The sequence below is a fragment of the Notamacropus eugenii genome, chromosome 4, assembly GCF_028372415.1.
Source record: "Notamacropus eugenii isolate mMacEug1 chromosome 4, mMacEug1.pri_v2, whole genome shotgun sequence".
In the NCBI taxonomy this organism is placed as follows: domain Eukaryota; kingdom Metazoa; phylum Chordata; class Mammalia; order Diprotodontia; family Macropodidae; genus Notamacropus; species Notamacropus eugenii.
Window position 1 is genome coordinate 128,126,082 of NC_092875.1, and position 144,179 is coordinate 128,270,260.

Consider the following 144,179-nt stretch of genomic DNA (forward strand, 5'->3'; position numbering starts at 1 on the left):
TCTTTCCTCTTTCTTTCTTTCCTTCCTTTCTTCCTTTTCTGTCACTTTTTCCTTCCTCTTTTCTTTCCTTCCTTTTTTCATTGAAGAATAAAACACAATTCATTAAAATAGGATATAAATAAAACTTAAAGATTATCATTGTGAAGTATGTATTATATATATATTTCCCCTAAATAACCAATCCTTGCAAATATATTTTCTTTTTATCCTAAAATTCAATGGTCATAGGCAAAATGATGTCATCATTGGCCCACTCTCCTCTCCCTTTTAGGGATTTCTTCCTTTAAAACTCCTTTCCCAGTTTTTCTCTGTTATATCACAGATCCTTTAAAAAATTTATTGATGCTTTTATTTCTTCATATCACTATCTAGTATCCTTTTCTTGAAATTCAGAACTATATATTTCCCAAGTTTCAGGAAGTTCCATTATTCTAAGGTAGGCAAAAAGGATTTATCCTTCAGATGTACTTTTAACATTATTTAAAGGTAGGCAAAAAGGCTGCTTGCTTCCTCAGAAGAGTAAAGCCCAGTGAGGAGGAAATGGTAAGAACAGTGAATTTTAAGTCAGAAAAGACCTAAATTCAAATTTCCTCATCTGCAAAATAAGAATATCACCTATTGTACTTTCCTTGCAGAGTTACTGTGAGGAACAAATGAGATACTGTATATAAAGAGTTCTGAAAATCTGAGTGCTGTTCAAATGTCACATATTTATTACTGCTACATAATTTTGATATTTGCTTAGCTGGGTAGAGCATTGCACTAAAAAAGTCAAAGCTGAGCTCCCGCATTAACCAGTTAGCTTCCCAAGAAGGAAAAATGTTTTTGAAACAAAACTTCACCTCCAACTACTAATTTTTAAAATGTGTGCCACCAGTCCAGGAATGCTATGAATATGACATTTTCTCTTGAACATATAGCATACCTTCCCTAAGCAGTCCCCTAGTATCTCCACATACATGTAGTAATCTCTCTCTGTCTCTGTCTGTCTTTCTCTCTGATTTAAAGGAAACAAAGCATTAGTCATTTGGAATTTTTGAGCTATAGATGTACCCCTCAGATTCTTAGAGATTACCTGACAAAATTCATTTATTTTCTATTTTAAAGGTATTTTCAAATGGGCCTCCTCAATTTTGCCCCTGTCTTAACACACCTAAGTTTATGGTGTTGGATAGATGATTGTCTCTTCAAATGCATAGCTCTGAGCCCCCACCAATACATCTTTTTTACATCAGACATCAATGATGTATAAATTGAAATTAAAGATATTTAATTAAAACAGAACTTCAGTGTAATAACAAGGACATCTATTAAATGTTCTCAGGACATATTACCATATAGCTCCCACTCCCAGAATGTCTTTTAGGAATTCTGACTGGCTCCCAGGTCACCTCTTTGTCTCCTCAACATGGAAGGAAGAAATATCAATCCATTCATAGTGAGGGGCTAGAGATATGGTGCTAGAGACAATTGCTACAGGGTCAGTCTTGGGAGTGCTTGTGTACCAGCATGACAACTACAGAGCATTCTAGAGATCACTCTTGTCTTCTTTCGGTAGAGCAGATGCTGAGCTCTGGTGCTTCAGTCACTTCTGATTTTTCCTCATCTCTTTTGTTTTCCTTGTCCTAGCTTTCCTGAAGAAAGTAAGCAACTTTTTAAACAAAAAATATTGCCAATACTCTTACCCACTTATGCTGTGTGACATTGGTGAGAAAGCAATGAACAAGTTTCTGGGTGATATAATTAAAAGATAATTTCCTGTAATGAGTGAGGCTTAATTGGGAGCTATAGAAGCAGCAGGTTGTGGCAGTGGATAAAACATTGGATGTGGGGTTAGAATGATCTGAGTTCAAATCTATCCTTAGCTTATCTATCCTAGCTGTGTGACTCTGCAAAAGACACAATCTATGTCTATGTTTTACTCAACTGTAAAATTGGGACAATAATACCACCAATCTCTCAGCGTTGTTATAAAGATCAAATAAACTCTATTTGTAGCACATAGTAGACAATAAATACTTGTTTCCTTCCTTCGTTGTAGGAACCCTAAGCTCAGGCATATACATACATCTCCCTGTAAATATTATTTAATTTTATCCTAATAACTTTCCCATGGTGCAGGTAGTGCAATTGTTTTATTCCTATTTTACCAATCAGGTAATTGATGCTTAGAGAGGCTAAAGCATTTGTCCAAGGTCAAATAGCCAGTAAGTGGAAAAACTGGCACCCAATTCAAATTATTTATTAAGCACCTATCACATGCATTGCTTCAAACTAGGTAATTGGAAAAATACAACGATAAATAAAATGTTTCTGCTTCTCAAAGAGTTTGCAATATAGCAGCAGGAGAGAAAAGCCACAAATCTTCTCAAATCCACTGTATTATCAATGTGAGTGCTCCTTCCACCAGTGAAGAATGCAATTCATCCATACATTCTTCTGGGCACTTTTTCCCTATGTCTTAACATAAATCCTCCACAGAGCAACTTTCCAAGGCAGCAGAAACCTCCCTCTGGTTCTTTTAATATTTCATAGATGTCAAGACTATATTCAGGTTTTTTTGTCTACATCCTTTGCTCATGCCCAACCTACTTCTCAAACTATTTTCAAAGTGTGATCAAGCCTAATTTCTGCATGCTGTTCTGTTTGGGGACCTTTTCCATTGTCCACTGAGCCTATTCAGGATATATGATAGACTTAAGTCAGGGGTTGCCCATCCTACCATACCTCAAAATACTGGCAACAGGCACTTTTTATTTGCCTTTCTGTTATTTTTATTCCCATGCAGACAGCAAGACAAATCTCTTGTAAATGACTATCTCATTGAAGAGACTATATAGTGTTGTGAGGTTCAGTGCAATCAGCAAAGTGTCATCTGCAAAAATGAATACTTGAAGAGTCTCACCATCTAATAATGCCCTCTTCTCTATTGTACTTTGTACAGGAGAGATGACTGAGTGGTATAGTGGGTAGAACAATGAGCCTGGAGTCAGGAAGATCAAAGTTTAAATTCAACCTCAGATATTTACCAGCTATGTGACACTGGAGTAGTCACTTAACCTCTGTATACCCTATTTTACTCAACTGAAAAATGGGAATCATAACAGCACCTTCCTGCCAGGGTTGTTTTAAGAAATAAATGATATAGAATTTGTAAAGCATTAGGCACAGTGCCTGGAACGTCGTGGGCACTTAATAAATACTTATTCCCCTTCTCACTCTTCTCCTTTGTAAGGATATATTTTATGATATTGATACCCTCCTTGGGTATCAAGTCCATCAGTGGAGATTGTTGTATCAAAGTATACAAACAGTTTAGTAAATTTTCTCAAAAATATCCAAGCTGTTTACCAGGATGTCTTGATCAATTCATAGTTCCACCAATAGTGCATCATTGCACCAGCAGTCCCTGCATCAGTGACATTTTTTTATTATCACTGTCAATTTGATGAGTGTGAGATAATAGTTTAGCTGTTTTAATTTGCTTTCCCCCCCTTACTTAAGAATTAGATAATTTTTTCATAAGGTTATCAATTTGCATTTCTTCTTTTGAAAACAGTATATGTATCCCTTGACCAATTTTCAATCAAGAAATGGCTCTTATATGTGTGTATGTATGTTTGCGTATATGTATGTACACACACATTATATATATATATACACACACACAAACACATATATATTAATATATGTGTATGTGTATATATACCTACAGACATATACATGCATATATACATACACATACACATACACATACATATAATGTTTCAGTTGTCTTGGATTTGTGTCAGTTCTCACAGTGGCACATTATGGATAGACTTGGGAGGTGACTTGGCCTGCACCTCAACAAGATTAGTCAAAAGCTCACTTAACAAAGTTGAGAGACGCAGAAAGAGAGTCCAGAGTGTGAGAAGGGATAAAGTAGAGATGATGAGAAGGTGTTGGCACAGAACAGCATGTCACCACTTTTTTCTGTATCTTTTCTGTCTCATGGTTGGTTATCAATTTGTTATCTAACCATAGTTGTGAAAGATATGGCTTTCTATTTTCCACCAAGTTTTAATGGCATGACTTTTATATTTAGACTTACTATCCATTTGGAATTTATTGTGGAATATAGTGTAATACATTGGTCTAAACATCCTTTTTAACTAATTGCGTTGTGTTTTTGATAGCAGTTGTTTTCAAATAAAAAACCTTTCCCTCTGTAGTCTTTGTTCTTGGCAAGTGTCAGGCAGCTGTATCTCTTTGGGTCTAAGTTTTGCTTACCAAGTCTATCCCACCTATAGGACCACAAATCATTTCAGTGGCATCTGACTGTTCATTACCCTACTTGGGTTTGTTTTTTTGCAAAGATTTTTGACAATTCCTTCTCCAGCTCCAGCTCCAAAGAGAGGAGAGGCCCTTAGGAGCAGTATTAACTACAATCCCAAAGGATCAGGGGCCTTTCCTGGGTAAGGACCAGGGTATAGACAATGAAAGCAGTGGTCACAACTCTCCCTACATCATACGACCTTGAAAGCACTGAAAACTTCTAGCCCGCTAGATATAGTTCTGAAAACAGTAGTATGAAAAAGCCTGACACTTTTGGCATCCAGCCATCATGCCAGAAACAGAGTCTAACTTTAACATAAAGTTCCAAATCAAGAAATAGGGTTGAAAATGAGCACACAATAACAACAGAAAGAACCTGGGCACCAAGAGCTATATGGTGGCAGGGAAGATCAAGACACAAACTCAGAAGGAGACAATGGACTCAAAACAATTATGAGCAAAGCCTCAAAGGAAAAAAAATGTAGATTGGACACAAGCTCAAAAAGAATTCTTCTGAAGAACTAAAAATGATTTTCCAAATCAAATAAGAGTGATAGAAAAAAAATTAGATAAAGAAAAAAAAGCAAAGGAAGAAAATCATGACAAGATAATTAACAGCTTGGTTTAAAAAAAGGGCACAAAATACTGAAGAAAATAACTCTTTAAAAAAGAAGAATTAATCAAATGGAACAAAAGAGGTACAAAAAGGTCACTGAAGAAAATAATTCCTGAGAAATTAGAATTGGGCAACTGGAAGCTAATGATTCTGTGAAACACTAAGAAACAATAAAACAAAGTTAAAGGAATGAACAGATAGGAGAAAAATGTGAAATATTTCATTGGATAAACAGCTGACATGAAAAATAAACCAAGGAGTGATAATTTAAGAATTACTGGATTAACTGAAAGTCATGATCAAAGAAAGAGCCTAGTCTAAGACATCTTGTTTTAAAAAATTATCAAGAAAAACTCCCCTGATATCTTAGTACAAGAAAGAAAATAGAAATGGAAAGAATCCATCAATCACCATCTGAAAGAGATCTCAAAACAAACACTCCTAGAAATATTACAACGAAATTCTAGAGTTCCAAGATCGAAGAGAAAATATTTCATGAAGGCAGAAAGAAATCATTCAAATACTGTGGAGCCACAGATTTACTGTGGACCACACAAGATTTAGTAGCTACCAGATTTAAAACATGTAGGACTTGGAATATGATAGCTACTAAAAGGAGAAAGAGCTGGAATTACAACCAAGAATAATCTGCCCAGTAAAATGAGTATAATCTTTCCAGGGAAAGATGGATATCTAATGAAAAAGAGAACTTTTAAACATTCCTGGTAAAAAGAGCAAAGTTGAATAGAAAATTTGACTTTCAAATACAAGATTCAAGAGAAACATAAAAAAGGTACACAAGAAAGAGAAACCATAAGGGACTCAGTAAGACTGAACTGTTTACCTTTTTATATGGGAAGATAGATGGTCCACGTATTTTCCAAGAGCTTCATCATTATTAAGGCAAGTAAGGACTCTACACAGAAAGGGGGTACAAGAATGGGTTGATAACATTCAGATGATTTAAAAAATGGATAGAGGAATGCACTGGGACAATGAGGAAGGGAGAGGAAGAGTGAAGAAAATTATTTCATAAAAGATGCACACAAGTATTAGTGTTTAAAGTGGAGAGGAAAATGGGGGGTGTGGGTGGGAACAAACACTCCTTGAAACACATCTAAATTGGTTCAAAAATGAAAAATATATACATTCATACATATGTACATACATACATACATGCATATTCACTTGTAGTAGGAAATCTATCTTGCCCAACAGGGAAAAAGAGTGGAAGAAAATAAGAAAAAGGAGGGGAGTGTTAAAAGGGTAGACAAAGAAAATAAAGCAGAGGATGGACAGTAAAAAGAGAGACAGAAGGATAAACAGAAGAAAATAGGATGGAAGGAAATGCACAATTAGTAACCATATCTTTGATGGGATGAACTCACCTTAAAAAGGAAGCAGATAGCAGAATGGATCAGAAGTTAGAATCTAGCAATTTGTTGTTTACAAGAAACACACTTGAAACAGAGAGACAGTTAAAATAACGGGCTGGAGCAGAATCTTCATTTAAAATAAAAAAGGCAGGGAAAGCAAATCACAATCTCAGACAAAGTAAAAGCAAAAAAAGAGAGATAATTAAAAGGGGTAAGAAGGTAAACTACAACTTGATAAAAGGAACCACAAACAATGTAATAATGTCAACACTAAACATATATGTACCAAATGGTATAGCATTCAAATTCTTAAAGAAAAAGTTGAATAAATTATAGGATGAAATAGACAGTAAAACTATACTAGTGGAAGACCTTGACTATCCCCTCTGAGTTAGATAAATCTAAGCATACAATAAATAAGAAAGAAATTAATGAGATTAATTGACTCTTAGAAAAGGTAGATCTGATAGACCTCTGCAGAAAATTGAATGAGAACAGAAAGGAGTATATCTTTTTCTCACCTGTACATGGCACCTTCACAAAAATTGACTATGTGCTATGGCATAAAAACCTCACAACCCAAGGAAGAAAACTATTAAAATCACCTATTTCAGACCATAATGCAATAAAAATTACATTTACTAAAGGGCTATGGAAGCACAGAATAACAGTCAATTGGAAACTAAATAATCTAATCCTAAAGAATGAATGAGTCAAAAGAAAAAAATTGGAATAATCAATAGTTTCATTAAAGAGAATAAGAACAATAAGACAACTTCTAAAATTTGTGGGTTGTAGCCAAAGCAGTACTTAGGGGTAACTTTATATCTGTAAATGTTTATCACAACAAAGAAGGAGCAAATTAATATGCTGAACATGCAACTAAAAAAATAAAAACTAGAAAAAGAACACATTAAAATCCTCCAATTAAAGTTGCACATGGAAATTCTGGAAATCAAAGGAGAAATTAATAAACTTGAAAGTAAGAAAATCATTAAACTAATAAATAAAACTAGGGGCTGATTTTATGAGAAAAAAACTCAATAAAACAAACTCATTGATTAATTTTATTTAGGAAAAAAAAGAAAACCAAATAACCAGTATCAAAAATGAAAAGTGTGAATACACCATCATTGAAGATAAAATTAAAGCAATTATTAGGAGTTGTTTTGCTGAGTTATATGCCAGCAAAACTGATAATTTAAATGAAATGAATATACATTTACAAAAATAAAAACTGGTCAGATTAACAGAAGAGGAAATAGAGTACTTAAACAAATCTATCTTGGAAAAAAGAAAGTGAACAAGCCATGAGTGAGCTCTGAAAGAAAAATATCCCCAGAACAAGATGGATTCACAAGTAAATTCTGCCAATTATTTAACAAACAATCAATTCCAATGCTACATAAACTAGTTGGGAAAAAAATAGGTATAGAAGGAGTCCTATCAAATTCTTTTTGTGATGCAAATATGGCTTGATATTGAAAGCAGGAAGAGGAAAACCAGAAAAAAAAATAGCTATAGAGCAATTTCCTTGATGAATATTGATGGGAAATTTTTAAATAAAATACTAGCAAGGATATTACAGCACTATATCACAAAGATCGTGCACTATGACCAGATAAGATTTATACCAGGAATGTGAGTGGTTAGGAAAACTATCAGGATAATTGACCATATGAATAACAAAAAATATGATTATCTCAATAGATGCAGAAGAAACTTTTTGACAAAATACAAACCCATTTCTATTAAATAAAAACCTAGATAGCATAAAAATTAATGGACTCTGTCTTAAAATAATAAGTGGTACCTATCTAAAACCAAGAGCAAGCATTATCTATGGTGGGTATAAACTTGAATCCTTCCCAATAAGATCAAAGTGAAGCAAGAATGTTCATTATTTTTTTTAAAAAATAATTTTTCCCAATTACATGTAAAAAGAATTTTTAACATTCATTAAAAATTTCTTTTTGAGTTCCAAATTCTCCCTCTCTCTTAGATGGTAAGGAATTTGATATAGGCTACACCTGTGCAATCATGCAAAATATATTTCCATACAAATCATATTTTGAAAGAAAACACAGACCAAAAAATAGATGAAAAAGTAAAGTAAAAAATAATATGCTTTGACCTGCATTCAGACTTCATCAGTTCTTTCTCCGGTGATGGACAGCATTTTTCGTTATGAGTCATCTGGAATTGTCTCAGATCATTGCATTCCTGAGAATAACTAAGTCACTCACAGTTGATCATTGTACAATATTGTCATTTCTGTTTATAATATTCTCTTGGTTCTGTTCACTTCACTTTGCATCAGTTCTTGTAAAATTTTCCAAATTTTTCTGAAATCATACTGCTCATTATTTCTTAGAGCACAATAGCATTCCATTACAATCTTGTTCAGTCACTCCCCACTTGATGGACAAAGGATGCTCATTATTACCACTATTATTTAATATTGTATTAGAAATACTAACTATAGTAATAAGACAAGAAAAAGACATTGAAGAAATAAAAATAATCAACGTGGAAACAAAAGTTATTGCTCTTTGAAGCTGGTATACTTAGGGAACATTAGAGAATCAACTAAAAAACAAGTTGAAACAATTAACAACTTCCCCAAAGTTAAAGTATATAAAATAAATTTAAAAAATCATAAGCATTTTTTTATACTACCAATAAAACCCAGTAGGAAAAGACAAAGACAAATTCCATTCAGAAGGACAGATAATATAAAATATTTGGGAATCTACCTGCCAAAATAAGTCCAAGGATTATATGAATACAATCACAAAACACTTTTTATAGAGACAAATCTAAGCATTGGACAAATATTAATTACTTATGTGTAGGCTAAGCCAATGTAATAAAAATGACAATTCTACCTAAATTAATTTAGTTATTCAATGCTACACCAATCAATCTAGCAAATAATTATTTTATAGAGCTAGAAAAAATAGTAACAAAATTCATTTGAAAGAACAAACAAACGGTCAAGAATATCAAGGGAATCAATGAAAAAAATGTGAGGGAAGATGGCCAACTAGTTCCAGATTTCAAACTATGTTACAAAGCAGTAATCATGAAAACAATGTGGTACTGGCTAAGAAATAAAGTGGTGGATCAGTGGAATAGATAATGAACACAGTAATAAATGACCATAGTAATCTATTGTTTGTTAAATCCAAAGAACCAAGTTTTTGGCAAAAGAACTCACCATTTGATAAAAACTGCTGGGAAACTGGAAAGCACTTTGGCAGAAACTAGGCACCGACTCACATTTCACACAGTATGCCAAGATAAAATCAAAATGGATAAATTATTTAGATGTAAATATTGTGATATCATAAACAAATAAGTAAATTAGAATAGAATGGAATAAATGTACCTGTCTGATCCATGGATAAGAGAAAAATTTATGACCAAAAAAGAAATAAAGGGGATTATGGGAAGTAAAAGAGATAATTTTGTTTATGTGAAATTAAGATACTTTCACACAAACAAAACGAATGCAGCCAAAATTAGAAGGAAAACAGGAAATTGGGAGAAATTTTGCAGCAAGTTTCTCTGAAAAAGTCCTCATTTGTCAAATATATGGAGAACTGAGCCAAATTCATAATAACAAGAGCTTCTCAGTTAATAAATTGTCAAAGGATATAAACAGTTTTCAGAAGAAGAAATGAGAGCTATCAATAGTCATATGAAAAATATTCTAAATCATTACTTATTAGAGAAATTCAAATTCAAACCACTCTGAGATACCAGAACTAATGTGAACCTATCAGATTGGCCAATATGACAGAAAAAGAGAATGGTAATTATTGGAGGCTGACAAATACATAAAGAGGATAATTTAAATCATTCAAGCAGATGAGATCACCATGTAAAATAGTAGGAGGAAAAGAGAAGAGGGCCAAAGACAGAGCTTTGGGGGCTCCCGATGGAAGCAGGCTTAACCTTGATGAAGATCCAGCGAAGGAGAGGGGTGCAGTCAGACCAAGAATCAGAAGAGAGGAATGTCACAAAAACCTAAAGAGAAGAAAATATCAAGGAGAAGACAGTGAACAGCAGTATCAAAGGCTTGTGGAGATATCAAGAAGGAAAAGGACTGAGAAAAGGCCATTAGATTTGTCAATTGAGATAGTAAGTGACTTAGCAGAAAGGAGTTTCAGTTGAATGATGAAACTGGAAGTCAGACTGTAAAGAGTTAAGTAGAGTTTGAGAGGAAAGGAATTGGTAGTACCTAATATAGATAGTCTTCTCAAGGATTTTAGGCACAAAAGGGAGGAAATACATATGGTAAGAATTAGCGGTGCTGGACAAATCAAGTGATGGCTTATTGAGTCTGGGATTGAAGAACATGTTTATAAGGAGCAGAGAAGCAGCCAGGAGACAAGGAGACATCGTGGACATGTGATAGACTATGGATGATAAAGGGGGCAATCTGGTGAAGAAGCGACATGGTGTCGAATGGGAAGACTTGTGCTTGTGAAAGGTTTGCTTTGGAAAGGAAAAGAGCCACCTCTTCATGTGAGACAAGGATAAAAGAGGAGATAGTGGTAGAAGGCAACTCAGTGATGCAAGATGAGGAACAGGGAAATGGTCTCAATTTTTTCAGTGAAATAGGAGGCAAAATTTTCAGCTGAGAGAATGAGGGGAGGGCATCTAGGGAAGATTTTAGGAGGGATGAAAAGGTTTGAAAAAACTTCTGTGGTCAGTGAAATAATGAATTGATTAGGGAAACATAAAATTAATTGTCTTGCCACATTGAATGACTAGTTGAGATTCCATAACACAAATTGGTAGTTTTTCTAGTCAGCATGGTTTCATTATTCTCTTCTGCTTTGTTCAGAAGCGTGTGAATCAGAGGGAAGCTAGTAGATAGTGAGAAGTAACCAAAGAATGAGTTTTGTTAGTAGTATACTGATAATATGATTTTTCGGTATCCTGCTATTTGATGAAGTTATTAATCATAATAAATTATTACATCTATTCTGTAGATGGCAGGTTTTAACTTTTTTGTGTCATGCACTCTTTTGGCAGTCTGATGAAATCTACGGAAACCTTTTCACAGTAATGTTTTTGAGTACATAAAATGAAATACACAGGATTACAAAGGAAGTCAATTATATTTAAATATAAGTATCAATACATTAAAAAACAAACAAACAAATTCATCAACCCAAGGTTCAGAATCTTTGCTCTAGAGTTTTTGTATGGAACATCATAGCATCTCAAAAATGGATAATTTTATTTTCTTGTTGCTGATTTTTATTCCATTAATTCCTTTGTTATATTTTATTGCAATAAGTAGAATTTCTGGCTTAGTCCAAATAATAGTGGTGAGGGGGAACACCATTGTTTAACCTTTGAATTTATTGAGAAGGCTTTTAATGTTTCTCCATTACAAATATTTATTTCTAAAAGTACTTTTGCTAATGTTAAAGGAGAACCTTACCAATTATGATTTTTAATGTTTTAACAAAGATGAATTATATTTTGTCAAAATCCTTTTTTGCATCAAATGATATATTTTTATTAGTTTTATGATGTTATCTTAATTTGTTGAATGTTGAAGCATTATTGGACATCTGATATAAATTAATTTGATAATTATTGGTTTTTAGATATATTGAAGTAGTCCTTTTAACAATCCATATTTTTTATATAAATACTTGTTGGTCAATAGCAATATGGAACTAAATTTTTCTTCTTTATTCCTTCTTAGTTTAGGTATCAAGACTATATTTGTTTAAAAAAGAGTTTTCATAGAGTACCATATTTATCAGTCATTTAGGATAACATCTAGCACAAACATTAATTATTGTCCTAATTTTTTATAGGATTTACTTGTGAAATGAGCTAGGTAAGCTTTTATTTTTTAAAGAAAAACTCTTTCAAAATTTATTCATGGCTTTTAAAATTATTCTTCTGATATATGGTTTTTGAGGAGATTCCATTTCCTGCTTTGTTGGTTTAGATATGCAATTTTTTGCAAACTTTCATCCTTTTCTTTTAGATATTCAGTTTATTCTCTTGTACTATGGTATAGGAGTTTTCAACAATTTTCTTCAAGTCTTTTCTGTTGTGAATTTATAATTTTTTTTTATTTTGGTGGTTTGAGTTCCTCTCTGTGTGGGGTATTACAATTTAGCTAATGATTTATGCATTTGATTAGTATTTGTTAAAAAACTACTTTAAAAATTCACTTGATAATTTGATTTAAATTTCATTTTTCTCTTTTAATTTTAAAATATCTTTTCATTTTTTGCTTAATTTGTTGGTTTTTTTCTCGTTTAATTTGTCAGTGTCTTTTTGTATTTTGTTAATATATGTTTTTTATAAATACACGTTTTCATTAGATCATTCCTTTAGTGGCATCTCACATTCTTTACTATAGTGGCTAATTGTTTCAAGCCTCTTTAGGGCAATTATTGTTTCTATGATCTTTTTTCTGTCTGACAGAATGTTCTTAGTCTCCATATAAATCCACTTTTTGCTCCTATTTCTACTATTTATTGTTGTGTTATGATGAGTAAAGGATGTACTTGATATTTTGACCTTTCTATATTTTTGCATGACTTATTTATACATGATCAGTTTAAACATTACAATATGATGCTGAAATAGATATGTTCTTCAGCGTTCTCATTCAGAAATCACCGCAGTGCTATCAAATCTTATTTTTCCTCACAGAGCTATCAAATCTTATTTTTCCAAAGACTATTCAGATCTGTGATTTCTATCTTGCTTATCTTTTTGTGAGATTTATTTATACAAACAAAGGAACGTTAATGTCATCTATAATTTTTATTGTCTATACTATCAAAGTACATTTATATTTCCCTTAGCTTTTCCTTTAGTGACTTAAATACTATGGTACTTTGTCCATTTATATTTAATAATTATATTGTTTCACTACCTATTTTTTTTCTTTTTTGTTTTTCTTATACTAGTTATTTTACTGTTGTCTATTACCATTGCAATTCTGGATTTTTATAATTACATGAAGTATAATGATTTTTTCAGATGTCTTGTTTAAATTTGCTTCTTTATGTTTTATTACCTTTCTCATACACAGAAAAATTAGGGGTTCTATATCTAAGGTTTTTCTCTTCCATTTTCACGTTAAGTTTAATCCATTCATATTCAAGGTAAAATTAAACTTGTGTTTTCCTTCATCAAGCCTTTTAAAAAATCTGTTTTCTCTTTATAAATAACTACTAAATCTCTGCAGTTTGTTTAAATCACATAAATTGCTCCCATTTCCTTTGTTGTCTCTTTCCACATCACCCAGCTCAATCCTGTATTCTTTTATTTCAATTCATTCCTAAAACATGGGTCTGATAATGTTGGTCTTCTACTCAAGAACTTCCAGTGGTCTCTTATTGTTTCTAGAGTAAAACACGAGCTCCTATGCTTGGCATCAAGAACCATTTGCAATCTTCTCCACTGTTTCTTCCAGGCTGATCGCACAGTTGTCTCCCATTTACACTCTACTTTCTAACCAACTCACTGGGACTATTTATTTTTCCCCATGACATTTCATCTCACCCCCACATGCCTTTTTCACTGGCTATCCTTCAGTCTTCTAATACTCTCCCTTCTCATTGCACTGATTAGGATCTTGAGCTTTTTTCAAGGCTAACTTCAAGTATCATCTCATTCAAAACACCTTTCCTCTTTCCTCCAATTATTAGTCCTCCTCCAAATAATTATATATATATATATATATATATATATATATATATATATATATATATATATATATATATATATATATATGTGAATATTTTGTTTCTACCAATACAATACAAACTCTCTAAAGAACAGGGACTTTCTAAATTTTGTATTTGTAGTTCTAATGACTGGCACTGTGCCTAGAACGTAACAAACTTTTAATAAAGTTCTCTTGTCTTTATGACCTTCATACAAGGTGATTCTTCTGTAAGACAAAAGATTTGGAAATATCTTCATGCTGATCTGTTTGCTTATGTTCACCATGAATACTTTAAGGGGTGATCACCATGAGTCCCATAGTCCTAGAAAATGGTGTGTATTGTTGACTTTGGATGCAGGATTAAGCCAACTCCATTAATATATTTATTTGTATCTCTAAGGAGAATGTTTAGCCAGCCCTTCCTCTTATCTTCATTCTCTTTATGTCTTTTGGTTTCAATTATACAAATATTGCTATGACTGTCACTAGATTTCTTCAGTTGGCTGTTGTCCTTAGTTCTTAAAGAGGACCTAAATGACATCCTTATGTTGGTGTCAAGGTGCAGTGTGTCTAACTGTGGTCAACATGAACTCAAAAAGTTCTACCACAGTTTGGGCATAAATAGTCCATATGAATATTTGGAGTGAAGATGTTTCTAAATTTGTGCATTTCATGCTTCTTTTGAGCTACTGTAGTTCTACTTTGCTCATAGAGCACAGCACCTTGTTTGATGTGGGTATGTCATGTTGGGCATTTCCATGCCAGTGTCTTCCTTGTCTCACAATTGATTCCAAAGTTCTTCAGAGAGACCTTGAGAGTGTCCTTGTATCACTTCTTCTGAACAAGCACTTGCCTTGTGTGAGTTCTCCATAAAATAGTCTTTTAGGCACATGTATGTTTAGTATCCCAACAATATAGCCAGTCCATTGGAGTTATGCTCTCTGCAGCAGAGTTTGAATGCTTGGTAGTTTACCTTGAGAAGAAACCTCAGTGTCTGATACCTTATCTTGCCAGATGATCTGCAGAATCTTTCCAGCACAATATAAATGGAAGAGATGCAGTTTCCTGGCATACCACTGGTATACTGTCCTTTTCCTTTAAGAAGATGGACAACAGAGACATCGTTGGACTCCAGCAGGTTTAACCTTCTCTTTTCATATAACCCAGGAAATTTGTGTAAACTTTTGTGTGAACAGTGGACCCTCTGCCTTGTAAATCTCAGCTAGACTAGAATCAGTATCAGGCACTTTACCACACAAAGATACATATAGGAGTAAAATATAATACAAATAAGATATAAGTGCATGAGATTTTGTAGCATTCTGTCTAAAACTTCTTTGCTGATTCTCACTTGCTCTGGTGGTTCAGGTTCCCCCAAGAGAGGCTGACTTATTACTGTCAGGGTTCTAGAGGTAACTATAAGGGGATAGGTTTCTCATACTATCTCTCATGAGCCCCCATCAGTGTGCTTCCCATTAAAAAATGAGCACTTCTCATTAACAATTAGCAGGACTTAATTACTTTTTTTTTTTTTACAGCAAACATATCTACCAAAATAGAAAAAACAGTAATTTAAAAAAATTATACTGCTGGGATGCATTCTTCCACAAATGCAGATTCTATGGGAAGAGAAGATACAAACTTGAAATAAGGCAATGAGGCACACATCTAGGAAACACACGTGGCAAAGGTGTATGACTCCTTGTTACTCAGAGTTAAGTTCTTTTCTCCCTTAACAATGCAAGAAATTCCTTTTAAATGTAGCTATCTGGTGGGTTCCCAGGGTTGAGGTCTTTGCAGTCTGTAGTTGCCATTTCCACCACATGGGGTCACCCATCCTGAACCTGTCTTTCCTCAGGTCACTATCAATCCTACCCACCTTGTCTCTTTCCAGCTAGATGTACTCTTTGCTGCTGGCTCACTCGGTAAAATGACAGCATTAACAGGGGTTGGGAGTGAGGGGGGGGGGCAGGGAAGGCAGGGGGAAGGAGGAGAAAGAAACTTTTCTATTGCCTCACTTCTATACCTCAACCAATGGTTTCTTCTTAATGTTTTAGTTTCAACTCTCAAGTTGAATATTTTTCTGAACTTAAATCTTATACTACTAGACTAGATCATTTTTTGACCAACAGATTCTAACCTGACTTGATTTCAGTCATAAGATGTTTCCTATGTGACATCATCTTATTTTCTCCAGTGGACAAAAACCTGTATTATTTTGATCTGATTAAGAGCTTGTTAATGTCTAGTTTATTCTTTTGATTGTTTAATGGATGCAATTCATGTTTCTGGCCTTGATTTTGGATTAAGATGGTAGCAGAACCCCATCCTTATAACAATAATTTTCTGTACAGGCAGATGAGAAAGAAATAATTTCCCTCAAGAGGAACCAGTGAAGTCCAAATGATTATAGAGGTATTTGAGCTGGAGCTTTAGGAATGGTTAGGATGCTTTCAGGTCACATTATCCGTTAAAGAGAGGACTATTCATTTTCTCTGATCCACATGAACTCTTAAATCTCTCAAAAACAGAAATTATGTACTAAAGATAAAGAAACTTCAGCTGTCTCCAGGATCTAGGAAACCTGTAACCTAAAAGAAGGGTTTAAAAAAAGATGGGAACTGATGTCTGCCTGAGGTTCACACAACATCTCATTTCCCACCACCCACCATACTACTGACAGTGAGACTGGTGGCACTAGCTGAACTAAGGACATGAGCCTGCAATAAACCCCAACCCCAAACTTCAGTCATCCCTTTCTCTTTCCAAAGTTGTGGAGATCCTGATGTCAGTCTGCAGAAATTTTCTGGGACTGCAACAGATAGTCATTGCCAAAATAGCTGAGTTTTCTGCTACAAAAGATCTGCACAAGACAGTAAAGGAACAGATGGACATGGACAGAATGTGTATTTGGGCTTGAAATTGAGTTCAGCTCCATACCCTAATATTCCCTCCCCAGAGCTTGGGAGACCCAAACTACAAAAATCCCATAGCATGGCAACTCTCTGAATTGTTGGTGCCAGGTCAGAGAATTGAGAAACAAAGGGAGTGGTACAGGTCACTAGGACATGTGTATACATGTAAATGTGTGTTGCAGGTATTGTATACTACTCTATTAAGCCTGAGGTAAAAAGCCCAGTTCTGTTCCCCTCACAAATCACTTGAGGCAAAGACTTAATTGTGAACCATGAATTTCCAGGGTGGGAGGAGGCTGAATTCTTTGAGATCCAGGTCCTAGGGAAACCACAACTAAAAAGAAGGGAGTCAGAGAGTGAGCAATAGAGGGAAATAGGTGGGGATAGGGAAGAAAGACTAATTATCAGAAATCTCAGAAAGAAGAAAATTCAAAGACATTGAACATAAACAGAGAAATTGACAAGCAAAACATTAGCAGAAAAAGGAAATGAGTCCTCAAGATCTAGTAAACAAATTTAGGAATCTATGAATAAATATTAACAAAGGAAACCAATCCAAACTTTGATTAGCCAGAAAACCCTGTGGAATATGAGAAGAACATGGAACTATAACTTGCAATTCCTGAGTATTTCAAAAAAGAAGTGAAGATTATAACAGAAAAATTTATGGTCTATACAGCAAAAACAATTTGCAGAATAGAAAAAACTTCAGTCTTCCATGAGAAGTCTCATCAAAGAAATAAGAGAGAACAATAGATTGGGAATTCAAATTCAAAGAAATGAAGGACAATCTAGAGGAAGAGGGGGAAAATAATAAAATTAAAAGAAAATAGTCTCACTATCCAAGCAAAATATACTGACCTTGAAGATAGTATACACAGAGGCAACCTGAGGATCACAGGTTTCCCAGAAAAAAGCAATTAAGTCCAAAACCTTGAACACTAGAATGTTAGAAATAATACAAGAAAACTACCAAGAACCTCCAAAACCAAATTTCAATGGAAAGAAGTCATAAATTTCCTCCAGGAAAAAATCCCCAAGGATGCAAATTCCAAGACATACAGTGGCTAAATTTAACAATCCAATTCAGAAAAAAAGGTTCTGCAAGTGACCAAGAGGAAGATCTTTAAATATAAAGAAAAGGAAATTCAAATAACACAAGACTGTTCTTCAATCCAAAAGAAAACATAGGAGGGAATGGAATAATGAGTTCTGAAGAAAAGTAGAGCTCATAATTCAACCCAGGGTGACACATTCTGCAAATCAGAGCTTAACCATAAATGAAAAAATATAGATGCTTAATAATTAAGAGGTATTTTAAATATTCTTATAAAGTAAACCAAACCTGAAGAGACTGTTTGCTTCTTGAACGTCCCACACAACAGATATATAGGAGGAATGAACAAATACAGCATCCAAGGACAGAAGTAGGAAGAGAGTGACTCCAAGATATGAGTAAGAGACTTTTTAAATGTACACAAGGAGACAAGGGTAAAGGAGGGAACAGAGAAGTGGGAATTATGTAAAGAACCTGATGGTTTGCCTACAGCCAAATCAATGTGTGTATGTGTGTGTGTGTGTGTGTGTGTGTGTATGTGTTGTTGGTTTGTTTGTTTTTTTGATGGGACTACATTACAAAAAGAAAGGGTGCATCAAAAGACTTAGCTGAAGAGGATAGAAATAAGTCTGTAATATACCCGTGTAAAATCAAAGGCTAGTAATGGGGGGAAGGTGACCTCTACAATCTCATAGAAAGAGAATAATTTGCAAGGGAATGAGTGACGATGAGTGGAGTATGATTGAAAAGAGAAGGAAAGAACAGGAGGGGGGGTAGGTGGTGGGGTAGTTTCCACTGATGAATCCTCCTGTGAATGAAGAGACATGCCCTGTGAAGGGATATAAGAACATTTTGCTGGCTGTGACCTAGGGGATTTGGTGCTTAAAAAGAATATTTGTCTTACCTCAAAATGAGGAGAATTGGAAATTCTGTGAGCAAAAGATACCTAAGGAAGTCAGAGGGCATGGACACTAAGAGATTTTTTGGGACAAATATTTGTCAAAAAAGGTAACCAAATGCATGGTATAGATCAGTGGTGGGTTGAATAATGCGTATCTGGTGTGAAAAGGGTCCTCCAATGGGTCCGTGTCTTCTTTATTACCAGAAGGAAATGGCATTTTTTTTTAGAATGAGGTACAAGAGAAAAAATGAATCTATGGGACAAACCCTACAAAGGAAGTAGCAGAAACTGCCTAGAAGAGGAGAACCCAAAAGAGATACCTTGGAAGTTCTGATTCCACGAGCAATACAGAGATTAGATTGTGACTGGATATTTAAAAGGGTCATGGACTAGAGAATAAGAATCCAGAGTAGACAGAAAGAAAGGATAATGAAGAGTGAGAGAAATCCTCTCTGTAAAGGGGTGCAGAAATGAAATAAAAATCTACTCAATACAAGGAAAGACTAGGAAGGAAGGATCTACCTGACTGAGAGGGGAAAAATGGAGAAGAATTAAATAGCCAGATAAAATCAGGATAGAAAAAAGGACTAATTAGCAAAACCCCAAAGGGAATCAGGTGACAAGTGAGAGGGAGATAACAGGAGTGAGAAGGGAAAGAGAGTCAATACGAAAAGAGCCACCTTAAAAAAAAAACAAAACATTTAGTTAAAGTAAGTGAAGAAACAGTACTGTGTTTACAATGGAAGGAGAAAATCATAACTTGGAAGAAATCATTATTAGAGACAAATAGAGAAAATATAAACCTAATTCTCATAATTTTAAATGTGAATGGGAAACTAGTGCAATAAAATGAAAAAGAATGACAGATTCAATAAGAAAACAAAACCTTAAATTCTATTGGAAGAAAGACTTAAAAATGAAATACTTAATAATCAATGGGTCAAAGAACAAATCATAGAGATAATCAATAATTATGTGAAAGAAAATTATGATAATGAAACAACATACTGAAATTTCTGGGATACAGTTATAGCAGTACTCAGGGGAAAAATCATATCCCTACAAACATATATCAACAAAATAACATAACTCATTTGTGGCTCCAACAAGCTGTATTGTGTGCAGCAACCACTCCCCTATAAATCAACTTGGCAGATGGGCTCAATCAGGTTGAAGGTAGCTAACAGATTTTTAAACCTGTTGGTGAGTTGGGGGGGGATGCCTATCCCAAGCATGTGAAGATTTCTCTCAGTGGAACAGACAGATAAAAACAATTTATTCCAACAGCCATGAAGATAGCTGAAGCAAACACTGTGGAACACTTAGAGCTTGGTAAGATATCAAAGATGCCAATGTTGCCTCCAAGACTGTCACTAGTCATCCTGAGTTTTGTCTTGCCCCTGGATGATGACCCTGGAAGAGAGAATGAGGCTGACAATTTGCACAACTCTGTCTCACTTAAATCCAATTCATATGCAAATTAATATGTCACCCACTTGTGATGTCATAGTCTTGAAAAATGAAGGGTGAACAACAACAAAATAGAGAGAGGATTAATAAACTGAATGTGTATTTGAAAAAAAAAATAGAAAGCCTGCACAAACAAACTGAAAATAAGCATAAGAGAAGAAGTATTAAACATTAGAGAAGAAATAGATAAATTAGAAGTGAAAAAATACAAATGATAAAAGGAAAAGCTGGTTCTTTGAAAACACTAATAAAATTTATAAATCATTAGTTTATCTGGTTATAAAGAGAGCAGAAAATCAATAAAATAGCAAATGTGCAAAATGAAGTCACAACAAAATGAGATGAAATAGAAAGAATAAATAGAATATATTAGGCAATTATTCTCTAACAAAACCGAGAACACAAAATAAATAGTGGAATACCTTCCAAAATTTAAAGTACCCAAACTATCAGAAGGCTAAAAGAACTCTTAAGTAACCGCTTTTAAGAAAGAAATAGATTTAGGTATAAAGGGAATAACAAAGAAAAAAACTCCTAGTTTTTGTGGATTCACAGAATTCTATCAAATTTTAAAAAACCAATGAGTACCTATACTTCATAAATTATTCTCAAACACTGAAAAAAGAAAGCACCCTACAAGAATCATTTTATGAGACAAATATAGTCCTAAAACCTAAATCAGGGCAAAATAAAACACAGAAGAAAAACTATAGACCAGTATTTTTAATGAATATTGACTTAAAATTTTAAACAAAATACTATGAAAAGTACTCGAGCAATTTATCCAAGAAATCATTCATTATGACCAATTGGGACTTATACCAAGAATGCAAGGATGGTTCAACATTTGGAAAACAATCAGTTTAATTAAATCTTACTAAAAATCAAAACATGCAGAACTACAAAGATCATCACAACAGACTTAGAAAGAACCTTTAACAAAGGACAACAATTTTTTTTATGCTAAAAGTGGTACAATGTACAAACATAGACTTTTTTTAATCAAAAAGTATCTGTCTAAAACCAAAAGTAAACATCATATGCGATAGGAATAACTGACTGGAACTTTTTCCAATAAATATGAGATTGAAGCAAGGACATCCTTCCTCGCTAGCATTGTTTTTACAGTTCTAGAAGTGCTATCAATAGCAAAAACAAGAAAAATAATTAAAGGCGTAGAGATAAAGAAAAGAAAAAAACTATCTGTATTAGGGGATGATAAGATAGTATAAAATCTTAAGGCATCAACAATGATACTAATGAAGACAATAGATTCAGCAAATTTTCAGGCTACAAAAGACCCCTTAAAATCTATACCATTTTCATATAATAATAACAAAAAAAGCAAAAATAAAACATGAAGTCTCATTTGAAATAACTATAAAATACATAAAACATCTGGAGACTGACCTACCAAAGCACACAAAAACAATTTGTAAAGATTCAGTTACAAAACGCTCCTTAAATAAAAAAGGAACATCTTAATTTTCTGGAGGAATTTTCAGTGTGAATGTCTAGATTGTGCCAATTTGATAAAAATGACAATACTACCAAAATAAATTTATACTTTCAACACTGTACCAATCAAATTATGAAGTGGATGCTTTATAGAACTTGATAAAATAATGATAAAATTGATATAAAAAAGTACAAAAATATCAAAGGAAATGATAAAAAGGAGCAATAAAGGGGGAATAGCATTTCTAGACCTCAAACTATATTATAAAGTAGCAGCCATCAAAATCATCTGGTAGTGTTTTGGAAAAAAAATAGAGATAGATCAATGAAGCTGACTAGGCAAGGGAAAATCAAAAGCAATGGAACTCAGTGGAATGGAATGCAATGGAAGCTAGTGTTTAATAGAGTGAAAAACATAAATTACTTAGGAAATAACTCCTTATTTGAGAAAAACTGCTGGGAAGATGAGAAAACAGTCTGGTAGATATTTGGCTTAGATCAACACTTTATTCCGTATTCTGCAATACATGCTAAATGGATATGTGACCTTAATATTAAAGACAATACTATGAAAAACTGGAAGAGAAGCAGATCATATACCTTTCATTGCAATGGGCAACAGATGTCTTCTTCACCAAACAAGAGGTAGAGGCCATCACAAAAGATAAAATAGATAATTTTGATCCCATGAAACTGAAAAGCTTCTGCATGGACAAAATTAATGCACCTGGGATAACAAGGGAAATGGATGAATGGGGGGAAAACCTTTTATCATTTGCCTGATAAGGATTTGATATTGTATAGATCTATCCATCCATCCATCCATCTGTCTATCTATCTGTCTATCTATCTATCTATCTATCTATCTATCTATCTATCTATCTATCTATCTATTCCCATTAGCACTGAACATTTCTCCAGAAAATTTTATACAATATATATACATATATGTAGGCTATGTAATTCTATATACACACATATGAATGACTGTTTACCATGTATATGTGTATATATGTGTATATACATATATAATTGTATGTGTGTATATAGTATATATATATATATATATATATATGTATATGTATATGTGTGTATACGGCTAGCAGTCATCCCTAATAGATAACTGTTCAAAGGACGTGAACAAATAGTTCTCAAAAGAAAAACTGAGATGTACTCATAGTCACAGGAAAGAATGCTCCAAATCACTAATAATAAAAGAAATGGCAACCGTGAGGTTTCATCTCACATCTTGCAAATTGGCAAGAATTAAAGATGGAAATAGTATTGGACAAACTGTGAAATGCTAGGCACACCGACATGTTGTGGGTGGAGCTGTGAAATGGTATAAACATTTTGGAAAACAATTTGGAATTATGCAAATAAAGTGATTAAAAGTCCCTACTCAGGCCAAGGAGTTGGCATAGTGGATAGTGTACTGCCCCTGGAGTCAGGAAGACCTGAGTTCAAATGTGATCTCAGACACTTGACACTTATTAGCTGTGTGACCCTGGGCAAGTCACTTAACCCTGATTGCCTTGTGGGGGAAAAAAACGTTTCTACTATTTGAAGCAGAAACTCCATTACTGGGCTTGCATCCCAAAGGAGTCATTGATAAGAAAGTCCCCATATACACTAAAATATTTATAGCAGCACTTTTTATCATATCAAAGGACTGGAAACAAAGAAGATGTGCATTGATTGGGAAATAGCTAAACAAATTGTGTTTTATGAATGTAGCAGAATATTACTGTGCTGAAAGAAAGTGTGTGTGATGCATACAGAGAAGCATGGGAAAATCTATGTGAGCTAATGCTGACTGAAGTTAGCACAGCCAAGAAAACAGTATATATACATATGTACACATATATGTATATATCCACACATATATGAAATATCTACAACAATGTAAATGGAAAGAATGACTACACATCAAAAAATCAAAATTGTATGGAACAAAATTATAAAGATGAAACATGACTTGAATGAAGAAATATGAGAAGACACCTTAAACCCACTCCTTCATGGAGGTGGGAGGTCTACAAGTGTTATACATTATACATGTCTTTGGACTTTTTAATGTATCAATCAGTTGTGCTGATTGTTTTTCTTTTTAAAACAATACTATTTGTTATATGGGATGGGTCTTAGGGTAGGAGACATAAAGGAATACTATGATGGTGTAAAAAAAACTTAGACAACAATAAAAATTTATTTTAAAAGATGGTTAGGAGTATTTCTGGAAGTCAGAGATAGTGTCATAAACTGGTGAAAGCTGTGAACAAAAAGTCAGGGAGTTTGTGTTTAACTACCAGTTCAATGTGAAATTGAAAACTGATACCCCACTTTATTCTGTATTATTTTACTAATTATTGATTGAGGATTATATCTAATCATTTGAATCAGTATCTAGGAATTAGTTTGATTTAAAAAGACAGTTTGACTTCTTAACTTCAGAATCTATAAGCCAGTTTGGCTTCTTTATGAGAGCTTAACTTCCCCATTTCTCTGGGCTATAGCCTGAATTCAATCTACCTTACCCCAGAAGGGAGGAAGGAGAAAAATCAACATGGTTGTAGGATGTTCTACCCAGTCATAAGCCTAGCACTGGATCACTCTGGTGTAGGGGGTTGCCTAACATGAGTTTTTCCAAAGAATGTTGACCAGTTCTATGTTTTCCCCATTACCGTGGAACCTCTCATGTCAGTCAAATGAAAAGTAAGCCCACTTTTACCTCTGATATAAGCCAAACTAAGAGAGTGTTATTTTTTTTCTTCTAGCCATACTGTTTATAGGTGGCAACAACAACAGGAGACATTTTGAAGATTTTATCAGAGGAGTGAATGAAAGATGAATTAGCCCTGTTTGTAGAAATAAAAAAAGGAAGGGTGCTTCAGGAAGTATTGTCAATTAATTTTCTTCCATTCTATCACTTTCTGAGGAGAAGAAAACACTTTAGTGGATACTTCTATGTATGTACCAGCCAGGAAACCTGGATTTGATTTTCTTCATAGACAACTTCCCATTGTGAAGTATCTGACCCAAATACTCACACTTCCACACAATCACAAGGATAAAGGAAGTCTCCCTAGAGATTTTATTCTCCCAGAAAACAGGACACAACCCACATGGGGGGACAAGTCCATGGGGGACAAGAAAACCACATTAAATTCATGCCTAAAAGGAAAGGAGGAAATTGGCTACTGTGGTAGAGATGAAACTCATGTCATTCTACTATCCCTCATATCAAGCATGATTAGCCATCAATCCCTGAAATATCTCCCAATATGCTGCAGTTGCTCAAAAGAGATAATGTTATAAAGCACTTAGCATAGTGTTTGGCACATAGTAGGCACTTTACAAATGATAGCTATTGTTTTTATGACTCTGTCTGATCCCAGATTCAATATGTTCAGTTTGATAATCACCAGCAACAATAGATTTCTCATATGGCCATTTTTATGTATCCCTACAATTATTTCCCAGAGTGCAATTATCAATATCTGTCCCCAGATGTCTAGCTGGCATTTATCTCTTTGCTACTCTTAAAGAGTAGATTCGATTGTTGGTATACAGCAACACTTCTAACCCCAGGCAGCCCTATTTACTTGTGCTCCCTGACAGATGTTAACAATGGTTAACTCTTCTGAGTCTTTAAAAACTCTTTGTAGGAGGGAATTTATGAAAGAGCTGTGGTAGATGGACAGGATCTATGTGGTTAGGTGCATAGCTCTGACTGTAGGCTTTACTTTTTAAGGAGTGACAAAAAAAAAAATTACTCTCTCACATACACCTTACAAGGGGGTGGGGATAATGATGTAAGTACACAAGGAAATTATTCATATTATCTTATTGTCTAATAATAGCAGCAGAGATCTAATCTAGGTGTCATGTAAGATGTTAGGAAAATCCAACTTTTAAGCTCCAAATGTTTTATTTTACATTGATTTTCCTGGTCTCAGTTTAGCTAAGCATGGAAATGACTCATTTCCAAATCCTGGTGTACAAAAAAAGAGCTGGTTAATCTTTGAGCACTGCTCTGAAGCAATAATGACTAAACGTTGGTTTTTTTAAAAATATAGAATCATTTTCCCATCTCTTATATAGACTATACAACCAACTATAAATGTAAAATGATCATGACAGCTAGCTAGAGTGTTGAATTTGGAGTCAGGAGGACCTGATTTAAATCCTGCTTCAGAGTTTAACTGTGTGACCTTGGGCAAGTCATTAACTTCTCCCAGTCTCAGTTTCCTCAACTCTAAAATGGGGACAATTGTAGCGCCTGCCTCAAAGGGTCGTTAAAAGGATAAAATGAGATGATGCATATAAAGTGCTTTGCAAATTTTCTCTGTTATTGGTGCTGTGGCAACTTATAATGTAGCAGAACAATAAAGCAGATGTGATTCTGTACCCTTGCAGGTACAGACTGACTTAAACTCATCACAGCACCTCTACACAGAGAGGATGGGGAGGGAATGGATAAAGGTGAAGAGAAAAGACCATTGAAGTCTTGAGCACACGTTGCAAACTCTGATCAGAACAGTCTTTTCCACTTTGGGGCAGCCTCCAGACACTGTCTCACCTTCTAAAGTACAGGGGAAGAGGGCTGAGAATCTAATTGGTATTTCATGTTCCAGAAAATGAGGCAGTTAGCCCCTGCTGCACTCGGAGAGTTTTGGGCAAATGTTACAATTCCTCTGAAAATGATACAGTTTACCCTCATGTTCCTGCAGGCATCGCTCTGATCTGAGTAGGCATCTGGATGGCAGCAGTGGCTGGAGAAGAGAAAGAGTGAGAGCTGATAGGGAAAAGCTTCCCCACTCTCCTCTAGCCCCTTTTCTGGAGGTCAGTGTAATGAATTTTGAAATGTTTTCCCCCTGACATCTGCTTTGCAGTTGGAATTAGTCAGTGAAATCAAGCTTCCCCTGAGGAAAAGTGGAAAAGGCGACCTGGCTTCAGCTATCTACATCACGTGAGAGTATTCTGAGAAGAGCCAGGAGCTCTGTCTTCTTTCAAAAAGAAAGGGTTGGTGTTCTACACTTCGGTGGGAGTTCAGCAGTTTTATTTTGCCCTCTTCGGATGCTTCTATAAAGGGCTTTGTTTGAGTTGTGTTTTTTCTTTGTCAGAAGATGCCTTGAAGCTGGTGATTAGACAGTAGGAAAGAATACCGTGGCTTCCAGAGTTTTGTTTATGAGCACAACCTACCATGATAGCCTTGAGACAAGGATCAGACAATATTACCCGCATGTCTGCTTCCCTTTCACATGTCTGCTGCCCGCACTGGAATCACTAGGCAGATGTGAAGCTGGGTTTTTCTAACTCAGTAATTGTAACCTCACGCTCTTTGCTGCCAAAATGTGCTCTGCAGGATTTCCTTGGCCAAATCTAGGATTGGGGGTGGATGTGTGGGCAGCGGACTTCTCACTCAAGTTGAACAAAGGGGAAAAAATCTTGCAGACGTTAGGTCTTACTTTAAGGCATTATCCATAGTGGGATTGATGGATGCTGAAGAAATCTTCCTCAAGCAAGTTTGAATATACACCAGGAAATTCTGAGGCACTATTTCCAGTTGGAATTATTCAATCTTAACTTTGCACACAGATCCATTCTTGTGCTGAACTCTTCTCCCTTTTCCTCCTCCTCCTTCTCCTCTCTCTCTGTCTCTCTGTTTGTCTCTCTCTCTCTGTCTCTCTCTTTCTCTCTGTTTTTCTCCCTCTCTCCTTTTTTTCCTTCTGTCTCTCCCCTCCTCGTTCTCTTTCCCTCTTCCCCTCTCCTTCAGTGTCTCTCTGAATCATGAGATCATAGATTTAAGGCTAAAAGAGACAATTAAGTCCAATCCTTTTATTCCACAATGGAGGCAGCTAGGTGTTGCAGTGGATAGAGCACCAGTGCAGGAATCAGGAGGACCTGAGTTCAAATCTCACCTCAGACACTTGATACTCACTAGCTGTGTGACCTTGGGCAATTACTTCATCCTGGGTCATCTCCAGTCATCCTGATGAATATCTGGTCACTGGATCCAGATGGCTCTGGAGGAGAAGTGAGGCTGGTGACCTGCACAGCCCTCCCTCACTCAAAACAAAGTCAAGTGCAAGTCATGTCATCAATATTTCACAGATGAGGAAACTGAAGCAGAGAGAAGTTAAGTGACTTATTCAGGGTCACACAGCTAAGTAACAGAGGCAGGATTTGAACTCAGGTCTTCTTAGTTCCAAAATTGCACTCTATTTACTGTGCCCATTACTAGTATATTTTTGCACAAAAACAAGATTTTCTTGTTAAGAAGATTTATTTCTTGTCACTTTATTCCAGAAAAGTTTCTTTGAGACATCAGAGTCTTCAGGGTCACATGCAAATTTAGAGCTGAAATGGATGTTAGAGGTCATCTAGTCTAACTCCCTCATTTTATCGACCAAGAAACTGACTCAGAGAGATAAAGCAATTTGTCAAAAGCTGCACAGGGAACAAATGACAGAGGAATAGCTTTAAGCCCAATCATTGGATCACAGACATAGAGCTGGAATGGACAGTGGACGACATTGAATTTATTCCTCTCATTTTATGACAGAGAAAACTGAGGTACAGAAAAGATAAGTAACTTGCCCAGGGTTACATGGCTAGGAGTCATATTTATGTCTTCTTGGTCTCAGGACCCTATTCATTACCCCAGAAATGTCAAACAAATGGTCCACAGGCCAATGTAGCATGCAATACTCCTGAGTATGGTTTGGCTCCAGATTAAAATACAACTGGGAAATATTTATCAAAACAAACAAAAATGTAATGGAGCCTAGATAATGTCAATATGTGGTTTTTTAGGGCAATAGGGATGTTTGTGTGACCCTGTTTCTATTTGAGTTAAACACCACTGCACAACTCCTTGCTTTCACCTCCAAAAGGGAAAAGTACTGTACGCTGAAACACAGTCAGCTAGGGAAATGATGACAGAAAAGGCAGAGTCATTCTTTCATTAAGGATTAAATATCTGTGTCATATGAATTAAGAGATTAACATTTCATTTCCCTACAAATATTCTTTATTAAACTACTGAGGGTGGGTAGAGAGAGAGATGGAAATAGGAGAGAACTTCTAGGTTCAAAGTATTGCCATAATTAGTCTCCTTGCAGTGTCTCTCCTTTCTTAGTTCACCCTCCACACAGCTGCCATAGTGATATTCCCAAATCAGAGGTTGGAGTATGTCATTACCCTGCTCAAAAAACTCTAGGGGCTCCCTCTTGCCTCTAGGATACAACATAGATTCCTTTGATTGACAGTTAAAACCTTTTCCAATTTGACTCCAGTCTATTTTTCCAAACACAATACATTATTCTCCTACAGGCACGCTATGGTCTAGCCAAACTGGCCTATTTGTCCTTCCTTACACATGGCATCCCATTTCCTGTTTTCATGAATTTGCACAGGCTGGAATGTGCATGTCTGGAATATGATTTTCCCCTTACCTCTACCTCTTAGAATTCCTAGTTCTCTTCAAGATTAAATTGAAAAAGAGGGCTTTCCTGATTCTGCTGTCTTTCAGCACCTCCCCCATATATTTTGTATATTTATATGTTTAACTTAGAACGTAAGTTCCTTAAGGGAAATTGTTATTTCACTTTTGTCATTGTAGTCCTGGCACACTTTTGTTTTTGTACAGTTATCTGTGGCTCTTTGTGACCCCGTGAACCATACTGTCCATGGGGTTTTCTTGGCAAAGATTCCGAAGTAGTTTGCCATTTCTTTCTCTAGTGGATCATGGCAAAGAGAGATTAAGTGACTTGTGCAAAGTCACACAGCTAGTAGTGTCTGAAGATGGATTTGAACTCAGGTCCTCATGACTCTAGGCTAGAGCCATCTAGCTGCACTGGCAAATAACAGGTACTTATTAATTGCTTGCTGATATGTTAATTGCTTGTTTTGGGCAGAATTGCAGTTGCTTAGTATGATTTTCAGAAACTCTTGATGAGTGGATGTAAATTTTAATTTTTATTTCACAATCAGATTTCTAGAAGAATTCAACCAGCCTTCAGCAACCCCATAAGGTTCCAGAGAGAGAAAGATGTGCTTAAAAGGGAGGGCACTGGGAAGAGGAAGGCACCTTTATTTTATACCCCTTGAGGGATGATTCAGATGGGCAACCTGAATTATGGGACCTGTTGGCAGCAGGTAAGTATTGCCTGAGAGGATTACTTCAAAACGTTTTGCTTGGGGCTAGCTCTGAAAAGCCACTCATAGATTACAGATGGGCATGGAGTGCCTCAGCATGAGTATACTTCAGAGCTCCTCTTCAGGAAGGAAGACTCTTGTCTCCTATCTGGCCTAGCTTAGCCTTTCATAGATCTACCTCCTCTTGCCTGGAGATCATGAAGAGCCTGTACCAAACACACCATTATCACCATTTGATAAAAGGAGACCTGAGTGTTTCACCAAATGACAAAGAAGGGAAGCAATGGTGCTTGGTACAGCTGAGTCTCTCCGTAATTTTAAGTATGAAGCAGATGGAACAGTGAATCCTCTATAGTTTTAGGTGCCTGGGCCACATCAGGAATTAACCCCAAGTCCAGGCTTCTTAACAACACCTGTATTTCTTATCTTTTTCTTGTTCTCTGACAAAGGACTTAGGCATTTTGCAACTTGGCAATAATATAAGGTGAGACTAATCCCTAATAACAGCTAACATTTATATAACCCATTAAGATTGATGAAACACCTTACATATTTCAGTTGATAAATCATAACCCTATAAGGTAAATGTAATTATTATCATCCCTATTTTGCAGATCAGGAAACTGAATCTGAGAAAGGATCATACAGCTAGTAAATATCTGAAGTAGAATTTGAACTCAGGTCTTCCTGACTTAGAGTCAGGCATTCTATCCACTATGTCACTTACAGACAGATGGCAAATCAACCAACCAAATTAAAATGGTAGCCCCTGGCCCAAGGGACTGGGGGAAGTGCTGGTGGTGGTAGATGGTTAGGAGCTAGGAATATGCAGGGACAACCAAGGGTATTGGAAAAAATAAGGTTATTCCCTTAAATATAATATATATTACAGATATATACATATATTTATAATATATATCACTGTGTGTTTATACACACACACCATACAAGGTACCTACAAAGAATGGGCTCAGGTATTTTCTCTCCATTTTACAGATAAGAAAACTGAAGATTAGAGGAATTATGTGACTTTCCCATGGTCACACAGGAAATAATATCCAGCTTTCAAGATACCTCCAAATATCTCAATTCCTAAAGCACACGGAGACCTGGAGGACTCCCTGTAAGCTCTTCACAGGCTGAGGAAAGGTCACATCATTCCTAGACTTTATAAAAGCATCTTGTCTTCAGTTACTAAATGATGACCCTATACACACACACAGGCTTGCAGACACACAGACACACACCACATCCACACACATGTACACACACACTCAGAAAGCACTGGATCCTTCTATTCTAAGTGTTTAAAATCTTTGAGACCTATGTCTCAGTCCTTCCTTAAAACTCTGAGGTGACAGAACCCCAGGATTTCCAAGTCAGAAGGGACCTTGGTAACCTCTAGTATAACCTAAAACAGAATCCCCACTACAAGATGTTCAATAATTGGTTATCTCATTTCTGCCTGAAAACCATCTCCAGAGGCAGTGTGTCCCATTTTAGGATAGCTCTAGTCTCTACAAAGTTTTTCCTGACATAAAGTCTAAATTTTCCTCTTTGTAACTTCCACCCACTGGTTCTCATTCGTCCTTCTGGGGCCAAATAGTACAAGCCTAATCCCTCTTCCACATGACAGTACTTCAAATGCCTGATGACAGCTGTCATGTCCCCATCGGATTTTACCTGCTAAACATCCTCAATTCCATTAAGCAATTTTTATACAACAGAAACTTGAGGCCTTTCCCCATTTTTTTCATGTTTATCTAGACACTCTAGCTTACTGAAGTCCGTCTGAAACTGTGGGGCTCAGAACCGAATACAAACCTCCAGATGTGGTCAGTACAGGGCAAGGGGTAGAGGACAGAGGGTCCACCATCGTCTTATCCCTGGAAATTGATATAGATGAAAACTACTTTAGCTTTAACTGTTGTTGTTTTTTTTTTTTTTGCCGCCATATTACACTGGAACTCATCTTGAGTTTACAGTTCATTAAAGCCCCTCAGACCTTCTTCAGAAATACTGGTACCTCATCATGTTTCTTCCACCTATATTGTACAGTTAATTTTTTAAAAAAAATCAGTATTTATTTATCATCTTAAACTCAAGGGATACATTTATCCCATTAAATTCCACTTTAATTAACTTTAGCTCAATTCATTAGCTTGTCAAGATTTTGGATACTGACTCTATCATCCTTTGTATTAACTGGCCCTATCAACTTTGGATCATTCTGCAAGTTAGGACGGCAAGCTATGTAAGCCTTTAATCAAGTCACAGGAAGGAATAGCACAGGATCAAGCACAGATCCATGGGACAATCCAACGGACCACCTTTCAAAATGATGTTGAATTGTTAACAGCTACTTTTTAAATCTAGTTATTCAAGCATTTCTGATCTTTATGATTTTATTATTGTTCAACAACAGTCTCTCCATTTTTTCCCCACAAGAATAACCCAAGATATTTTATTAAATGCTTTGTATTTTCTCTATCCATATAAATCACATCTAAGGCATTTCTCCGGTTGAATGTTAGTAAAGCTATTAAGATGGGAAATGAGGTTATTCTGGTGCCATTTGTTTGTGACAAAACCATCCTGGTTCTTTGTGATCATTTCTTCCTTTTCTAGTTATCACTTACCATCTTTTTATGAGTGAATTCTAAAATTTTCTCAGAATCAAAGTGAAGGTCACTGTGCCCTAGCCTCAAGACCTGCTATAAATGACAATAATATTTATGTATTATGTCATATTTCATCTAATCTGATACTCACAGCAACCTGGAAGGTTGATATTTTAGAAATTATTTCCTCACCATTTTACAGATGAGGAAACTGATCTTCAGAAAAGCTTAAGTGGATTGCCCTTGGTCAGACAGTAATTAAGAATTGGAGATGGCATACAAATATAGATGTTTCAACTCCAGGTCTCATACTCTTTCCACTGAACCACATGGCCTTCCAAAGACTTTATTCAGGTTCAGGTCACTATGAAAAATACATCCTCCCTTAAGATTTTACTAAATTTTGACCCAGAATCTTGGCTTGGTTCTCCTAAACCATGGATCCTTTAACTATTATTTTCTTTGGATCTCAGGTATCCTAGATTTCAGTTCCCCCTTGAAGGCAAACTTTCTGACTGCCCTTGTGGGATGGCCCTGAGACCTCTTCCTTGGCCATTTTGACTCCTAATAAGCACTCTACTTCAGAACAAAACTCTAATATCATGTGTATGGGTACAGTTGGAAATAAATGAACAGATGGATGATATGGTGGTAAGTGAACAACACAGCCTTGGGGGGCTGGAGAATGTTCTCTGTGCCACAGTGGAAAGCTGAGCACTAGCACTAAAGCTTGAAGAGTTTAAAAGATTGTGGTGTGGATACAGAATAGGGAACAATTCTAGGGCAAGGAGAGGGAAAACGAGGCTAAATGTTGCTGGAGTAGGCCATTTGAGTCATTTCAAAGTGATTCATTTTTTTTCTTCTGAAGATATATCTCTTGGTTTCTCCATGGGACATTCTGACCTTAATATTTTTAATTTATATTCAAGGTCATATTGGGCCTTTCACAGATAATAACACCTACAAGGCAGGAATTCTTAACCTCTTTTGTGTGCCATAAACCCCTTTGTCAGTCAGGTGAAGCCTATTGACCCTTTCACAGAAGAATGTCCTTAACATCATAAAATAAAATATGTAAGATCACAAAAGAGAACAAATATCCTGAAATACAGTTATCAAACTGTTTTGAAAAATGCATAGACCTCAGATAAAGAACACCCACTACAAGATATTTGGTAATATTGTCATAATCTGGTCCCTAAATAAAGTGAGTCTTATGAGAAGGAGAATGATTGAATTAAGGAATCTTAGACATTAAAGGAATCTTAGATACTATACTTAAACAAGTATCCCTGGAACAACCTATTGGACAAGATACCATTAGACCTCCTTTTGGAAATCTCCTATGAGATTATTCACCACATCTGGAGGCAGTCCATTATACTTTTTGATACCTCTAATTGGGAGCAGTATCAATCCTAAATTTGTCTTCTTGAAGTTTCAACCAAATGCCCCTCGTTCTGCTCTTTAGGGCCAATCTTATGTCTACAAGAGAGCCCTTCAAATACTTGAAGAAAGTGAGGAGACCTTTCATATCCCTTTTGAGACTTTTCTTTTCCTGCCTAAATATTCTCAGTTCTTTCTATATAGTTTCATATGGCATGGCCTCAAGGTCTTTTACCGTCTAATTGTCTGTTGTCCAAGTTGCCCTGCTCTGATCTCGCTTCAGTTTAACAGTGTCATGTACAATACTCAGAATAGGACAAAATATTCCAAATATTCCAGTGCAGAATGTAGAGGGAATATCACTTTCTTACTCTTGAAAGCCATGCCTCTCAATGCAGTCAAAGATAGCATTAGGTTTTTTTTTGTTTTGTTTTAGAATTTTTCTAAAATGACATATCATACTATTGACTCATAATGAACTTGCAATCCACTAACACTTCCAGATCTTTTTTTTCCCTAGAAAAACTGCCATCTAATTATATTTCTCCCATCTTGTACTTGTGAAGTTACATGTGTTTGAACCCAAGTTATCCTTGTCTGGGCCTGAGTCAGTCCAGCCTTGTGGTTTGATATTGAAACATGAGAGATAATCTTAAGTCACTGAGCAGCTAACTAAAAGAGATTCACTTAGCTGTAACAGGAGAAGAATATTCCATAAGGATAGAACACCTCAAGATGATGGAACAAAGTTTGCCTGAATTATCCATTATGTCTTAGCGTCCCTGACTACTTTGTACTCAAGAAATGAGGACCTGAGGGGTATCCCGAATTTGAACCTTAGTTTCCTGAGCCAGTTAATGTATTTTAAGGAAAAAAAAATAGTCTGACTTGCATGGGGGGAAGATTTAAGACGTTCCCATTACACAAGTGTAAGATTTTATTTTTATCTCTATTGAATTTCAAACCCTCTTCTTTCACTTACTATCTAAATAATCTTAAGTAAATAACAACCTCTATGGGTCTCAGTTTTCTCACATGTGAAATAAGGTGACTGGACTACAAGACATCTAAATACTTTTTAGCTCAAAATCTATGTTTCTGTGACCTCACCTACAACCTTTCAGTAGGGCCAGACAGCTGTTACTAAAATGCAAAAAGTCTTAGTATAGTTTTAGGCTTTAATAAGCTTCAGTGTTTTCTAGGAATTAGCATCAAACACTAATGCATTAACTTAACTGGGATCATCAGTTCAGGAAGCATGGGACTGGTCATTTTTGACTAGGAAAGAAGAAAGTGACAAGTCTGGAGGAAAGAGTTGCATGGTGATATAGAAAAAGTCCTGGACTTTGAATCAAGAGAGACCTGTGTTCAAATCTAGATCAGTCAATAGCTCTATGACCTTGGGAAAGTCTTTTAACACAGTGGTGTTGAACTCAAACAGAAATGGGGGCCACTAAACCCCACAGAAGAAAAACCCTACAGGCCACATATTAACTTAGAAAACCACATAGAAACATTATGTTTAATTTTCATGTTAGATATTTCCCAGTTACATTTTAGTCTGACTCCCCATAGCACTCTGGAGTGTTGTGGGCTTCATGCCACCCATGGGTCCAACACTTTTGCTTTAACCCCTCTGAGTCTCCATGTACTCCTGTGGGAAATGTAGAAAAGAATTACGCTGTCTACCTTGCAGAGCTGTTATGAAGAATGCATTTTGCAATTCTTAAAGAATTATGTAAATGCAAGTTATCATGATGGGGTCCTAGAGTGGGGCAGGAGGAGTAGGTAATTAAGAGGAGCATAAAAAACATGGCTTTTTAACCCAAAAAGTTGCTTTTAGTTCTCGTTAGTTCATACCACAAAGGTCAGGTGAGGCTTTTGAAGGAGTAGGGTTCTAAATACCGTCATATCTTTATAATTTTGCCTGAGGTCCACTCCTCCTCCTAAACTTGCCCCTCTTTTTCTGTTCAGGGGGAAAGCATTAGCCTCTACTCTACTTTTCCATCTTTTCAGACCCTAACCACACGTGTGATAGGAAATACACAGTCCTCATTTCCTGTCTATTACTCATGGAAAGCTCTTTTCTGTCCATGGAATATAATGAGCATGAAACGATTGTCCTTATGTTGTGCCCTACACCTGGGGCTTTGACTGGACTGATTGACTACTGATCTTGGTAGCATCAAAGATGTTGATTGTGCCATGATTTTTTGCTTTGTTTAGTTTTATCTTTTTCGTTTTTCTTGGTGGAGATGGACAGGAATTGAGAGGCAATGTATCACAAAGAAGTTCCTCTATGGGTAGAGATCAGAACCATAGTCTTGAAAGGTCAAGATTAAGAACTGAGGATCTTTGAAAGGCTAAATAACTCTGATCAATGCTATAATCAGTCATGATTCCAGAAGACTGATGCTTAAAGATGCTACCCACCTCCTGACAGCAAGGTAATGTACTAAACATGTAGAAGAAGACACCTATTTTTGGACATGACCAATGTGGGAATTTGTTTTGCTTGACTGTGCATATTTCTTACAAGTATTTTCTTCTTCTTTTTCCCCCCAGGGCTGGGAAATAGATGGGAAAGAGACGAAATAAATTCTTGTAACTTTTAAAAAAATCTAATTTAAAAAACTGAGCTTAGAAAAACTGGGAGGATAGAGAAAGGAGTGAGAGTCTGAAGTAAAAATAGACTCAACCTAGGAATCACAAGGTTCTGGATGGGGGTAACAAAAATTGAGGCCTCAGGCTCAGGATACAACAGTTTAACATTAGGCAAGTAACAATGTCAAACTAGACAGTTATTTTAATTTATTGAACACCGTCAGCCTGTGGTCATGGGTATGTTTTAATGAATGCCTATCCACGTGCAGCTGGCCCTGCTTCCTAGCTTCTGAAATCCTTTCAGATGAAGAGCTCCTGCTGCCACTAAGACCTTAGTTGCTCTCCATGACAATGCTAGAGGCCACAGGGTTTTGGAGAAACCTTGTCCTCTAGCAGCTGATAGGTTAGTTGGGGAAATTAAATCGACACACTTGAAAGCTTTCAATGGTAATATAAAACAACAATAAAAAGTTGCTACAAGGCAGTTTAGGAATAAATGCCAAATGACTAACATGGACAAGTGATCTGAATTTAGAAGAAGAATTGACACCACTATTGGTGAAATTGACATAGTATTCAGGACCACCCATTACACTGAGCAGAATAGCCTGCCATTTCAATTCATTGAATCATTGAATGTCAGATCTGAAAGGGATCTTAGAGATCATATATTTTTGTGAATAATGGTACCAAGGTCCAAAAATTTTAATTACTTGTTGAAGTTTTAGGGAAAGAAGCATGCAGGGAAAGAAGTCCTGCATTTGTAGTAAGAGGACCTGAGACAATCTATGATATTATGGAAAGATCACTGAACCTGGAGTCAGAAGACATAGATCTTTTGCTATTTCCTACCTTTGTGACTTTGGGTAAGTTATCTCTGGATCTAACTTTCCTCATCTGTAAAATAAAGGAATCCCCTTCTAGTTGTACACCCATGATAGTGCAAGCTTATGATTTTATTACATAGGTTCAAATCTTGGCCCTGTTACTTTTACTTCCTATATGACCCTGGGCAAATGTCTACATCTTTATGGGTTTCAATTTCCTCATTTGTAAAATGAGGACTAGATTACCCCCTTTCCAGTTCCAAAATCCTAAGGCAGGGGTAGGGAACCTGCAACCCTGTAGGTTCTCAAGCTCTTTGACTGAAACCAAACTTCACAGAACAAATCTCTTTAATAAAAGGACTCAGTCAAAAAGCTGCACCTAGAAAGGTTACATGTGACCAAAGACCTAGAAGGCTACATATGACCTCAAGACCACAGGTTCCCCATACCTGTCCTAGGGTGGTAAAGTCAAGACTAGAACCCAAGTCACCATTTGGGGTTGCATAGTATTCTCCCATTCATTTCTGTTTACGAAGCTTTTGGCAGTAGGTGCATTGTTGACTGAATTAATAATGAACAGGGTAGTAAATAGAATACTATACTTAGAGTCAAGAAGACCTCTCCAGACATGTAGTAGCTTATATCCCTACATAAAAGCTAGTGATGCCACTACTTCAGCCACTGTACCCAGGGCCACACACTTTGCTGAGAAATGGGTAAAAAAATGTGAGAGAGTAGGTCAGTTCTAGAATTGACTCATCATCTAGCAAAGATCCCATAATTACATTTGCAAAAGATTGCTGGGGGCGGAGTAGAGAGAGGAAGAGAGAAAACAGAGATAAAGATACAGACAATGCGGATATCCTTGGGTTGGTGAAACTCTTGAGAGCTTCCTTCCCCAGCCTCCAGGCAAAATCTTGTTTGTAAAATAAAAACAGCCTAGATCACTGGGCTTTTAAAATCCACAGAGATTCCTCATCTTGGGGTGAGATGGTGGGGCGGGGGGGGGGGGGGGGGGGGGGGGGGAGGGAGGATTGCTTTCAATTTTAATGCTTCACCTCCATCTAATCACCCATCAGGAGGAGACAGTAGTGCAGCAAGTTCACTTTAGGCTCCTACTTCTGTAAATAAAGGGAGAAGGGGGAGAAAGTGGTTGAGCTTCTGAGGGACAGCCTAAGGGACAAGGAAGGAAATGACATGATGTATAGTGGCAGGCATGTGTGTGTGTGTGTGTTTTTAAAGGACAGTTAGTCAGTAAACAAATATGTATCCAGTCATTCTTAATCTTTTTCCTATAGTTATGGACACCTCTGGTAGTCTGGTGAAGCCCAGAGTCCTTCTCAGAATAATTTCTTCAAATGAATAAATTAAGTACAGAGGATTACAAAAGAAATGACTATACTGAAATAAAGAATTTTTTTTTAAGTTCACAGGCTTCAGGTCAAGAAATCCTATTAAAATGTTTCCTATATACCAAGCACTGTGCTGAGTGCTGGGGATACAAATTGAACCAAAACCAATATCCTCACCCTGAAGGAGCTCACATTCTGGAGGGAGACAAAGCATGTGGATAACAATGCACACAAAAAACAGACAGACAGACAAACAGATAAATGATAGATTTGCATGTGTTACAAATGGAAGGACAAAGAAAGATGAAATATATGGTGAAAATACGATGGCTATGGCTCCTGGAGATGTTTCTCTCCATGTCTGTCTTGCCCTGAACAATATTCTCTAGCTCCACTGGAAATTAACAAGTTCCAAGGAGTGATCCATGCAAGCTAAGAAGTTACTGCCTATGATAGAATTCTGAACAGAAGCAATGAGTTCCCAAACTGACTTGAAAGTGATCCTCTGGCCGGTGTTCAGTGGGAAAGCTTTGGGGATATTTTCGAAAAATCAGCATGGGAGATGTTGGCAGCCCTCAATGGGAGTGGATGAATCTAGCCATCTTAATAATTTGGGATGTGCCCATACATTATTTATAAGCCATATGAATTTGAGAGAAATCCCTTTTACTTCTTTGGTTATGAATAAGGACCGTTTGCAAATATGGATACATGTGTTGGCCTCATGGTACTGTTGATGATTCATGGGATTTAGAGTTCATACAGTGCACAGGAAAGAGTACAGACTTTTGCCAATGTGAAAACCATGGGAGACTTGACCCAACATCCTAAGTAGATAAAACCACAGTAATGACCTCCTTTATTCCCCTTGCCCTTTATTAGTTACACTAAACCAATAAAGTAAGCAGCTCTTACAAAAGCTGGGAGTATTAGAAGTCTAAGATTTCTGAGAATGATAGAAAGACTAGTATTTCCCCAAGAATCCTCTGATGTTGGGTACATCATAGACCACGAGACTGAGTGTAAGATTGGTAGGACCTGGGCACCCACAACAGAAATGGGTCAGACATCTGAGCAGAGTGCCTCATAATGTTTAGGGGTCAAAATTCATGTAAAAAAGTTATTGAGAATGAATGACCAAGTGCAAACCAAGAGGGAATAAGAACAACTCCTTGAAAAAGCCACCAAATCACAGAAACTCAGAGTTGGAAGGGACCTCAGAGGTCATCTAGTCTGCTGTTGTTCAGTCATATCCAACTCTTCTTGACTCTATTTTGAGCATTTTTTTGGCAAAATTACTGGAGTAGTTTGCCATTTCCTTCTGCAGATCATTTTACAGATGAGGAAACTGAGATAAACAGGGATAAGTGACTTGCCCAGAGTCACACATCTGATAAGTGTCTGAAGCTGGAGTTGAACTCATGAAGATCAGCCTTCCTGATTTCAAGCCCAGTATGCTATCCACTGCACCAACTATCTGCTTCTATCTAGTCTAATCCATACCTGAATAGGAGATCACTTCTACAAGATGCCCGGTAAACAGACATTCAACTTTATAGTGTAATTGATAGGGTACCAGACTGGAAGTCATAAAGACATGGATTAAAATCCAGCCTCAAAGACCAGCTATATGATCCTGGGCAAATGATTTAACTTCTATGTACTTCAAGCTCCTCATATGTATCTTGAGAAGGTTGCATTCAATGTCATCTGAAGCCCTTTCCAGCTCTAAATATGAGAACCCATGATCTTTAGAATACTTCAGTACTATGGTTATGGGGATCTCACCAACTCCCAAAGCATCTCCTTTCCATTTTTAGATAGCTTTAATTGTTAGGAATTATTTCTTCTATTGCACCAGAATCTGGCTCTCTATTTCTAATTTTACCATTTGATACTTTTTAAACTCTCCAGGGTCAAGCAGAACAGTACTTTCAAGTACTTGTAGAGAGTTCATGTAAACCGTGTCTTTTTTTTCCTCTTGACTTAATGATTCCTCTTACCTTCATCACTTTGTAAAGCAATGAGTCAAGTTAATGTAGCAGAAAGAACACGACATTTGGAGGAACAGGAACTGAATTTGAATCTTGACTTATACCTTAGTCACTTAAGTCACTATGTTGTCTTTTCAGATCATTTCCTCTCCTGGGACTCAGTTTCCTTTCCTATAAAATGACTGCTGGAACATTTGATTTCTTCTAGCTATATTTGCAAAAGAACTAGGATGATAGAAAATAATGATGGCAGTGACCTTGGGACCAGTTATATTAAATAAAAGGTATAGGAGTATTATGGTAGCCTGATGGTCAAACTAGATGGGGTGATTCGTGATGAATGAATGGGGGTAAGGGAAAAGTATGCAAATCTGGCTTTGGTTCAGGAATGCCTTCTTGGAGAAACTCTAACCTCAGTCTTGGGCCCCTTTAATGAAGTTGATTACCGGGGAGAGAACAGGTTTACGAAATTCCTAGAGTCTTTCCCCCCAAAGAGGGTATTCTTAAAATGAGGTTCCATGAACTTGTTTTTATTTGTTTGTTAACTGTATGTTAATATACTTGATTTTCTTTGTGTTCCTCTGTATTTTATTTTATGTATTTAAATATATTATTCTGAAGGGTCCATGACACACAACAAAAGTTAAAAACTAACCCTCCTTAAGGAAAAGACAACTAACTTCATACTCAAAGATTCTAGCCTAGGCATGGAAGGAGGGATTGCCTAGGTAACCCCTATGCCAACATATCCCCAAACTCTGTATAGGTTCCTTACTGGGATAATTCTAGCTTGCAGACAAAAGAGGGATATGCTTACAATTATATTAATGGATCCCATGGGGGCAGGGCTGGAAGGGATTGGTTTATATGAGTCTGAAGCCTGGGGTAGAAGAGGGAAGGAGAAGAGTTCTACAATACTATGCCAGCTACAGAATGTTGTGGCTAAAGCAGCCCCCTTGCCTGTAGAGAGCTCACTTTCCCTCTCCTTGCTCCGCCCTTCTCTTTCTTCCTTTACCCACTCAGTACTCATTGACACCTTCAAAGCTGCTGCCTCAGAGGCCTACTTATCTAAAGTTGTGACAGTTGTAAGAGATACTAAGCGCAAGATTATTTTTCCTTGTTATTCAACATATAAGTCTAGCACTTTTAGGCTTCAGCGTAATAATTACTGCTATTCGTGTAGGATATAAGCATATGAGTAGATTTATTTATATAGATATACATGTACATATATGCACATATACATATACAATATATGTGCACATACAGATATATACACATACATATGATATACATATATAAACATATACATATATACACATACATATGTATCACACGTACACAATATGCATACACATAAACACATTTTTGTATACATGCACATATATACATATGCATACATACACATACATATACGTATTCATGAACATACATGTTGCAAAGCACTTTACAATGAATTATACCTTGTGAAGTAGGCAGTACAAGTACTATAATTCGCATTTTTTATATGAGGAAAATGAGGTTGAAAAAGGGTTACAGTGAGTTGCCTAAGGTCACACAGCTCTAAGTAGCAGAATTAGAACTTTAACCCAAGTTTTCTGACCTTCAATCCAATGGTTCCCCACCACTAAACAATATTGTCTTGCATGTTTTCAGAGACCTTGCATGCTAGGGAAATGACTTTAAAATAGTAATGCAATACAACACTGTAAATTATTTGACAATAGAATGTTGTGCTGTGCTACCATAATTCTTCAATATTTAATTAAAAAGCCCAACAACTTAAAATTCAAGACATGTCAAAGAAATTAATTGGGTATAGAGACCAGCTGTTGGAGAGCTTTGAATGTCAACTGCAGAAGCTAATTCTCCTTGCTTGGTTCAGAATGTTGGAATGGCTTTAAAAGAGCTCATCCAATTGCAGTAATAGATACCTATGGTCATAGCATAAAACTCAGATATTAGTGTTTGTTCTGTCATGTTGCTCCTGTTTAGTTTCCAAGATGGGTCTCTCTTCAAGAATTGAGGAGAAAAGAAAAAGAGATATGTGACAAAGGCACATTTTGGTTATATAATTGAAGAGTGAGTTGAATTTTGTGGGAAGAAAGAAAGGAAGTCATAAAGGAAAGAAGGAAGGAAAAGAAAAAGGAAGGAAAGAAGGAAGGGAGGAAGGAAAGGAGGAAAAAGAAGATAGGCAGGGAGTAAAGGAAAAAAGGGAGGGAGAGAAGAAGGAAAGATAGTAGAGAGGGAAGATATGGGAGAAGGGAGTAAAAAAAGGAGGGAAAGAAAGTAAGAGAGAAAAATGAATGAAGAAAGATGAGAGAGATGGAGGGAAAGGATAGAAGGAAGAAAAGGATCAGGGAGAGGGATTGTCATAGAGAGGAGAGAGAGAGAGAGAGAGAGAGAGAGAGAGAGAGAGAGAGAGAGAGAGAGAGAGAGAGAGAGAGAGAGAGAGAGAGAGGAAAAGAAGAAGAAAGCACAGGGAGGGAGACAGACAGAAAAGAGAAATATACGGGTTTTTTTAGTCTCTTACAGCACACTCAGTGCCATTTCTGGGCACAGGGACAAATCAGTTGACAAGTGATTAATGTCAGGGAAAGCCACCCAAATCCAAAGACATACATAATTCTGCCTCTGCCAGACACAGTCACACTGATGAGACATGTCATGCCAGAATGGTCAAGTGTGGTCATGGCACCAGGGGAGTTCAAGGCCTTTTCCTACAACCAGTTTCACAGCTTTACAACTTCCAAAATAAGAATGAAGGAAGGGCAGGTGGGAGGGAGAGAAGAGAGGAGGAAATTTGTATTCTCAGGCAATATCTCCATGATGTATGGATGATAATTTATCCCTGGTTTCACCCAGGTATTGTTTCAGAAATAAGCCAGGTAAAAGGCCAGTAGGGAAGGATTTAGACAACTCCTATCTCTACCTTAGTTGAGGACTAAACAGGAAACCAGGGTCAGGATACCATAGTTTAACACCATTCTTGAGAAAGGGTAATTAGCCTTGTGTTTAGCTTTCTTAAAAGGATTAACAGTCAGATGACATTTGTCAAACACTAAAGGAATATTGATTTCTACAATGCTACTTCTAAGACCAGTGGGGCCAAATCCCCCCAAAACCAAATTGCTGGGTAAAGTAAATGACAGGGAGGTTAAAAAAAATGAATTAGGAAAATTTAGAACTAAATCTTACAATGTGAACTAGCACTGTCAGGACCCCTAGGTGCAGTAAGTAATCAATCACCCAACAAGTATTTACTGATTGACTACAATGTGCTTTGGTTTGCTCAATCCTACTCCACTTAAAGTCAGTTATAAGAAACCCAATCAATCAATCTCATAGGCCTTAGATTAAGTGTGGAAAAGTCTTTCAACTGTAACGATGTTGTACAAGGTAACTGTAGATAAAGGGCAAAGAAACTTGGCTCTGCCCAGGACTCGTCTATAAATTATCAAGTGAGTCAAGAAAAGATTCATTCTCAAAATTAGAGCATTCTGAATTCATGAGATGGAATCTGGGGAGGGGTGGGTAAGAGGAGAGGGAGACTTAACTTCTGCCATGACCAGCTTTGCTTCCCCACCTCCCTTGACCAAAGGAGGAGGATGCTGTAAACTTTGAAGGGTTTTTGGATTTTGGACTTCCCATATTTCCATTGATATCTTAGCCATATCCCCAGATCAGCTGACGGTAGCATCCATATTGGGAGGCCAGACCAGAATAGACATAGATTCACAATGCCACAGAAGAGGTCAGCAAAGAAAACCTAACGGGAACTTCTAGCAACCAAGACCTATGAGTTATCTATTTGCCACATCTGTTCTCTAAGCTTAAGCCTACTTTCCCTTGGAATGTGATTGTTGGTCAGTGTGTCAAAGACTTATTTGCAGGGAGGAGGGAGTGGGGATATTTTGTACCAACTGTCTCATTGTACCCCTTTGTAAGTATCCCTTTCTAAAAGCTATTCTCAACCGACAATCTCTGCACACTGGTGGAGAAACAAGCTGATTTTGTTAGAAACTCACGTATGACTCCTCAAGGGTAACCCTAAAACCCTGAAGGGGCAATGGAGCCAAGCTCTATGAAGTTAGAGAACTCATTGGGGGAAGTGGAAGTTGAGATAAGAATTCTCAGAGTTTACACGGGCTGTAATTAAAAGAAAAAAGCACAGTAGCTTGATCTCAAGGAGCTTATATTATAACTGGCAGAAAAACTTTTCCTTTTTTCTAAATATTACTAGGAAAAGCTAACTCATTCCATGGAAGGACTCAGATCATTCATGAATTGAGTCTACCCAACATTAACAATTTATTCAGTCAGTCCATGGTTTTCCTACTCATTGCCAAATAACCAAACCAACTGATTCCCTTGCCTTCCACCATCAAATTAAACAGTTATTTGAAGAACAACGATGATAACAATAATAGCTAGCATTTATACGGCACTTTTACGTTAATGAACTATTTTCAAAACACTGTCTCATTTGTCTTCACAACCACGCTGGGAGGCAAGTGTTGTTATTATACTCATTATACAGATGAAGAAAAGCGAGGCTGACAGAGGCTAAGTGATGTGCCCTGGGTTATGCAGTTAATATGTTTCTGATCCTGGATTTGAACTCAAATCTTTCTGAGTCCAGGTCTAGCAGTCCATTCACTGTTGTTTTGGTTTCATCAAGATGAGGGCTCTATGAAGCATTCTAGAATTAGATAGAATTAGAAGGGACCTTAGAGTCAGACACTTAGTTCAGGTTGCGTAATTTTCCCAAGGTACTACTGGGAACAATTAGTCCAAATTAGAAACCCAGATCCTCTGGCTCTAAACGCACTGCTGCCTTCTATACTAGGTGCCTCAGTTTACTTTTCATAAGATCAATTCCACTTGTACTGTAATAGTGCATAACAATAGTAATCATAAACACAGAGTGATACTGAGAGCCCTGGTCTAAGCTTCAGGAAATCTGGGTTTGATGGAAGGGTGGTGTGGTGTTTGAAATATTTAAAATTACAGGGTTATATTTGTGTCTTTTCTGGTTATTATCCATGTGTCATTTTGCTTCTCTATGCCTCGGTTTCTTCACTCGTAAAGCCAGAGCACTGGACGGTGTTTCATAATCCTTCTAGTTTTGATGATTCTGCAGCATTAGAATGTTAACACAGTTTGGTGGAGAGGGCACTGGATTTGGAGTCAAGACAAATTGCGTTTCAAGCCTGCCCTTAGACACCTAACAGATAGCTCTGTGATGCTGGGAGAGTCATCTAGCCACTCTGGTTCCATTTTCTTCATCTATAAAATGAGGGCACTTGGTCCTGATGGCTTCCAATTCCAAGTTGAGCCCATTGTGGCTCTCCCAATGGGCAGCTGCACGACTTTAAGTTAGTCATTTAACCTGCTCAAAGCTTCAGGCAACTCACCTGTTGAATAAAGGGGATAACCTAAAATTTAGTCACTAAAGGACCTCAACATCCATTTTTAGCTCCAACCATTTTCCAATGCTATAATTATCAGCAATAAAAGAAATCGTTTCTCTGTATATTTCATGAATTGAGAACTTTTGGTTAAGGAACCGTAGCATCATCAAGACAAGAAACCTTTAGTGCTCTCTCTCCTGGATCCCTGGACCCAGGCCAATTCTATCGCCCAAGTTTTATGTTAAATAGTAAAGGCACTGACATTAAATCTGTTGCCATGAATCAACAACCTATTCAGTGTAGGATATTATAGCACAGCAAGTACCTCAGAAATGTATGTTTTTTAAAAAAATGTTTTAAATTGCAAGTACTTTGTGAGGCTGATTTATAAAATCAGAAAAGCAGAAGTATTTGTATTTTAATGTTTATCCCCAAACTGGCCTGCTGTTTTCAAATTACCCAGGAAACAAAATGCTGAAAATGGAGAGAAACCAGCATAAACTAGATTGAGAAATACAGTGTTTGTAAAGCAAGCTGTGGGGTTCTGATACCTTAACAGCGTCATAAATGCTCATAATTAAATAACTATTCTTAACAGAAGCATTCCTACTTTCCCCTCCCTAGCCACTTATACAAAAGCATTTAATGCTCATGTTTTCATTGCCAGCCAGAGACTCTTAATGGGGTAGCTATACTAGGAAATCGGGGAAAAAGGCAGGCGGGGCTTTTCTAATATTGGTACTGGTGGCCTTTGCATGGCCCCCCCAAAAAAGTAGGGGAATAAATATATTGGGAAATCAAATTACACTTTAGAAACTTCCTGTGGTTATGTTTATTGGCAGGTGGCCCTCAAATGATGATTTATATAGTGGCATGTCATGCTGTGGAACTGCTACAAGATCCCAAGTGACAAAAAAAATTGGCATCTTAAAAAATAGCTCCCTGTGCAGAAAGCATGTGCCAAATGGAGCGGCAGGGAATGAGCTCATCAGAAGCTAAAGAAGAAAGCAAGTATCTGCTGGGTCTGCTAGGATGGAAGGGTCAGGTCATCAAGAGTAAAAGAAATGGAAAGGACAGAGGGCTGATATTCAGAAGTCCTAGGCTCTAATCGTTTTTCTCTTCTCAGCTAGTTCTGTGTTATCATCATCGTAGAGCAATTGATCTGTGGGGGCAGGGAGGTAGCAGTTGTCAATACCCATGGCAAGGTTACTGGCCTTGTTGTCCATCTGAGGCTGCCAATATCCAACTCATTAAAGCCCTCTTGGCTCAGGTCTGCTGGTGTTCCTGAAATGGTCCTTCTACTGGGTTGACAGTTAGAAAAACTGTGTTCGACCTCTTTGCTGCTGAGCCGTGAAGTGGAGGAGGGTGATCATCTGGGTGGCTCTCCTTGGGTGTCTTTGTTTTATGTTTCCCTTATGCAGTGTCCTATACAGTGTTCTATACTGCAGACTGTTGGAGACTGTAAGACACAGCATGCGCTGAAAGGCTGAACAATGACGAAGCTATGTCACAAGCTCAGAGACTGCCATGTTCTTGAGATGTTTGTAATCTCTTTCCTATTCTTTTGGGTTAAAGAACACAGTAACCTGACATTCAGTAGTTTTGAACTAATCTCTGCCTCTCTCTGGGCTTTGAGTTGCACAAAATGTGGAGGAGAGGGTAGACTAGATCATTCCTAATATCACTTCTAGTTCTGAGTTTATGGGAAAGAATATTAGAATACATCACGTTGGCAAGGAAAAATATGCAAGAAGTTGATGCTGAAATAGAAAATTTAGTCTATTGAGGTTGGAGTGAAATGAGAAAGTGTTCTTGTCATTTATCAATTTTTTTGATGGGCAAAAACACAAGGGAGAACATATGTTGTAAAAGAAAAGATTATAAAATGATTTCCCTTGAATCTCCTAAAAAGGAAATGTAAACTTTGGAAAAGAGGAAGAACATGCTTAAAGGGCAGTCTTACAGGATTCCTTTGTGGAAAACTGTCCTGATGCAGTGGGGGAGCAAAGAGATTCTGAGAACATTGGGGTTTGCCTGATATGTGTTTGTCCTTCATTGCTGAAGAAGACCATGCCATCAGCGAAATGATGACATGACTTGCACTTGACTTTGTTTTGAGTCAGGGAGGGCTGTGCAGGTCACCAGCCTCACTTCTCCTCCAGAGCCTTCTTAATCCAGTGACCAGATATTCATCAGGATGACTGGAGATGACCCAGGATGAGGCAATTGGGATTAAGTGACTTGCCCAAGGTCACACAGCTAGTGAGTGTCAGGTGTCTGAGGTGAGATTTGACTCAGGTCCTCCTGACTCCTGCACTGGTGCTCAATCCACTGTACCACCTAGCTGCCCTAGTTTGCCTGGTAAGAAGCCAGATGAATACTGTGGTATATTGGGAGCTGGCCCTTCAAGCATCTTCAGTGCCTTTGAATAGGAGATAATTCTATGCCTGGAAATGCTCTTTCTCCTCACTTTTATTTCTCCTTGGAGACCTTACCTCCCTTCAAGTTTCAGCTCATGTATCCCCCTTCAAGAGGATTTTCCTGATTCTCTCAGTTGGCAGTGTCCTCTTCAATCATGATTTTTTTCATTCAATTATGTTTTTTTAAAATATATATATTGTAGCTGTTTATCTGCAAATCATTTCTTCTTTCTCATAGAATGCAAATTCCTTGAGTACTGAGATGGTTTCACTTTTTTGTATTTGCATCCCCACTGCCTAGCACGGTGCCTGACACACAGTAGGTGCTTAATAGATGTTTGTTTATTGATTGATTAGTAAAAATGGCTTACTCAACTACTAGTTCAGATTGCATTAAAGCAACCCTCAGTTCAGCTTTACTTTGACTCTGGAATCATTTTGTATTCTCTCTACAGTTTAAACTCGTTCAATTGAATGAAGCACTTATTGAGTACCTTTTGGTTGCAAGGTACTTGAGAAGGTACTTAGCATGTCAAAACAAACAAGACCTAGTCTTTGCCCTCAAGAAGGTGACATTCTGTAAGGAGAGAGTAAAATATGTCCATAAACAAATATACAGAATGTGATGAAAATGCATCAGAAAAATAAAGTGTTAATGTGAACCTGGCTGTTTGTCCATCTTTAAAAAAAAAAACAACTGTTAGATGTAGGGGGCTAATCAGCAGGGAACAAGAGAGGAGAAGTAAAAAATGACTAAGAGGCTTATTATATAAGTGTTCTCACTAGGAGAATACTTGTATCATTAACAGAAACAGGGGAGACAGTGAAGGGAATAGAATGTAAATAAATGAATGAAAAAGCATTTAAATACTTACAATATGTACAAAGCACATTACTGAAGAGCTTTTTTCTAGACAGAAAACTAAGAGAGTCCCTGCCCTCGAGCACCTTATGATCCAACACGGAGAGATAACACATATAAAAGATTTCCACTCTGAATTCATTGGAAAAGACCGGCGATTCTTAGGGTACAGTAATAGACAGCAATGCATTTTTAATGCCATTTTCATGATTAGAATCATATCCAATTCCGATATTGAACCATTTGACTGTGCTAAGGTCTTTGGGATTCAAAACTTTTTTCCTGGGTCTTTGGGAGCTGTGGCTGCTGAGGAGACAGGGGCTGATACATGCACAGAACCATTTTACTTCTGTATTATGTTTGCTTCCTGGACTGTAGCTGTGGGGGCCATGTTGGAAACAAGGTGAGTGGTCTAGTGGATGTTTCCATTTGCATGGCTGTTTGACTTACCTGCCCATCTGGGTAATTGTCCTGCAATTGGCAGTTGGTGTTGGTGGTGGCCTGGATGGCAGGGCCATTCTCCAAAGAAATGTTGTTCCATGATGATGGTTATAAGGACCAGGTTGGAAGCAGAACAATATCTAAGCTCTTAGGTTCAGGATCTTGGTCTAGCTCCATTCAGGTCTGAACAAAGGTAGTAGTCTAGGTGATTGGTGATGGTTCAACTCATCCGGCACATCTTGCCTTTTGTCTCTTCTTCATGGAGTGAGGCTTTCAGCTAGGTTTTCTTGCCTGCTCTGTGGGTACCATTGGTCATCAATTGATAGAAATGGCTACTTCTTTCAATGACAGCAGCAAGAACCAGGCTGACAACAGAGGATTCTGCTCTGGGAGAGGGAGTAGGACATTAGTATTCTCAGTTATCTTAGTCTCAGAGTACTAAGTCATCTCTATCAACATCTAAGGAAAAAGAGTGATCAAGGTGGTGGCAGTCCTGCTATATTTCACCTATTGTTTCCCTTGGAATACTTTTTTTTCCCTTCTCAGAAAAAGTTGGTACTTTTAGTACTGGATATGTTGGTATTAAGGTAACAGTGGGGCATTCAGGTAGAGATGCCTACTATACAGTTTGGAATCCAAATGTGGAACTCGGGAGAAAGGTCTGGTTTTGAAATATAGTTATGGGAATCATCAGCATTTGGCTAATAGTTAAAGTTTAAGGAGAAGATAACATAGCCAAGAGAGGAAAATCAAGAGATAGAAGAGAACTCCTAGTAGAGAGCCTTGAAGGATGCTCACCCTTAGAGGAAGGAAAATGAGGGGTCAAATATGAAGAAAGAGTCAGAATGGTCAGGAAGGCAGAAGGAGAATCAAAAAAAGAAAAGCTCAGAGATAACAGGAGAAAGTAACAAGAAGGAAAGAATTCTAAATCATGTAGAATGTTTTCAAAAATTCAAAATGAAGGCCAAGGAAAAAGACATTGCAATTGGTGATTGGGGGTTACTGGTAACCTCTGAGTTGAATTTTAGAAGTAAGAATGGGAAAGAAATGGTTCATAGTGCATTTATAATTGTTACAGGGCTTGTCAATCCAGAGGGATGATCCTGAGAATAGAAGAATTATAGGAAGCTGACTTGGTTTCAGACCTTTGTAAGGGGTCAGGTTTTATCTGGTCCTTTTGAAGTAAAAGCCAAAGAAGGGTATAGAACAATCTAAACAATATTGATATAAACAATCTTTTGAGTCTTACCCAAGAACCAAGCGAATACCCCAGAATCAACCTTGATTTTTCAGGAACTTTGTAATATGAGGTTTCCCAAACTCTTTTTTACACCTCCAGAGTCTGAGCTAGGCCGGATTAGATAGCCTTCTATGCTGAAGCTCAGTTTCTAGAGTTATAGTCCCTTTTGAAAGGATGAAAGGGGAGTAATTCCTTATAGAGCTTTCCTACTGACATCCATCATCATTCTTTTTCCCATACATTACACAAGCAAAAAATAAAAATATATCTCCCCATGACTCCAAGACCTAAACTAAACTAATGCATCTGAGAGTTTCATGGATTATTTGGTTCTGATCAGTGCGGTACAAGAGAAAAGAGTGTTTGGTCTCAAGTTAGAGTCAAGTCAACAAGTTTTTATTAGGAACTTCTTTTGCGCCAGGCACCGTGCTGAGTATTGGGGATGTGAAGAAAGACAATGTCCCTATCATGAAGGAGCTCACAGTCTATCCAAGAGAGACAACATGCAAATAGTTAGGTACTGGAAAAGAGCCTGTGCTCAAGGTCACTGCCACTTATGATCTGTGTGACCTTGAGTAAATCACTTAACCTCTCTCCCCTCTCTTTTCCCTCAATAAAATGGAGTTAGAGTAGATGAAATGGAAGTAACTAGGTGGTGCAGTAGATAGAGCAATGGGCCTGGAGTTGAGAAGACCCAAGTTTAAATCTGGCCTCAGACAAATGATTAGTTGTGTGATCCTGGGCAAATCACTTAACTTTTATTTGCCTCAGTTCCTCATCTATAAAATGGGGATAATAATAGCACCTGCTGTTGTGAGGATAAAATGAGGTAATATTTATGAAGCATGGTGCAAACCTTGAAGCATCATATCAATGCTAACTATTATGATTACTGGAAGTTCCTTACAGTTTGGAGCATAAGAAAAAGTACATGTATGGAACCAGAAGAGCAATCCTCGGACTTTGTGTCTAGAGACACAAAATCAAAATGGTTTAACCGAATATAGGAAAACAAACAAATGAAAACTGTCCAAACACTTCATTTTGGTAAACAATGTCCAATGTTCAAAAGGGTCAGAGAGGATAAATACTGAGAAAAGGCCACTGGATTAGGGGATTAAGTTAAGGGTAGTTTTTACAAGCAACAGTGGGACAGTCTAATTTCTAGGATTATTTGATTGTGTGATGACCAGTACTCAGGCAGACTGAATTTTTTTCCCCATCTTTAAACAGTTTGGCAACTAGACACATGGTAGGGAAGATATTTTGAGGAAGATTATTACCTTTTGAAAATCCCCTTTTAAACCCTCTCCCTTTTTATTATAAACTAGATGAAGCCTTTCTCAATCTCTGATTCTTTCTGCTTTAGGGGGAGAGTAATGAGTGTGCTAAAGGAGGGTGAAGACACCTCAGTGTTGTGGAAAGAATGTTGGACTTGGAGTCATTAGAAGGACCTGAGTTCAAATTCTAGTTCTGTAACTTACTACCCTGGTAACGTGGGACAAGTGGTATAGTCTCTAGGTACCTCAGTTTCCTGATATATAAAACGAGGGGATTAAATCCAATGACTTTTAAGACCTTCAATCTCTAACTCTAGGAATCTATGATCAACCTGATGGAAATGGACCTATAGCCACTTACCATAACTCCCCATAACCACTGTCTTAGAGATTCTTTAACTGGTTCCTTCTTTCATTACAGAAAACAAATCCTTTCTAAAACTCGCTCAACACAGAAAACATTCATTAATCACCATACTGTGCTAAACATCAAGGATGCAAAGAAAAAAAGGAAAAGACTCTAAACACAGGGAATTTACATCTATTGGAGAATGTGATGTGTGTACTACTAAGTAAATGCAGAATAATTTACAGGGGAAGAGAATGTTAATAACGAGTTGGTAGGTGTCCGTCAGGGCTCTGCCCTCTTCTCTTATCCCCCTTTAGTGCTTCTCTTGGTGACCTCTTCAGCTCCCATGGATTTAATTATCATCTCTATGCTAATGATTCTCAAATTACCTTCTCTGCTGATGTCTAATCTCACATCTCTATGTTTCAAATATCTCTAACTGGATGTTCAACAGACATTTGAACTCAACATGTCCAAAGCAGAATTTATTATCTTTCTCCCTAAACCCTTCCCTCCTACCTTCCCTTTTACTGTAGAGGGTATCAGTGCTTCTGGATTCCTCACTATCTCTTACTCCTCATGGCCAAGCTGTTGCCAAGACCTATTGATTTCATATTGACATCATCTCTTGAACCCTCCCCCTTTTCTTATACTGCCAATCTTCTGCAAGCCCTCATCACCTCATACCTTGATTATTGCAATAGCTGGCAGGTATAATAGCAGTAAATACCAGCAGGTAGGTCTGCCTAGCTCAAGTCTCAATCCACTCATTCTCTATTCAACCACTAAAGTGATTTTCCAAAAAGCAGATCTAATCATATCACCACTACCCCCTCTAATCAATGAACTCCAGTGGTTCCTGTTGTCTCTAGGATCAGACGTGAAATGCTATATTTGAAATTCAAAGTGTTTCATAACATAGCCTTCTTTGACCTTTCCTGTCTTTGTACACCTTACTCCCTGAAGAATACTCTTTGATCTAGTGACACTGGCCTCTTGGCTGTTTCACCAACAAAATACTCCATCTCTCAGCTTTGGACATTTTCTCTGGCTGTCCCTCATCCCTAGAACACTCTCCCTCCTCTGCCCTGACTGCTGACTTGTTTGGCTTCTTTTAAGTCCCAACTAAAATCCCATCATCTACAGGAAACCATTCTTAACTCTTCTTAATGTTAGTGCCTTCTCTCTATTAATTATTTATAGTTCTGCATATATTTGTTTGCATCTTGTCTCCGGCATTAGGTTGCATACTCCCTGAAGGCAGGGAATGTTTTTTGCCTATTATTGTATGCCTCCTGCTTGGGATGTAGTAAATATTTTAATGATTGATCAACTGAGTCAACAGGAAGTCAAACTAAGATTCTTCTTCCTGCCTTTTCATTGTGTGTGGGATACTCTGGGTTCTCAAAGGTGATGCCAGATGAGAACAATATTTGGCAGATTCCACCATGCTGAAGGCTTCAAGTATGGACTCCATGAAAGATTGAATGTATGACTAATAGGCTTAGTTTAAGGAGACACATCATGTGAAGGCTGGACACTGGAAGATTAAATAACAAAACGATTTACTGAGTGTCCTAGCTCCCAAACTCTCCTCTCTTTCTGACTTCCTTATTACTGCTAACCTAGACTCTAAATCTAGTTGAAATTCTCCTCACTCTTGTGTACTTTCTAACAACTGTACTATCCCGTTAGATATGTTGGATCTTCCCTTCTTGACAAGGCAACATTACACTGGGGATACACAACAACCAACAAATCAGAAGGCTCAGAGCTGCTTGACATACTAATAATCCTTTGCAAGTCAACTTGAACCAAATTTGGAGATGCCTGCATCTGTCAGAAACCAGAGGCAGCCTTCACCAGCTCAGAGCCAGCCTTGACCGGCTCAGAGCCAGCAGCTACAGTCCCAAGACCTTGTTCAGGATTCTCTAATCATCCTGCTCTCTGACTTATTGTGTCTACACATGGCTTCTCCCTTAACTTCTGCTTCCCACGCAAAAGTCTTTAGAAACTATTAATATCTCACCCTATCCAACTCCCCTTTGAACAGCTGAGAACTCTGTCCATTTCAAGTTCTCCTCTGACTTGCAAACTCTTCTCAGACAATAAACACTTCATAATCTGTCATTAGACTCTTTCATTTTGTGTCTCCTTTTAGGCCTGGGATCTTTAGTTAACATTCTCTATACCTAATGTAACATTTCCAATGGCCATCACCCTGGTTCAGAACCTTATCACCTTATGCCTGGACTATTTCCATAAACTGATGGTCGCTCAACCTACCACAGATCTCTCCCCATTCTGGCTCATCTTCCACTCAGCTGTCAAATTAATCTTCCTAAGATGCAGGTCTTACTGTGTTGACCGAGCTCCCCCTGCCCCCACCATTCGATTAATTACAGTAGCTTCTGATCACCTCCAGGATCAAATAATAAATCCTCTGTCTGGATTTTAAAGCCCTTAATAACTTTATCTCTTCCTACTTTTTCTAGCTTTTCACACTTAGCTCCTTTCTCCAGCTCTGGGATCCAAGTGACACAAACCTCCTTGGTGTTCTTCAAAAAAGACACTCCTTCTCTGGACTCTGCATTTTCAGTGTCTGTCCCCCATGCCTGGAATGCTCTATTTCCTCATCACTGCCCCCCAGCATACATAATTTCCTTCAAGTCTCAGTTAAAATCCTTCCTAATTCAAGAAGCCTTTCTCAGTCCTCCTTAATCTTAGAGCCTTCCCTCTGAGATTACCTTCAATAATCCAATTCATTCATTCAATAAATATATATTAGGTGCCTACTATGTGCCAGGCATTGTGCTAAGCTTATAGGTTGTCCTCTCAATTAGACTAAAACCCCCTTAGACCAAGGATTGGTTATTTTGGCCTTCGGTGGGTTGTTTTTTTTTGGCCTTTCTGTGTATTCCCAGTGTTTAGCATAGTGAATATATCATAATAAGTATTTAATAAATGCTTGTTGACTTGACTTGGCGAGCCAAAGAATTACATTCTGCTTCACTGGAGGGATTATTGCCGTGATGAAATCATAGGTTCTTGAAGCATTCAACTAGAGTAGGGTTTCCAAATCTGGGGTCCACAAACTTTTGTTAAAAACATTTTGTTAAATGTTTTTCAATGTAATTGGCTTCCTTTGTAGCTATGTGTATTTTATTTAATGTATTTAAAAATATTGTTCTGAAAAGGGGTCCATAGATTTCACCAGACTACCAAAGCGGTGGATGACAGACACAAAAGATAGAGAAGTCCTTCAATAGAGTATGATGAGATTTTTAAGTAGAAGAGACATCACAATTCTTCTAACCCAACCTTCTCACATTTTACAGGAAAGGAAGCTAAGACCTAGAGCCATTTAATGACCTGCTGAAGACTACACAGCATTTGAACATAGGTCCTCTAATTTACATCCAGAGCTCTCTACTGTCATGGTGGCCTCAAAAACAAATTTACCCAATATGACCTGCAAATTCTTGAAGCACTCTCTCAGATGTCATGTTTGAAATCCCTGGAATAAGTAAGTTGTAGGAAGTCACAAGGGAGAGGGAGGAAAGCTAGGACCCAAAATGGACTTTGAAAAATAAGTACATAGGTAACTTCAAGATTATTCCAAAGCAGATGATAATTTGCTGGTTCTGTGTACTTGGCCTTTGTTTTCCTTTGGGCTGGGGAGTCTAGTGCCTCTATCGATTGACTAAAAGAGAGATTGAACTAGCTGATCTGCAGCAATGAGAGTATTGAATTGCATTTGTGGTTTGGGCAAAAACTGAAGACATTCTATTGAATTACTTTGAGAACAAATAATGAAGGTGAGTTGTTGTCAAAGTTATCAATGTTTTCACGCTTAAAATCTGTAGCTAGGGTGGGCAAGGCTGGTATCATTATTGGATTTAACCACAGAGAATAAATGAGAATTAATTGCTGAAATGCTTGTTAATAGATCATCATAATGTATTCTTCTTCTTGTTCAAGTGAGAAAGTTTTAGCCCTTCCAGAAAAAAAACAACCTAGAAAGATCAATATTATTTTTGAAGCATTAAAAATATCTATCATAGAAACTATGGAGTTACATGACACCTACTGTCTGTGGGAGTGTATCACAATTCATGGCTTTCTGATAGATGATTCACACCACCTACATTTATATGTTTTAAAAATACCAACCTAAGAAAATATTGTGATTCTAGCTCAAGGAAAGGGGAATAACTTGTTTCTGGTTCATTAGATGACTATTTAACCCTACTGGGGATTAAGCTGGAAGTGGTCATGTCCAATAGGCCATATAGGCAAACTGTGTATGAGAGTGACCCAGCCAGTGACATATGGTCAAACATCCATTAATACAGTAAAGATAGCAGTGACAGCAAAGCCACAGAATCTTGAAATGGCATCATTGGGATGGTTGATCATCTGTATAATAGATGATCAGCTTGGGGACAGTGGCATAACACTGTTTCTCCTAAAATCATGGTGTCATAGAATGAATTGCTATTACTAGGCCAACGGTTCCTGTATTCTATAGAACTTGCCAACAGACAAGATTTAGTCATTTCCAGAGTACAGACTTTAGTTGTATATGGTAGCCAAATCATCTCTGCCTTGAAAACCAAGAATGAACAGCTATGTAGTATAGGGGAACAAGCACTGAATGTGGAATAAAAGGGATGTGATTTCAAGACATAGTTGTCTCTTCCATTAAAAAGTGAGTTTCTTGATGTCAACAACTTCTGTATTCATTCATTCATTTGTTTATTTTGCCTTTCTTTGAATCCCCAGAACTTAGCGCAGGACCTGATATGTAGCAAGCACTTAATGAGTACTTGTTGATGGACTGACTGACTGTAAGGAACATGCTTTGTAAAATGTAAGGCATTATACAAATGCAAGTCATGGTGTCTTTTGTAAAATAGTTAAATATTAGTTATATATATATGCATATATATAATATATTATATTAGTTAAATAGTTAAAAATAAAATATCCTTATATCCAAATTATAAGCAATTGGATCAAAGGTTTCAGGTGAGTTACACTCTCTGTCTCTGTCTGTCTTTCTTTCTCTCTCCTTGCCCTTCCCCTTTCCCTTCCTCTCTCCCTCTCTTCATTCATATCCTCTTCTCCCCTCCCTTCCTCTCCTTTTTTCTCCCCTCTCCTTATTTCTCTCTCTCTCTCTTTCTCTCTGTCTCCCTCTCTCTCTCTAGTATCATAGCTCCAGAGATATAAAAGACCTTAGAAGACATCTAGTTTAGCTCCCTTTTTTTATAGATAAGAAACTAAGGATTAGAAATCCATGGAAATACATTAATTAATTTTCATTGGTAAAAGGAGTATCTTCAGCAGGAGTTCCTTATAATAATAAAATCATAAAATTTGCCTAAAACACACATACAGAAGAAATGAAAAGTCAGTCTATGATCTCTTGTGTTTGGGTATTTCTTGAATTTGTGTAAGCTTTTCACTTTTTTATTAAAAATAATTCTACCAAGGATGGCACATGATTGTAAATTACAGAGTGTTGCTTTGCACAGGGGAGTGTCATGGGCAGATTGTGCTTTAGGAATATTAATTTGCCAGTGAATATGGGTTGAATTAAGGAGGAACAAGTAGGAAGACAACTAGGAGGCTATTGAAATAATCCAGCCAAGAAGTGGTTAAGAGGGCCTGAACTAGGGTGGTAGAGATAAATAGAGAGAAGGGGATGAATCTGAGAAATGATACAGAGCAAAAATGGACAAAAATTAGCAACTCATTCTATTTGGGGATGGGGAAAGAGGGTGGTTAGTCAAGAAAGAGTTGAGGATGATTCCAAATGTGTGAACTAAAGTGACTAGAAGGATGTGATATCCAAGACAGAAACAGGACAGGTAGGAAAAAGAGTGGCTTTAGGAGCAAGGATTTAAGTTTGTTTTGGACCTGTGAGTTTGAGATGCTTATGGGGCACCTAAGTGAAGCTGTCTTGCAGGCATTTGGAGATGAGAGACAGGAGCTCAAAAAGATGAAGCTGAATAGGGATAAATGTAAGATCTTACACTTAGGTAAAAAAAATCAATTTCACAAGTACAAGATGGATGATGCATGGTTAGATAGAAGTTGTTTTGGAAAAGATCTGTGGGGATATAGACTCAATGTGAGTCTACAGTGTGATTTAGAAGCCAAAAAAAATGAATGCAATTTTGTCCTGTGTTAAAAAGCTTCTGGGACTTAGAAGCTGATATTCCCCCTGTACTATGCCCTTAGCAGATCTCTTCTGGAGTATTGTGTTCAGTTTTAGGGGTCATGGCTAAAGAAGGACTTTGAGAAACTGGAGAACATCCAAAGGTGAAAGACCTTGAATAATGTCTTAGGGGAATTTGGTTGAAGAAACTGGACAGATTTAGCCTGGAAAAGAGAACACTTGGGCAGAACAGGGCAGGGTAGGGGAAGGAAGATAGCTTTCTTCAAGTATTTGAAAGACCACCATGCGGAGGAGGAATTATATTACGTCTGTTTGACCCTAGAGGTCAGTATCAGGAGAAACAAGTAGAAGTTTCATTGTCTATGGTGTCTTTTATCAAAATTCAGTTACGCTATCTATCTCTTTTAATTAAATCTATTTTAGTCTTTACTTTGATATACATATATATGTAGATAGATAGATAAAGATACATATATATGTATCTGTATATGTATGTGTATATACATACACCCATATGCATGCATACGTATTTATGTGTAATGGTAGCCAAGTTTAGGTTGGAAGGGGAGGGAAGAAAAATGGAAAAAAAGAAATTTACATTATAACTTTATTATATATTTAAAAGGCATAGCAAGTTGTACATATACATTTGCAGTTTCATGTGCAATTATCTTTTTTTATTCTGGTATGTTATGGAAATGTTTTATTTATTTCATAAATTAAAAATAAAATAAATTACATATGTGTGTATTTATATATCTATATGTGTTGGAAAAAAATGTGGTATGGTGGAAAAAATATTGGCAATACAGTCAGACAGAGCACCTGAATTCAAATCCTGCCTCTGTGGCCTTGGGCAAGTCTCAACTTCATTGGGCCTCAGAATTCTCATCTATAAAATGAGAGAGTTTGACTAGATTATCTCTAATACCCCTTTTAGTTCTAGATTTATGATTCTCTGTCCAGATGACCTCCAAGGAACCTTTTAGCTCCATGATACTAAAAGTTCTTATGAGATAGAGGCTCTTAACTTTCTTTTGTTTATTTCTAAAATTGGCCACTTGGTGAAGCCAACGGACCCCTTCTCAGAATAATGTTTTTAAAAGCATTCAAGAAAACGCGTAGAATTACAAAGGAAACTAATTATATTGAAATACAACATAAAAATTATTTTTTAAAAAGTTCATGAACTTCAGATGAAGAAACCCTGATAGAAGGTAACATTTGAGCTGTCTTGAAGTTCTTGCTAAGCTCTGCCACCTTTCCAAATGAAAGCATATTTCCTTACCCTAATTTTATCACATTATAGCTTTGTTGAAACTTATCATTATATTTCACGTATAACTCACTTCCCCTTTTTTAAAAAAATTATTTTATTCTAAACTTAAGAAGTAATTAAAGAATTTCCATAACATGGTAGAATGGTGGCGGGGGGAGAAAGATGAATGCACATGAAACTGGAAATCTATTATGTATAACTTGTTAGTCCTTCTAAATATATAATAAAGTTATCATGTCACTTTCTTTTTTCCCTCCTTTTTTCTCCCCCCTTCCCCAAGGCTACCGCTAGATACCAATATGTGTGTGAGTGTGCATGTGACAAATACATGAGTGTGTGTATGTATGGTATATGGACATATATGTGTGCGTGTGCATGTATATGTATATATGTGTATATATGTGTATACATATACACATACACACACATACATATATACATACATACATATATATTTAAAATAATTCCATGCATACTTCTATTTACCAGGTCTTTCTCCAGATGCAGAGACTGTCTTCTTTCACAGGTTCTTTATAGTTAATTTCATTATTCCTTTTTATTAGTTATTTGTATTTCTCTTATCCCAGTGTTAATTTCTTGAGGACAGATTTTTGTGTCTTAACTCTCTCCATATCTCCAGTGGCTAACATAGGACCTTGCTGGGTAGCCACAATTTAGAAATACTTGTTGGATTGAATTAAATGGTCAGGATTTCAGAGGGCCTGAGATTGTAGCCTCCCTTTGCACTGAAACTAGGAAGAACCATAAAATGGGCAGCCTGTTTTCTGTGCCCTTCTACCTGAAGTATTGTCCTCTGCTTCCTTTCTGGCATCTTCTTAGACACTCAGTAAACTTTTGCTGCCCCCATTGGACCCAGGGGTCCTATTGTGACTGCCCTCTCTCTCTCTTAGAGCAGTAGCCCATAAAATAGATAGGGGTTATGATCTGTGTCACTTAGGTTCAAAAAGGGAGACTCAGCCAGATTAATTATTAGGATTAGTGTTAAAGCTAGAAGGGACCTTCAAGATCAAGTCCAACCACCTCATTGTACAGAGAAGTTTAAGTGACTTGCCCAGGGCCACACATCTAGTAAGGGCAGGGTTTGAAATTGACTCTGAGTGTAACTAACATATTCTCAATTGCACTTGCTAAAAATCCTTGTTAAGTGGCTGAGCTAGCACTAGAACCCAGACCCTCCGACTTCTAGTTCTGTGTTTTTCCAATATGCCAAAATTGGAGAAATTGCCTTGTTTTATTCACTATTACTCCCAAACCCTCGCCTTTGCAGCCAAAAGAGAGTAATAATACAGTCCATGGGAAGGAGGCTCTAAGGGAAAGGGTCATTTTTTAAAATAGGTACAACACAGTATTTGTAGAATTTCTTACTCTCTCCGGGACCTCTAAAACAGATCTGTTTTGAATGGCAAGGGTCTACTGTCCTCATTTTCCTACAAAGCGGTTACTTTGGAAGGTTAGAGAAGCAGGAACTTTGGCAAAGTGATGAATAAATGAAAGGCAATTTAGCATGAGTGAGCTGGAAAAGGTCATCCTAGAATGACCTGGCAATTTGGTTGCTGGTCAGCTAGAGTTGAAAAAAAGGGAAGTCAAACCTGAGTTTTCTTTAAAAATAAAACTGAAATACATTGACTTTCTTTTCTTGAGTTAAAAATATGGCAACATAACATCTGAGGCTTATATTACAGAACACATCCACAAACATTCTCTCATCGGATCTATCTCAGTAAATATGGCAATACAGTAGGGACAAGGCCTGGACCAGTGATTCCACTGGCCTAGGGAAATGAATGAAATGACTAAACAACAAACAACAGGGAGCTCTCACATGAGGAAACACTCTCACAAAATGCAGTCCCTTCTGAATCATATAATGTTAGAGAGTCAGTTAGACCCAGCAGTGTTAAATGGGGCAACCAAACCCTACATAAGGATCCCTGCAGATCACATATTGCCAATCTATATTCTATTATATTTTTAGTTCTTTGCTTAAATATTTTCTGGCTTACGTTTTAATTTGGTTCAGAGCACACTGGAGCGTACTGGAACATCTCTCCGGCTATTCAACCCCTCTGAACCAGAGCAAGGAGAAATTAACTCAAGTCAAATTAATAAGCATTTATGAAGCACCTAATATGTGCCAGGCTTCCTGTTAAAAAAGGCAAAAACAACCCCTGCCTTCAAGGAGGTCACGGGCTAACGAAGGAAACAAAATACAAATAGCTACGTGAAAACTAGATAACATGGAGGATAACTTGGAGAGAGTTTCAGTGGGAGGGTACTACTGGTATTAAGAAAAATGGAGAAAGTCTCCCTGTAAATGGTGGGATTTTGTTGCTGTTACACTGTTCGCCCTTCATTCTCAAAAAGGGCTGTGACATCAGGAGGGTGATGACTTGTAAGTGAATTGGATTTAAGTGAAGCAGAGCTGTGCAAAGTTATCAACCTTGCTCTCTTTTTCAGAGTCATTAGAGTCCACTGGTAAGACATAGGTCAGGATGACTGGTGATGGCCCACTGGTGGGATTTTAGCAGGGACTTGAAAGAAGCTACAGATGCCAGGGGATGGAGATGAGGAGGGAAAGAATTCCAGGCTTGGGGAACAGTCAGTAAAAATATCTAGTTTGGAGAGGGAATGTCATATTAAAAGAACAAGAAAGAGGCCAGTGTCATCGTATTATAAAGTACATGAAAGGGAGCAAAGTGCTGCAAAAGGAGGAAGGCTTTAAAAGCCAAGCTGAGGATTTTATATTTGATCCTGGAGGTAATAGGCAATCAGTGGAGTTTATTGAATAAAGGGGTGATATGATTGTAAGAGACTTGCCTAAAGATACAGAGGCCATATTGTTGGGGGTGGGGTGGGTTGACCCACTGAAACCAAGGCTTTCCTGACTCTGATCCTCTATCCACTATGCTATGCTGTTTCTCTGAGCATACTGATTTTGAAGAGATGACTTGTCATAGTCCAGTACAATAACCTCCTAGTTGTGTTACAATGCACTTGTATTGGGTCTAACTCCCTACAATGCTGGGGCCAGGGGACACACCCATATAATGATCCCAGTTTTACAAATGAGGACATGGAAGGACAGAGGTCAAAGGACTTGCATAAGGTGACGTGCCTGGGAAAGGACAGAAGTGAGACCCAGATGTCCTACCCTTTATTATTTATTATTTACTACTCCAGGCTGCTTAACAAAAAGGATGCCTCTGAAATGCGTTATTTCACAGTGACTTCAGGTCCTCTGCCTGTATAAAAATGCCTTGTGTTGCTGTACTAAAAAAGAGTGAGGACCACACGGATTCTGTTCATTCCACAGGGAGAACATTCACTTGACATTAAGGCGACACATATAAAACCTTACCCTTTAAAGAAGGCAACAAATTATTTTCCCCCTTAATCTTCCCTCTTATCCCCAGGAACATCCTATACTATCTTGGGCTTGAGGGTCAAGCTGACCCAGACTGTAGGAAACCAACAACAAAGAGAAAGCAAGCTTGCTCTTAGCCATAGCCACCAGCTTCCACTGCCCACACAAGGTCATCATTAATAATACTCACCGTTTTTTTCCATCCACAAAGCACTTTGAGGCCATTAACTAATTACTCTTCTCAGGCCCGAGCTTATAGTTCAGATTTCTGCCTTTAACTATTTCACCACAAATTTCCATTCCACTCTCCAGACATTAATCTGCTAACTAGCTGGTCAGGGCAATGCCAATGATGTAGAAGAGACTTCTGTTCAAGGATAGACTAGACCCATACCTCTGAGGACCCTTCCGACTCTGCAATTCTCTGAAAACTTAGACCAGATAGGACGTGATGATGTTCATTAAATAAGATTTCCATTACTCTTTAAAAATAACAATAAATAGCTAGCATTTAAATAGTACCTACTCTGTGGCAGGCACTGTACCAAGAGCCTTACAACTTATCTCATCTGATCCTCACAACAACCCCGGGAGGCAGGTTGAATGACTATTTCCATTTTACTATTAGAGAAACTGAGGCAAGCAGAGGTTTAAGTGATTTACCCAAGGTCATACACTTAGTAAGTGTCTGAGACTGAATTTGAACTCATTTTCCTGATTCCAGGCCCTGTGTGCTATTCACTGAACAAGGGAGCTGCCATGAGACCAATAATACTTTACACAGGAAGACTAGATCTAGGTGAAACAAGGAAAGAACATTTGTTAAGTACCTGTTATATGCCAGGTACTTTATTAAGCCCTTTACAATCATTATCCCACTTGATCCTCACATCAACCCTGAGAGGTAGGTGCTATTATTATCCCCATTTTGAGAAAACTGAGGCAGCGGTTAAGTGACTTGTCTAGGGTTACGCAGTGAATGAGCATCCAAGGCTGAATTTGAACCTAGTCTGTCCTGACTTCAGACCCAGTGTTCTATCACCTTCATCACCCAGCTATCTCTGATAGCAAAAACAGAGAGGTCCAGAATTAGCCTGCAAGGTCACACCCCTTCACTGCTCCCTCCTGAACCACTAAGCAGGCTTCCTGAGGAGATCGATAAAACTGCCAGTCCTAGTTCCCTGTGACAACACATAACACTGGCTAGCCCTCGTTACATGGATGCCTCCAACTGTGTCCATAAAACAACCTAAAATGGGTCTCTGGATGAAGAGATTGCATTAACTTGAATTAAATGGAGAAATTAAGAAAATTGGCACTTCTATTAGAGTAGAATGTCATCTAGGGAGTGGGAAGGCATCTGGACTCTGTGGTTGATGCTGAGCAGGGAGTGGGATGAGAATGAGTGGAGTGGATGCAGAGAGACCAATGAGGCTGGGAGGAGAAGTGAAGCCATGATACTGATGTTTTTCAACCCTGAATCTCTCCCCTGGTGTCCTTAAAGTAGTGAGTGGGGATACCTCTGGATGTCTTTCACTATGACTTTAGGCTGGCCACACATAAAAATGCCTCATGCCACTGTACTAAAAAAAGAATGAGGACCCACAATGATCCTGTTCATTCCACAGGGAGAACATTCACCTCATATTAAGGCAAGACACGTAAAAACTCACCATACTACCTGGGTGACTGATTTTTTTTCCCCTTTAACCTTTCTTCTCATTCCTAGGAACATCTAGTGCTATTTTAGGAAACTGGAAATTGAGAAAAGGGATACTTAGGTTGAAAACCATGTCTTTAAAAATCTGTTTTACTTAAGAACATGCACCTATCTCCTTTCATTTTAGAGATAGGGGGCCATGGTCATAAAATATTGCAAGTACTCTAAAATTCAATTAATGTGCTGGTTAGTATTTTTTGTTGTTGTTATATATTTTTTTAATTCTGTGTTATTAGGATGATTCTGGATGGAAAAGTGAGGAAAGAGGAGAGAAAAGGGATAGAATCAGAAATGAACATAATATAAAAAAAAAGAAATCTAGCTGCATAGTTTTTTTTTAAGTTAACCCTTCCTGGAGTAATATCTCTCTGAGCATAGAAAGGTCTTTGGCAGAGGCAGAATAGGGTAAATTGGATTAACACTTAGATAATTAAAACACAATCAGACTTAACTAAGCAAGAAGAAATAAAATATAGATAATGTTAACATTGTAATCAGCAGACCACTCCAACACATCCCTTAAGAGTTGTTCCTGAATCTACTCAGAGCAGTGGTTTGTTTGTAGTGTCTAAGACAGCAGTAGAGGAAAACATTTTTTGACTGCTCAAAGTCTCTTTCATTGAAAATGCTGAGATGAATTATTGTCCTTAAGGTCAGTCCCTTGGAATCCCATGCTACATGACCTGTTTTCATCAAGGAGCACCTCTAGAATGGGAAATTAGGAGTAAGCTCATTCAGATTGTATGGGGCATACAGAACAGCAGAAGTCCTGACCCCACATCAACACGGAAAATGGCAGATCAAATTTAAAAGTGTGTTGGGTATACCTTTATTTTTCAGAGAGCTGGTTGTTAAACACTTCCCTGTTCTCACTTAGACACCTCGCTACTACCTGAATGTCATAAATACTTAGAGAAGGAAATGGCAAACCACTCCAGTATCTATACCCCTCTCCCAAACAAACAAACCAAAAAATCAGGGAGTCAAGAAGAATAGGATATGACTGAGTAACTGAAACAAAGAGAATCTTCACCTAGGTTCCATGGGTCTCCAAGGAGTCCATGGATAGATTACAGGAAGTCAGTGATCTTGGGAAAACATTATATCTTTATTTTCACTAACCCACTAGTGAAATTTAACTTTTCCTTCCCTTATGAATGTAGGTAACAAACATGACTCCTAGAAGGAATCTATAGGCTTCACTGGACGCTCAAAGGGGTTCATGATGCACAAAAAGTTCAGACAGCTCACTCTAGTAGAAGTGCCAATGCACTCAAGTCATTTCTAGGTTTAGAGGACACCACTCTCTCCTGGTTCTGCTTGTGTCTATCTGACCAATCATTCCTAATGTGATTGTCTCTGGACCTGCAGTTCTTTCCATCAGCCTCAGTATAACTTCACTTGGTCATCTCATCATGGATTTTATTATCATCTCTATGCTGATGATTCTCAGATCTACTGATTCAGCCTTAACTTACCTACTGACTCCAGGCTCACGTCTTTCATTAACTATTAGACATCTATATAGACATTAGAACTCTATTCCAGTAGACATCTTTAACTCACCATGTCCAAAACTGAACACATTTTCTTTCCCCTAAACCTTTCCCCCATCCAGTCTTCCCCATTACTATCTAATAGTACTGCCAGTATCATTCTCTAGTATTTTCTAGGATAACCTCATCCTCCCAGTCCCCCAGGCTCACAATTTAGGTGTCATCTTCTACTCCTCATTGTCTCTCACCCCATAAATCCAATATGATCACAGGGCATGTTGATTTTACCTTTGTAACAACCAGAATATATCCTTTTTCTTTTCTGATACTGCCAGTGCCTTGATGCCAGGGCTATTGCAGTAACTTGCTGGTTGGTTGGCCTGCCACAAGTCTCTCTACACTTTACTCCTTTCTCCATTCAGCCACTTTCCAAAAGCATAGTCCAATCATGTTACCCCTTCCCCTCCCCCCCAACTCAATAGTCTCTACTGGCCTCTTTTTGCCTCTAGGATCAAATACAAAATGCTCAGTTTTGCATTCAAAGCTCTTCATAACCTAGCTCCTATTTTTCTAATCTCTTACATTTTAGACACCAACAAGCACTTTTCAATCCAGTAACATCAGCTTCATTGTTGTTCTTTCCCATCTCTTAGATTAACTTTGAGTTTGGAATGTTTTCTCTGACATTCTTCTCTGGAATATTCTCCCTCCTCATCTCTGTCTACCAGCTTCCCTGTCTTCCTTGAAGTCCCAACTAAAATCCCACCTTTTAGGTAGTCTGCCCCACTCTCTTTTAATTCTAGTACCTTCCCTGTTTGTTATTTCCTATTTATCCTGTATATGTATCTTGTTTGTACATAATTTACTCATTTTCTCCCTCATTTGATTATGGGCTCCCTGAGGGTAAGAACTATCTTTATCTCTGCAGCATTTAGCACATTGTCAGCACTTGATAAATTCTTGTTGACTAACTTCATTTCCACTTAATTCAGCTGTTTCAAAGCTGGGAGCCTCCTGGAGTGAATTGCTTTATGAAATCTTCCTGGGCAATCTCTTCTACCTGTCCTCTGAAAGGTACCCCATTCTTCCCACTGTTTTGACATTCTGCAATAAGTCACACAATGTGATTTTGCTCCCTTAGTCCCTTGCCAGAAAGGGATCTGTCTGTTTTGTATTTATTTGAGTTGATAGTTTATGTTCTGGAACAAATGTATTTTGAATCAAACCCTGAGTATTGTTAATGTTGTGTTGCCTCCCACACAAATTTTTAAGCTTTTTTCTGCCTTTATCTTCTTAAGTGCTACTTCCACTTCCTCAATATAGAACACCGAGTCCAAACATAATAATTATACTGTCAATGATAACGATGGCATATTTCTATAGTAATGATAGAAAATTTGTCCCATTTTAGATCTATTTGTGGTCCTTCTAGAAAGAACATCTATAAGTTTTCTTAGGATTGTTTGACTTTGTTGAATCTCACATCAAAATTCCTGTAGACTGGTCTTTTCCTCTGTCACTTTTTGTTGCTTTGAAAGATGACATTTGTCATAATCTTTGGTGACCTTCCTCTATTGCTTTTGTTATCCTGAAATAGTTATTTGTTATCATTATTTTAAAATTTATCCCATACTCCTTCCTGTCAAACAGATAACGAGTATTTTCTGAGGCACTTTGTGTTTGTTCAGTCTACTCAAGTAGACAACTGTTTACATTAGGAAAATTTAAACTTATCAAACAAATTACTGATACTCAGAATCAATATCGATTCTTTTATCCATTTCCGAATTATTAGAGCCACTTTAGCTTATTTAAATAGTTCTGGTTGTAACTGTGCCAATTGCACACAGTGTACTCTGATCTTTATCCACCGCACCCTGCAATTTTGTATTAATGTTGGCCATTTATTAGTTCATGCTATGATGACACACAGAAAACTGGTTCTTAAATGAATGACATGGCAGTAACTAATTATTTCTGGTTGGTTAATTAAGAAGTCCACTTTCATTTTCCAATATCCTCTGACTCACTTGTGAAGAAAATGTTTCTGACATATACGGGTGAGGCTTGCAAGTCATTTATAAGCTTTTGGACTCTTTCCTTCATTTCTAATCATATTTTCCAATCCTTTTTTGGAGGGGGGGAGGTCCATCTTCCTTTGTGCCAATTTTTTCACCGAACAAAGTAAGAGTGTTGAGTTACGAATTGACTTGCTCAAAAGTATCTTGTTAAGTGTGTCATATACTCTATTTCTTTATCCTCTGCAACAGATGTTGATGCATAAATTAAATCATTTTCATGCTAGTCTTTTTGCTCAACTGCTCATGAACATTGTAAGGTAAATTCACCAAGTTTCCCATGAAATGATCTTTTTTGTTGACGTTGGATTCACAAAGACACCAACTCTGCCAACTCTCTTATTCTCCTGTCTAGAGAACTTAAAATTTTTTCTTTGATTTAGCTACAACCACTGAACTCAGATATTTATATGAATATAAATGTGCATGCACATGTATATATGTGTGTATGTATGCATGTATATAACAGGGTTCTGTTAGAGTCAGCATCAGCCAGATGGAGAGAGCCCAGTTGTTAAATTTTCAGCATGAGCATAACACCTCAGAAACTGGCAAATGCTACAAATCAGGGCTTGATTTATTGTTTTGTTGGTTGTCAAGCCTTAAGAAAATCTCAGTAATGCAGATTGAACTTAAAAGTGTATAAGGAACACTTTTTTGAGAGCCAAATGTTTAACATTTACCAGTACATCCCTAATATTTATTTGTTGTCTTTGTAAAGAAAACAGGCTCTCATCACCTTATACCTGGACTATTGCAAAAACCTGCTGGTTGGTCTCACTGCCTTAAGGCTTTCCTTAGTCTAGTCCATCTTCCACTCAGCTGTCAAATTAATAATTCTAAAGTACATGTCTTACCATGTCACTCTTCTCCTCCCTCACACCCACCCCTGCACAATAAACACTAATGTCTCCTTATTACCTCCGGGATCAAATATAAAGTCCTCCATTTAACATGTAGAGTGTCTTAGGACCTTGCCTTCTCCAACCTCCAAGTCTTCTTATACTTTGTTACCCTTCATATACTCTATGATCTAGTGACATGGGCCTTCATTCTGTTCACAGACATAACACTTTAGCTCCCAACTCCATCCCTTTTCAATGACTCCTGCTCAGAATCCTATTCTACCTCATGTCAGCCTTTTGGCTTGCTTGGTTTCCTTCAAGACTCAGTTCAAATCCCCCCTTCTACAAGAGGTGTTTCCCAGAACACCCCACCCACTAGTCTTGCCTTCCCTCTGAATATTTCCAATTTACTCTGTGTATATATATATATATACATATATATATATATGTTTTACTTACATGGTTGTTTACATGTTGTCTTCCCCCTTAAAATGTAAGCTCCTTGAGAGCAGGAATTGTTTTTGACTTTCTTTGCATTTACAGGGCTTAGCACAGGGTTTGGCACAAATTAGGTACTTAAATGCTGGTTGGTTGACTGACCTCTGAGGGTCCTTCCAACTTTAAAATTCTATGATCTCTCCAAGCCTGTGTAAGGAAGGACTAAGGTGTTATTAGAGTTGCATTTTTAGTATGGACAGAAGAGGCACCCACTGAATCTTGAAGATGACATGGACCAGACTTCCCCTGGCAGTCCTTTTCTTTTTTTCTTAAACATTTTCATGTTCCAGATCTTGCTTATGTAAGATTCCCCACTGCTGTAAGGATCCCTTAAATTAAAAAGAAAAGGCAGTAGAGGCCAAAAAGGAACCAAGCACAACTCTTTTAACTTAAGTAATTCCTTTTCTCCATTCAAAGTATTCAGAATATGAAATCTGGTATATTACAACACAAAGAAGTAAGTATGTGATAGTGGGAGGTGGTAGAAAGGGATTTGGGAAAGCTGAGTTCTAATCTGAGCCTTATCAATGATCCTCTATGTGAACTCAGGCAAGTCACCTGACACCAGGGGTGGGGAACCTGTGGCCTGAAGAGCACATGTGGCCTAGAGAGCTTTGTGGCCACAGGTTCCCAACCCCTGAACCATTTTCTTAGTTAATTTTTCTATAAAATGGGCATAACACTACCATTCTACCTAGCTCTTGGGGTTGTTTGAAAAATCAAATGTGATCATGTGAAAACTTGTAGGAAAACATCAAGTTAGAAATCTGTACAAATGTGGACACAGAATCTGGGCAGAGAATTCTCTTCATAAACGCATACGACAATCTATCTGTAACTTATAATTGGCTACCATTATCTAGAGCTTAAATGCTTATGTTACACTTTATACTAAGTGATTTTTCATCCCTGTTTTACAGATGCGGAAAATGAGTTTCAAAGAGGCTTGTCTAGGGTTTCTCAACTATTAAGTCTCAAGAAGGAAGATTAGAACCCAGGCCTTCCTGATTTCAATAGCTACACTTTACTCACTATTAGGGGCAGCCAGGTAGCACATTGGATAGAGTCCTGGGCCTGGAGTCAGGAGAACCTAGTTTAAATCTGATCTCAGACTAGCTGTATGACCCTGGGCAAGTCATTTAACCCTTTTTGCCTCACTTTCCTCATCTGTGAAATGAGCTGGAAAAGGAAATGGCAAACCACTTCAGTATCTTGGCCAAGAAAACCCCAAATAAGGTCACAAAAAGTCAAACACAACTGAACAGCAACTTGTTAATACACATTAGCTTTATATAAACATAAAATGACAATATTAATTGTTTCTGCACAACTGTAAGAGTTAAATATCTTCCCTGTTCATTAACAGGCCTCATGGGGAGACCATTAAAGGAAGCTTGATTGAAGGCAAATTTGGGGAATTTAGTACTTTGGAGAGGAAAGAACTTGGACTTGAGAGGAGAAAATATAGAGGCAGGCCTGCTTTAGGTATAAGCTCATGAAGCCAAGAGCTCTTCAATTATAGTTCTGGTGTTAAAACAGTTTTCTCATCTTGGATAAGCTGTTTGGCCTCTTGGCTGCTGTATCCCAACTTTGCAAAATTTCAAACCAGGATAATCATAAACTTTCTCCCACTGGCTCTAGCCGTATGTGAGAGAGCATCACACTTAAGTAGCTAATAATTGTGGGTTAGGATCTGTGAGTCTTAGCAATGTCAGTGTGCTTATTTTCTGACGTCTGTTTTCATTTGTAGCAGAGGTAGGCAAAGCTTTCCGTTGGATTTGCTATAAATTCAAATGCCAGCTGACCTGCCCTGGCTAGCCCAGCTGAGTTTGACATCTGATAAAGTGTTGCAGCAGGCAAAGTCATTACCCACAGCTTTGCTTGGGGAAAGTAGGCAGAAGGTCTGGGCCATTTTACATTTTTCTCATTTCTCCTTATCACGTTGGGATACAATATCATGCAACATAACAAGGTGATGGGCTGAGATGAGATGCCAGGCCTGAGCACTCGACATTCAAGGCTGCCAAACACAACACCCACAACATGTTAAATGAAGAAAGTGACTCAGTGTTCAGAGAGAAACTTCTCCTTACTGAGCCAAGGCCCAAGATTGACACAAATCCCAAGTCAGATGTGGGCAGCTTTCCTCTCTGGGACTATTTTGGATTGAATGCAAATGTGAATCAGAGTCTGTCAAGCAGTTTCTGATTGCGATAGACCTATTTACTGTTGACAATGTGAGGAGAACCCAGAAGTCCATTTATACTTTAGGATTCTTTTGCCTGGAGCATAAGTGAGGTGAGAACGGAATGCTTGATGCGGTTTCAAATCCACATCTGCTAGGCTGTTTTGTTTTTAATTTTGAAATTCTTCTCCAAAGTCCTGGTCTCTTCTGAGTGACAATTTGCCCAGGAGTGTTGTCACTTGGGCATGCAAATCTTCAAGCCTCTGCCATGTATTGGTTCCTAAGAAAGAAACTGAGGACCTGAGATCTAGTGGCTGCTCACTGTCTTTGCTGTTCTGTTGTGTCTTGATTCTGTCTCTAGAATTCTCCATGACTTTATATACGTATGTGCAAAAATGCAAACATATTTCATATAGAAAATCAGTACAAAATAATATATATTCATATATTTGATCTGGAAGGGTTATTTCCAACAGAGTAGGGAACCCTTGATGTGCAAAAATCCCTTCACCAATGCAGATTGACAAGGATTTTGCTACTTACAGTCTTAGAGAATTGCTTGGGTCACTGAAAATTTAGATAACTTATCCACTGTCACAAAGCTCCTGTATGTCAGAGATGGGGTTTGAATCTAGGATTCCCTAACTGCTAGGTGGGTATTCTATCCTCTACATAATGCTGTTGAGTCATTTTAATGGTGTCTGACCCTTCATGACTCTATTTCCTTAGCAGAGATACTGGAGTGGTTTGCCATTTCCTTTTTCAGCTCATTTTATAGATGAGGAACCTAAGGGCAACAGGGTTGAGTGACTTGCCTGGGGTTACACAACTAGTAAGTGTCTAAAGGCAGATTTGAACTCAAGAAGAGAAGTCTTCCTGACTCTGGATCCATCACTCTATGCACTGTACCACCTCCCTTCTCTTTTTATCCTATTCTAACATGAGACATTTTTATGTTATGTTACAGCACCAGAAGGTGATTGAAAGAACCCAAACCTTTCACTATATAGATAATGAAAATAAAGTCTAAGGAAGTCATTGTTTTTTCCCCATCACATTTGTATCACCTCCTCAACTAGCAGGTAGATTAGTATAAGGGACTGGGTAATTGTAGCATGATGCACCTGACACCCAGGATGGCCTGCTAGCACAAGTTCTTAGATCTGCTTTTCTAAGGAAAGTAACTTTTGAGGAGTCAACAATCTTTAATCATATGTACCAACAGAGAAAATATAATCAGAGCAATAAAGACCAAGACTAACTGTCTGACCATAAGCAATACATATATCACAGATCAACAGACAGATTCAACTCTCCGACTATTACATTCATACATAGTTACCACAGACAGAAGCACCAACATCTGAGTTTTCAAAGCTAGAGGGCTCCTTCATGGCTACCCAGAGTCTCATCTGGCACATGAACCTTCTTCCAAAGAGTATGGCCCAAAGCAAAACCTCACCTCAGAGTATATATACACTTTTCAGAGATGGAGGGCATCATGAGCCAGTGCTTCATTAGAAATTAACAAACGGTGTGAGCCTTCTTACAAAACAAGTCTCCCCTAATCAAACTTCCCTTAATGGTCTCCATCTGAGGTCTATTAATGAGTGAAGAAGATCTTTAACTCTTATAGTAGTATACTTCGTGTCTCCTGCAGTGCCTTGAATACATCCTCCATATTTGATGCTGCCCATCTTGATGATTGAGTGAGATGACATTTTGGACACTGACTTGGATATAGAGGAAATAGGCTTAAGTCTGGGTTTTTATTTAAGCTGCAAAAGCGTATTTCCTAGTAGTCTGAGAAAATAATGAGTGTAAGAAGCTATGTGGAATGGAGGAAGGATACAGAATCTTCATTCCTCAAGGTATAAAAAATATGGTACAGTACTGAGGAGGTCTGTAAGCACTCTCTTTGGCTTTTTGTCCACAGAATCTCTGGGGGTATGGACCTGATCCCATGAGGAAACTCCAGAATTCTACACTATTCTGGGGCGCTTTGGCCATTTCAATCTCAGATCAGAAACCTAGGCAACTAGAATGTAGATAATTGATTTGAACTGCCTGTACCTAGATAGATTCACTTCACTTCCCACCCCAGAGTTGTGTTTCATGCATGTGACTTGAGCGGACTTTTTGGACAGTTACTTCATATTGTTTCCCTAATTCAACTATATTTGAGCACAGGAACTGGGTTTTTGTTTGTTTGTTTGTTTGTTTTTCCTTTCTTTGCCTTCCCAGTACTTAGCTTAGTGACTGGCACATAGTCAGTACTTAATAATTCAGCATGTGAGCCTGTCACTTTGAGTGACAGGGGTAAAAATATCTTCAAAGTTTGTGTTTCTGTGTGAATGCTGAGTTGTTGAGTTACAGATAGCCTTGTGAGGACAAGGGTGAGGGTGAGGGTGGATGTGGAGGTGTTGATGGATTTTATCACCTTGATGATTAGGTTGCAGTTAATTACAGTGGAACTGTAGAAAGGACACAATTCAGAGTGGGAAGATCTGAATTTAATTGGATGAAAACAATTTGTTCCGATGGTCATGAAGGCAGCTGAAGCAAGCAATATGAGGTGCTTAGAGCTTGCTCAGACATCTAAGATGCCAAGGTCATCCGCTGCATCCTGAGCCATCGCCAGCCATATTGACTTTTGTCTTGGCACTGGATTTCTGTGGCTCTGGAGGAGATATGACTGTGCAACTCTGCTTCACTTAAATCCACTTCATGCACAAGTCAAGACATCACCCCATGATGTCATTGTTCCTTTTCAATATTTACGGCCCTTGTGACCCTAGGCAAATAACTTAATCCTAAAAAAATATTAATTAGTCCTCAGTTACCTCACTTGCTAAATGGAGTGAAATTCTAAAGGTTCTTTGTTTTCTGAAGCTAATGATTATATGCACTCTAACAAAGATTTTAGATATATGAATGCATGAAGCCTCTGTTATTTCATAAGTCTAGAGAGCCCTGGGTGTTGGAACTTTTTCCACGGTCTCAGTTTGAACCTGCCTATAACTTAGTGGATAGATCCCAGGGAGTTTCTAGAGGCACACAGCAGGAAGAGGTGCTTTCCCAGTCACACAATTAATAAATATCAGAGGTGGGATTTGGACTCATACCTTCCTGACCTCAAACCCAGCACTCCTTTCACTACTAAACACTGCCTGGAAGGTTTAGCTATTGATCATCATGTCATTATAATTTGTGCAAACCTATGCCTCACAACAGTAAGAGGAATTTTGGTGTTGGGGAAAAATGACCAGATTTGGATGGAGTCAGAAGGTTGTGTTTAATTCTTAGCTCTACCACTCACTAGTTACAACTGTGGGCAAGTTGGAATGAAGAGGTTGGATGAAATGATCTATAAACACCATTTTAAAATGTTGTAGTTTATCACATTTATTTCTAAATATATTCCTCTCCATTCCCCCAAACTCAAAGACTTATTCCTTATAACCAAAGAAAATGAGAGAGGGAAAGTAGCTCAGCAAAATTAACCAAAGCATCAATGAAATTTGACAGTAGATGCAATGTTCCACACTCATAGTGCTCTACTTTTTAAAAAGAGGAAGGTGCACTCTTATCTATCTGGGGCTAAGTTTGATCCTTACAATTATTTAGCATTCAATTTCTTTTGTTGGTGTTATTTATTATTCTTTCTGTTCTTAATGTTGTAACCATTTGGTGTACTCTTTTTCTGGTTTTGATGACTTTGCTTTATATTGTGACTTTTCTTTATGTCAATACCTATAAATCTTCCCATGCTAAACCCTTTTATTCAAAAAGCATTAATTAAGCATTCATTATCTGTCAGGCACTGTGCTAGGTACTGAGATTATGTATATATCCACAAAACATTCTTTGCCCTCAAGGAACTCCTATTTTCTTGGTCTTATTGATTTACAATTCTATTGTATGTATGGATTGCACATCTGTATGAATAACATTGCAAATGTTGCTTGTTTTTACTTGCACAATCTTTAGTTTCTGGTAACAGGGGAAGAGCAAAGTTTTACACACCTCAGTGAATACTCTTTGGGATTGTAAAGGACTGTCATTTATGGAATTCTTAATAAGGTCATAGATTCAGGTTTGAAAGGGACTTCAGAGATTATCTAGCCAAACCCCTTTATTTTATAGCTGAGGAAACTGAGACCCATTAATTAGCTTGTGACTGACTTAGACAGTTTTTAGTATCTCCAGAAAAGTTTCCTGACATAGCTCCTGAATAAACACCACCTGGACCTATGCATGCCAGTTTTACCACTGTCTGATATTTAAAGATACATTCTCTTTGCACTGTCTGTCTTAGGGATGTTACCGTCAAGAAATCTATTCTCTGAAGATACGTCTATCTGATTGGTGAAGAACAGAACATTTATCAGTCATGGAAGCACTTGAAAGAGGGGAGGAGAAAAAGAGGGAAGGAGAAAGGAAGGAGAAATAGAAGAGAGAGGGGGAGGGAGAAGAAAGTGTGAGATAGAAAGTTAGGGGGAAGGAGGAGACGAAGAGAGGGAGAAGTAGATGGAGAAGGAGAGAGGAAGAGAGGGAGGAAAGGAGAGAGAGAAAGAGAGAGGGAGGAAGGAGAGAGATACAAAGAAAGAGAGGGGGGGAGCAAGAGAGAAGGGGGGAGGGAGAGAGAAAGAGAGAGGGAGGGAAGGAGGAGGGGGAGAGAGAGAGATTCAATATGTAAGCCCTATAGGATTAAAGTTACATTTGAGGAACAGGAATTCACTAGCCCTAATACAAAAGTAGGGGCTCTGAAGAAGCTATAATAAAATAGAAATATCTGCTTTTTTATATAAAAAAATGGAAAGGTCAATTGTTTTAAAGTAGGAAAGTGTGCTTCTAGAAGTAAAGGACAATAAAATTTGGTGGTTTGAACATGACCAAATTTGAGAGACAAAGGAATTTTGATTGTAATCATGATGTTGTATGACAGAACCAAGATCCAATTTACTTAGAAGGTTTGGTGAAAAATAACATCGTCCGTTATTTCATAGTGTTCAAAAATGTTCTTTTCACCTGGGCTTTTCAGTCTTGATTAGGAAGTATTTCTAATATAAGGTACTTTTATAGATCTTAGCTTATTCTTTCTTTTTTAAAAAAATTATAAATTTATTATTTTTTTTTAGTTTACAACATCCACTTTTATAAGATTTTGAGTTCTAAATTTTCCCCCTCCATCCTCTCTCTCCTCCCCAAGATGACTTGCAATGTGTTATAGGCAATGCATGTGCAATCATATTAAACATATTTCCACATTAATCATGTTGTGAAAAAAGAATCAGAACAAAAGGAAGAAAACACAAGAAAGAAAAAAGAGAGAAGATAGTATACTTCCATCCGCATTCAGACTCCATAGTTCTTTCTTGGGATGTGGACAGCATTTTCCATCATGAGTCTTTTGGAATTGTATTAGATCATCGTATTGCTGAGAAGAGCTAGGTCTATCAAAGTTGGTCCTTGCATAATGTTTTAGCCTACCCTTTCTTTGGAAATAAACAACCCTGGACAATTACTGCTGGTGGGGAGAGATAAATATAATTTTTAAGGAATGTATGTAGGATGTTATTTATAAGGTCAGAAAAATTTGCTACAGGAATTAAACACCAAGCTTCTCTGACAAGAAGAATGATATTTCGGCAGAGATAGAAAGAAGGAAAATGGTTAAAGGGAAGTTGGAACTGAAGATAAGTAAGGAGGCAGTAAGACAGCACTTATCAATCCTCAATGAGTTCAAGTCACCTGGCCCAAATTAATGGCATCTCAAAATGTTGAAAGAATTGGTAAATAGGACTACTAATGATCTTTGAAAGTTTGTGGAGAACAAGAGAGGTGCTTCAGTACTGGCGAAGCTAGAGCCAAGATGGTGGAGTAGAGGCAACCACCCTCAGAGAGGAGGGAGGGGGAAGAGAGGGAAAGAATTTGAAACTCAATTTTTAAAAAAATGTATGTTAAAATTGTCTTTACATATAATCAGGAAAAATAAAATATCAAAAATTTTAAAATTATCCCATCATAGTCAACTCATACTCATTTTCCTAATTTTTCCTCTACCACTGTTATTTGAGCTAAGATCTCCCAATGTTCTCCTCCAAAAAAATTTAAAATTTAAAAAATCATGTCATATTGAATTCTATAGCATCATAGCCAATAACAATTCAAGATGAAGTATTTTTCTAGCCCAAGACAATTTAGGAAGTCAGAATGAGAAGTCTGTGATACTGGGGTGGGGACTATCATGAAACACACAAACAGCATTGTTGGTGGTGGGCCTTGGAGGGGGCAACAGAGGCAGCAGTAACTTTGAGGGCTTTCAGCATAGAGATAGTAAGGAGACTGATCAGATATTAGCAGACCTTTTACGGTTACTGGGTGCAAGACTGGGCACTATTTGGCAATTCTTTTGTATGTAAACTTCTGAAATGCAGTTTCAGGGCAGAGAGGAGTGCTTACGGTAGCAATGGAGCAGAGGCCCTGATAACAATTTTGGGATATAAAGGAGTACTAGCTGGCAGCTTCAGGGGACCAAGGGCCCTTCAGAGCTCAGAACAGAAGAGCATTGACCATACCTCTCCCAGGATCACACCTGAGAAAAAGAACCAAAACTTCTTGGAAAGCACCAAAAAAATTACAGATGCCCCAGAACCAGATGTGAAAACAGCAGTGTTAAAAAGCCTGAACTTAAAATAGTGTCCCTTCACCCAGGTAAACACAATGCAATTTTAATATAAAGTTCAAAGTCAATAAAAAGGCTAGAATAATCAGCAAACAAGAAAAAGAGAATCTGACTATAAAAACTACCATAGTGAAAGGGAAGATCAAGACACCAACTCAGAAGACAACCACATGAAAACAGCTTCAAGTAAAAGCTCAAGGAAAAAAATTGCAAATTGGAAACAAATCCACCAAGAATTCCTGGAAAAGCAGACAAAAATGATCTTAAAAATCAAATAACAGTGGTAGAGGAAAAATTAGGAAAATGAGTATGAGTTGATTATGATGGGATAATTTTTACATTTTTATATTTTATTTTTCCCAATTATATGTAAAGACAACTTTAACATGCATTTTTAAAAAAACTGTTTCAAATTCTTTCCCTCTCTTCCCCCTCCTTCCTCCCTAAGAAAGCAAGCAATTTGATGCAGATTAATACATGTGCAGTTGTACAAAACATATTTCCATATTAGTCATGTTGTGGGGGAAAACAGACCAAAAACCCCAAGAAAAATGAAGATTTTCTTTTTTAAATATATTTCAATCTGCATTCAGACCCCATCAGTTTTGCTCCTCTGGAGGTGGATAGCAGTTTCCATCATGAGTCCTTCCAAATTGTCTTGGATCGTTGTATTGACCAGAGTTGATCATCGTTACAATATCACTGTCACTGTGTGCTATGATCTCCTACTTCGGTTCATTTCACTCTGCATAAGTTAATATAGGTCTTGCCATGTTTCTCTAAAACCATTCTCCTCTTCATTTCTTATAAGACAATAACGTTCCATCACACTCATGTACCACAGCTTGTTCAGTCATTCTCCAACTGATGAGCAGACCCTCAATTTCAATTCATTGCCAGCACTACAAAAAGAGGGCTGCTATAAACATTTTTGTACATATAGGTCCTTTTTTTTTTACCTCTCTGGGATATAAACCTAGTAGTGGCATTACTGGATTAAAGGGTATGCATGGTTTTATAGCCCTTTGGACATAGTTCAAAATTGCCCTACAGAATGGATGAATCAGTTTGCAACTCCACCTCCACCAACAGTGCATTAGTGTCACAATTTTCCCACATCCCCTCCAATATTTCTCTCTTTTTTTGGTCACGTTAACTAATTTGGGTATGGAGTGATACCTCAGAGTTGTTTTTATTTGCGTTTCTTTAATCAATAGTGATATACAGCATTTTTTCATATGATTATAGAAAACTTTTGAAAATTGCCTAGTCATATACTTTGACCATTTATCAATTGGTGAATGACTCGTACACTTATCAATTTGACTCAATTCTCTCTCTATTAACCCCTCCACTACCCCTTTATTTTTTTCAGGTATCATCCCAAGTGAAAAGATTTTTTAAAAAATCATCCCATTGTAAAAAAATAAATGGGTGAGAATGAGGGGTGCCCTTTGAGAAGGGGGAAGATAGAGATGGAATGAGAGGAATTATCTCACAGAGAAGAGGCATTCAAGAAAGCTTTTACAAGTGGAGGAGAAAATGACTTGTTAGCAGGCAATGCTTGAACCTTATTGTCCTCAGAATTGGTTCAAAGAAGGAACAACATATACACTCTGTTGGGTGAAGTAATCTATATTACCCAGTAGGGAAATAGGAGAAGAAAGGAATAGGAGAAAATGGGGGCCAATAGAAGGGAGGAAAGTTAAGGGGGGAAGTGGACAGAAGCAAAACAGACTTTTGATGAGGTAAAAAAAAGAGAGAAAGAAGGATAAACAGGGAAGCATAGGGATGGAGGGAAATACACCATAAGTAATCATAACTGTGAATGGGATTAACTCACCCATAAAATGGAAACAGATACAAAATGGATTAAAAGCAGAATTCAACAATCTGTTTACAAGAAACACACTTGAAACAGAGACACACAGAGAATGAAAATAAGGAGCTGGAACAGAATCTATGCTTCAGCTGAGGTTTTAAAAAAAGACAGGGCTAGCAATCATGAACTTAAAAGAAAAGCAAAAAATAGACCTAATTAAAAGAGATAAGCAGGGAAACTATTTTGCTAAAAGGTAATAAAAGCAATGAAGTACTATCAATGCTAAAAATATATGCACCAAATAGTATAGTATTTAAATTCTTAAAGGAAAAGTTAAATGAGTTACAGGAGGAAATTGATGATAAAATTATAAACCTCAACTTCCCATTCCTAGAACTAAATTAATCTAACAATAAAATAATTTTTTAAAAATAATTAAGGTGATGAATAGAATTTTAGAAAAATTGTATTATAAAACTGAAGAAAACTGAATGAAAATAGAAAGTATACTTTTTTTTTCAGCTGTACATGGCACATTTACAAAAAATGATCATGTATTAGGGTATAAAACCCTCACAACTAAAGCTAAAAAACAGGAAAATTAATTATGCCCCTTCAGACCATAGTCCAATAAAAATTACATTCAGTAAAGATTCATAGAAAGATTAAGAATTAATTGGAAAAGATATTGTATAACACTGAAAAATGAGAGGGTCAAAGAACAAGTCACAGAAACAATCAATAATTTTATAAAAGAGAATGACAACAATGAGACAACATACCAAAATTTGGAGGATGCTACCAAAGTAGTACTTTTGGGAAAATTTATATCTCTAAATGCTTAAATCAGTGAAATAGAGAGGGAGGAGATCAATGAATTGGGCATACAATTTAAAAGAAAACTAGAAAAAGAACAAATTAAAAATCCCAAATTAAACACCACATTGGAAATCTTGAAAATAGAAGGTGAGATTAGTAAAATTGGAAGCTAAAAAACCATTAAACTAATCAATAAAATTTAAAGCTGGTTTTATTTTAAAAAAATAGACAAACCACTGGTTGATTTGATTTAACAAAAAGGAACAAGCACATTACTAGTATCAAAAATGAAATGGTTGAATGCATAATCAGTGAAAAAGAAATTAAAGCAATTATTAGGAGCTATTTGCCCAATTATATGCCAATTAATTTGACAATCTAAATAAAATAGATGAATATTTGTAAAACTATAAATTATCCAGATTAGCAGAAGAAGGAATAGAATATTTAAATAACCCCATCTAAGAAAAATAAATGAGCAATCTGTCAATGAACTCCCTAAGAAAAAATTCCAGAACTAGCTCAATTCACAAGTGAATTCCACCAAAAGTGTAAGAAAAAATTAATTCCAATACTATATAAACTATTTGGAAAAATAGTTAAAAGATACTGCCAAATTCCTCTGATGAAATGAACATGGTGCTGATACCTAAACCAGGAAGAACAAAAACAAAATAGGCCAATTTTTCTAATGAATATTGATGCAAAAATTTTAAATAATATACCAGTAAGATTACAGCAATGTACCATACATTATGACCAGTTGAGATTTATATCAGAAATGTAGGGCTGGTTCAGTATTAGGAAATCTCTCAGCATAATTGACTATATCAATAACAAAAACAGCAAAAATCATCTGATTATCTCACTCATTCTTATTTTTAAAAAACACTAGAAAGCATAGAAGTAAATGGAGCCTTCCTTAAAATGATAAGTAGTATCTCTCTAAAACCATCATGATGGTCTGTAATGGAGACAAGCTAGAGTCCTTCCTCAAAAGGTCAAGGGTGAAGCAAAGATGCCCATTATCACAACTATTATTCAATATTGTACTAGAAATGTTAGCTATAGCAATAAAAGAAGAAAAAAATGAAGGAATTAGAATAGACAATGAGCAAAGAAAACCATCACTCTTTGCAGACAATATCATGGTATGTTTAGATAATCTTAGAGAATCAACTAAAAAATTAGTTGAAACAATTAGCATCTTTAACAAAGTTGCAGGATACAAAATACACCCACAGAAATCATCAGCATTTTTATATGCTACCAACAAAGCCCACCAAGAAGAGACAGAAAGAGAAATTCCATGAAAAACAGTTGTAAACAATATAAAATACTTGGGATCCTACCTGCCAAGAGAAATCCAGGAGCTATATGGATGCAATCACAAAACACACTTCACACAAATAGGTATCTAATCAATTGGAGAACTACTAATTTCTCATGGATAGGCTATGTCAATGCAATAAAATGACAATTCTACCTAAATTAATTTACTTACTCAGTGTTATACCAAGCAATCTACCAAAATTTATTTTATAAAACTAGAAAAAATACTAACAAAATTCATGTGGAAGAACAAAAGGTCAGGAATACCAGGGGAGCCAATGAAAAGAAAGGTGAAGGAAAGTAGACTAGTGGTACTCAATTTCAAGTTGTATTACAAAGTGGTAATCATCACAACAATCTAATACTGGCTAAGTATTAGTGTATCAGTGGAATAGATCAGGTACATAATACAGGTAGTAAATGACTACAGTAACTTAGTATTTGATAAACTAAATGATTCAAGCTTTTGGGTTAAGAGCTCACCATTTGACAAAAATTTCTGGGAAAAGTGGAAAGCAATTTGATAGAAGGTAGGTATAGACCAACATCTCAAACTGTATACCAATGTAAATTAAAAATGGGTACATGATTTAGACATAAAGAGTTACATCATAAGCAAATCGGGAGAGCATGGAAAACTTTGCCACTCAATTTTAACAAATAACTGAAGAATTTATGACCAAACAAGAGATAAAGAAGATCACAGGGTGTAAGACTGATAGTTTTGATTGTATGATATTACAGAGCCTTTGGACAAACAAAACCAATGCAGCCAACACTTAAAGGAAAGCATGAAACTTGGAAAAAATTTGACAGCAAGTTTCTCTGATAAATGCCTTATTTATGAGAAAACTATTTATAAAGAATATACATATTTATAAAGAAAATTTATAAGAAATTTATAAGAAAATGAGTTGTTCTCAAATTATAGATGGTCAAAGACTATGAACAGGCAGCTTTCAGTAGAAGAAACCAAAACAATTTATAGTCATATAAAAGAATGCTCTAAATCAATACCGATAAGAAAAACACAAATTAAAAGAATTCTAGGGACCACCTCACATTGTCAGAAAAGGAAAATGACAAATGTATCCCAAAGAGATCAAAGGAAAAAAGAAAAGGACATATATGGACAAAAATATTTATAGCAGCTCTTTTTGTGGTGGCAAAGTACTGGATATTGAGGGGATGCCCATCAACTGAGGAATGACTGAACAAGTTGTGGTATATGATTGGGCTGAAATACTATTGAACTATTAGAAATAATAAGCGAAAACTTTGGAAGTCTCATATGATATAATGCAATGTAAAGTAAGCAGAACCAAAACAACATTGTACTGAGTAACAGCAGTATTGTAATAATGATCAATTGTGAAAGACTCAGATAATCTGATTAAGTCAATGATCCAAGACAATTCCAAGGGACCCATTATGAAAAATGTGATCTACCTCCAGAGAGGGAACTAATGAACCCTGTCAATTTAAACATATTTTTTCACTTTCTTTAATTTTTAAAATTTTGCACATATGAGTTTTTTTCTAATATGGCTAATATGGAAATATATGTTTTGCATGATTTCACATGTATAATTACTATCATACGGCATGCCTCCTCTATGGGTGGGGGAGGGAGAATAGAGAAGGAAAGAATTTGAAACTCAAATTTTAAATAAATGAATGGTAAAAATATTATTAGAAAATTTTTAATTAAATTAATAAAAATATATTGGAGCAGATAGAAATACCTTTAATTCAACTCAACCACATTTTTTAATTATAAAAATTGCATTTTTACACTATCAGAACTTCCCAATACTCTCCTCAAATGTGCCCTCCTTTATTAAGAAAAAAAATAAAACTTTCTGACCAAGCAACCTAACAGGTAGAATTCTATAACATTTTGCACCCAGAATCCATCACCCAAATGATCAATCGAAAGGAAATATGGTCCAGCATCAGTCTCCTAGAACCAATATTAGTCGGCACAGAATCATGTATTTTATCTGAATTCTGTTTCTAGCTCTCCCCCCTTTGTTAATGCTATTATAGTTATGTTCATTATTTTCCATGTTCTACTTTCTCAGCTATGCATCAGTTCATACAAATCTTCAAATATTTTTTCTGAACTACTGATTCTGATCATTCCTTATGGTGTAATAATATTCCATGACATTAATAGATCACATTCCATTCAGATATTGCCCAATTGATCAGCGCTTGTTTTGTTTCCAGTTTTTGCTCAAATAGTACTGCTATGAATATATAATTATGAACATATATAAATACACACACACATATATGTGTGTGTGTGTATGTATATATATATATATATATATATATATATATATATATATATATATATATATATATATATATATATATGTGACTTTTCTTTCTATCATTGATAAGGTATAGGTCCAGTTGTGGGGTTCTTGGGTCAAAATTGTGAATAGTTTAATAACTTTTCTTCTAAAATTCTGAACAAATCATGTCCTAGAACAATTTAAACAATTTGCACCATTCTTATCCCTCCCCTGGGTACTCTTTTCCCGTTCAGAGATTATTGTGGTACTCAGAATTATGCCAATCATATATTTATATATTCTAGGGATTTGTAACCACAATTGCTAAATACTGGAGTTGATTTATGGGAACTGGTGGTAGAATCCATTATTCTTCCTTCTCTCTTTTGAAGAATCTTAGGATCCTTGTGCTCTTTTATAGTTGAATGAAGGAGGATAACTACAAATAAAGGGCAGATGATAACCCTTTTAGCATTCCACACACAGCTGTCTTCTTTCAGGTTGGTCATCATCCCATTCTATTAATCAGGAAGGCAGAGATTTTATGATCAAGTTAGAAAAAAGAATAAGCACAGTAGTGAAGAAGTCTATTTCTTCCAATGTTTTTTTATTAAAAATATTTAATTAATTTATTTTGTTTTCAACATTCACTTCCAACAAGATTTTGAGTTCCAAATTTTCTCCCCACCTCTCCCTTCCTTCCACCTCAAGACAGTGTGCATTTTGATTGCTCCCAATCTACCCTCCCTTCTATCACACACATCCCCCTCTCTTACCCCCTTCCCCTCTATATTTTTAGGACAAGATAGATTTCTATACCCTATTGCCTGTATGTCTTATTGCCCAGTTGCATGTAAAAATATTTTTTAATATTTGTTTTTAAAACTTTGTGTCCCAAATTCTCTCCCTTCCTCCCTACCCACCCACCCCCATTGAGAAGGCAAGCAATTAAATATAGATTATACATATGTAGTCATGTAAAACACTTCCATAGCAGTCATGCTGTGAAAGACTAACTATATTTCCATCCAACTTATCCTGCCCTCCATTTATCCTGTTCTCTCTTTTGACCCTATCCCTCCTCAAAACTGTTTACTTCTGATCACCTTCGCCTCTCATTTGCCTCCGTTCTATCATCCCCCTCTCTTGTACCCTTTGCCCCTACTTTCTGGTAGGTTAAGAAAGATTTTCATACCCAATTGAGTGTGCATGTTATTCCCTCCTTAAGCCAAATCTGATGAGAGTAAGGTTCACTCATTTCCTTTCACCTCCCCCTCTTCCCCTCCATTGTAAAAGCTTTTTCTTTTTAAAAATTAATTTATTTATTTTTAGTTTTCAACATTAATTTCCACAAGATTTTCAGTTCCAAATTTTCTCCCCATCTCTCCCCTCCCCCACACTCCAATATGGCATGCATTCTGTTTACGTCTTCCCTCAGTCTGCCCTCCCTTTTATCACACCCCACCCTTATCCACTTCCCCCTTACTTTCTTGTAGGGCAATATAGTTTTCTATACTCCATTTCATGTACATCTAACTTCCCAGTTGCATATAAAAACAATTTTTTTAACATTTGTTTTTAAAACTTTAAGTTCTACATTCTCTTCCTTTTTTCCTTGCCACCCATCCTCATTGAGCAGACAAACAATTCAATATATGTTACATATGTGTAGTTGTGCAAAACACTTCCATAAGTCATGCTGTGAAAGACTAACTATATTTCCTTCCATCCTATCCTGCTCCCCACTTATTCTATTTTCTCCTTTGACCCTGTCCCTTTTCAAACGTGTTTGCTTCTAATTATCCTTTCCTCCCATTTGCTCTCCCTTTTATCATTCCTCTCCCCCCATCCTCTTCCCCCTTACTTTCCTGTAGGGTAAGATTCCCAACTGAGTGTGTATGTTATTTCCTCCTTAAGCTAAATCTGATAAGAGTAAGGTCCACTCATTCCCTTTCACCTCCCCTCCTTCCCCTCCATTATGACATTTTTTCTTGCCTCTTTTATGTGAGATAATTTACCCCACTTTATCTCTCCCTTCCTCCTACTCCCAATATATTCCTTTCTTAACCCTTAATTTTATTTTTTAGATATGATCCTGTGACAGTAAGCACCCCAACATACACAGGGGAACCTGCAACCACAGGTTCTTTTATCTGCCTCTCTAAAAAAAAGGCAACTTTTGAGGGGTTAACAATCACTTTAATTGATTAAATTAAATGCTTGAGCATAGGTATCAGAGAAGATCAAAATCAAAATTTCAGAGAAATCAAAAATCAATAGACAAACTGCCTGACCATTAACATACATACATCTTTACCAGAGAGGGAAGCACAATTATTTGACTTTTAAGCTCTTTGTCAAGGTAGTTCTATGCTTCCACTGGGGGCCATGGGTGGTGCACTGTCCCAAGCTTCAGGGGTTTTGTGCAGCTCTTTTCAGAAGTAATTCTAGGGACCTGCAAATTTTCAGCTCTTCCAAGGTTGAAAGATCAAAGGAGATGCTTATTCCTCTCCTGATCTGTGCTGTGATCTGTGAGTCACCTCAAGTACTCTATTCTGGCTTGGAACTGTGAGGATTCCCTCTCCACCACTGCTAAAAGCTCCACCATGCCAGCACTCCTCCTTGCCCTAGGACTGCCACCCAGGACTGCAAACCAGTTTCAAGCTGCGCAAAGCAAGAGAATCCCAACTCAGAACCTGCAAAGAGATACTTGCTATCCCCCTCCTATCAGCCTCTTGATCCCCCCACAATCTGTGGAGCTAGAGCTCCAGAAATAGCTACCTCTGCTGCAGCTGAGATCACTTTGGGTTCCTCCACCCCTTCTACCACCTTGGGACTGGGGCTGTACCATGGTACTCTCTCATACAAGTCTGACAGGATTTTTTGACTGACCTTCCAAGTTGTACTCAGCATTTTGGGGTTGATAAATCTGCAAACTGCAACAACTGCCAGTGATTCAGTCCTTTGAGGCCTTCTCAGGGCCCATCTGTGCCAGTGCAGCCCAGGCTGGACTGCATTCCTCTCCCAGCCTGGCATGACATAAGCTTCCTGTCAACCACGCAGGCTGTCTTAGGGTGGAGATTTGTTTCACTCCATCATTCTGTGGGCTCGGCAGCTCCAGAACTTATTTAGAGTCATGTTTTTACAAGTATTTGGAGGGGTTTGGGGGAGAGCTCAAGTAAGTCTCAGCTTTTACTCCACCATCTTGACTCCACCAAGTCCTTCTTGATCTGCATAAAATGATAAGAAACACACAGTAAGAAGGAGAAATAGCAAATTCATCCATTGTAATTCAATTTACATTTTCCTCCCCATATCTAGTTACTTTCTTATATAAAGGCTTAAGTAAATTAACATCTACCTCAGTAAATCCAAGCTGTTTGTGTTTCACAGCTTGTATTTCATACCACAGGATCAGAACCAAGTCTTTTCATGTCCTAGCACCTCTGATTAAGGATAAAAGTCTTAATTAAACACTCTGTTTTAACATAAATGTCTATAACAAAGCATAATAAATGAAGACTCTAATGTCAACTTAAGGCAACTTTTGTCTTTGAGTATAAAGAAATATAAATGATTTCTATTTCCCATGCAAGTCAGTAAAAACTATCTTGCAGTACTAAAAATTACCCTATTCATGAGTACCTCCCTCTCCCCAAATTAAAATTTTGAGACCAGAAAAAAATTTGGGAGTTTGAGTTAGTATTTAGAAGAATAAAATCCAAATGAAGAGATTCTGACTTCAGCTGCATGTTGCAAAGGACACAAACATCCTCCCTGAAAAATGAAACTGAACACTGCCGTAATAATCTTGGAAGGCTCTGACTGTGTTGACTGTGGACCGGAAGAAATATTCAGTAATTGTGCCAGTGGGGGGCTGAATCAAGTCTTTCCATTTTCTTCTTTAGGTCAGGAATTGTTTATTTAAATATCACCTTCTTTACTTTGTAATTACCCTTGGCGACAGTTGAAAGAGCAAGTGACTTCACTGTCTCTTTAGATACAATTTCTTTTCCGACAGATGCCATCCCAGAGATCTTTTTGTGACTCCAAATGCAAGTGGTCAGGATATATGTCTGCTCTGAGTTGGTGCCTGGCGATGTACAGTTACACAGTCCTGACTAGAATGACAGGCTCTATTCAAAAGGGTGTTGGGTTCTAATGCATGTGATTCCATATCTCTAAATTATCTTTTTGTCTCTAGACTAATGACTTAAATTATCCTTTCAAAAAGAGGTTCAATTTCTGGTTTAATGGATTAAGATAAATTCTTTGCAAATTTGATCCTGACAATCCAATCTTAAAGTGAAACATTCCTGTTTTGGTCTAGGCAAGAGGCAATAAGAATTTCTTACTTTTTATTTTGATCACTTCCCCATTTCAATTTTAGATTTATTATCATTATTGCCCCATTTTTATCTCCCCTGCAAAAGAACCAAAACAAAAACAAAAAGCCAACAAGTTAAGGAAAATTTGTTAAGCACTTACTGTGCATCACGTGTTGTGCTAAGCACTAAGGATACAACGAAAGACAAAACTCGTCCCTCCTCTCAAAGAGCTTCCTTCTATTATGGGAAAAGTCCTCAGCTGTAGTTTTATGATTTTGGATGGGAGGTTTTTATTCTCTCGGATGTGAAGATGGCTGGGGCACCATGGGCCTTTGTAATTAATCATTCAACCAATCAACAATCAATAATTCAAGATAAAGGATATATTTGTAGCCTTGGTAAGTTCTGAGACCTTATCCCACTTCCTAGTCTCAGAATGATTCTAGTGCCCAGTACTTGACTTCATCTACTTTGGAGGATTCAAGGGGGAAGCCTGAGGGGTCAGAAATATCTGGTTAATGCTATTGCCTGAAGATCCCATCAATGTATTTCCACCTTCCCCCACCTCAAAACTATCACTTGGGAATCAAATTAGGCAGACTTAGGTGGATTTTAGGAAGAAGTTTTTACCAAGGTGGTGCCATGACAATTGGTACAAAATGTCCCCTTAAAAACTGGTGATACACTCTATTCTTTCCTATCTGACTACTCTTTTCAGTCTCCTCTGCTGGATCTTCATCTAGGCCATAGACACCAACTGTGGTTGTCCCCCAAGGCTTTGTCCTGGGCCCTCTTCTCTTCCACCTCTGTATTATTTTGCTTTATAATCTCATCAGTTCCAATGGATCTAATTATATATATCTAGATTATTCTCTGATCTATTTCTCCAGCTTTGACCTCTCATGACCACACAACTGCCAAGTGGACATCTCAAACTAGATGTTCCATAGATTTCTTAAACTCAATACGTACAAAACTGAATTATCTTTTCCCCTAAACCATCCCCTCTTTAAACTTCTCTGTTACTTGTTGTCAAAGGCATGAACACCCCTTCTAGCCATCCAGGCTTCCAAGACCTGTTGGGTTTATAAGGTTTCCTAAGTCCTGTTCATTCTACCTTCATAACATCTCTTATATATAACTGTTTGTCTCTTATGATACTGCCATCCCTCTGGTGCAAAACCTCATCACCTCATGCATAAGATACTGTAATAGCCTTCTTATTGGTCTACTTGCCTCAATTTTCTCCCCACCACATTCCATCTTCACTCAGTTGCCAAAGTCGTATTTCTAAAGCACTGGATGACCAAATTGCCTCCCCTTCTATTCAGTAAATTCCAATGGCTCCCTATTATCTCTAGGATCCAATAAACAATCCCCTATTTGGTTTTTAAAGCCTTTCATAACTTAACCCCTTCCCATCTATTCATTATTCTCTATGATCCAGTGAATTGGTCTCCTTGCTGCTCCTTTCACAAAAATATTCCCTCTCTCTACCTTAGGCATTTGAATCAGCTATCCAACCCTTCCCTCCCCCCATCTGCAGTCATCCTGATGAACATCAGGTTGCTGGACCCAGATGGCTCAGCAGAAAAAAGTGAGGTTGGTGACCTTCCACAGCCCTCCCTCACTCAAATCAAAGTCAACTGCAAGTCACGTCATCATCTTGATGTCACAGTCCTCTTCGAGAATGAAGGACAAACAACGCAACAACAACCCATATTGGAATCCTCTTTCTCCTTACCTCCCTCTCCTGGCTCCCATGAATTCTTCAAATCTCAGTTAAAATCTCACCTTTTGCAAGAAGCTTTTCTCCATTCCCCTCAATTCTAGTGACTTCTCTCTGAAAATTCCTCCAGTTTACCCCATTTATCTCATTTTGTATTTTGCTGTTTACATGGTTTTCCCTCTATTAAAAAATGAGATCCTTGAGGACGGGGATGTTTTTACCCTTGTATCCCTAGAGTTTGGTACAGTGTCTGGCAATAGTAAGTTCTTAATAAATGTTTCTTAACTGCCTGACTTAGTGTTCTGAACCAACAATCAACTTTAGTTAATGGGATGCATCCCTGAGGTAGTAAAGCCCTCTTCACTGGAAATCAATTTTCTTTACAATTAAGAAAAGAGCTGAGTTCAAACTTCTATCTCTTAGCAGCTCCCTCTGTTTCCTGCCCCTTTTGCTTTCCTAGTCCATTATTATCTCTCTAGTTCCCCAACCTAAGCAGATTTGATATGGAAAGTTCTCCCTTAAAATGCAACAGTCTTGCATCAGTGATACTGATATGAAGGTTAGTGCTAAAGCCTAATATGTGCTGAAGAAAGGCTAACATATTGAAACTGAGATTATAGAATGAAAGTTGTTGGAGGGTCAAGAGTCTTAATTGCCCTTATTCCAAGTCAAATCCTATTAACATCTCCCAAAGATGTGTTCAAATTATGTTTGTCATATTGGAATTTGGTTGCACTGATTATTATTCAAAATAATTGGGCCATCTACTAATGTTCCTGGATTCTTTTTATAAGATAGAGATCTTTGTTGTAATTATGTTTGTAGTAGTAGGATTTCACTTGTAGGCTCCCTAGCAAACCTTAATTACACAACTTTTTCCACAGTCTTTTGTCATTGATGATCCTGTGCTTTTATTAAACTCTCTAATTTAGTCAAAAAGTATGTTACTCTTTTGCAACTTAAAAAACCTTCTTTTTGTGATTTTTGAGTTGAAGTCTTGTGATTATTCAGCTTGAATAGGCACTGGTTGCTTTTCAGACTATTTGTAAAGGCCACCCATATGTCAGTAATGCTTTTACTAGACTGAACCTGAACTGAAAAGAAGTAAATTGAATTCCATCCTGACTTGGTTTTGTGAATGGAGATATTAGCTTTAGTTCAACATGATCATGGCTTATCCTTTCCAATGATTGCCAGAGGAAAATGGAAAAGAAGGGTGGATTATTTCAGACCAGTAGTTTTTATCTTTATTTTAAAAATAATTCTTCTCATAACTCATTTTCATATCATACTGAAAGAATTCAATTCAATTCAACAGATATTAAGCATCCACCATGTGCAAAGAACTATAGGAGGTACTGGAGAAACAAAGATGAAAAATGACCCAATTCTTGCCTCAGGGACCTTATAGTTTTCTGGAATGAGGACTGGAAAAGGGGTAGACTATACAAATATATATATAAAGGCAAGTTTGATGGAGGAGAGGTAAAAATTCTGGGAAAAGTGTTCCAGGAACAGTTAAAGGTAAGGTTTCTTCCAATGAGCAGAATTTTATTTTATTCAGAATAGGCGGGGTGGAGCCAAGATGGCGGAGTAGAAAGATGCACATACACATAGCTCCGAACCCACAACCTATAGAACGGCTACAGGGAAGTAACTCATGGCGAATTCTGCACCCAGAGGCCACTGAACATTGGAGCAAGGAAGATTTCTGTTCTGGAGAGACCTGCAAACCTCTCGTGAGGGGTCCTTAGCGCTGCGGACTGGGCGCTGGGACTGGGAGCTGAGTGCAGCCCTGCTGCGGTCGCGGCACCTAGAGGAAAAGATCCGAGCGGGCTTCAGGGACGGGATCTCCAGCGGCCACGCGGGTCCTTCCACCCACAGAGGGACCTGCAAACCTCTCGCAAAAGGTCCGTTGCACTGCAGACGCGGAGCCCAGCCCAGACCTGCTGCGGCCGTGGCACCGAGAGGTACAGATCTGAGCAGGCTTCAGGGACGGGATCTCTAGCGGCCACACAAGTCCTTCCACCCACAGGTGACGGGGGTCAGTGAGAGAGTCTCTTTGGTGGGTCAAGAGGGGAGTGGGGTACCCCCATAACTCAGGCCCCCCTGGGAGGTAGAAGCTGAGAGGCGGCTGCAGACCGGGGCTCCCCAAGCAGGCAGGAGCCTGGATCCATTGTGGAAGGTCTGTGCATAAACCCCCTGAGGGAACTGAGCCTGAGAAGTGGCCCTGCCCCCATCTGAGCACCTGAACTTAATCTCACACTGAATTGCAGCCCTGCCCCCACCAAAAGCCCTAAGGCTGGAAGCAGCATTTGAATCTCAGACCCCAAACTTTGGCTGGGAGGATCAGGAGGTGAGGTGGGTGTGAAGAGAATATTCAGAGGTCAAGTCACTGGCTGGGAAAATGCCCAGAAAAGGGAAAAGAAATAAGACTATAGAAGGTTACTTTCTTGGTGAACAGGCATTTCCTCCCTTCCTTTCTGATGAGGAAGAACAATGCTTACCATCAGGCAAAGACACAGAAATCAAGGCTGCTGTGTCCCAGCCCACCCAATGGGCTCAGGCCATGGAAGAGCTCAAAAAGAATTTTGAAAATCAAGTTAGAGAGGTAGAGGAAAAGCTGGGAAGAGAAATGAGAGACATGAAGTCAAAGCATGAACAGCAGATCAGCTCCCTGCTAAAGGAGACCCAAAAAAATGTTGAAGAAAATAACACCTTGAAAACTAGCCTAACTCAATTGGCAAAAGAGGTTCAAAAAGCCAATGAGGAGAAGAATGCTTTCAAAAGCAGAATTAGCCAAATGGAAAAGGAGATTCAAAAGCTCACTGAAGAAAATAGTTCTTTCAAAATTAGAATGGCACAGATGGAGGCTAAGGACTTTATGAGAAACCAAGAAATCACAGAACAAAGCCAGAAGAATGGAAAAATGGAAGATAATGTGAAATATCTCATGGGAAAAACAACTGACCTGGAAAATAGATCCAGGAGAGACAATTTAAAAATTATGGGACTACCTGAAAGCCATGATCAAAAAAAGAGCCTAGACATCATCTTTCATGAAATTATCAAGGAAAACTGCCCTGAGATTCTAGAACCAGAGGGCAAAATAAATATTCAAGGAATCCACAGAACACCGCCTGAAAGAGATCCAAAAAGAGAAACTCCTAGGAACATTGTGGCCAAATTCCAGAGTTGCCAGGTCAAGGAGAAAATATTGCAAGCAGCTAGAAAGAAACAATTCAAGTATTGTGGAAATACAATCAGGATAACACAAGATCTAGCAGCCTCTACATTAAGGGATCGAAGGGCATGGACTAGGATATTCCAGAAGTCAAAGGAACTAGGACTAAAACCAAGAATCACCTACCCAGCAAAACTGAGTATAATACTTCAGGGGAAAAATTGGTCTTTCAATGAAATAGAGGATTTTCAAGCATTCTTGATGAAAAGACCAGAGATGAAAAGAAAATTTGACTTTCAAACACAAGAATGAAGAGAAGCCTGAAAAGGTAAACAGCAAAGAGAAGTCATAAGGGACTTACTAAAGTTGAACTGTTTACATTCCTACATGGAAAGACAATATTTGTAACTCTTGAAACATTTCAGTATCTGGGTACTGGGTGGGATTACACACACACACACATGCACACATACATAGAGACAGAGTGCACAGAGTGAATTGAAGAGGATGGGATCATATCATAAAAAAAATGAAATCAAGCAGTGAGAGAGAAATATATTGGGAGGAGAAAGGGAGAAATGGAATGGGGCAAATTATCTCTCATAAAAGAGGCAAGCAAAAGACTCATTAGTGGAGGGAAAAAGAGGGAAGGTGAGAGAAAAACATGAAGTTTACTCTCATCTCATTCCACTAAAAGAAAGAATAAAATGCACACTCATTTTGGTATGAAAACCTATCTCACAACACAGGAAAGTGGGGGATAAGGGGACAAGCAGGGTGGGGGGAATGATGGAAGGGAGGGCATGGGGAGGAGAGTGCAATTCGAGGTCAACACTCATGGGGAGGGATAGGATCAAAAGAGAATAGAAGTAATGGAGGACAGGATAGGATGGAGGGAAATATAGTTAGTCCTATACAACACAACTGTTATGGAAGTCATTTGCAAAACTACACAGATTTGGCCTATATTGAATTGCTTGCCTTCCAAAGGGAAGGGGTGGAGAGGGAGGGAGGTAAAGAAGTTGGAACTCAAAGTGTTAGGATCAACTGTTGAGTAATGTTCTTGCCACTAGGAAATAAGAAATACAGGTAAAGGGGTATAGAAAGCTATCTGGCCCTACAGGACAAAAGAGAAGATGGAGACAAGGGCAGAGAGGGATGATAGAAGAGAGAACAGATTGGTCATAGGGGCAATTAGAATGCTTGGTGTTTGGGGGGGATGGGATAAAAGGGGAGAAAATTTATAACCCAAAATGTTGTGAAAATGAATGTCAAAAGTTAAATAAATAAATTTAATTAAAAAAAAGAATAGGCTTGAATATATAACAAAGTGTATAACAAAGTCATTAATATTTCTAATATTTTAAAGATCATTAATATAATTACTGACAGTTATGTTGTTCTAGAAAATATGGATTCTGGCAATCAAATTTATAGATAGTATTTGCTACCCTAGTCCATTCTAAAAGTCATCTCCACTATTTCAGTCTACTAATCTCATAGTAAAATGGACCATAGAGAAAGATGCTAGATAGATTCAAGTCTTGCTGCCCTGGGTAATTGGGCTATACCAATTATCCCTACTATTTAAAGGTGGATTATGCAAAGTACAAGTTCCTCTTGTCCCTTGCTCAGATATCTTGATTACTTGGGAGCAATTTTTTTGAAGGGAAAGTGGGAAAGGGATGTATTAACCTGAAAAAGAATAGGGAACTCTTTAGTGAAAGTGCCACAAATAATACCTTCAGGAATTGTGAGAGCACAAAGGAAAAAGAAAAAGGGAAAGTAGAAGATAAAGAAAAAGGAAAGCAATAAATATACAAATAGGAAAATATGGTTTAAATGGTGAAAAGACCCAAACAATTGCCTCAGGCATCTCCTACTCTCTAGTTACTAATGCCCCCAGTTACTTCCACCTAGGCTGCAGAAGAGATCTTGGATTGCAGTGAATGATATTTCTTATTATTTCTTGTTACCTTCATTATCAGAGGTAACAGAGCTGACCTTTAAGTATAGTCCAGAGTCATTCATTTTAGAAGATCAACAATATTTAAGAATCTGATTATCCTAATAACTAGCACTTTGGCTATTTCAACCCTGTTGATTACTTTGAACTCCTTTAAATATAAACTGCCCCTTTTATCAAGGGGAAACCTAGAATCTTGGTCACCACAGATAGTATAGATAATCCTCCATTCTTCATGGAACTTCCTTGAACCACAGCAAAAATGAACCAGTACATAAGGAAAAGGTGGTTGATTGACTGCATCTGGACAGGTCTGGGTCTCAAGGTAAAAACGTGTGTGTTTGGGTAGCATCTCCTTTCCCTTCAGCATTCCATACAGGCAATAGTTTGCCTGTGTAAAACTGGACCCCAGACTTGGTTGTGTATACTTTCAATCTCCATCCAGATGGGGAGATGGTAGAAGCTTACACAAGAGTACTTTTCTTTTGATTCTTCTAGACAGAAATTCAAACTATGGGTGCTTGTTGAGATACCTTTCAATAGACTCTAAGTCATTTAGTGAAGATGGATGCAATGGGCAGCCAGAAGGCTAAGCTGTGATGGTGCTAATAATCAAGATGGAGATTTAAGATTACTTTCCTAGGACTCGACCCTGGAAGGGACTTTAGAAATCAGCTAGTCCCCTACCCCTCTGTTTATAGCTGAAGAAGCTTGGGCCCAGAAATGAAATAATTTGTCCAAGGTCATACAGCTAGCTAAGAAATAGAGCTGGAATTCAAACTCATGTCTCCTTAGTGCCAAAGCCAATACTCTTGACACTATTTCAGGCTAATGGGAAAGACTTCATAGAAACAAGTCATTTGGTTATTTATCATGCCAATCATCAAAAGTAAAATCTGAAACAGAATAAAAGCCAGTCTTGGGGACAGCAAAACTAACTTCATCCATTTGGTTGGTTCATGCTTCTCCTCTCCTAATGCAGATTGCATCTTCCTTTTGGCTCAGTAGAAAGTGTTTGAGAATTTTAGTAGCTGAAAAATTCATACCCCTGAAGTTAACCTGATGGTAAGCGTTTCTAAAGCTCGGTAAGGTTGGCCCTCAAATGGTGGGCATCCAATGATTGCAGAGTTAAGATGAAGATCCCTCCTATAGCATGGTAAGATCTACCAGAGCCTTTATTGAACTCTCATAGCTTTTAAGAGCCCAAGGGGACTGGTGAAGAAGGGCAACTGTCATAATGAAGGATGGGAGAAAACAAGTATTTATTGTTTTCAGCAAATTAGATGGCACAGTATGGGCAATTAGGTGATGCAATGGATGAGACAGCCAGGCCTGGAATCAGAAAGACCTAAGTTCAAATCCAGCCTCAGACACCTAATGATTGCGTGACCTTGGTCAAGTCACTTAATCCTGTTTGCCACAGTTTTTTCACCTGTAAAATGAGCTGGAGATGGAAATAGCAAACCATTCCAGTGTCTTTGCCAAGAAAACCCCAAATGGGTTCACAAAGAGTCAGATACAACTGGAAGGATTGAACATCAGCCACCATGTGCCAGTCACTGTGCCAAATGCTTTATAAGCAGTATTTCATTTGATCCTCATAATATCTCTGGGAGGTAAGTGCTATTATCCCCACTTGACAGTTGAAGAAACAGAGGCAAATAGAGGTTAAGTGACTTGCCCAGGGTTACACAGCTAGCAAATGTTTGAAGCTGGATTTGAACTCAGGTCTTCCTGTCTTCTGATGCAGTGTAGCTCCTAACTGCCCACTGAGATATTGTTCTCCCTAAAATTGTTGAGGAGAAGAAAGCAGGGGTAAACAAAATAATTTTAAAAGATTAACTTTCAGCTAATGGGTAATAAGGATTGAAAATATTTTTGAATCATCTCTTTAAATAGATTTGAGGGAAACCAATAGTGTATATTAGAATGATCACAGGATTTGCAATCAGGAGACCTGATTCTCCTCCTAGCTGTGTTACTGATTGATCTGTGACTAGTCACGTGTACTTTCTAGGCCTCAATTTTCTCACCTATAAAATGAGAAAGTTAGACTAGATAATTTCTAAGGTTTCTTCAAGCTCTTTATACATTTTTTGGTATATTTTTCAAAGGTCTGAAGAGAAAGAGGGTAGGAAGGAAGGAAGAAGGTAAAGATGGAGTGACAGAAAGAGAAAGATAGGCAGATAGACAGATCTCAGTGGTTGATACTTGACACATTAAAGGCAACTAGAGTTGTAAATTTGGTGAGTTTAGTACTCATTGATACATTCCTTCAAATTCTAATAAATTTCTTAATCTTTGTACATCAGATAAGCACCAAACTGATTATAGATGGCTTTGTCATGTTGGCTAGAGCAGTTCTGATAAAATGACATGGACTGTTTAGTTTATCCATTTTTGTCATTTTGTCATTTCTGTGTACTCCTTCTGCCCTCAAATAATATGTGTGTAAGTAGAGTTATCAGGACAGTCAGTGACTAAGAGGCTCTAGTCTAGGCTGAAAAGACTGTGGCCACACCTAGGCATTTCCCCCTATTCAGTTTAGTTAAAACCCGAAGAAGTCAACTTGGCTTGAGTTAAATTTAAAACCATCCTTTTCATGATGTTCAAACTAAAGAACTGAGGTAGATTGAATTTTAATCCCACCCTCAAGCCCCACTTGACCAAAGAGTTACCCTCCCATGTACAGGAACATTCTATACAGCTATTGAAGCTGCCTAATTTAAGCATCTCTTAAGCAAATCTTATGTTCCTATCCTTGCCTGAGAAATTATCTGTATTTTTTTCTTTTGTAGGACATCTCAATTTAGATATACGGGGAAAGTCTGGACCTAATGAATATTCTCTTCTCTCATGCATAATTTTAAAAAATGTTTTCTATTCACTTACTTACATGAAACAATTTAATCCTTTAAGGGGAGGGAGCCACTTCCTAAAAAACAGTCTCCCCACCTCTAGCTCAGCAACAACCCCCTTATTTTCAATACAATTTTGAGTAAATTTCCATGCTCAACAGAGAAATCATTTTTATCCTTCATAAACCTTGGTAGTCTTTTGTTATTTCTGAGGTGCAGTGGATGTGTGGAGAGATGGGGTGTTGAGACTTGGAATCCTGAAGATCTTTGGATTCCTCCTTTGACCCTCACCAGATAAGTGATGACCTTGGGTCTGCCAGTTTCAATTTCTGAGCCTCAATTTCCTCATTTCCAAAATGAGGGCAATACTCCCTGTAGTATCTCTCCAATGGGGTCATTGTGAAGCTCAAATGAAATCATGTATATCTGATACTTTGCAAACTTTAAAGCATTATATGAATGTCTCTTATTAGTTCTAAAGCTCTGTCAGGGAGAATGAAACTTTCCTTTTGTGTCTTCGCTCAAAGGCCTGTGGCTACACACTTGGAGGATCCAAATATGCTTTGATTAGAAGATGACTGATTTGCTCCATCTAGAGTCTGCTCCTCTGAGAAGCCAATGAGCCACTGACAGCTCAGTTGTTGGGAAGAGCACATGCCCTGATAGGGCCTAATTCTGTTCTGAAGAAAAATTCCTGGTAGGTGCATGGAAAATTTTGCTTCAATAATCCCTGTAGATTCAAGCACTAAGCATGCCACTGAAGGGGGAGATGTAGTTGTCTTTCCAGGTCAGAATAAATGAACTACAAGGGGTTCAAGGAAATGAGTCTGTTGGTCAGGAAAGTCAAGTTTTGATCTTACTGGGTGACTCAATCAATATATCAAGGACCTGTGATTTTGTCCTAGGCACCCTGAGTGCTGGTACTTCCTTTACTGGAGTTGACTGAAATTAGGATTGTAGATGTAGACCTGGAAGGTCTTTAACCTTTAACCTTATTTTGTCAAGGATCCTGTTGGCAATCTGATGAAGTAGTTAGCTGGTACACAGCTGGACCAGGAGTCAGGAAGACCTGAGTTCAAATGTGGCCTCTAAGGCTTGCTAGCTATGTGACCCTGAGCAAGTCACTTGACTTAACCTCTGTCTGCCTTAGTTTTCTCAACTGTCAAAAGGACACAATAATAGCACCTACCTCCCCAGGTTCTTGTAAAGATCAAATGAGATAATATTTGTAAAGCATTTAGCGCAGAATCTGGTATATTGTTGGCTCTTAATAAATGTTCATTTCCTTTCTTCTCAGAATAACATTTTTAAATAACTGATGGAAATGCTAACTTAGAGTTTACAATGTTGCATTTTTTTCCCATTCAAATTCATAGATCCCTTGGAATCCATTGACTCCTAGCTATAAACCTTTAATCTAGAACATTTTACAGATCAAAAAAACAAAAACAAACAAAAAAACCTGAGACCCAGAGAGCTAAAAGTCATATGTAACTTATAATTTGTCTTAAAGAATTGCCCACTAGAATCAGGTACTACCTTGCATGCCTGGCCTAGTACATAAAAGGGACTTAATAAATGTTTGTTGAGTGGAATTGCTTTGCCTCAGATTCCAGGTGGTCCTGTATCAGAGTTACCCTCACTTGAAGTTTGTCAAACACTGCCATGCTGCCTTCCTAGATGAGTAAGAAGCTTAATTGGAATAAAGCCTTCCTTTACCTTCCCTCTTCCCCAAAATCACTCAAGTAACCCCACCAAGGTGATTCTTGATTCCTTCTGAGAGAGTTAGAGGTGATTTGGGAAAGCACAAGAGAGCCTTGGGTTTCAGCCGTTCAGATTAAACCAGCATTGTAAAAATCTGTCTCACTTCCAACACACGCACAACAATTTGAGGCTGCCCAAAGGGGGAAACAATCTATAGATAACCTTTTAGGCAGACGGAGTATCAGAATGAATTCACTGTCCATTAGGTGTACATCTAGGCCTTGTTTTTGTAACCAGCTAATTTCTAAGCTGTCCTGGGAGCTGCTAATTGTGGTAGAAAATGGAACTCTGTGTTTTCTGCCTTGGCATGATCTAAGACTTATAAACAAAAGACCGTATTCCTTAGCCTGTGTGAGGACCATGTGGTCCAGAATGCTGCATGCAAATTCCTTAATGAAGCTGTTGTTTATCCTAAAATAATAAAATATTGGATTTATATATGACCAGACAAAGGGTCCAGCCAAGTCATGCTTTTTACAGAGACAGCTTCTTCTAAAAAATGATAGGACAACATGTCAGCCAGGAAAGCAGTTTAAGTCAAAGTGTTTTATATTTTTTCATCTTAAAAACACAACAACCACATATAAACTTAATTTTTAAAAAAAATATTTATTTATTTGTTTTTAGTTTTTAACATTCATTTCTCTAACATTTTGATTTCTAAATTGTCTTCCCCTCCCTCTCCTCCTCCTTTCCCAAAACAATGAGTAATCTGATATAGGCTATACATGTACAATCATATTAAACATATTTCCACATTTGTCACATTGCAAGGAACAATTACAAGCAAAGAGAAGAAAACATAAGAAAGAAGAAACGAAAGAGAGAGAGAGAAAGAGAGAGAGAGAGAGAGAGAGAGAGAGAGAGAGAGAATAATATGCTTTGATCTGCATTCAGACTCTAGTTCTTTCTCTGGATGTGGATAGCATTTTCCATCATGAGTCTTTTGGAGTTGTCTTAGATTCTTGTATTGCTAAGAGGAATTAAGTCTATGAAACATGTTCACTGCACAATGTTGCTGTTACTGCTTACTTCACTCAGCATCAGTTCATGTTTTTCTGAAGTCCACCTGCTCATCATTTCTTATATCACACTAGTATTCCATTACATTCATACACCACAACTTGTTCAGCCATTTCCCAACAGATGGACATCTCCTCAATTTCCAATTATTTGCCACCACTAAAAGAACTGCTATAAATATTTTTGTACATGTGAATCCTTTCCCCATTTTTATGATTTCTTTGGGATACAAACCTATACATAGCATCTTTTTTTGTATATCGTAGTGTTTTGAATAATGGGAAGGATCTGTGATTTTATTGCAAGGAGCTTCAGCCTTGGGATTTCCTTTTGCCCAGCCCATCTAAGACTTAAAAGATGAGTTTTACAGCTTAGTCCTCGATGTTCTAGGCACTAAGAAGTTAAATGACTCTTCCAGAGTGACAGAGCTAGTAACAGGGATGGAATTTGAACACAGGGCTTTGGGATTCAAAGGCTAGCACACTATTCACTATACCACAAACCTTATTACCACACATATTCTATAATATCTCACTTAATAGGTAAGTAGGGGACAAATATTAAGGGACAGCCTTTCCCTCTATTATTCCAGGGAATAGGTGACTGACTCAGTAAAGATGACCTCAGACTAAAGGTGAACCCAGCCATAAGAAAACTGATAATTAGACATGTAGAATCATCAAGCATATACCTTAGAGGGATGGTTATTCACATAATCAAAGGACTTTTGTTGTTGAGTCATTTCAGTTGTATATAACTATTCATAACCCTTTTGGGGGTTTTCTTGGCAAAAATACTAGAGTGGTTTGCCATTTTCTTTTTCAGTTCATTTTACAGATGAGGAAACTGAGGTAAACAGGGTTAAGTGACCTGCCCAGGGCCATATAGATAGCAAGTGTCTAAGGCCATATTTGAACTCAGGTCTTCCTGACTCTAGGCTCAGCACTCTATCCACTGAGACACCCAGTTTCTCTCTGTGTCACCTAAAGGACCCTGACTTACAAATGGATATAATAGTAACCCTTTAAACAGCCACTTCTGGTACCTTGAAGCTTATATTTTCAGAGCAGCAAGAGACCTGAGAGGCCATCTAGTACAGCCCTCTCATTTTTACAGATAAGGAAACATAAGCCAGAGAAATTAAATGTGCCAGAGCTACCCCTTGACCTATGTACCCCACCTCATAAAAGTTCTTTCCCACTATGCCGTGGGGTGCTCTTTTGTTTGCTTATAGGCCAATCACTATTTCTTTGCTAGGCTAGGAAAGCAAGCCAGAAGTGGGATATTTAAAGCTAACATGTTTCAGCTAAGCCTGCCACCCAAAGATCTCTCAGAACTCAAGCCAAGACATCTCTGAGGTTGTACTGTAAGGCAAAGGAATAATATTTGATTTGACTTACTAAAATTTAATATACACACAAGTTTTTCAGGGATATATCTGTTGTAGGGCACAAAGGCACAGTTGTTTTAGGGAAGACCAAATAACTGAAATTGTTCATCATCGCCTTGGACCTGATATGAATCATATCCCGTTAAAGTAATGAGATCCATTTCAAAGAAATGAAGTCAGTTTTCTGGAACAATGTTAAAAGTGGATTTGTGTCATTTTTTAAAAGACTTCAGTCCTTTCTAACTGTAAAAAAAATATGGTAGAGATAATTCTTCCTTTAGGAATGAGGGGAGAGGGACCTAGAAAGGAAAAACTTATTATGAAAAAGCTAGTGCTTTCTACCCATTGGCTAATGAGATGCAGAGCAACAACTAGTATGAGCCCCCCTGGGTTTTGCCCCAGGATAATGAATTTAGAGAGACTTGAAAGCATCAGCGTTTCTTCTGTAGCATAAAAACAACAGAACTTGTCTTCTGTCAACAATAAGAAATAGTTAAAATAAAGGACTGCCTGGGTGTCCTTACTTCTACCACAGTCACCCCAATGGGACCCATGCTTAAACAGATGATTTGATAACATATTTTGCGCCATTTACTTTCGTTGTGGTTTGTACCCCTCACTTCACTGACAGCCTATACTACTCAAGGCACAAATATTGATAGTTACAGCTCTGATAGGGTCACAAGATCATAGATGTTAAAGCTGGGAAGAAGCTTAAGGGCCATGTAGTTCAACCCTCTCATGTTACAGATGAGGAAACTGAGACCCCATTGAGAGTAAATGGTATCCCATAATAAAAGTCAAAGAGTGGATTCAAAGCCAGTGTTTTATGGAATACAAAGATATAAATAGAGAATAAAGATTTGTCTACTGAGCATTCTGATGTACATAGGCTCTTTGGCGGTCTTCAAATGGCCTTCTTATGGATAGTCTGACCCAGATTTTAAATCCAAAATAATTTTGTCATGACCAGCTTTACTTAACATAGAATACCTTATTAAAGCCTTGCAATTGTAGATGTAGACCTGGTAGGGCCCTCAGTAACTGTCTAATCAAATCCTTTTATTTTAAAGATTAGGAAACTGAGGTCCAGGGAAGGTAAATGATTTCCCCAAGGTTACTTGAATAGTGTCAGAGGCAAGATTTGAACACAGGTCCCCTAAATCCCAAGCAAATGTTCCCTCCAACTGGAGTTTTGCAAATATTTTTCTAGAAGTAAAGTAGATTCCCCCAAGGTAGATTGATTGGGGGAATGCCAAGAAAACAATATACATAATAATTATATTCATAATTATATAAAAGTAAATAGAAAAAATAACCATCACAAAACAATTTAAACTAAATGTTGAGAAATATAAAAAACAAGGTTGTCCCCAAAGAAGAAACAGAAGACATATCCTTCAGTTTCTTTGCAGAGATGGGGTCTACAGATGTGGAACATTGTATATTAAATTGAGATTTTTTTTCCCAATGTGTTAATCAGTTTTCTGGAATTCTTTTTGTTTCTTCCTCCTTTTTCTTTCACTGAAAAAGGGATCACAAAAGGGATGGTTTTCTATGAGGACAGAAGAGAAAGATCCAGGAGAAAATGTAAAAACAAAAATATGTCAGTTGTATATCAAGTATCTATTTTAAAAGAGAGTCTGCAAATAATGTAAATTTCAAGTCATTTGGAGATGATTTCTTTCACCTGCCACAATATCCTTCATCTCACCCCCACTCCTATCCCCTCACACATAACCCAGCCTCTCTTCTTTCTTAGAGACACTTGGTACAAAACAAACTAAATCAATATTCCTTCCTACTTATCTAGATTAAGATTTTACTCCCTTTTGAGAATTTACCCTATGGGGGTGAAGCCAAGATGGCAGAGTAGAAAGATGAATCTACTCTAGTTCTCCCACCACAGCCCGTAAAATACCTGTAAAAAAATGACCCTAAACAAATTCTAGAGCAGCAGAAGCCACAAAAAATAGAATGAAAGAAATTTCCAGCCCAAGACAACCTGAAAGGCTCACAGGAAAGTCTATCGCACCAGGCTCAGAGCAGAGCTCAGATCATCCTTGGCCATGCAGTAGTACTAGAGCAGGCTTTAGGGTAGAGAATAACAGGTAGCATCTGCAGTTCCAGATTTCTCAACCCACAAACATCAAAGACAGCTTCTAAGGTCAGTAAGAAAGCTCTTTCACCTGAGTCAGAGGAGTGCTATTTGGCCCTAGCCCCTACTGGGTCCACAGTATTCACTTTTGGAGCTCTTGGCCTAAAGACCCTAGGGCAATCGAGCAGCTGATCTGGGTCTCAGTTCTTCTAAATCCATAACCTCCAAAATAAAATGCAATGGTCTCAGGCCATGGAAGAGCTCAAAAAGGATTTTACAAATCAAGTAAGAAAGGTGGAGGAAAAATTGGGAAGAGAAATGAGAGCAATTCAAGAAAATCATGAAAAGCGAGTCAACAGCTTGATAAAGGAGACCCCAAAAAATACTGAAAAAAATAACACCTTCAAAAATAGGCTAACACAATTGGCAAAAGAGGTCCAAAAAAGCCAAGTAGAAGAAGAATGCTTTAAATAGCAGAACTGGCCAAATGGAAAAGGAGGTTCAAAAGCTCACTGAAGAAAATAGCAGATGGAAGCTAATGACTTTATGAGAAACCAAGAAATTACAAAACAAAATCAAAAGAAGGGAAAAAGAGAAGACAACATGAAATATCTCATTGGAAAAACAACTCACCTAGAAAATAGATCCAGGAGAGACAACTTAAAAATTATTAGTCTACCTGAAAACCACGATCAAAAGAAGAGCCTAGACATCATCTTCCAAGAAATTATCAAGGAAAACTGCCCTGATATTCTAGAACCAGAGGGTAAAATAGAAATGGAAAGAGAATTTACCCTATAGATTAGGTCAACTAATACTATTAATCTGGGGTCTCCTAAGACAGATGTCATTTATATTATGTGCTAATTGGGGCCCACCCCATTAGCTGAGAATAGATTAGGACAAAATAGTTCAGATTCATCTATACAATTTAATCATCCTTAGTTTCTAAATTACCTTACTTTTCTTAAAACCTGGAAACCTTTTGCCACCCTCAACTATTTCTAAAATATCAGTTTCCATGTTCAAAGTCTCATAAGGTTCTAACCTGCAACTGAGTCTCTTTCTACATTTTATCTGTAGAAGGTCACATAAATCAGCATCATTTAGGAAAACTAACCCCAAAAAGGACAGCTTTAAGAGAATGATCTCTACAGTACATCAGAATACTGCTAGTCACCAGGGTCCTTACTCATGAGGCACTACCAATCATGAACTCTGAAATCTAACTCCAACCTACCTTATATTTATTCTTCATAATGTATTCTGTATTCCAGCCATACTGAATTACTAGCTAATCTCCAAATCTGACTTGTCATCTCCTGTCTTTGTGCATTTACACCACCCATCTTCCCTTTCTATTGCTCCTCACTCCTACCCCCTTCCTCATGATCTCTGACTTCTGGAATCTATATTTTTTTAAAATATTTGCTCAAGTTCTGGTTGTTGTCCTTTCTTGACATCACTATAATAAAGTCAAATTTCAATGTGTCCAACTGTAGCTGATCAGACCAATACGAGCTCAGAATGCTCTACCACAGATTTTGCACAGATAGTCCTTATGAACATTTGTGGTGGATATTCTAAATTTGCACATCCTACGTTTCCTTTGAGCTGTCTTCTCTGATCTCCCCAGTTGCACTTTCTCCATCCTTAGCTATTTCTAGAGCACTTTTTCTGAGCATTCCTTATGGTCATCAATCTCTGTCTTGTATTACCTGACATGTGAAGATGCGTATCCTCAGAAGAATGTAAGTTCTTGAGGGCAGGCACTATTTGGCATGTCTTTGTATTCCCTAGTGTAGTGCTTGTTGCATAGGACTGAACAGAGTGTTTGATGCATTGTCCATTGCCCGTGCCTTGTGGCATACCTCCCTGAACACAGCTATCTGTTCCCTCAACAATTGGAAGGACAGATGAGCATAGAGCAGCCGTTCTATTTTTTCCATTTTGGGGAGGGGGAGGGATTCTCTCTCAGTAGGAATCAGCAATACCACTTTGTCATTATTCTTTTTACACCTTTAGACCCTTTTGTAAACTGTCAAATCCTCCTCCTTTAAAAACTTATGCATGTGTATTTCAGCAAGGGAGAAGGTGATGGGACTGCATAATACTCAAGTCAGCAGCTGTATTATTGCTTTTTTTCTCATCTGACAAAAGCAGATCTTGATTGATAATTAGATGGTAGCTGTCATGACTTTGAATGGGCCAGAAGGGATGGATGTGCTTGAGAAAATGTGACAGGCAGCCATCGTCTCTGTGCATGGCATGTAGGGAAGAAGAAGGGCTGTGCATATTAAGGGAGGGAGTAGGACACCCTGCCTGGTAAAAGGCAGCTTCTGGGTTGACTGTTCATTTTCACACAATGGTGGAATTGGAAGAAACCTTGGAGATCATTTTACAGATGATTATAGAGGCCCAGGTAGGTTAAGTAAGCTTAACATAAGTGAAGTTGAAGCTCCTCTGTATATGTTGCATCCTCTCTAGTAGAGTATAAGCCTCTTGAAGGCAGAGACTATTTCTTTTTTATCCTCCTAGCATAGCGCTTGACACAGTAGGTGCTTGATAAATGTTGTTGATTTGAACAGAGTAGTGAGTCTAACTCAGTGGGGAACCTGCAGTCTAGAGGCCACATGTAACCTTCTAGGTCCTTGGGTATAGCCTTTTGATTGAGTCCAAATTTTACAGAATAAATTCTTTCATTAAGGGGATTTGTTCAATGAAGTTTGGAATTCAGTCAAAGGACTGCACCTGAGAACCTAGAGGACCTCATGTGGCCTCAAGGAAGCAGGTTCCCCACTCATTCTCCAGTGTCTATGGTTTACAGCAGAGCAGCAAAAAATTTCTCCATCTCCCCACAGCCAAGCTAGTGATTTTTATACTGAATCATATTTCCTGTTGTTGTGACAATGGGTATAATAATGAGGGAAAATCTAGCTTTCCCAAATCTTCAGGTGATATATCAAAATGGGAGCTAATAAAAAAACAAACCAGACATAAATGTTTTTTAAAAAAAAATTTCTAGGAAGAACACCTGGAAATGCAGGTTAGCAGTCTAAGGGACAGATCAACATACCAGGAATAACTCCCCTACTTTGCCATTCTTATGAGTCAGGATTTCTCAACATCTGTTTCAAGTATTTCACCTAAACTAGATGCTGGATACATTGTAGGTCTTCAATAAAGGCATCCTGATGAACTGATGTACATGCAGGAGGCATGGATGTCCCTGGTACTTTATAACTTAGGGTCCTATTCTATCAAATTTTCCAGGTAAATAACCAGAACCCAACTCTTTTCTCATATTATTCTTTCTAATGCAAATGTCCATGCCTAGGGGAAATAAAAATTGAGCATGGAACTTGGCTCAGTAGTATTGGCTGGGGACAAAACACCCTGTCATCTTTACTCACAACACTCAGTTGGCAGTAGCTTGAAGTATGTAAGAAAAGTGATCTGGCAAGTGACTTCTCTTGTTAAGGGTGAGTGGAAGAGACCTTGCTGGAAGAAAATGAAACCCCAAACTTGGAAAGTTGAATGCAAGGTTTCATCAACTGCCAACATTGTCTTCCTGAAGGCCTGGTAGTGTGAAGACACTATTGACAACAAAAATCAAATGAGAACAATTTATACCAATGAAAGATATTTAGTAATTTAGGATATTTTAGCAGAGAATTCTAGTCTTTTTCTCTCAATTTGATTTCAATTCAACAAAAATTTACCTACTTTCTGTTATGTGTGAAGGAGCCATTGTGCCAAGTGCTGTGAATCCAAAGTTTGAAAATTATTTACTCCCTACCCTTATGGAGCTAACTGTCTATCAGCGAGATGCAACTTGTATGTAAATAATATGCTGTTCTTGTTGCTGTTTGGTCATTTCCAACTCTTTGTTGACTCCATTTGTGGGTTCTCTTGGCAAAGATACTGGAGCAGTTTGCCATTTTCTTCTCCAGTTCACTTTACAGATAAGGAAACTGAGGCAAATAGGGTTAAGTGACTTGCCCAAAGTCACACAGATGGGACTAGATTTGAACTCAGTCTTCCTTACTCTAGGCCTGGCTACTACAACACCCAAATATGGTACAAGGTAAAATGAGACAGGAGCAAAGATGAGTCAAGCAAAGTGTTCTAGGTAAATGTGAGGAGAAAACACTTGTAGCTGGGGCATGCTGATAGGTCTTCATAGAGCATGTCAGCCATGCTATTAAATTGAGTTATCAATCTACTAGCAAATATTTATTGGGTGACTATTTTGTGCTAGGTGCTAAAGATACAGACAAAAAATGAAGCAGCCCCATACCCCAAGAACTTACATTCTATCGGGGTGAGGGGGAGGGACATTAAGTATATATGGGAGGATGCCAAAAGATGGAGACAAGATACGAGAGCTCTCCAAGCTTTCAAAAATGCACAGAGGGCAGAGCAAGATCAGGGAAAATGTAGCGTTCCAGTCTGACTGGAACGTAGAATGGGAAGAGAAAAGAGAAATGGAGAGAAACAATTATGTTGAAGATAAAAAAAGTTGAATTATCAAAGGAAAACAAGGCAGTTGTATTTTAGTAAAATTATGTGTAATAAACATGTAACAGAAGTCAACTCCTTTCCTAGAGTATGCCAGGGGCTGGGTGGAAAAACTGTAAAAACCTTTAAAATGTAGAACAGTAAGTTTTAAATTCTAGTTGTTAATGACAAACATAAATGGAGCCACCCTGACTTAGTCCTCTCCCATCAGCCCAACAATTCACCAGCCCCATTCATTTTAAAGATTTTTATTAATATCTTTTATTTTTATGTCACCTTCCTTTTGGAAGAAAGTCTTCCCACATCTCCCTCCACTGGAAATCATCTCTTATAACAAAGAATAAGGTAGAAAAAGAACACAATTGTGCAAAACTAACCAACACATCCACCAAATCTGACAGTGTATGTACTGTTCCATATGATAACTGCTTACACAGCAAAGAAAAGGTGAAATATTTTCTTGGCTCTTCTTTGATCAAGAACATTATAATTACAAAGTATTCAGAGGGATTTGTCATTATGGTTGCTCTGTTTACATGGCTGTAGTGGTGGTTCCTGGTTCTGCTTACTTCATTCTTCATGAGTCCTTATTAATAATTATTTATGGCCCAGTGATATTCTAGTAATTCCAATGTTCCAAAATTCATGGACCCCAATATTTAGCCATTCTCTAGTCAATGTAACCCAGTTCTTCTAATAGCAAGAGAAGTGAACTTGGGGAACCAAAATTTAATAAGATCAGACCTTTAGACCTAGAAGAGACCTTAGAGGTCACTCAGTCAATCTCCCTTATTTTGCAAATGAAGAGACTATGGGTCAGAGAGTGAAATGACATTCAGGAAAACAGGTAGTAAATGTCTTGGTAGAACTTGATGTGGTATCATTAGGTACATATAGATTTAGTACTGATAATCTCTCATTGTCAATGGGCCCTTAGAACTTGGTATAATTCCTTTCTTGCTTTCTAATGAAGTTGTCATTGATGTAATTGTGACTCTAGATTTTCCGGTATCTTTTATATGGTAAATTTTTGACCATCATCTCATCTAAAATTTATCTTCAGCTTTTGGAATCAGTTGAATTTCTTGTAGACAACATATTTTTAGGTTGTGTTTTTTAATTCACTAACTCCTTTTCTGCTTATTTGGGAATTCAAACCTTCAGTAAATTTTATAGTAATTCTAAAGTTTTGGGACAACTCTATCTGTGGGTCCCTGGTTTAAGATATGAGTTTTGCTCTGAGTTTGTCTCCCTCAACTCTTTAGGTTCATTTTATACCATCTTTTTTCGTCCTCATTTTTATGTGTAGCAGTTCTAAACATCTTGTTTCTTTCTTGCTTTCTCCTCTTTTTCCTCTCAAGCCTATCAATTCAATCATCCACCAAATGAGTCTCACTATTGCTGTTGTCATAACCATTGACATCCTCCTTAAAATTGGTAAAGTGCTTTGCATATAATGTTTACTTAAGCCACATAGAATCTTGCGAGGTGGGCACAGTTGTTACTCTTTTCCCAGTTTTACAGGAAAGGAAACTGAGGGTCAGAGAGGGTAAGTGAGTTTCCCATGGTCATAAGGCTTGTAAGAATCAGAGATAAGATAAGAACCCAGTGTCTTGTGACTCCAAAGAAGTCTTTCCCTCCTACCACACTAAGTACTAATATGCCAATGCAATTCTAACTAGGGTACTAAACTTGATGATAACAAATCTATCTCAAAGATGATGTATTCTTATTGTTTTTGCAAATCAATGGTTGCATTAACATAAGAACTTTTCCTCATACTTTTCTCAAATTATTTTATTTTTTAAATGATTGTAATTTTCTCAAAAATATGCTTAATATTGCATGGAAGCTCATTAACATTGCTCAACAACAATGACAAAATAGCAATAAGTATTGCACTTTAAGGTTTACAAAGTGATGCATGTATCTTCCCATCTGATTGTTACTGTAACCCTGGAAGGTAAGTGATACTATAATTTCCATTTTATAGATGAGGAAACTGAGGCTGAGAGAGGCTAAGTGACTTGCCTAGGGTCATACAGCCAACAGGTGGTTGCAGTAGAATTTGAACTCAGGTTTTCCTGATTCCAAGTCTAGTACTCTTTTTCATTTACATCTCTTAATTGCCTCTTAGATTTTGCATTATGCTTCAGCTTTTATAATTTCTCATTTATTTTTGTAGAAAAAAGTCATGTGAAACCTTTTTTGATACTGATGCCCATCTTGGCAGCTTGTACAATCATTTCCCTGTTGTAGTCAAATCAACAAGCATTTCAGAAATACCTAGTATGTTTCAAAACTGAATTTCTTCTGCCTTCTTGCTGAGCCAAGAATCCTGCATCTCTCTAAATTTTGCTTGTACTTTACTTTTGATGGCATGAAACATTGCCTTCTTGGAGATGGATGAACTATCCTGCTGGCAAACCATGTGGAGTTCTCATTTTTCATTTAGCAGCCTCTGAATTTCCCTACCATTTTCATAAAAACAGTCTTGGTTTTTGCTAGTGTTTTGGTCCAGATGAGCAAATGCAGTGCTATACACCAAACCTCTGAATTGTCTTGGGAATATTCTGAAGATCACCTGGCAGGATAAGGTACCAGACACTGAGGTCCTTACTGAAACTAAACTGCCAAACATTCAAACTTTACTTCAGAGAGTCATCTCCGATAGGTTGGCACATTGCTTGAATGCAAAACATACACTTACCAAAAAGATTATTTTATAGAGAATTCACACAGGGCAAGAATTCACTTGATGTCAAAAGAAGTGATACAAGGATACTCTCAAGAACTTTGGAATTGATTGTCTGACATGAGAGACACTGGCACGGGACCACTCAGCATGGCATGCCCACCTCAGAGAAGGTGCTATGCTCTATGAATAAAGCAGAATTGAGACAGTTCAAAGGAAATGCAGAATGTGCAAATTTGGAGTATCCACCCCAAATGTTCATACAGACTATTTGTGTCCTACCTGTGTCAGAGGTCTTGTTGGCCTGATCAAGCTCTTGTTGGTCTGATCAATCACAGCCAGACACATTGAAACTTGACTCTAGCACAGTGATGTCATTTTGGTCATCTTTGAGAAGGAAGGACAACCAACCAATCAACCAACCAACTTCGTGTTAAACACTGTGCTAAATACTGAGGATATTGGGACAAAAAACAAAGGCAAAAACAGTCCCAGGTCTCAAGGAGATCACCTTCTAAGGGGATGAGAGGGAGGCAACATGCAAACAGCTATATGCAAAAAGAAATATACAGGATAAATTGAAGATAATTTCAGAGGAAAGATATTACTATTAAGGAGGTCCAGAGAAGTCTTTCTTCAGAAGGTAGGATTTTAGCTGAGACCTGAAGGAAGGCAGGGTAGCCAGAAGGTAAAGGTGAGGAGGAAGAGCATTCTAAGCATGGAGAGCAGTGGAAATCTATGGGTCCTGGAGATGGAGAGTCTTGTGTGAAGAACAGCTCTAAAGAATCTGTACCTAGGTCCATTCAATTTTGTTGCATGCTATGAATTCTATATATTTAAATCTGCCTCTTATTTTCCATATTTCTGAGAAATTTTCTTGTATAGTTTCTTGAAGCATAATGATCATATTCTTTAAAAATATTTTTTTCCAAGTCTGAGGAAGTCCAATAATTCTGCATTCGTTCCTTTGCCATACCCTCCATATGCTTTATTTTTGTTGTTCAATAATTTTGCAGACTTTTATGGTTATTTTATAATTGTTTTTCTGCTCCCTCAGGAATGTGTTCTGTGTGTTGACTGGAATCAGAGGATCTTGGTTCAAATCCAACTACTGATGCTTACAACCTATGTGACTTTGATTGAGTAAGTTAACCTCATTGGGAATCAGTTTCTTCATCTGTAAAATGAAGGGGCTGGATTAGAAGACCTCTGAGGTTCTTTTCAGATCTAGCTCTGTGATTCTGCTAAGATTCTGTCAAATGGTAAAACAATTGTGTTTTTGTCCATTTGTTGTTTTGTTTCTAATTTTCATCAACCTTTTAAACTTTTGAGTTTCAATTAAGGTCAACACCCTTATTTAATGATTTTTTAAGTAATTAAGGAAACTGATTCCCAATAAGTTGAAGTTACTTGACTAAAGTCACAGATCAAGAGAGAAAAAAAAACAAAAAATAATTAAATGGAAAAATTGTTTTGATCAGTATTCAGAGTCCATCAGTTCTTTATCTGGATATCAATAGCATTTTCCTTTGTGAAACCTTTGTCTTTTTCTTGGATCCTTGAATTGCTGAGAAGAATTAAGTTGATCAAAGCTGGTCATCTCAAGTCTTGCTGTTACTGTGTACAATGTTGTTTCAGTTTACTTCACTCAGCATCAGTTCATGTAAGTCTTTTCAGGTTTTTCTGAAATCTACTTGCTCATTATTTCTTATTGCACAATAATATTTCGTTACATTCATCTACCACAGCTTGTTCAGCCATTCCCCAACTGATGGGTGCCACCTCAGTTTCCAATATTTTGCCAACATGAGAAGGGTTGCTATAAATATTTTTGCCCATGCGTATCCTTTCCTCATTTTTATGATCTCTTTGTAATATAGACCTAGTAGTGGTATTGCTGGATCAAAGGATATGCACAGTTTAGTTGCTTTGGCCACTGTTCCAAATTGTTCTCCAGAATGGTTGGATTAGTTCACAACTCCACCAACAATTCATTAGTAAGGGTCCCAATTTTCCCACATCCTCTCCAACATTTATCATTTTCCTCTTCTGTTATGTATTAGACAATCTGATAGGTCTGAGGTGGTATCTCAGAGTTATTTTAATGTGCATTTCTCTAATCAATGGTGATTTGGATAATTTTTTTTGATATGACTATAGATAGCTTTGATTTCTTTATCTGAAAACTGCCTGTTCATATCCTTTGACCATTTATCAGTTGGGGAATGACAGTCCCAGTTTTTTGAAGAAAAAGAAAAAAAGAAAGAAAAGGAAGTAGAGGAAGAGGAGAAGAATATGAAGAAGAAAAAGAAGGAAAAGGAGGGAGAGGACAAGGAGAAGAAGCATTCCCCAATTTCTGTTTTAATTATCAGATTGGGTCCCCAGAGGACAATAACTACTTTTCTTGGATAACATGGTAGATGCAGGTAATATAAAACATTCTCCTAAGAGAACTTTCCAAAAACTTCCCACAAATACAGCCTTCATGCCAAGTACAAGCTTAAACATAGACCACTGTAATCCTAGTGGAGCACATTTAAGAAACATGTGTGACAAGGTTTAATTCACAACACTTTCTCTGGACGTCCTTCTCTCCATGTAGAAACATCATACTTTGGGTGCAGAAATATCTCCACTGTGAGAAGGTAGAAAAATCTGGAGAGTCATGTGAAGCTGGGGAATAAGTGATGGCATGTTTTTGCTGATTCAATAGCTTTTATAATTTCATCATTTTTTAAATGTTCATTTTGTTGTAGCTTGGGAAAATTATAGTTTTGCTTTGATGATACTACTGGCATCATTTCCATCTTTTGGGGGGGTTTTTTGGATCAATGTCTTTTAATTCTTAGTGTATCATCATTGTTTCAAGTATCTTGCTTGTTTTGCTCATTCCCTTGAGTGATTTATTTTTTTCAATTCTTGATAGTTCTTTTTGGGGATTTTCATTGCTTTTTCAAAACAAGATATTATGAAGGTGGGCAATTTTGTAATCTCCAACTACATCAATAATCAAATTTCCCAAAGATAAATATGACTTGCATTTTTTAAAAGCACAAAATAGAAAAAGATTTGGCTTACATGCTTCAACTTTTGGGAAAACAACCTGATGATTTTCATTTACTACAAGCTCAGTATGAGTGACCAGTGTGACACAGCCATCAAAAGTGTTACTGAAATCCTGAGCTGTGTTGCTAGAAATTGTAGGGAGAAAAGTGTAGATATTTGACTCACTGTCCCATGCACTAGATAGCCCTCATCTATAGTATTGACTCAGTTCTATTGGCTATATATTTTAGCAGGGACATTTGGGCCATGTCATCCAGAGAGTTTCATCAGGGTGATTAAGCATCTGGAAATTATACGAAAACTGGCTGAAGGAATGGGGGCTGTTTTATTCTGAACAAGAGAAAACCTAGGGGAGAGATGATAGCTTTCCTTAAATATTTCAAAGACTGCCATGTGGAAGAGCATTTAGACTTATTCTATATTATTCCAGAGGGCAAAAGTAGACAGAGATATCTGCTTATTTCATATTACACCCCTTCAGTCACTTTCTGCTCCTTGTTTCTTATTTTTCTCATTCATGAACTGTCTTTAAAAGTCAAACTGGTCTTCTAGCTGTCCCTCTCACATAGCATTCCATCTTCTGCCTTTTTACATTTACACAAGTGGTCAGGAATGATGAGCTCTCTTCTCACCTTCTACTGAGTCTACTTTCAGCACTTTACACTTAATACTCACTGGAACTTACACCCTCATTTTATTAAAAAAAAAACCAAACCAGAAAATGATCCTGATCTTAATTGTGAACAGGCAAATGTTTCATAAACCCTTTATCAATATAACGACTGTAAGCAGGTTAACAACCCTTTGTTTTTGGCTTTTTTCATTTCTTCAACTAATGGCAAAATCTTATTTTCACAGTTGGTGATGCTATATTATCAATTTCTAAAATCTGGTTTTCTCCTGCTTTTTTCCTATAATCCCTTGGAAGTCTCTACATTTCCCCCTTGATAGCTTAGGACCCCTAGTGTTCTCCCTTTGGATTTCTGAGCCCGCAGCAGGATGCATCCTTAACACCCTGAAGCTCCTGCTGTCCTCTCTACAAACCCCAGTATTTGCCCTTGCAACTCAAAAAAAGATCAACCTATTTATTCTTTGTTTTTTAAGAAGAAGGAGAAGGTATCACAAAGGTAACCTGTGGGAATAAGAAAGGCACAGCCATCAGTGGACTTTTCACATCTGTTAGAACTCTTTAGAGGTGGATCATAGAGCTGGCAACGACCTTAGAAGTCATTATCAGTGAAAACCCTTCATTTTACAACTGAGACTAGTGGGGACTTAAATGTTCCTTTAACCTCCCTTCACGTAGAAGTGACTGTGTTGAGATGGGGGTATTAGGTAAGAGAGGAGCCAGATGAAAGGATCATAACTATAGTCTAATAAGTGAAAATGACTTCCCAATGTAGCTTGTTTGTTCCATGGGCTTAAGAAAGCCTTGATCCACCCAGACATTGTGGATTTAGGGTTTCTATGTAAATATAATCATAAAAAAAGAAATGTTTAGTCATTCCCAAGGTCTTGATTTTTAGAAGAAGTCTCTTGGGTGGTGACTATGAAAAGTTACCATCAGGAGTGGGATTGGGGATAGAAGGAAAAAGAAATCCACCCTTTACCTTGAGGAACTTTGAGCGTAACAGTAGGAAAACTGCTGTGTACAATTAGAGGCTGCTTGGTGATAGAGTACAGTGGTGTCAAATTCAAATGAAAATGGGGACCACAAAACTATACATAAAGATACCTAGAAGCAGCACATTGACAGTTTAAAATATGATATTACCTGCATTTCATTATATTTTCATTTATTTTGTTCCAATTACATTTGAATCTACTTTCAGCTCACACTTGGTGTAGTGGATAGAGTGTCTGACTTGAATTCAGGAAGACCTATATTCAAATCCTGATTCATACCCTTCCTAGCTGTGTGACCCTGGGTAAGTCATTTAACCTCTCAGCCTCATTTTCCTTATTTGTAAAATCAGGGTAATAATAGCATCTGCCTTTCAGCATTGTTTCTCACATATGTCAGGATCAAGTAAGATAATGCAGGTAAAGTACTTAGCTAATCTTAGAGTGCTAACTGTTAAGTCATTTTTCAGGCAGGTCTGTCTCTTTGTGATATTGGCTTGCCATTTCCTTCTCCAGCTCACTTTTTTACAGATAAGGAACTGAGACAAACCAGGTTAAGTGACTTGCCTAGGGTCACACAGTAAGTAAGTGTCTGAGGCTAGGTAAGAACTCACAAAGAGGAGTCTTCCTGACTCCAGGCCTGTCTCTCTCTCTCTCCCCCTCTCTCTTTCGCTCTCTCTGTCTCTCTCCATATACATATATATATATGTATATGTATATATATATATACATGTATATGTATATATATATATATATAGCATATATAGCATATTTGCTATTTATTATTATTATCATCAGCCAGGGGATAGAAGGATCTTTTTGTTGAGGGAGAGGGTTTCATCTGTGGTTGTATTATCTCATTGTCGCATTGGTCTGAATATCACATGTATTTGGACCTCCTAGGTCTTCATGACCCCTCTTGTCTCAGCTCTAGTGATCCGCCTGCCCTGTGCATTTGCCAGTCTTATTTATGGTGCAGTCATTCATGGATTCTACTCTCCAAAACCGAAAACAAAACTACTGCTGGTGCCTATAATGAACGTCAGGTTCTTCATGGCTAAAGTCATAAGGTATTAAGTGGCTCTGCACTGACTGGCATTCTTCAGCTCCGACAGCTACTTGCCAATGAATGGATAGCCTTATTAACTAAATTATCAGCCCTAAAAAAATGGTAAGATTGAGAGCAATATAAGACCCGCTGGGAGAAACTACATTCCATTTTCTATGCAATTAATTAATTCCCATGTGAGACTTTTATTAGCATTTTTTTAAAGTTGTTGGACAATTTTGGCTTAGCATTGTGAGACAGGAACCTGTAAGCTAGCTCTGCTACAAATTCACCTTGTAGTCATGTTGCAAGTCACATAATTATTCTGTGTATCTGTTTGTATATTCTCTTCGTGTGCCATTAATAGGCACTTAAAGAGGTCTGACTGTCATCTGAAATTAATAACGGACTTGGGACTCCCAGGCCAAATGCTGTCAGGATTATTTGCTGATTTTTGATGCAGATGATCACTTTCAGAAATGCAGCAATCTGCAGCTTGACAACGAGGACTAGAGTTTACTGATTATGATCCAGTGGCTTGAGGGAGAAAAAAAATAAATCCAAAAAAGTGATTAGAGTTTGTTTCTGGGTCAAACATGTGGGCCTTTAAATCCTACAACCAGATGATATGTGATTGAATAAGATTCCGGGTGTTTGATCAAGAGTTTTCAATTTCTTTGAGAATATCCAGACACCAGCATCCCTCCAGAAAAACCCCAACTCTGAAATCATTGACCCACTTATTTTTTGAAACTAGTCCAAGATGTGTAAAGGTTGTCGCAAGGAAGATGGCAACCAGCTGTTCTTCATTTCCACTGAGAACAGAACAAGAGGAAATAGGCTTATATTATAGCTGAATGGATTAGAGATATGGAAATAAAAGAGAATTTCCTGAAAGTTCAGGTTTCTTAAAATAACTAGAGGAAAATGTTGGCATTTCTTTGCCCAGAATCATCCCCTTTATTTCTGTTTGTTCATTGCTTATAGAGTACAAAGCATTGTAATAGGTTCTGGAGGAGTGGGGATAGTGACACAAAGGTACTTGTCCTCAAAAAGTTTATAATCTATCAGGAGGGGTATGGAACTTGTAGGCTCAAAAATATAATTATTAAGCAATAACTACACAATAACTACCCCCATCAAATATAAACTATCATACAGAATAATAAGAGCACAAGAAAAATATAGAGTAATATATAAAGTTTAGAGTCAAGTCAATAAAACTACTATTGTTAGGGCTCAACACTGGAGATATCAAGAAAGGCAAAAACGAAACCTGCTTTCACAGTCTAATGGAGCTTACAAGAAGCTAGAGAAAGGAAAGGCCATCCTGACTGAGAGGATTATGGAAGGCTTCACGAAGACAGTACATTTGAGCTGGGCATTACAGGATGGGTAGGAATTCAATAGGCAGAGATGCAAGTGAGAAGAGTAGGACATTCCATCCATGTAGGTGGGAAAATTCTGGAGGCATATCAGAGACAGCAAGAAGTCCAGATTACTTGGATCATAGCCCATGGGAAGGAGAAAGGTATGAGGTAAGGCCAGAAAACCACATTGTGGCCTGCCTTATCTTCTTTGAAAGCTTCTGACAAAGTATAGGTAGTAAATACTGTGCAGCAACTAGGTAGTACAGTGGATAGAACACCCAGCCCGAAGTCAGGAAGACCGAAGTTCAAGTTCAGCCTCAGACACTTACTAGCTGTATGATCCTGGGCAAGTCACTTAACCTGTTTGCCTCAGTTTCCTCACCTATAAAATGAGTTAGAGAAGGAAATGGCAAACTACTTTAACATTTTTGCTAAGAAAACCCCAAATGAAGTCATAAAGAGCTAAACTATAACTGAACAAGAAGTAAATAGTGTACTAGACTCGGAGTTAGAAACTCCAGCTTCAGATAGCAACTAAATGCGTAACCCTGGGCAACTCAATTAATATCTCTGGACCTCAGTTTCCTTATCAGTAAAATGAAGGTGTTCAATTTGATGAATTCTGTGGTCCCTTCCATTCTCAAATCTATGATCTCTTAATAGTAAATACCCCCTTCACCATGATGCCATCCTTGTTTGCTCCTAGCAATTAGCCCTCTTTCTCTTATATTCCTAGAACTCCACGTTTCATTCCCCTTCCCCTTCTTTTTTTGTCTCCCATTCACTCCCTACCCAATTATAACCAAGGGCATTTTGTGTGCTGCTGCAGTTGCAAGGATATGTGACTCTTTACTGTTGGAGACAAAGCTGATGTGACAATTCTGTACTTGTGGAAGGGTGAAGTAGGCATCAGAGTTTCTTGTGGAGAGACACTTATGGTCCCAGGAACAATTTGGGAAAGATACCTGGAGAAGAAAAGACTCTGTGAGCTTCAGGCATGTAGAAGCAGCCGATTCTTAATATATCCATACTTTCCTGCTTGCCTCCCCGGAGACTTCAGAGGATTTTCCCTTGGGTGATGTTAAGGCCTCTCTCTTGGATGTGAAATGAGATTTCATCTTGCTCCCAGCAAAGAGCTTGTTTATTCTCACAGATATTCTCATTCTTAGAACTTCTCCAATTTTTGTTTGTTTTTTGGCCTGGATATTAGTATAGCTGTGTTTCACTATTTGTAATGGTCTTTTGTATTGTTGAAGTTGTTGTTAACTCTTCCTCTTTGAAGAGGACCAATGACATGATGGGGTGTTATCTTGGGTGTGAAGTGGATTTAAGTGAGGCAGAGCTGCACAAGATCTAACCACTGTGCTTTCATGCTAAGACAGCTGATTCACTGAAGTCCAGTAGCAAGACAAAAATCAAGATGACTGGCAATGGCTCGGGATTCAGAGGATGACCTTGGCATCTTCAATATCTGACCAAGCTCTAAGTGTTCCGCAGCTTCAGCTGTCTTCATGGCCATTGGAACAAATTGTTCTTGTACACCCATTCTATGGGGGGATGTCTTCATATGCTGGGAGCAGACATTCCCCTAACCAATGGTTTTGAGGCCTATTGGTTACCCTCAATATGGTTTAGCCGATCTGCCAAGAAAGTTCTACCAAAGCATGATAACAGGGCATGCTACAGCTTCTTGGAGCCACAGGTGAGAACTGGGGATTCCAGTGGACACCAGAGGTGGATGAGCAGTCTTGAAAGGGGCTCAAGTACTCAAGGAGATAAACTGGTGATTGAAAGCTCAGGGCTATCCTTTTCCCTTAAGAGAACTAGAGAAACCTCTTTGGTTTTGGATCTCCTCCTGAAAAAATATCATACCCATGGACCTACAATATTTGCAAATGCAAATAGATATAAATCTAGCCTGATACTCTTTTTGGAGACATGTGAGGGAAGGAACAAGAGCTTGTCTATGGCCCTTCTTTTGTTCCCTTCAAGACAGAAATCATATGCCACTTTGAAACAAGAGGGCCTGATACCAGAATGTCTATCCGTGAGTTTATATTTATACCTTTTGAAATCTATGTGGACATATTTGTGTGGGTACACGCAGGCTTACATTGTACTATATTTCCTCATTGAATCCACCTAATAAAACATAAGGTCAGAGATTTTGTTTTTATTTTTAGATTCCTGATACCTAACACACACACAAACATGCACACACATACACATACACAGCACCTTACACATAGTTAATGCTTAATAAATTCAATTTAATTGCCATACTAAGGAGTTCAGATTTTACTAGGCAGCCGTGGAAGGGTTTAAATAGATAAGTGACATAACTAGATCTATATAATAAATATTAATCTGAAAAATAGAGTAAGGAGGAAAGAGATTAAAGGGAGACCATGGGGGAGGGGAAAGTTGTTGCAGAGATCTCAGAAATGTGATCAATAACCCAAGGAAGTCAATATGGACTTAGTAGGACACAGCAGATTTCCTATAAAGAAAATGAAATGGGATGTGCTGCTGGCTGCCATTCAGGGCTATTAGTCACACATTATTAAACCTCTTGTAAGAATTCAGTAGGTCACTTGAGATGTTGCTGAGGTCAATGGGCTGGCTTTAGTGGTTCTGAAAAAATCTCTCTGGAGATAGAAATGACCTTTCAGGAGCCAGAAACTCACCTTTGCTATCAAGACAATATCTCTTTTGCTCTCCCATCTCCTCCATTTCTAGTCTTAGGAGAGTTTAGCTGGTCCTTCTCACTTTTCTTCAAATATTTGGGCAGGGACTAATTAAAGAGGTGCTTTAAGACAGGGCTTAAATATTTCATCTAGCTGGACCATATGGTCATAGTGCTATTCCATTCTTTCCGTCTTCACAGAGAATATAAATTCTTTGAGTCAAGAACTTGTATGGTTTTGTTTTTTGTAACCCCAGTGCCTGGCACAATGTTTTCATTTGGTTGGCATTTTGTTGGTTGAATTGACTTTAGCTCAATTTACTTTGTGGAGCTGTAATGAATACTTGTTTGTCTCTGTGTCTTCTAGTTTTGGAACTGTCTGATTCTTTTTGTCTATAACTTTCTAAGAAGAATGCTTATGATGACCTCATCAACACAAGACCTCGAGCTGAGGTTTGATGTGCACTTTAGGGGGATAATGTAGAAGGGATTAGTGCTTAATGAAAGGCTAGATTAGATGACTTCTGAAATCCCTTACAACTCTGATACGCTTTTCACATGTAACACACTGATCATTAGTGAGGCATTGAGACAAAACTTTGTATCTGAAAATACAAACCCATGACAACTTACATTTATAAAATTTCAGAGTCAGGAGAAAACTCAAACATCATCTGGTTAAGCCCATGCTTGCATAGCGTTCCCCCTCTGCAACATCTTTTAGCATCTGGTCAGCCAGTTTTCACCTAAAGATTTCCAGTGGTAGGGAAACTAATACTTCCTAAGGTAGTCTATTTCACTTGGCCACCTCTTGGTTGTTGCCATGTGGTTCCTTATGTCTAGCTGAAAAATGTCTCTCCACAACTTTCACCTATTGCTCCTAATTCTGCCCTCTAGGGCCAAGAAGGGGTCTGATCCCTCTTCTATACAACACCTTTTCAAGAACTTGAAGATAGCTAATGTGCACTCTCAAAGTCTTCTCTCCTTCAGGCTAAACATTCCCAGATCAACTCAACTAATTCCTCATATTGCCTACTTTCTAGTCCACTCAGGATTCTAACATATTTCTCTGGATATGTCTCAGTTTATCAACATCCTTTCTGAAAATGCGATGCCCAAAGGGAGATGCAATTCTACAGATATGATCAGAAATGATGGGACTATAAGCTCCCTTCCTCTGTACGCTATGCCACTCAATTCAGTCCAAGATTGCATTAGACTTTTGGGTTGGCATATTGTACTCAACTCTTACAGAGTTTCCAGTTCCCCAACCCTCTTTCCTAGCCAGATCTTTTTCAAACTTATCTAACCACACCTCCCTCTGTACTTCTGCATTTGACCCAAGTGTAGGAGTTTATATTAAAATTTGACCTCCCTTCAATTTAGTCAACGTTCTAGCTTATCAAGATATTTTTGGAAACTTTTGTTTTACATATTCACTCTTTCCTCCAGATTTATATTATACATTAGACCTCAGGGTAATTTTGAATTGTACTGAATCCAAGATGTATAACTTTAAAATTCTTTTATAAACTATAATCTCCTATTTTTGAAGCTTTTCCACTCTCACTCACATAAACCCAAACTTGGCTTAATTGTAACCCCCTCTCCATTGACCTGTCTCTATTCCTGAGCAATCTTACCCACTCTGGTTTTACCATTAGCCATAACCACGTCTGCCACTTCAATGTTTATTTGGCTATTAGCCTAGAATCCCTTATCCCTCTGACCTTATACCATTCATAGTCCTTTAATCTTTATACTGGCTAATCATACCATCTGATGTCTCCTCTCCTGCTCCAGGGCTGGTGATATGTCAATGGAGAAAATCACAAAATTGAGCTGGCCTCATATACTAGAAATTTGTCACAACCTCAGCTGGACCCTGATACTATTTAATACTTCTTCTATTCTATTCATTATGACTCCTATCTAATTCCCCATGAGATAAGCATGTGTGCCAAACCTTTGCTACTTTTCTTTTCCCTAATCTTGACCCTCTCTCCTTTGCTTTCAGCAAATGCCTTAGCCTCCCACTTTCCTGAGATGATTTATGCTTTCTGATGTTATCTCCCTCAGCCCTCTAGCTCCATTTTTCAAAGTTTCTTAGCATCATCACCCACACCTCATCTGGCCTGCGGAAAAGACATATTCCTACTCTCCAATAAAAGCTAATTTCTTTTTCTGCACGTTTGACCCCATATCTTTCTGCTTCCTCCAGGACCTTGCTCCAACAATCATCCTCTTCCCTTTCATGCATCTTTGGTTTCTTCTTCTTATCTGTTTCCTTCCTGTTTGCTTTCAAATACAGCCACATTTCTTCAATTCTAAAAATGACTTCCCTCGGCCCATCAATCTCATCCAGTTACTGCCTCATTGTTCTCCTATGCTTAAGATCTTGAAAAGTTTGTCTATATTTTGTGTGTCTCTACATGCTTATTGCCTAATGTCTCCTCAATTTCTTGCAATCAAATTCCCATTCCCACCTCTTTTTTGAAAATGTGCTTTCCTTCTTGAGGGCACAATCAACATCATGGAGCAGAGAAAGAACTATATCCAAGTTCTCCCAAGATTCCTTCCTAAGCAACTTTAAAATAACATCTCAATTGAATTCTGGACCATCAGAGCCAACAAAAGATTGGGTTGAGATATTTTTCCAGCCCAAAATAACTTAGGTTGGAAAGAAAGATCTGTGACACTGGTGTCAGGGCTAGCCCAGAGCACATATGGCATCAACACCAGTCGTGGGGCTTGAGAGTGGCAACAGCAGCAGCAGTGACAACATCTTTGGAGACCCTCAAGGCAGAGATTGTCAGGAGATCAAGCAAGTGTTCAGAAAGAAAAAAACAGAAGACCCCTATATTAGTACTGGACACAGGACAAGGTACTATTTGGCAGCTTCATTGCCTCTACTCACTTCTGGGTCAGAGTTATAAGGTGGAGAAGAGTGCTTGCAGTCATGAGTGATCAAGAGCCCTGAGGAGCAGTATTGCTGGTGGTTATAAGGGAGCAATGGACATAGCTCTCCCCAGATCACAATACTTTTGGAACTAAAACTTTAATACCCCCAGAACTAACTCTGAAAACAGTACTGCAAAAAATCCTGATGTTTGTAGTAGTGCCCCCTCCAAGAACACACTGAGGACAGAGTCCAACTTTAACATAAAGTTCAAATTCAAGAAATAACCTGGAAAATGAGCAAAGAACAACAACAAGAAGTCAGTAATCATAAAAAGTTACTATGGTCTTATGGAAGATCAAGAAACAAATTCAGAAGATGATGTCAGAACAGCTACAAGCAAAGACTGAAAGAAAGAAAAATGTGAATTGGACACAAGTTCAACAAAAATTCCAGGAAGAATCAAAAAAATTATTTTAAAAATCAAATAAGAGTGGTAGAGGAAAAAATGAGAAAAGAAATGAGAGTGATGAAAGGAAATTATTAAAAAAAAATAACAGCTGTTAAAAAAATACAAAATATTAAGGAAAATAGCACCTAAAAAAAAAGAACTGGCTAAATGGTAAAAGAGGTACAAAATATCACTAATTAAAATAACTCCTTAATAGAAGAATTGGGCAAAAAGAAAAAGAAGCACAAAAGATTACCACAGAAAATAATTAGGGAAGTGAAAGCCAATGACTCCACAAAATATCAAGAAACAACTAAACAAAATCAAAAGAATGAAAAGTATAAGAGAATGTGAAATATCTCATTGGAAAAATAACTGACCTGGAAAATATATAGAGGAGAGATAATTTAAGAATTATTGGACTGCCTAAAAGCCATATCAAAGAAAGAACCTAGAAATCATATTTCTTTTTTTTAAAATTTATTTATTTAACTTTTAACATTCATTTTCATAAAATTTCGGGTTCCAAATTTTCTCCCCTTTTGTCCCCTCCCCTCCCAAAACACTGAGCATTCTAATTGTCCCTATCACCAGTCTGCTCTCTCTTCTATCATCCCTCTCTGCCCTTGTCTCCATCTTCTCTTTTGTCCTGTAGGGCCAAATAACTTTCTATACCCCTTTAACTGTATTTCTTATTTCCTAGTGGCAAGAACAGTACTCAACAGTTGTTCCTATAACTTTGAGTTCCAACTTCTCTTCCTCCCTCCCTCCCCACCCCTTCCCTTCAGAAGGCAAGCAATTCAATATAGGCCAAATCTGCGTAGTTTTGCAAATGACTTCCATAATAGTCGTGTTGTATAAGACTAACTATATTTCCCTCCATCCTATCCTCTCCTCCATTACTTCTATTCTCTCTTTTGATCCTGTCCCTCCCCAAGCGTTGACTTCTAATTGCTCCCTCCTCCCATTGCCCTCCCTTCCATCATCCCTCCCATCCTGCTTATCCCCTTATCCCCCGCTTTCCTGTATTGTAAGATAGGTTTTCATACCAAAATGAGTGTGCATTTTATTCCTTCCTGTGATGAGAGTAAACTTCATGTTTTTCTCTAACCTCCCCTCTTTTTCCCTCCACTAATAAGTCTTTTGCTTGCCTCTTTTATGAGAGATAATTTGCCCCATTCCATTTCTCCCTTTCTCCTCCCAATATATTTCTCTCTCACTGCTTGATTTCATTTTTTTAAGATATTATCTCATCCTCTTCAATTCACTCTGTGCACTCTGTCTTTATGTGTGTGTACATGTGCGTGTGCATGTGTGTGTGTGTAATCCCACCCAATACCCAGATACTGAATAGCTTCAAGAGTTACAAATATTGTCTTTCCATGTAGGAATGTAAACAGTTCAACTTTAGTTAAGTCCCTTATGACTTCTCTTTGCTGTTTACCTTTTCATGCTTCTCTTCATTCTTGTGTTTGAAAGTCAAATTTTCTTTTCTGCTCTGGTGTTTTCATTGAGAATGCTTGAAAGTCCTCTATTTCATTGAAAGACCATTTTTTCCCCTGAAGTATTATACTCAGTTTTCCTGGGTAGGTGATTCTTGGTTTTAGTCCTAGTTCCTTTGACTTCTGGAATATCCTAGTGATGGCTAAAAAAAATGAAGTGGTAGAGCAGTGGAATATATTAGGTACACAATACATAGTAGTAAATGACCATAATAATCTAACATTTAGTAATCCCAAAAATCTAACCTTTGGGAGTAAGAACTCAACATCTGAAAAAAAATTGCTAGGAAAACTAGAAAGCAGTTTGGCAGAAACTAATCATAAACCAACATCTCACAATAGCAAAATAAGGTAAAATGAATAAATTTAGACATAGAAAATAATATCGTAAGTAAATTATAAGAGGGTGAAAAAATGTATCTGTTAGATCTATGGATAAAGGAAGAGTTTATGACCAATAAGAGATAAAGAGGATTGTGGAAAGTAAAATTGATAATTTTTGATTACATGAAATGAAAAAGGGTTTGCACAAATGTAACTAATACAACCAAAATTAGAAAGAAAGCAGGAAACTGGGAAGGGAATTTACAACAACTTTATGAAATTTATGAAAATAAGAACCATTCCCAGGTGATAAATGGTCAAAGGATATGAACAGTTTTCAGATGAAGAAATCAAAACTATCATTAGTAACATGAAATAATCCTCTAACTCCCTATTGATTAGAGAAATGCAAATTAAAAAGAACTCTGAGGTACCACCTCACACAGATTAGCTAACATGACAGACATAGGAAATAACAAATGCTGGAGGACATGTAGAAAAATTGGCTTACTCATGCACTGTTGGTGGAATTATGAACTGATCCAATCATTTTGGAGAACTATTCAGAATTATACCCAAAGGGCTAAAAATTGTGCATACCCTTTGACCCAGCAATGCCATTTCCTAAGTCTGTATCCCAAAGAAATCAAAGAAAAGAAAAAAGGACCTATTTAAATACATGTTAAGTGAGTAGAACCAGGAGAACATTGTACGCAGTAGCAGCAGTGTTATGATGATTATCTGAAATAATTAGCTCCTCTGATCAAGACAATGACCCGAGACAATTCCAAAGGACCCACAGTGAAAAATTCTGTCTGCCTCCAGAGAGACAAATGATGAACTCTGAGTGTAAATTGAAGAATTCATTTGTAAACTTTTTAAAATTTTCTTGCTTTATTTTTTACTTTTCTTCCAACAAGCCTATTATGGAAATATGTGTCACATGACTTTACGTATGTAATTATTTATTGCTTCCCTTCTTAATGGGTGAGGTAGAAGAGAAAAAGACAAATTTAGAACTCAAAATTTTAAAAAATGAATGTTGAAATTTTTTTAAAAGCAAAAAGAAAATGAATTCACAAACGTGACCAAAGATTTAAATACATATCTAATGTTCCTTTTCCTCCCACATAATCTTCCTTAACCTCTACAGCATTTGACACAGTGAATCACTCCCTCCTATTGTATATTCTGTTCTCCCTTGCTTCAAAGACACAAGGTATTTTGGTTTTTCTCTGAGTTTTCCAACTTCTCCTTCTCTAATTCCACTGTCTTCTAAATAATACAGATAAAGCACTTGGAAAAAGACACAGACACAGAGTGGAAGGAGCGCTGAATCTGGAATCAGAGAACCTAAATTCCTATTCTGATTCTGCTACATACCATCTCTATGACTTGGGAAATCAGCAAACCTCTTGGAGACTTGTTTTCCTCTTCTATAGAATGAGGAGGCTTGCCTAGATGACTATTAAAGTAACTTCCAGCTCCAAATTTATGATCCTGTAATTCCACAATCCCTACCACTATAAATAAGTGAATGAATGAATGAATAGTATTTATTAACTGCTTACTAGGAGTCAAGCACTGAGGATACAAATAGAAAAGAGACCTCTCAAGAAACTCAGCTTCTAACTGAGGTCTCATACAACTATGAGTGATTATCATTATTCCCAATTTCCTCCTCATCAGTTCGTCCTCAACCCAATTCTCTCTATACACTGTTTCTCAGCAATTTCATTCAGTACTTACAGCTTTACCTACTACTTCCATTTCAATGACTCCAAAATTCATATTTCCAAATCTGACTTCTTTTGAGCCCCAAACCTACATTTCCAATGGCCTTCTGATCATCTCCACTTGAATGTTTCAACTTTCTTTCAGTCAACATATCCCAAGCTCAGCTCTAAGTCAGAATTTCCTTTTGATTTTACTACTTCTGTCAGTAGTACCACAATTTCCCCAGTCTCTCATGCTTGAAACTATGTTTAATTCCTTCTCTGTCACCTTTAATATTCAATCAATGACAAATTCTTGTCAATTTCATCAGTTCACTCTCATCCAGGCACTTCTCTCTAGTCTCACAGACAAAATTCTAGAAGAGGTCCTCATGATTCCCTGCTGTCTTTCCCTACCTTCAAATTAATTCTTTATGATACTATTATTATTCCCATTTCCTTCAAAACTCAATTCAAATCCCACTTACAACAGGAGGTCTTTTGTACTCAACCTTCCCTCTTACCCCTTTCCCCACACCCAGCTGCTAAAACCATGTACTTCTAAGTTTATTTTCCATCTGTTCTGTGTTTATCTTGTATGTACCCAGCTATTGACATGGTTCCTCGTGCATCAGAAGGTGTTACTTGAGATCAGAGGTTGTATTTGCCTTTCCTTGGATTCTTTGTGCTAAGAACAGTATCTAGCATTTAGAAATCATTTAATAAATGTCTGTTGACTAACCACCAAAATAATCTTCCTTATCCAAAGATGAAGGCAGCTGGGTGGCACAGTGAACAGGGCACCACCTGGGTATAGGAAGACTCATAAATCTGACCTCAGATACTTACTAGCCCTGTGATCCTGGGCAAGTCACCTTGTTTGCCTCACTTCCTCATCTGTAAAATGAGATGGAAAAGGAAATGGCAAACCACTCCAAAATATTTGCCAAAAATCAAACAAACCCAAATGGGGTCATGAAGAATCGTACACAACTGAAATTACTCGATGACAACAACAACATTCATAGATGTGGTCATGTCATCATTCTGCTGTAAACAAAACCACAAAACTTCAGTAGCTCCCTACTTCTTCTTGATAAAATTCAAATTTCTTTATCTAGCTTTAAAAACCATCCACAATCTGGTGCTACTCACCCCAGGCAAACTCTCTTATGTTCTCCAGATTATGCTATGAATCCTCCTACTTCACTGCTTTGGCACATGGTATTCATTCTTTGTGCCTAGAATACATTTCCTCCTCCTCTTCAGCTGTTGAAATGTTACCCATTGTTTTGTAAAGAGTGACCTTAACTCCCCTCCCTAGAGATCTCTGACTCTGGAACCCATTACTAGTGTACTAAAGTTCATGTGGAATACTTGGCATTATCAGTTATCAAAATAATAGCTCCCATCTCCATTGATGAAACACTTAATATTCACACACTGACTCTTATATCTGAAATGCCCTCTCATCTCACCTTAGCCTCAAAGAATCTCTAGCTTCCTTCAGACGACATCTCAGGTCCACCTTCTATCTAAGGTCATTGTTGATCTCTCCAGTTTTTAGCTCTCTCTTCCTCTTGAGATTACTTTGCTCTTAATTTGTATTTCCTTACTCATACTTACTATTATAGCCCCTACCCTCTATGTAGCCTCCTGAGGGCAGAGACAATTTCATTTTTGTAGCCTGCTCCCTCCACCCAATTTTGCACATAGTAGGCACTTAAATGTAAGTTGGATTCAATGAATTTTTAAATTCATTAAGTTCCACTAACTCAGGTTAACTTTAAGTACTCACAAAGTGAAATGATTAAGTGGCCTCCAAAATGGCATTTCTTGTTTGCTTTGGGTGTGTGATGAAATCAGCTCTGTCATCTTCTGATTTGCTTCTCTGAGTAGAAAGTACAAGCTTTGTTTTCATTTAGATGCATCTTTTTTATATCTTCTTGTTTCATTTTTCTGAGAATGTCAACATGGAAATGATTCAGTCCCTCAACACTTTATGTAACGATTGCTTATTAAGAATATCAACAGTGAAATTAATGTTGGTAGACAATCTAAGGACTATGTAATTCTTAGTCCCCATCCTCTTTCTAATGCCCTGACAGTATCCCTGTAGGAAATAAAAGACTTTACATGACTGAGGGCCATTTGTGTTTCTCTTTGTTTTATGAGTTGCCATATTTCAAAAAAGTATCATCTAGTAGCTAGATGGGTGATGAGCCTCCCCATGTTCGATTAGGCTGGTCTTTGGGCAGCTATCACAATCTGTCTGCCTTTGGAGGAATTAAGTAGTGTCAAGAAGAGCAATCAAGGCAATCTAGTATAATGGAAAGATTAATGGATTTGAAGTTAGGAGATGGGTTATAATAACCATTTTCTACTCTCTACATGATCTTGGACAAGAAGCTGAACATCTCTGGGCTTTAGTGTCTTCATCTGTAGAATAAGGGTTTGGATTGAATGAGTTCTAAAGGTTGCTTTGCAGTTAGTGAGCCTACGGTCATTATCTGTTTCTTGTCTTTTATTCTGTTTAACTCCTTTGGAGATTTTGCTTCTTGTTCCCCTTTCTGCTTTTCATTTGGCAAGTTGAGAACTAACTCTCTGGAATACTCTTCTTTCTCTCCTCCACCACCTCGGGATGATTACTGCTTTCCTGATCCATGGGTCCCTGATCTGGATCACCATTTTGGAGAAACTCCAGCTATGGTCACTTTATTTCCACCTCTATCAGATTCCAGATTGATAGAACTTTTCAGAAGCCTTGTCACATGCAAATATCCTGCTTTCACCCTTTCCAATTCCTCTCTACATGTTACCTTTTTCCATTAGAATGTAAGCTCCTTAACTGTAAGGAACATCTTGTTTTCTTGTTTTTTGTTTCAGTGTTTAACACAGTGCCTGACTCATGTTGTTCATCCTTTGTTTTCAAAGAGGACCAATGATATCACAGTGTGATGACTTGCTAGTGAACTGGATTGAAGTGAGGCAGAGTTGTGCAAAGTCCTCAACCTCACTCTCTCTTCCAGATTTATTGAAGTCCAATGGCAAGACGAAAGTCAGGACAATTGACAATGGCCCAGGATACAGTGGATGACCTTGGTTGTCTTTTATGTGTGACAAAACTTTAAGCTCTCCTCAGCATGTGCTTCAGATGCCTTCATGATTGTTGGGACAAATTGTTTTCATCTGTCTGTTCTTCCAGGCAGAATTCTTGGAGTGATTAATTCACCAATAAATTTGTGGTCCATTGGTTCCCCTCTGCCTGGTTTAGCCTGTCTGCTGAGATGGTTTACTAGGGTGTGTCTACATGCTATAGTTTCTTGGACCTACAGGTGATAGTTGGGTGAATCAGGTGGATGAAGCAGCCCTGAAAAGTGCTCTGCAACCCCTCACACCAGAGATGCTAGAGTTCCTGAACATCCCATATACCTCTGACCTACGGTAAACATTCAGTAACTATTCTACCTATCTACTTACCTGCCTTCCACTGAGTTTGTCACAGTGGAGACAATGAAGTAGGTACCTGGGAAGTAGGGACTAAGCTAGAAGGGACCTCAGAGTTCATTTTGTTTGTGTGTGTTCATCCTTTGTTGCCAAAGAAGACCATGCCATCAGAGAAATAATGACATGACTTGCACTTGACTTTGTTTTGAGTGAAGGAGGGCTGTGCAGGTCACCAGCCTCACTTCTCCTCCAGAGTCATCTGAATCCAGTGACCAGATATTCATCAGGATGACTGGAGATGACCCTGGATGAGGCAATTGGGGTTAAGTGACTTGCCCAAGGTCACACAGCTAGTGAGTGTCAAGTGTCTGAGGTGAGATTTGACTCAGGTTCTCCTGACTCCTGCACTGGTTCTCTGCACTGTACCACCTAGCTGCCCCTTTCATTTTGTTTAACCCATAGCTGAACAGTAGCCCCAACAAGTGGTCATCCAAGCTTTGCTTAAAGACCTCCAGTAACCCCTCTCTAGAAAGATTTCAGCCTAGATAACTAGTGCCAGTCATGAGGATCAGAGCATGATCTCCCTTGGACAGGGCTGGATAAATATTGGTATATTTTTACTCTATTTTTTGGTAGATTCATACAGACTATAACCTCTATGTTATTACAACATTATCCTGTACATTTTCCAATACAGTTGGGAAGATCACAGTAATCCTCACTTAAATTTTTAGTGTCTCCAAGGGAACTTTCAGCAGTAACAGTTCACACACACACACACACACACACACACACACACACACACACACTCATACACATATACCTCTCTCTCTCTCTCTCTCTCTCTCTCTCTCTCTCTCTCTCTCTCTCTCTCTCAAAAAAGACTGTTTTGGAAGCAGCCCAGTCCTTTATTGTCTATATTGATCCTATTTTGGAGGGTAGCAATTTCCTGTCCTTAATTCAAAATCTGGGCAGGGGATGGGGCTACTTTATGGAGGCCTCCCAAACTTAGAAAATTGTACTTCAGGGCTTCAACATGCTTCCACAGTAGGTTTTGTCAGTCGGCTGCTTCTGCTGGCTAAAATAAGTCAAATTTATTTCATTTGTTAATAGTAACAGTTCCTTAATTTCCCTGAACCACAAACAGAACTTCAGGTATACTTGATCTACAATGAAAAGACTATGAAACTCATTTCCTCTCAGCTTGGGAAAATGCAGTTCCCAGTAAGGCTGTCTGCCCCTTGTTTCTACTTCCTTTATCTCTCTCCTTTGTCTTGCCTTCAAAGGTGGTTGCTATAATAGATTCTTTAGCAGTTGCTGAAATGGGATTTTTTTAAAAAATTATTTTTTGCTTCTTAGAAAGTCATCCAGTTAGACATGAAAATCATCTTCCATTGTCAGATCAACAATGGTCCTTGAGTCTTCCTTTCCTATTTTCAAGTAGAATACAGGAACCCTTGGCCTTGTCCAATTCCAAAGAAGGAGAGAAAAAAATTCTAACAGTACAAGAGGTTTCTACTTACAAAATGAAAACACCCTAGCATTCTAGGAAGTGCAGAAGTAGACCATCCATGCTGGGAAATTTTGAAATGAGATTGATTACTGTGTACATTCCTTTTTGCCTTTCAAAGCATAGTCCTGGAAGCATTCTATGGTAACAAAGCTGATTTCTTTTGCCAGTGTACCTCTAATCTAGAAACCGGTTTTGTATAAGCAGGTGTTGAGTTGATTTAGACAACTTCATTGCCCAGGCAATGCAGATTGGAGTTAGTGCTATTATGTCACCACACTGAATTCAAGCACATGATCAAGTCAAGGAATTTTCATGAATAGAGTTATTAACCTTTGGAAGACTGAGCATGAGGACTTCCTTCTCCATATGGTATAGAATAATTTCATCTAAACAAATCCTATTCTCTTCTTGGCCTGTTTACCATTCACACCTTCCTACAACCTTCATCTTTAATAAATGAGTTTCCACCACTCAGGGTATGCCCTCTCCTCTTGCCTTCTGATCTGGCGTGGCCACTCTGAGTCCATTAGGGTTACTTCTTTGCTTAATAGCTTACATGAAATGAGAATCACCAATTCTGCTCCTTCTGGTGAAATGGAGGACCAATGGTCCTCTGCCTTTTTATATTACAGACCTAGTCAAGTACTGAAAAGTTAATTAAGTCCCACTCTGTGTCAGACACTGTGCTAATCACTGACGATATATTGTTGTTGTTGGTATGTGTCCTTTTTTTTGAACAGGACCAATGACATCATAGGGTGAAGTCTTGACTTGAGTGTGAATTGGATTTAAGTGAGACAGAGCTGCACAAAGTCCTCAGCCTGAGTCTCTCTTCCAGTCATTGAAGTACAGTGGCCCAGGATACAGTGGATGTCCTTGGCTGTCTTTGATATCTGACCAAGCTCTAAGTTCTCCATAGTTCCGGCTTCAGCTCTCTTCATGGCTGCTGGAATAAACTGTTTTCATCTGTCCATTCCACTGGGGAAAATCTTCACATGCTTGGGGTAGACCCCACTAACTCAATGACACTGACAGGTTTGGTTACCGTCAACTTAGTTTAGTCCATCTGCTGAGACTGTTTACTAGGGTGTGGCTGCTGCATGTGCTACCACTTCTTAGAGCCACAAGTGAGAATTGAGTGCCAGGTGGACGCCAAAGGTATGGATGAGAAGCCCTGAAAAGGCAAGCCCTCACATAAAAAGAGAGGCTAGTCCTCCCTGAACACCCATAATCTCCTGGGAGATATATTACAAATAAAGGCAAAAGACAGTCCTTGCTCTCAGGTGAATGCCAGGGGAAATGAAAAGGGAAAGAAGGGGAATAAAAGGGAAATGAAAAAGAAATGAAGGGGAAAATACGTAAACAATTATGTACAAATAATATATACAGGACACGTTGTGGTAGACGCAGAAGAAAGGCCCTAAGATTAAGCAGACCTAGTAGTGGCCTCTTGTATATAAGATGGTAGCTGAGAAGTGAAGGAAGATTGCATTGTATCTGATCTGCTGATGCTCCCTAAGGACCCCTGGGCATTGCCATTCACCTCTTCTCTGTATCCTTAGGGTGTCTGGGCCTTTCCATCCAGACAGCTGCTGAACTTTCATTTATATAGTCTTTTTCAATTAAAACTCTTTAAGAGTAGGGGCTGTCTCACTTTTTTACTTTTATTCCCCGAGGTTAGCCCAATGCTTGGCAAATAATAAGCACTCAATGAATGCTTTTTCCTTCATTCATCCCCTCCTCACTTTGGATTTCACCCTACCCTATTCTCTACCTGATGTTTCATCCTTAATCGGATTCACTCAGCCTCTCACCAAGAAGCTCCATCCTCACTAATGAAAACAACTCCCACACCCCTTTATGGTAAAATTCCTTTGCAACCAACTCCAGAGCTCTGAAACTAAATCCTGTCTGTTAAGGCAGTTCAAATCCTGCAGTAAGCCCTTAGAGTTAAATGCTTATTGACCTTTTATCTAACAAACCCCATATAGTGAAATTCTATGTTCGGCAAAGAACTCTTGCTTTCATTTTCTTTCAGTGAACCACCAGTTTTCCTGTTTGTTTCTTTAGCTAGGCATGAACAAGAATATGAATAGTGAAGAGGGCAAAGGACATGAAGGAAGATAACAGGATAAAAGTTTTGGGAAAAGGAAACAGACTTCCCATTTTGACCTTCTCTTTCTTCACGTTGCAGTCCTAAGACATTTTCACAGCTTTATCAGAACTCAGCCTTTTTTCCCCACATATTATTTTATTTTCCCCACCGACATGTAAAAACTATTTTTAACATTCATTTTTTTAAATGTTGAGTTCCAAATTCTTTCTCTCCCTTCCTTCCCTACCCCCCCTTCCTTGAGAAGGAAAGTAATTTGATATAGGTTATATATGTGCAGCCATGCAAAACATAGTTCCATGTTAGTCATGTTGTGAAAGAAAACACAGACACAAAAATTAAAGATAAAAATACGTTTCAATCTGCATTCAGACTCCATCAGCAGAGCTCAGCTTTCAAAGAGTAAAGTAAGGGGCAAAGGAGCCATATCCCACTGTGAAAATAGTATCAGATAAAATGTACTGACTGCCTCTCATGAGTTAATATAATCCCTTTGACCTAAATAACATTAATATGTCCATTAGCAAAATTTTTGTTATTTTTTATTTGTTTTGATTTGAGAGAAGATTCAATACTTTAGGTAGGCATTGAACTCATTAATCTAGGGTAGGGTCCATCCATACTCTAAGATACTATAATTCTAGGCTTATAAATAACAGAGAAGTGATTTTTTTTTAAATTTTGATGACGCCTCTTTGCTATGTTAAGTGGGGTTAGCAATACAAGGGTCCTAGGATACCTATTAGGAGTCACCTCAGTACTGAAGGGCCATTATTTTCCAGAATTAAGAACTCTCATATATGCTTCATGAATTGACTCAGCATCTCTTATGTCACAATCATAAAAAACAAACAAAAACAAAAACCCAAACTAAGTCACTTTGAGTTTCAACAGAAAATATTTTCTTTCCTTTGTAGCACCTAGAACAATACCTGGCATATAGTTGGTATTTTATAAATGTTTGTTGCTTGATTGATTGTATCACTAACCCATTTTGAGACGTAATTGACCTTCTCTTGTATTGATCATAAGGTTATATATGTAGAACTAGAAGGGACCTCAGTGGTTAAATCCCTTTTCATAGATGAGGAAATTGAAGCCAGAGAGATTAAGTGACTTGCCCAAAAGCACATGGGAGAACCAAGATTTAAACTATTCTAGTGAATAGTTTTTGCCAAAATATTATCTCACCCTTCATGTTATGGTTACAAGTTAAGAATAGTTTAAAGTTATTTTTAATATAATAGAAAAACATAAAAATAATTTTAAAATTATAAATATAATAAAAATAAATACTTCAAAATTTACAAAGCACTTTCATATATACTTGTCTTCTTAACTGGATTTGCACAGTCCCATGAGGTTCAAAAAAGAGTGACCCATAGGTGGCAAGTGACTGGTATCGGAGTTGTCTTCCTTTCTAAGACTATATTCCATCTATTCTATGTAGATCTTATATATACAGGGTTGTTTGTATGTTGTCTCCTTTGTCAAGATCCTTAAGGGCAGAGACCATGTTTTTATCTTTGCATCCAAAGTGCTCCCTTATAGGGGGTAAGCACTTAATAAATGCTTGTTGATTGATTGATTGTAGTCAGGAAGATGTAGGTTCACATCTTCCCTGTGCCACATACTTTGCTTGGAGACCATGGATAAAATCACTTATACTCTCTCGTTGCCCCAGGGCAACTGTCTAACACTATAAATCACAGATAAAAATGCTCCTCTACTTGGGGTGTGGGGAAGTTTCCTACATTTGATAAAATTATAGATTCAGACACCTAGTTCTAGTTAGTGCATCTATTATGATCCCTATTTGACAAAATGAGGAAATTAATGAGAGAGATTAAGTGACTTGCCTCAGGACATACAGCAATAAAGTGGGAGCCTTTGGATTCTAAACCTGATCTAGATTCCAAGTTTAGTGTTCTTGCCAGTGGAAACCAAAATGAGAAAAAAAAAATTAGAACTTCCGTTGATGTTTATTTTTTGTAAAAATAAAAATAAAAAGATAGAACTGAAACTTTATGAATATTTAAGATATGGATTGACACTGACATCTTCACTCAGTCCATGTCAGGCTATCACTTGGATGGTCTGAAAGACTTCCTGAGGATGATACATTCTATGAGAAGAAGGGGTTAACGGTTGCATTCTCATTCATTCACGTGCTTTCAGTGTAGATTTGTAGACTGCATTATCTAGTTTTGCCTGACCTTCACAAAATGGAAAGTGGTTCCTACACAGAAACTACAGATTGAAGATAATTAAAATAATGTGATTATAAGCAAACAAGAAAATAGATTAATTTCTCCTTTAAATTACCAATCAATCACATTTATTAAGCTCTCGTTATGTGTTAGGCTCTGTGTTTAGCATGGGGGATAAAAAAGGGACAAAAGACAGGTCCTGCTTTAAAGATGCTTGCAATCTAATGGGGAATACAACTTGCAAACAAATATATACAAGGCAAGTTATATTAAGGATAAACAGAAAATGATTAAGACAGGGAAGGCACTATAAATAAGAAGGTCAGAAAGGCTTTCTGTAAAATATGGAATTTTAGTTGACACTATTTTTAAATGGGATTTTAGTTTAGTTTTCATCAGCCATGAAAAGCTAAAACAAAAGCAAAAATGATGACCTAACAGATCAAATCCAACTGAACTCATTATCTTTAATAAGCATAGCCAATGAGGCTTTCTCCATTTGGTTCTCTGTAACTTGTGGAGAGAGGGTACCTTTTCTCAGCTATGGAAACCATTAAAAAAGCATCAAAATAAACTGAACTAAGAACCTTGCCTTCAAATTGTTATATCGAAAAGTGCTGAGCTAATCTTCTCCCAAAATAATGAAGTATATTTACTTACATTTCCCCACTATAAAGGGTATTACTTTATTCAAATAATATTTTAGTGAGCTCAGAAATGGTTTTGCAACATTCATATAGCAAATTTTTAAAAAAGTTTCCCTTTATCATATTAAATTCATGTTGTAAATGTTTTATAATGTATATAATACAATAGTAGTACATGCATATGATTCTTAAATAAATATATATCTACTGCCACTGCATGATCAGACTTTATTTTCTGATAGAGGTATGTGATAAAAAAAAGTTTGTAGACCATTCTCTCTACCACACTCATTGCCTCTGACTAGTTTTGTATGATACCATTTAATTATTAAGTTTTTTTCTTGTTTTTACATTGCTGTTTGGGGTTGACTATAAAATATCATCAAACAAACAAATTCATAAGACCACAAAGGAGTTCAAATCTAAAATGGAAATGAATGCAAATAAATTAGCTATTATTTTTGAACATCTCTTTGTCTCCACTGTGAGCAAAAGATATGATCTCTGCTCTCTAGAAAGGAGAGAGACAAGGCATATGTGATCTATTCAATACATGATAAAGTGAAACTGAGTGCCAAAGTGAGGGTGATGGACAGTAAATACTCATGGGAGTTAAGCTAGGGGAGAACAACATGGGTTAGCAAAGCTAAACAAGGCTCAGTGAAAGAAACAGGACTTCCTTTGAATGTTGAAGAGTGGCTAGTATGTGACTTAACTGAGTAGATATGAAATAGGAAAGAGTATTCCTGGCTGGAGGAGGATAGAAGTAGAAATTTGGAGCTCATCATTTATAGGATGCTTTTACAGAATACTAAATCTTATGAAGAACCTTTGCTCTTTTTTTCCCTCTTCTTTTCTTTTTAAAATTTAATATTGAATTTTTCTCAGTTACATGTAAAACCAACTTTTAACATTTTTTTTCAAATTTAGTTCCAATTCCTTTACTTTCCTCCCCTTCCTCTCCCATTGAGAAAGCAAGAAATTGGATATAGGTTATAGATGTGGAGTCATGCAAACCACATTTACATGTAAGTTATGCTGTGAAAGAAAACACAGACATAAAAAAACAAGAAAAACTAAGAAAGTTTTTTTTTAAAAAAAAGTATCTCTGATCTGCGTTCAGGCTCCACTAGTTCTTTCTCTGGGGATGGACAGCACCTTTCATCCTAAGTCCTTCAGAATTGTCTTGGACCATTATATTGCTGAGAAAAGCCAAGTTATTCACAGTAATACAGTGTTACTATTACTATGTACAATGTTCTCCTGGTTTTGCTCATTTATCCTTGCATCAGTTCATGTAAGTCTTTCCAGGTTTTTCTGAGAGTAACCTGCTCATCAGTTCTTATAGCACAATAGTATTCCATTACACTCTTCTACCACAACTTGTTCAGTCATTCCTCAATTAATGGACATACCCTCTACCACTAAAAGAGCTTCTATAAATGTTTTTTTCTCATATGGGTCCTTTTCCTTTTTGTTTTTTATCTCTTTGGAATATTGATCTAGAAGTAATCTTGCTTGGTCAAAGGGTACATGTGGTTTTATAGCCTTTGGCATAGTTATGAAGACCCTTTGGAATCATCTAGTGTCCTCTTCCATTTAAGTGATGAAGAAAATGAAGTCCAGCAAGGAGAGATTCTTGGTGCAGAGGCAAAAGGCTAAAGATAGAAAATCCAAAAGCATGAGAAGATAAATGTCTGGACTAGAGTAGAAACAGTGAGAATGGAGAAGGATAGATGGAAGATACTATTTGAAGGAAGAACTTTCAGAATTTGATGATCTATTTTATATAAGATATAAAGAGTCAAAGATGATTTGGGGACTTTTAACCTGACAGTAACCTAGGCAGAAATAAAGAAGTTGGAAGGGAGATGATGTCAATGTGGAAATAACAACGACCAACAATAACTACTGTATATGACTTTACGGTTTGTAAGGCACTTTACATATATTTTCTAATTTAATTCCGAAAACAAAGCAACTGTGTATGGTAGGTTCTATGAGTATCTCCCTTTTACAGATGAAGAAATTGAGATTGAGAGAAGTTAAGTGACTTGTCCTCACAAAATTTGTGTCTGAGGCAAGTCAAATTCAGGTCTTTTTGACTGCAGGGCCAGTGCCTTATCTGCAGGCTAATGGGGAAATACTAATGGGGATGTTCTATGAGCAGCTGAAAATTAATGACTAAATCTTATATGAGAGGTTAAAAGACTCTACACAAAAGGGATGGGTCAAAGGTCATACTGCATCGATGAGATTAAGTGCAAGGTAAAAGAACTCCAATCTAATTAAACACAAATGACACAATAAATCCATCAACATAAAACATGAATCCAAGACACAGTAGAAGCCAAACAGTTGGAACACTACAACCTCCTTTAGCCAGGAAAAACAGAAGCTTAAGAGGAAGGCTAGTAGTTCTAGGAGTCAGCTAGAAATCTGCCTTCCTGAAGCCACTTGCCATAAAGCTATGTAGCTATAGCTCTCCGCAGGTTGCTAAAAAACAAGCCATATGTAGGAATCCATCAAGGTAAGCATCTTTGGAGAAAAACTTGTTACCATTTAATTCAAGCTCTGCCACTAAGATTCTGTTTTCCGCTTTAGTAATTTCTCACCTGGACTATTGTTAGAGCCTTGGCAAACACTTTCAGTTAATCTATCATGCTTTTACCGTCTATTCAAAACACTGAAGCACATTTATTTTTCCCCCACCTGCTGTAATTCTCCTACTACCCTCTTTTCAAGCAATTAGACTAGTTTTCTGTTCATCAGAGAATTCAATTTAAAATTTTAGTATCAGCGCTTGAGATACTTGCTCCATACATAACTTTGAACTTGTATGGATTTAATTCACATTTATGTTTCTGTTCACACTTGGCATTCTTTAATTGATTTATTTGTTGGCTTGCCATCTGTAGATATGGAATATTGAGTAATCACAAATGACTTCTTTCCTCCGAAGATGTTTCAAAAACTATTTCTCTCACCTTATTACAGTTAAAGCTGGGCTGCAATCTCATCTCTCCTCTCTGAGTACTTGCATATTGTTGTCTTATATCTTTATCACCAGTCAGGTTTTTTTCTTGTTGTTTTGTTTTGTTTTTTAGTACTGGGCACAAGTAGTGACTTAATGAATTGAAATCCTGTTGGTACAGTGATCCCTAAGCATTCAGCATAAGAGCACATGAACTATAATACATCCTACACCAAACTTTACATACATTTGTGACATTTGAATCAGCACATCTGACTGTGTTAGTCTTTGTGACCTTTTCCGTGGAGCTATTTAAGGAACCAGGTGCTGGTGGCACAGTGGATAGACCACTGGGCCTGAAGTGAGGAAAATACTGTCCTGAGTTCAAATTTAGTCTCAGACATTTACTAGCTGTGTGATGATAATACAGTCACTTCACCCTGTTTGCCTCAGTTCTGCATCTGTAAATTGAACTGGAGAAGGAAATGGCAAACCTCTCCAGTATCTTTGCCAAGAAAACCCCAAATGGGGTCATGAAGAATTGGATATGATTGAAAATACTGTCTATTCTTCATCATTCAGTTTCTCCTAACGTTTTTGTTCCATAAATTCACTAAAAACTATTCATAAAACTGTATTTCAAGACTTTTTTTGTGATTTTCTTAGATACAGTAAACTGTCAATTTTGTGTTAATGTAATCTTTAAGAGATATTTAAACTTTTGTCAGTTTGGATGGAGTCTTTTCTGGCTATCTTGTCATTAACCCTGGTGTAACCGTTCCTTCTTTAAACCTTCAGTCTCTCTCCTGCTTCTTGCTTTGGGCATGGTAATCTGATCAATATACCATTGTTCCTGGAAAAGGCATATCACAGAGATTCTCCAATGGCTATTCCCTAGATCAAAACCCTCTTCCCTGGCCAACAATCCCCAAATGTGGTGTTTCCCTTTATTGCAACGGAAGCTCTTTGAGGACAGGGATATTCACATTTCCAGCATTTAGCATAGTTCCTGACATATAAGTGCTTAATCAATTACATGTTCACTTATTCACATTTTCCCAGGTTTTATTTGAGTACATCAGACTGGAGCTACTGTACAGCTGATTTTCACCTTTACCCTAACTAGTACGTGACAGGATTATCCATAGGAGACTCAGAAATTGCTCCTGGTTCAGTAGCTATTCATTTCCATTCTATTAAGATATTCATAAAAGAAAACTTGCTGAAGTGGGAAGAGTGTTGAATTTGAAAGTGGGGCAGCAGGATTTGAATGATGAATGAATGCATAAGCACTCATTCAACACTGATTATGAGCCACGCACTGTGTAAAAATACTAGGCATACGAGTTTTTACAACAAGATAGTCTTGATTTCAAGGAGCTCTAACCAAGAAAAGCAACACTCCATTGAATGAATGAATGAATGAGCATTTATTAAGTGCTTGTTATGTATCAAGCACTGAGGATACAAGTAGAAAAAAAGAGACATTCCAGGCTTTCATGGAGCACCATGCTCTAATTGGGGGAAACAACACATACATGAAAGTTCAACCAGGGCTGGTGAAATGTTGACAAGTTGACAAGCATGTATTAAGTGCCTGCTATGTGTGCTGTGCTAA